Source organism: Leiobunum rupestre, chromosome 6, assembly GCF_980474605.1.
Source record: "Leiobunum rupestre chromosome 6, qqLeiRupe1.1.hap1, whole genome shotgun sequence".
Classification (NCBI taxonomy): Eukaryota; Metazoa; Arthropoda; class Arachnida; order Opiliones; family Sclerosomatidae; genus Leiobunum; species Leiobunum rupestre.
In genome coordinates, this window is record NC_143389.1 from 59,152,299 (window position 1) to 59,279,544 (window position 127,246).

At 37.0% G+C, this 127,246-nt stretch overlaps 4 protein-coding genes across 7 annotated transcripts; 2 read left to right on the forward strand and 2 right to left on the reverse strand.

Annotated features, from left to right (window-relative positions):
• The first annotated feature begins 1,667 nt into the window (after positions 1-1,667).
• Positions 1,668-28,449, forward strand: NaPi-III (Na[+]-dependent inorganic phosphate cotransporter type III). Of its 2 annotated transcripts, XM_090177387.1 has the most exons (13): positions 1,668-1,876; positions 16,248-16,364; positions 18,209-18,406; positions 18,543-18,644; positions 18,728-18,868; positions 24,530-24,712; positions 24,787-24,906; positions 25,945-25,986; positions 26,057-26,127; positions 26,476-26,563; positions 26,952-27,162; positions 27,244-27,429; positions 27,502-28,449. In XM_090177387.1, the coding sequence occupies exons 2-13, from the start codon at positions 16,331-16,333 to the stop codon at positions 27,746-27,748; spliced, it is 1,623 nt and encodes a 540-aa protein (XP_090033513.1). In that variant the 5' UTR covers positions 1,668-1,876; positions 16,248-16,330; the 3' UTR covers positions 27,749-28,449. The 2 variants fall into 2 exon arrangements, with proteins under 2 accessions (XP_090033513.1, XP_090033512.1); XM_090177386.1 differs by lacking the exon at positions 1,668-1,876 and having other exon boundaries at positions 16,042-16,364.
• A 5,227-nt stretch (positions 28,450-33,676) lies between these two features.
• Positions 33,677-35,249, forward strand: LOC149942852 (RUS family member 1). Its single transcript, XM_090178218.1, has one exon. It carries the CDS (start codon positions 33,816-33,818, stop codon positions 35,181-35,183), a length of 1,368 nt encoding a protein of 455 aa, XP_090034344.1. The 5' UTR covers positions 33,677-33,815; the 3' UTR covers positions 35,184-35,249.
• Positions 35,250-35,257: 8 nt separating this feature from the next.
• Positions 35,258-37,515, reverse strand: bys (Bystin). 2 transcript variants are annotated; one of them, XM_090178219.1, is made up of 8 exons: positions 37,252-37,515; positions 37,096-37,193; positions 36,880-36,991; positions 36,687-36,819; positions 36,300-36,622; positions 36,167-36,232; positions 35,900-36,108; positions 35,258-35,507 (listed from the first exon to the last, which is right to left on the reverse strand). In XM_090178219.1, the coding sequence occupies exons 1-8, from the start codon at positions 37,393-37,395 to the stop codon at positions 35,276-35,278; spliced, it is 1,317 nt and encodes a 438-aa protein (XP_090034345.1). In that variant the 5' UTR covers positions 37,396-37,515; the 3' UTR covers positions 35,258-35,275. The 2 variants fall into 2 exon arrangements, with proteins under 2 accessions (XP_090034345.1, XP_090034346.1); XM_090178220.1 differs by having other exon boundaries at positions 37,096-37,179; positions 37,252-37,407.
• A 1,917-nt stretch (positions 37,516-39,432) lies between these two features.
• Rab32 (RAS oncogene family member Rab32) lies at positions 39,433-81,211 on the reverse strand. 2 transcript variants are annotated; one of them, XM_090178688.1, is made up of 6 exons: positions 81,054-81,211; positions 40,865-40,993; positions 40,704-40,782; positions 40,432-40,613; positions 40,211-40,354; positions 39,433-40,130 (listed from the first exon to the last, which is right to left on the reverse strand). In XM_090178688.1, the coding sequence occupies exons 1-6, from the start codon at positions 81,201-81,203 to the stop codon at positions 40,017-40,019; spliced, it is 798 nt and encodes a 265-aa protein (XP_090034814.1). In that variant the 5' UTR covers positions 81,204-81,211; the 3' UTR covers positions 39,433-40,016. The 2 variants fall into 2 exon arrangements, with proteins under 2 accessions (XP_090034814.1, XP_090034815.1); XM_090178689.1 differs by lacking the exon at positions 81,054-81,211 and adding an exon at positions 42,059-42,428.
• Between the last annotated feature and the right edge of the window lie 46,035 nt (positions 81,212-127,246).

Genomic DNA, 127,246 nt, shown 5'->3' on the forward strand with positions numbered 1-127,246 from the left:
AAATTAGGTATCACTACACTTCTTTCGCGAATAACATTATAATTACTTCAAAATATTAAGTACGATAACAAATTGAGGTTTTCAAATCCATTAATTTATAAGCCTATTTTGCGCAGGAAGATCGCCTATTTGTTACCATGACGACGCATTCTTTTCGCGTCAAACCTCGAGCGAATGAATTTGAAATGTCATGTTACGTCTTACACTTGACGTAGTTAAGCCCCGCCTTTTTCTCGACGCGCTTTCGTATCACCGTCCCAATGGAACCTTAGACATTCCTAGTGTATACCTCTATAGTTTCCTGGTTTTACGAACTCTGTTTTTTACACGCAGTCTAGTAGGCGTAAAGAAGGCTCGTTGCAACACACCCAAAAATTCACAAAATAATTATATTCTAACGATATTTCAATGACGGGGTGGAAAAAAACAATGATAGCAAACACAGCGTTAATTGTCAAAATTGCAACAAATGGAATAACGGTTTTCGAAGTCCTTTTTCGCTGGAATCGCAGAAAAAGAGGATTATCCCCCGAATTGAGGGGGGGAAATTCAGATAAAAACTGACAAAAGTAAAGTAACTTTCCGTCCTTGGTTTATACGGTAATTTTGAATGTCATTGTTAAATTTCTTCTTGAACAGCGCATCGAAAATATTTGCCAAACAAACAATTTTAAATGAACACCAGTTACGCTAAGTCTCATAACTTTCTGAACTTCTAAAACGTCTTAAATTTAAGCTATTTTTATTTATTTATTTTGCAATTATATAATTATTACGTTTAAATACATGATAGGCACCGTGATTTTTTGTGCAATTAGCCACGAAAACTGGTGGATTTTCGTCTGATAAGCATACGATTTGGTAGTATAAAAACCCAATTATAAAGCTAATTGGAAATCGTTAGTTGGTTAAAAATTGGTCTATAAAGGATAATTACAAAAATATTAAAAAATCTTATCAAAATACAATTTTCAAAACAAACTTAGTTATTATCGACTGAAAAAATCGCGGAAAGTACGTCATCGTATTTAGATATAACTACTTAATTATATCTATCAAGAAAAATATCCGGGAAGGTCAAGCAGGCGCCAAAATATAATTTTAATCAAAATTGTAATCAACTCGTACGTCTAATAATTGATTCCGCGTAATTTTGGTAGTACTACATATCGATTGATATTCCGTAAGCGTGGCGACATTGAAGATTTCTGGTTTCCCGCGTAGACCTAGCCCTACTTAAATTTCCCAACGCTAGTTTACCCTCGAAATATACGAAACGAAACACCGATCGACGAAATAAAAAAAAACTAGGCAAACCGTCAAATTAAAAAAATTAATTAGAGTAAGCAAAATGTCATTAGAAAATATCGTTAAAAATAGCGTCGTACTGTCTGACGAGGTTTATAAATTATGGAATAAATAGAAACAAAATTGAATTAGGAATTTTGAAAATTTTCCGAAAAGAACTCGAGGGGGAGCTGCTCCGGTGGACGACGAGTCAACGCCGTGAAAGCGCTCCATCTAGGGGCGAACGACGGAGAATAAACAGAACGCTACACGTGGTAGCCTTGTGATTCCCTCCCCGGTAGAGTCGATTTTTCAGAGGAGAGACCTCTCTACTCTTCCAATCCAGCCGAAATTCATTTTCGCGCGCTTTCCTCCAAGCTCAGATGATGCCTATAAAGCTTGTTAGAATTTCGCCGTCTGTGCATTCTTCGCAGACGCGGTAATAGCGACGATTTCGCTTAACGTTGCATCTCTCGCCGTCAAAGAAAGTAGCTGATTTCTGCTCTCGATTGTTATAAAAGGTGGAGCGCTTCGTCTGAATGGCCTTTCCTCTTCGACCACTAGCTATTACGTAGCGCGTCTTCGATAGGTAAGTCTCCTCATCTATGATATTTTTTCTCCATTCTCGCTTGGAGGGCCCGTTTATGCCACATAATACTCTCGAGTGCCGCTGATTTTGCAATAAGCCTGAACGGTACCTGATACTCGTATTTAATACTAGTGTCATTCTAACCTTTAATTGTTCACGGTGCGTCGCGCTATTGGACAGCTGAAGCGAGGTTTTTCCAACGCGTTTTACTTAAATCACTCTTGCAATTTCATAGCGTTTTATTTCCGGATTTAGGTAGGCATTTAACCGAAGGTATGCTTACTGTCATGTTACGCCAGAAATTGAGAAAGGTAAATAGGTAATGACAATACGTACGCAAAACTCATAAATTACGCAATACGAATGATTTTATTAATGATATCACATTAAAAACTCAATTTTAAAATTAAGCATCTCAAAAAATTAAATTTCACAAAAAAATATTTAAATCCATAATATAAATATTTAATTTTTACTTGAAAATATATATAACATTAAACACTATATCGCTACCTTAACTTCAAAAGTACTAGTCATCTCAAATAAAATTTTACTAAAAATTATTTAAATTTCTAATATAAATATTTAAATTGTTTTTTTTTTAATAATGTACTATTTGAAAATTTAGATATTACGAGTTTTAAAATGCTCTTAAATTCCAAAACAACAATAGACAATGAATAGCGACTTAAATTATTAATGTAATTACGTGGCCAATTTGAAATTTAAATAAAAATGTACCGCGTTGACATTTATTGTACGGTAAATTTAGCGGTTTTCCTTCGATCATACCTTCTTGCTTTCCGTTTTATTCGCTCAATTTTCTTTTTTTAATACCTTGAGTTAATGGAAGCGTTTAACTAGGGTACTCCAGAATCCAGAGATTTGGCCTAATTACGCAAAATGGGTCGCTTTACTTTCTCTCTCCTCTGATAATAGTACTACTTTAATACATCTCTTGATAGAGACCCAAATGAATGAGCAAAAAACCAACACAGGTACGGAAATAAAGCCCCCCTCCCGAGATTTAGGAGAAAGATCAGAAATTCTACAAATGTTTTTTTAAGACGCGCAATCCCCGTCATCACTCTTATTTTAAGTAGCGTCAAGAATCACAAAATCCCGCGCTAAACGCTGTGAAACTTGAGAGCGTTTTCAACAATAATGGGCCGCCGAAATGCAAAGAACTTCTCATTCTAACGTGCGCTTTTCTAGGCGTTTAAAGTTTTTGAAATAACGCCTCGAACATAGAGGCTTGCGCCGCCGCTAAACGCCGCCGCCGCCGATAATTTTGAACGCGCAATCGCGCCGCCGCCGCCGATTGTTCGGAAATAGGCGCACGCCGCCGCCGAAACAAAGAACGGCGCGCCACCGTTTCTTTTTTACTTTATACACTTTTTTTTTGGTATATTAAGCTTGGTTTTCATTTACGCGAAAATAACGACATTTGAACACGACGTCGGACGTCAAATTTTGGTTTTCGGATTTCGGTCGACGCAGAGTAATAGCATTTTCACTTAGCGTCAATAGATTCCAGCATTGCTATCTTGGCTATAGAGAGAATCACTAATATAACCAAGGATTATCCACATTTTAATTCCCTTTAAATTTAAATGTTGCTTGGTTTATCGTTATGTTCCCCCACCCTCCTTTACCTTCTTCCACGGTTGACCCTAGTTTTCCGTTAGTTCCTAACTCCGCCGCCAGAGCGCACATTTAACAATCGCCCGAAGCAAATATTCGGAAACGGGGCGTCCCTGTGCGAAGTACATTAATTAGTCCATGGAAGGACTAGTACGAGTTGGTATTGCCCTTGCCCTTCTGGTCGCGTGTTTTTTAAACTGTCGCTACAAGAAATAGCTCTAAAATTTATACAAACGCCGGCGTACTCCGCCGCCGGTCATTTTGGCCACGCCAAAGACGTCGCCGCCGTAGGCCTAAACGCCGGCGTAAGCCGCCGCCGCCGGTATATTTTGGGTCAAACGCCGCCGCCGACCCATATCAAATCGGCGCTGGCCTCCACTGATCTACTCAAACAGAATTGCGTTAAGACGCGTGGCGCTTAATCCCACAACAGTAAAGAGTTTATGGACAGTGGACATTCGACACATGAGCAGTGGCGTAGCGTGGGCCATAGTCGCCCGGGGCGGAATCATAATTCCAAGGAGGATACGAAGAGAGGTGAAGTAGAAGGGATGAACGTGCCAAAATCATCCGTGTAAAAAGGGGCAATTTTGATGCCCTCCTAATGGTAGCGCCCGGGGCTGTTCGCCCCTCCGCTCTCCCCCCTCGCTACGCCACTGCCCATGAGGTTTGTTAAGCGAATGAAAGTAGTCGTCGATAATTCATTTCAATACAAGTACGAGTTGGTGACGGTGTTAACAATCTCGTTTCCTTTAGCTTGGCTTTCAGGAAGAAGTATTTTGTTTTCTTTTAGGGAGTTTTAACCCCCTGAAGTTAAGCTTTCTTCATAATAGAGGTTAAGCACCCTAAGCTATCAACACAAACGTCGAAGCTTATCTACGGTGCTTTGCCATTGATGTCGTAATATTATGACGTTCCCGTTAAAACTGCCACTGGGCTTTGCTTAACCTCTCTTATATTACGTGATGGTGAAAAAGACGAGAAGAATTTCGCTTTATAGTTTTCCCCTGAGCACACTTTCTTAATCATTCGTCATTTATTCGTAGCAGTTGTAGCCGTGGTTGCTAATAGTATAGAGTGGAATGTCTAAAATATAACTTTTAATCAATACTTTTCTTAAACCTTAAGCTGCGTTCAGACTATGTGAAAATATTACGTTTGCGTCGATCGTGTCGGTTCTTTCGATTTCTTACACCGTTCAGACTTCTCAACAGAGACTTTAAATTTTCGCGCGTGTCGTTTACATTTTTTCATTTCGTTCCGCTCAAAAAGTTCATAGCAGGCATATAGCCTTATGCTTCATCAGCGCTGACTCTAGGTAGTGGCGACCTTTAGAACCATCGAAATACTATAACCAATCAGAGGTGGATAAAAATTATTTCAATTTTTCCGCCGTTATTACCGAGCTCTGATTGGATGAACAATCACTTTTTATGTTAATCTCCGTGCAAGGTTGGTTCCTTTCTGAACAGTGAAATGAACGAACCGACGCGACCAACATAACCGAAACGACACGACCGATACTAACGTAATATTTTCACATAGTCTGAACGCTGCTTAACGTAAAGTGAGTTGTACCAGAAGAATATATAAAAAATATTATTATTATATGAACGAATTTTTTAACACAAAAGAGCAGCTTGAGCCTGTTTCGAGCCAATAACATTATCTGTATAGGTGTATAATAATATTCAGGAATCCATACCTCTACTTGGAATGCTTATCCTGCCGTACCGCGTATGGTAAGATCACTCTGACGGCTTTGGCCCCGCCTTCGAGAGAAAAAATCCCCCCTGCGCGCGCTCCCCTCTCACGTTGTTGTTTGTTAAGTGGACTTAGTGACATCAAATAAACAGTCAGCCACATCGAGACGAAAATCTGCCGCGATGAGCATTCCAAGTAGAGGTATGGATTCCTGAGGGATATTATTGACTTCAGGTGATACCAAAGGTAAGTAATGATTAAAGGCCCAAATCTCTACTCGTTCTAGTTTCTATGGTTATTAGTACAGCGAAGAATATATTTATTTATACTTAGGGATGACTATGTTTGACAATTTTTAGCGTGGCTCCCAATCTCCCTCATCAATCAAATCAGCCCGGTATCATATTCCCAATAACTGACGCCATTGAAGCACACGCCGGTGACGTCATAAGTATAAATTAATAGATTCTGGGTGCAACATTATTATGGGCGTGTCGAACTTGTTCCGCACGCCAATTCATTTGGGTCTTTTCCAAAAGTCACACAGGCGACGCGGAGGACCTTTTTGTCGCGTTTATGACTATTTTTGTTGCCCTTTTTTTCACTCAGCCAACTGCCACTTCTCTTCCCGCTTTTGTTTCCCGGCTGATGGCAGATATTTTGGGGTATTATTTTTATGCCTTGGTGGGTTAACCGAATTTAAATAGCAGAAGGCCCCTCAGACCTAACTTATCTCAGTATCTACTTTCTTAAGTTAGAACAATGAGTAAAAACAACGATATTTAAAAGTGCACAAAAGCCGGGAGTAGTGGCTCACTCCTGTAATCCCAGGCGTCCGGGAGTCAGAGTTTGTGGATGTCCGTGTGAGGACGACCACCAATCCCCTAACGGGTGGTCGGAATACTTCCGCCAAGGGTGTCCCCACCCCTGTCCCCTCGTATCCCCCCGTTGGCGTGGCCGTTACACATATCTCGCCCTGATTACTCAGATATTGTGTGTGTGCTGGTGTCTAAGGCCTGGGGTCGACACCGATGTGTGTGTATCTCCAAAAAAAAAAAGTGCACAAAAATTTGTTTATTGGAAGAATAAATTTTTGCGCACTTTTAAATATCGTTGTTTTTACTCATTGTTCTAACTTATAACTTGTGCAAGTCGCTAAATAATATTAAATATCTACTTTCTTTCATCTAATTTACATCAAATAGAGCGAATCGCATCAGTCTGTAAAGCCTTGGCGCGAATAAACAATGTATAGAAGAGGTATTGCTACTTGGCCCATTTACGAGACAAGTATTTGATTTTTCAAGAAAAAGTAGTTCGGGCCGAAAGCCGTCATATATAGAGTGTTGTCGTCTGTACGATTTTGAAAACTTGTAACGTCACAGCTGTAGTGTTAATCGTGGCCGCCATGACAGTTACCGTTTTTTATCAATAGGCAAATTACAATGGTGACGTCGCAGTGTTTCAGACGACAACACTCTATTGATTTTCTAATCATAACACTCAATCATAACTTTAGGCCCTCGTTGAGCCTCCTAATCTATATTTTCAAAAGAAGCCCCGCCTCTTTCTTTTTTTCCTTATTTAGTAACTTTTCTCGGGCCATCTACTTTGCCGGAATATTAAAAATTAACGGTAGAAATAAAATTACGCTAATTCAAGAACAAAACATGAGCTTTCCTACAGAATTAAATTCGTAATCAGTTTTAATGGCAGTAAAAGTAACAATAGTGGTAGAAGACTATAGCTCCGCCTCCTAAAAATATAGATTAGGAGTCGATCCAGTCAAATTCCCATTTCTCTGTTCTTAGTTCGTCTATGGGTTCTTGCTAATACTATTTCATTGCTAAAATAGGGTTTATACAGTGGCGTAAATACGCTAATGCAGCCAATGCGGTGCATTGGGGCCCACCCAAGGCCTAAGTCATCATGCGATTTTTTAAAGCCATTAATTCAGGTGGCCGGGTTACTTAGTCGACTCACGAAAGAACGCCGCATACATGTATATTTATATATTGGAAGCCAGTGACGTAAATAGGCCAACGCTCAAAAATTGACATTTCACGGGGGCCCATTTTCTTATCTCGCATTGGGGCCCAATTTTCCTAGCTACGCCACTGGGTTTATAAATAGGTAAATATCCCTACGCAGTTTGATTTTTACCTTTTAGTAATAGCAGAAGTAAATGAACCGAAGTCATCAGACTGCTATACTCCCCATGTTGGAGGCGTTTTCCTTATGAAGTTACATTTTGACCTCGAATTTGAAATTTTGCGCGCTCCTAGACCGAAAAAAAAAACGTTTTGGTTTTTATGAAACTATTTTTTATACCCACAATTCCCAATTGCAATTTATCGCGTCAAAAGACGGGGATGGAAATTGGCTTTTATTTGACACGATTTTCTCATCATTTTCATAAGGAAAACGCCTTCCTATTCTGAGCCGCTAATTATGTTTTTGTAAAGTGTAACAAAAGTGCTACACCCTACCACGGCCAACTTTGATCACGCTCTGTTCGTGCTATAGCGGCCAACCCATTCGTTGAAGTTTCTGTGTTAACCTACGAGCCAAAGATATATGTATGAGTTGGCCGCCCCTAGCGGAATATTTTGTTTATAATAGTTTTTTTATACAGACCCAAGGCGGGGAATTCAAACTTATTCATATTCAAATTATATTATTGTCATTTTTACGCAATTACCTCGGACAAAACTTGTAAATATTATAATTAACATGTATCATTACCTTTAATTGCAAAAGTTGCCGATATATATGTGATATTTTAAATTAAAGGTATAAGACGAGTTAATAACACCTGTTTTGCATTGAAGCCAATATTTTCCGAATTGCGGAAAATTTTCCGCAAATCGGGAAAAATAAAAAATTTAAACATAAATTACTTTTCAAGGGTTTTTAATGTTTTAAACTTTTTATCAATTTAAATTGACTAATATCAGTAAACATACTTCAAAACATTAATAGTGTTACATTTCAACCAGTTTAAACTAGTCTATAGGTTTAGTTTTACTTTTAGATTAGAAAAAATGAGGTGAAAATGCCGCTTTATTTAAATTTGCAAACAATATATTAGACAAATCATGGAATGAAAACGTTTTTAATATTTTTCGGAAAAATACGGAAAATTTTCCGGAAAAAAGGCCTCGGTAATTTTCCGGAAAATTTTCCGAGCGGGAAATTTTCCGACTTACAACACTAGTATCAATACTCTAAGACTTATCTGCTAAATATTCCAAAAAGGTAAATAAAGTGGTTACCTTTCATTTTAGGCCAATTTCCGTAAGCTTCTGTATTTCTAAAAGTAATTAGACCAAAAGAAAAATAGGCCTTGGTTCTAATTACATTAAATATTCGCTTTAGTGGCGTGTACTACGTAAGAAAAAAAGCTAGAAAATTTGGACTACACTTTCCGATACACTGAATACTCTTAGGGTAGCCAATAGTTTCCACCATGAATCCATACCTCTACTTGGAATGCTAATCGCGGCAAATTTTCGTATCGATGTTGCTGCAGGGCCGCCTTATCCATAAGGCAGACTAGGCAAAGTACCTAGGGCCTACGATTCGATATAATAGGGCCTATGAAGGTCTGAAAAGTCGGTAAATGAGAGATTTTTGCCTAAGGCCTACCCGAAAGGTTAAAACGGCCCTGTGTGGCTGACTAGGTGTTTTTTTTAGCCTGTTCTGGGTTTTTTGAGCAGGTTAAAAAGTGTAGCCATATGACGTCATTTTACTCCAATTCTGTCTTGACGAAAAAAACGAGTTGGGAGTAAGAAGGGAGTAGTTAAAGGTTATTTATTTGCCGTAGCAGCCGTAGTTCTGTTTTAAAATGGCGACCGGTGGTGCTGTCATCAAATTGTGACTCATTTTTCTCATTTATTTAATAATAATAATAATTAGCTAATCTAATACCCAAGGCACCACCTTAGGCCTAAGTCATCAAGCGACTTTTAAAGTCATTAAATAGCATTTAACAATTGAATTTTCGTTATTAAAAGCTTGCCACACGTGAAGATGTTCAAAACCCGTCATGTTTTCGTGAAACGAAATTTAAGCAGACGAATTTTCTAAATAAGCAAATGACAAAGCTGGATTACTCCCTCTACACCTCCTTTCGAGGAGAAGTAAAAAGTGTCACCTTAGAGCTCTGGAACAAGCGAACAAAATTTGGAACAGGGTAAATCTTATCCAGAGAACAAGCGAATAAAACGTTTTATGGTAAAAAGTTTACACTTTTTATCCTCGGACAGGCGAAAAAAACCACCTACTATGTTAACTTAATAAACAACAAACTCCATTTCATATTTATTGAGAGGAAGTCAAGGCTTACGGGATTTCCCGTAAAGGGTTTACTACTCTCCAATAAAAGCTTTTATTCTGATAGGAGAGTCTTTCGACGGAAACTGAAGTTTGCCAATCGTGTCGTCTACTACGGCGAAAATTGATTAAACAACCTTAATCCATCGAGATAAATAAATTGCTTTAGCTCAACTAGTAACGATTTGAGCTCCATTAGGCTATCGTTTTTTTCGGGGCTATTAGATAAATCGATGGACACAAATTAAAATAGTCCTCACCATAAATAATATAATAATACGATAATACGAGATAAGTTATCCATCTCCCTATCCTCCTATTGTTATTCAATGTTTTTATTTCAAAAGAAGTTTCGTATATGATTTAGAAATAAGTAAATTAGGGTAATCAAGATAAACAAATCTAATCAAGATAAAAAAAATCTAATCAAGATTAAAAAATTTAATCACGATTTAATCACTCTAATCAAGATTAGAAAATGTAATCACGATTTAATCGCTCTAATCACGATTTAAACGAGATTTAATTATTCTAATCGTGATCTAATCATTTTAATTAGATTTAATCATTTTAATCACAATTTAATCATTTTAATCACAATTTAATCATTTTAATCGGTCGAATCGAGATTTTATCGAGCGCGGTAAATACGAAATAATAATTCTAATAACATAAATTATTCTAATCAGCTCGTTCTAATCACGCACAATTATAATCATTCTGATTCTCGTTCTAATTTCTAATCGCGATTTATTCATACTAATTACGATTTAATCGTTTCAACCAGAATTTAATCACTGAAATCAGATTTAATCATTTAAATCCGATTTAAACACTCTAATAATTGATTAAACATGATTTAATCAACATAATCGTGATTAAATTGAATTTAATCAAAATAATCACGATTTAATCGGATTTAATCTTTCGAGGGGTGCGTCGTTAATCAAGGAAGTGACCTGCCCCTCGATCGTAATACACGCCATAAATTTTGAGCCGTGTACACATCCGCGGTTTGGCGGTAAATTGCCAAGTCGAACCTGACACCTGTAAAGGTAAAAGTTTAATTTTTGCGTCTCATATGCATACTTATTTCTTAAAATATATATTACGTACTTCTGTCCCCACGCTCTATGAACCCCTCCTAAAACCGAACAATTAGATCGATTTTAAAGATAGAATGCTCTAGAATGGGCCTTGGAACCGGCAATTTTCGATTAGAACCTTTTTAAACATTTTTGTAGGCAGCCTCTTATTGCTCCATCCACATTTTTATGACTAACACTAACCAAAGGTCAAGATCATTTTAACGCAGCTATCTGGAAATAAATCGCTCTTTGTGGAGGGGGGGGGGGAAACTCCTGGATCGCCATCTTTCGGAAACTAAAAAGTAAGATAGTTCGGAGTGGACGGCGCGGGTAGACAATTTTTTATCTCGCAGAAACTCGGCGGCCGGGTTTGGAAAAGGAATTGGAGAAATTTCAAATTGACGAGCCTAGCGCTTCGAGCCAAAGCCTATAGTTGAAAAAGAAAGCACGCCGGAAAAGTGGTGATAAATCGTCGGGCTTTTTCGAGCGTCCGTCTCGCGTCCTCGGGGGAAAAAACTTTTAAAGTTAGCGCGACCTTGATGACAATAATATCGCGTCTACCAGCGGGCCCAATCGCGCTCTAGCCTCTCCGTTTTCAGTACCATCCGTTTGAAACGTCACCTTGCGGCCTTGATGGAACGTTACGCGGCTTCGAAAGTCGGAAGGCTGCAGCTACTAGTTGGCAACTTCGCAGCTGGGATTGTATCGAGTTGAGCAGCCTTATTAGCGAGGTTCTGTCGATGTAGGCCTAGGCTTAACTCGCCACGCGGGATGACGAAGTATTGCGTGTTTCGGATCACGGATAACGGAGGAGTCGCGGTCGCTCTTGGAAGAAGCCGATCTCGTCACTTACTATTTGCTTTAATTCTTCAATTGCGTGGAAAAATATTAAGAAATTGGAGAAGTGTCTCTCCAGATCAAACTAGTCCGCGCGACTCGCGAAGTAATATTGGAAGACGGACTTTTATACTATCGCTGGGAGGGGGTTAACTGGCGCGTGGATTCTATGGAGACTTTTTAGATCAATTTTATTTACACTGCCGCAATGCGATATCTCTTCCTATCAAACGTTCAATTCGGCGCCGTCTGACCAAAATAAGAGTTTATTTTGAAAGGGCAAGTTTTTTTGACTCGAGATATTGGTCCTACGACAATGATCTCCATTCATGGTCGTGGGCCTCAACAACAGTGACGTTGTTGCTCGCGTCGATACTTTCAACCTCCATCGCGGAAGTGTTACAATAAAGCATATAGGCCTACTTTAAAAATAAATCATTCTTTACGTCTTGGGGAGTTTATACGACAATACTTCAACCTTTACATTGCGCGAGGTGGTTTCGCGAATAAAAGTATAAAGGTTTTGTTATTGCCTTCAAAAGACACCGGGCGGCTCTACTTTTGAAGTGAATGCAGCATTGTGAATTTTGTGATCAGTTCAGTTCAACTATAGTTCAATTTAAAATAACAGTTAAAATAAGAGTCAAATACAATAAAAATTGTAGTAAAATGGATTACCAAAAACAATAAAAATATAGTTTTTGTTTAGACAGAAATTTTAGGTTGTAAGTTTTAATTTTTAAACGTATTTACATAAATTGGAAGAGTTAGCTTTCCACTATAAAGACGATGAGGTTGAGTGAAAGCTACCGTAAGTGTATAATATTGTAACATAAGTGTGACACTTCCTATTCTTCACGTGCAAAAGTTTTACTGAGAGCTATTCACAAGACAGACTCCATTACGGGCTTCGTCGCCGTTTTGGGTCCGCTCGCTCTCGCGTCACACGTAGCCTTTGACAGCGCTTCGCTAGGGGGATATTTTCTTCTTGTGATGACGTCACTTCGTTACTAGCTCTCATTAAAATATTATTCAAAGTGACAAACTTATGATACAATATTATAGACTTATGAAGCTACCTATCTCTGAAATTTAGGGCCGCGAATTTCCCGCCAAACTGCCGTGTTGCGACTGAAATGAGTCTAGATGGCGCTGCGGAGCCACGCTCTTCCGAGATAGCGCCTCTAATTAGATAAACATTTATAAATCTGGACGTAGTAATTTATTTGTGCTACCGTAACCATGTAGGAAACTCAACAGTTCAAAATTATATTAAAATGCAACTATTAACATTTTATAGTTTTGATTTAATCCATGATAAGTTATGATTCATAACCTTCTAATAGGCGTAATTGCGTACCATGAAAGGTCTTAAGTTTCCTGCTCTACTAACTGACAAATGCTAATAGCCTAATACTATACGTATATAGTTTCAACGGCAAACAAGAGTGCGTAGAAATAGCTTTTAAGTCACGAATATTACGGACCATATCGATGAAAAATGTTACATTTTCACTGGCTATGGATTTCTAGTTATTTATAAGCTATTCGCGATCGAAAACTATCGCTACGCCCTCTTTGGTTCGCCATTGAAACCTAGATAGGTAGCGGCTAAAGCAGACGCTATTTTTTTTCCATATCGTTATTCGTAAATTTGACTTTGTAAATAAATGACACTTGCGTATTAATATAATTTTTGCAGCGTTTGCTTATATTTTTATGTTTATTTAAGAAAAAAAAAACTCGTTTCTATGCCTTTTTGATTTGTCTGTAGCAGATGCTATATCATAGGTGCAACCTTGTAGAAAAGCTAGCGCCGTTACGCCACTTGGACTCGTTTCGGTCGCGAATATTCAAGCATATAACATTATACCTAGTTCTTTCCTAGCTTTCTGAAACCAAATTCTACCCCCGGAAACGTACTTCTTTTCGAACACCTTTGGGACACGGATGGTGTAATCCCAGACTTTTTCCGCTAGGATTTCCAAAGAGCTCGCCGTTCTCTAAGCAGACGATGAGTTAGAGTGGAAATAAATAGTCCGTTACAGGCTGAGAAATAAGGATTTTTTTTTAAACTGGACCTGTGGCCAGTAGAGCCAAGGTAGTTCAATTAAAAAACTGGCCACTGGCCACTTACCATTTTAACCTTCAAAAATCAGGCTTTCATAATTTATTTTAAAATTATCTATTCTTGACAATAATATGCGATAGGGCATAGGCTTAGAAGTTAGTAGGTTAGTTATTATGGGTATTTCAAAATTTTGGAGTGTTAAATAAACCATTTTAGGGATTAATATAGTATTTTTTTAATGAACTAAAATCTTGAAGGGAAAAAAACTTCGAATTAATTAAGTGGTCACCAGGACTAACACCCCAAGCAATTAATTTTTAAACTGGCGATTGGCCTGTGATAGTGCCTTATTTCTCACACTGGTCCGTTAGGACAAAGAAAATATAACTACGAACCCTAGATTCGAAATCACGGCGTTTCTCGATAGCGCGTTTTCTCGTGAGGCTTTTACTGAGTTCGCGCCGGAAGTCGGAAAAATCGGGCTCCATAGCAGGGTGAGAAATAAGGAATTTCAATATAGAACCCAAGATTATATTACTCACCTTTAGTTTTCTTTCGTTTAGAAACATTTTTAGGGCTATAGGCATGATCCATTATTGTTTTAAAACAATATAACGCAAAAATATCTGACATAGCTTGAAAACCGCAAGTCAAAAACCTCCTCAAAAACCACGGTGCAATTTTCACTAAAACTTTACGTTTTTTCCGACTTCCGACGGGAACTCAATAAGAGGCTGCGTTTACATGCAAGTAGCTTGATTTCGAATCTAGGGTACGTAGTTATATTATCTTTGGTTAAGAGAACGGCTAGTTTTGGGACACTCCTAGTGAGAAAATCTGAACCTAGACATTTGTAGCCTACAAATCACCGGCTCCAATTATTAGAATATCGAATTTATCGCGAGAGTGATTATGGTTTTCGTAAATATGCCATTTATGGCGAGCTCTAATTAAATATTTCGAAATTTGCCGTTTGACGCGAAAGAGTGAAAACCTACTTCCCCTTTGACGACTGGTATAGGAGGATTTCGCGTCAATGCAGTGCTACCAGATATTAAATTATATAATCCCACTCAAAGTCCAGCTCGCTTTGTTTCCAGACGACTAAATTTTTTTCCCTAATGTAGTCAAAAAGCGGGGATTGACGTCACCAGAAAGCGTAGAAAAATAATATTAATAATTTCTGCAAAGTAGCGCGAGTAAAGATGAAAACTGCCATAATTTGGTCATGCCCCTCTTTAAGTGAACGGGGAGACGGTTTGTGCCCTAAATAAAGATTGAGCCAATTAGGCTTAAATACTGATGTCGGCATTTTCTTAATTGAGAAAGATTTCGGTATCTCCAGAAGGAAGTGTGAAAAGTTAAACAAACTTCTCCCTATCCGTAACGTATCGCCGTTGCCTTCCGCGAGGCTCTGTGTTCGTCAGCGAGCTAAGGCTTGTGGAAGTCAGGATGGAGCCGTTACGGAGAGCCACTGGTCTTCTAGCCGAAGTGAGCCTTCTACCATATAAACAAACGTCAATCTCTTTTTCATTCTTCAGCCGCTACCCAAAGTAATCTCCTCGCGTTCCCGGAAGTTATCCCGGCCCCCGGAAGTCCACAAATGTCAAGTCCGCGTAGTAATTAAATTACAGACAGACGACGTTTTTTCCTCTAAAAAATTAGGCACATTTATTTGATTGAAATAATTTTTATTTCATTGATTTTAAAAATTTATTTATTAATAGATTTATTCTGAACGTGAGTGGCTGAAAATTGCCTTCCCCCTATCTTATTTTGTGAAGATTCACTTTTCCTACGTCATAACGTCGTCTGCTCTTAAGCGTAGGAGAGCAGACGCCGGAACTATGACGTAGCGTAAGTGAGTATTCACAAGATAGAGGGAAGGGAATTTGAACCCATTGACTTTCGAAATAAAATCTGTTATGATATTTTTAACAAGCTTTTCGTCATTTCTATAAGTACTCCATATTCAAATATATCATATTTTTCAGTAAATTTATTTTTTCTAAAAATACTTTATTGCTATCAGCAAACTATGTTTGAGATTCGTCATTTTTTTAATCAACTTAACTTAATCAATAGAAAATAACCCCTTTTTTAATAAAAACGAATGCGTATGGTATGATGAACAGTAAAAACCGATTGTACACAACTTAATCGATTCACTCGTAAAAATTCACTATCAATATACGATTGCCAATACAGATAGAAGGGTACATCAACATATTTCTAAGGAACCACGGTCAAGACTAAACAAACCGAAGCAATAAAAGCGATTGAAACAAAATACCCCCAAAAATTAAGAATTTAAAAAAACGAGATTAATTGTTCGAGTCCGATTGGACTTCTAAGAATACGCACCTTCCGAATGCTATCTAACATGGCGCAGAGGGATTCGTGGTTAGATAAGGTTTGAAGTCGGGATGCGATATTAATCCCCCCGCGATTCGTTTTCGGGGGATATATAAGCCCGCGTTCCAATCACGAGCGCTAGAGATTCCACTCTCATCTATAGTTGGCTTATCGCCTTCTCTTTACTCACGAATCTCGGGACAAAATATTTTTCTGTATTGTAACTCGCGCAGTGACTAATTGCGAAATAAATCTTCCGAATAGCGAAAAAGTTTCCTTTTATTTTAAGGGCTTCTTTTAATCGCCTTTCCAAACGAACTTTCTTTCGCGGTTTCAGAATGATCTCCGTCTAGTCTTGTAACTGTCGAAACATTGAATTTTAAACGAGATCAGAAGAATCACTTGGGAAAAACAACAATCATGTCTTCCTCGTATCTTCCAGCGACGGTCGAACGTAAGTTTTATTTTTATTTTTACTATTTATTACCTTAAATTTGAAAATTATTAAAGTGGGTATTCGATATTTTAGCAAAATTAAACGTTTTGGAAAAATGTTTACCTTAAAATCACCCGTAGCTTCTGTTTTAAACCGTATGCTAGAAATGTGAAATAGGCTGATAAATATGTTCGTACTCCGTTTAAGGGAATAATTTTTACTGGTTGAGTTACGACAAAAGGGTTTAGTGGAGAAATAATATTTTGGTATTGGAACCATTTCGGCTCAGGGTCGGACAGGCCCCTAGGGTGAAGGGCGTCCTAGATTCGAGATGTTTGTTTAAAGTTCCCGGTCCACTTCGCTTTTAAGTACCCAGTTCTACTCGGGTTATAGGAACTTGCCATGTTACTAAATTTTTAAAAATATGATTATTCCACGCGAAGTCAATGTTTTTACTCGATAAGTGGAATTTCGTTTTTTAATGTAAAAACAACGTTGGTACATTGAGCCCAACTCGAGCGGTTCAAATTCTGTTTGCGTTCGCCAATCAATAAACGAGAGATGTTTTGCAAGTTTTCTTTCCGTGAAAGTGACGACACTGTAAATGCTATATGTACTAGTGATATGTACAATCGACAAGCTATAAAATATTTACAAAATTAACGCTATTTAGTGTCTTTAAAAGTCTGTAAATTTAGGAGTCGAATTTATCGGCCATTAGATAATTTCCAAAATAAAGTGGAAATCAAATCTTAGTGAAATATGAAAATATTGAGTTTCGTTTTCGTGCTTTAAAACCACCCTTTTTTGATCTTCTGAGCGGCGCTCGTGAATTCACGACTCCGGGACGAACAAGGTCTTGTAATCTTATACGTAAGAGAGTGAAATTATTGTACGGTCACGTAGCCCACTTGTTTATACATCTTACAAAATAAAAATACATGATCACTATATCCTCTATATACGGATGATATCAAATCTTATCAGTTTTTATAAGCCAGTGTATATAGACAAGAAATAACTAAACTGTAACGCGTAATAACGAGTTGTTTGTATTGGTTATCGTAACTATATTTCGCCAATTGACTCGGATAACTTGGAAAATAGTTGTGAAAAAATCACTGACCCCTTAGTTACAAACCTGCTTCTGGTTTTATTATACCCTTTTCAGACGAGACTTCCAAAAGTTGATAAAGTTAACAGGTGTCTGGCAGCTAGGAGCCACAAACGCAGCACCCCACACAAGGAGAACGCAACCCGCCAAAAGTAGTGGATTTTCTCGCGTACATTTTTCATTGGTTAGACGCTTTAGCGCCTGCTGCCTTCGGAAGGGGGAAATTCGGAAATTGTCTTTCCCCTTTTCGTAAAACTTCCAGCGTAAGGCTCATCCAATGAAATTTGTACACAACACTGCGTTAGCGTGTTTAAAGGCCGACTACATAAATCTTCGGTTTACTGTCTTTCACTGGAAGTAGGCTTACTGCAATACACATGTGCCATGCAGTCAGCTTACTTCCAGTGAAAGACAGAGTAAACCGAATATTTATGTAGTCGGCCTTTAAAGGCAAGCTGCGTTCTCCTTGTGTTTCTTGCTCCTAGCTGGCAGTAGCTTAACCAGAAATTCGTTAAGGATAGGGGATCAGTCTATGTAAAATTTACATTATTTACTAAACATCCAGTACAGTCGATGCTACGACCAGGGGGGGGGGGGGATGGCGATGTTAACTCGAAAGTCACTCTCTGTCGACGCCACGTGGTTTTGAGGGAAAATATTATTTGATAAACATCCAGATACCTAATACCCGTTACAAAAATAAGGGATTCGTTGAATCCATCGTTAATACGTTGACTATACGAAACAGATGGTATGATCCCGATGGCTCCCGAAACGCTGTGGATCGTGATTGTGGGTTTCATCGTAGCCTTCTTCCTGGCGTTCGGCGTGGGCGCCAACGACGTGGCCAACTCCTTCGGAACGTCCGTCGGATCTAAAGTCTTAACTCTCAAACAAGCCTGCATCTTGGCTACCATCTTCGAAATCCTCGGCGCCGTTCTCTTAGGTACGCGTATACGACAAAGGACACCTCTCCGTACCCCCGGAGAAAAAATTAGTTCATTTATTTTAAGCCATTATTCCTCGGCTTGTAAAAAAAAACACCGGAGGTAATAATTCCTCTTTTCCGTCTTTGTGGCCAGGTTCCAAAGTATCGGATACGGTGCGGAGAGAAATTTTCGATGTCGATCTGTTTGTAGGATCCGAGAAGGAGCTGATGATGGGCAACTTGGCCGCTCTCGGAGGTAAGAAGTCGCCATCCGCTAGTTCCCAACCTCACTAATCTCTCTCTCTCTCTGATCCTGGTTATGATTAATGTGATTTAAAGGGAGCGCAGTCTGGAACATCTTAGCAACTTTCTTCGGAATGCCCATTTCGGGAACTCACAGCATCGTGGGCGCTGTTGTGGGCTTCGCCGTCGTTGCCAGAGGCTTCGGAGGGATCAAGTGGAAATCTCTCGGCAAAATCGGTATTTGGATCTTTACTTCTTCTTCTTTAACGTTACAATAACAACCGGTATTACCGCTCGACAGTAGCTAGCTTCTTGATTAATAATGTCGGAAATTCGTTCCGCCGCTTAGTGCCGAGTATCGTAGAACAGTGTTACCAATGTTTGAAAGTTGAAATTCCCATTGCTGGGTAGTAAATTTCCCACAAATTCCCACACCCTATTTTAGCCCCGCCCCCAACGAAAACTCAACGGAAAACATGCCATCATTTTCAAAAAGTTTAAAAAATTAACTTTTTAAAATGAAATTTTATTGAAATTAAAATGTTTAAACATTTTGGTTGTTAGGCCTATGCATTGATTGATTGTAGTATTAGGAGGCACCTCCTTTGTATTATTTATAAAAACCAAGATTCTCGAATATACACTGCTCTAGATAATTTCGGGCTTTCTTTTGATAGCCAAATTAAAAAAAACATAGGATAAATACCCGCAGACATGAAAATTCCCACAAAATCAACGTTTTTGAAAAAAATTACCTTTTTCCCACAGAGCCAAAATGGACCCCAAAAATTACCACAATATGGGAAATTTCCCACGATATGGCAACACTGCGTAGAATCGCGTCATGTGGGATATGTTTGGTTACAATGTGTTCTTGGTAAAACCATGAGTATATAAGATATCTCATCGGTCTATACTGCTAACGTAATTCGCGTCTAACACTTACCTCCGCAGGCTCCCTAAACTCCTAACTGTATACTTATTTCGTTAGAGTTTATTGTGCTCTTCTGATATAACTTAATCGACGTTAGGGTCTTTTGTAAGAGCAACGAAATCAGGAATACAGTTATCAGCGCAAATACGCGGCGGTTGAAAGCTTATCAGTTCGTACGCGGTTATTTTGGAAGTAGTTTAAAACGCAACAATGCAACACTTTGATAACGAATTGAATTTGTAATCAAGGTGTTGCTATTCATAAAAATACGGGGAATTGCGGCTTGTTGACTATATCGGGGATCAATCATAAAAGAGAAAATCTAGTCTGGAAGGAGTTTTAGGAAAGTAGGCTAATGACCAACGCTTTCCTTCGACAGAGTTGGCCATTTTAGTACTTGTTATAAAAGAATTTGAAAGCCATATAAATTAATTTTTTCTCTCCATTGGGTGACAGATAATGATTTTTTTTTCGCGAAATGTCTTTTTGAACTTACTAGACTTTTGCTGGCAGACAGAAAAATACTCCCCAAAAATTATAGAAGATTGTGATTTTGTAAGTCGGAACTAGGAAATATTAATTATTATCGTTTTCGCACGAATCTCTTATTGCCCAATAATGGATGATGTAGGTAAATTAATACGTGGGTTTTGCAACTCGGCTTTGAACTCGATTTTTGCAAATGGGAACATCAACAAAACCACGTTTTCACCAGCATATATTTTGAGTATAAAGGCTGGTTTTCAATAGAGCAAAACCACGACGCAATTTTTTTATTGCGCATGGTTTCCACTATCAAGCCTTACGCTTGGTTTCCACTATCAAGCCTTAAGCCCCATTTTCATGCTCGCTGGTAGCGGGTAAAAATCGACAAAATCCGCTTCAGCTATACACTTTTTCCACTTTCCGCGTCGATCTGTTTCAGACAGATATTTTAGCTTTATTTTCACGCTTGCGAGTGGCGGAAGCGAATTTTGACGATTTTTATCCGCTACCAGCGAGCATGAAAATGGGGCTTTACGCTTGGTTTCCACTATCAAGCCTTACGCTTGGTTTCCACTATCAAGCCTTACGCTTGGTTTCCACTATCAAGCCTTACGCTTGGTTTCCACTATCAAGCCTTACGCTTGGTTTCCACTATCAAGCCTTACGCTTGGTTTCCACTATCAAGCCTTACGCTTGGTTTCCACTATCAAGCCTTACGCTTGGTTTCCACTATTAGCATTTTTCTTTACGTTTGTACGTCACAGTTAAGTGATGCGCTATTACGCGCGCTAGTGGAAACTAAGCATTAGATCTAAGTGGGATCTTTGGCGTGGTCACTCAGCGTTATGGCGTTTTTACCCCATTGAAAACCACCAGCCATAGCCCATTTTTAGAGATGCAAATATTAATGGCAAAAAAGATGTTTCGCCATGGCTTCAAAGAAGCGTGTTCGCGTGGAAATGACTTCTTCAGCGGACAAAGTGAAAAATTTTCTTAATCACCTCACGTGGTCGCGCGTTTAAACTATAGAGTGACAAATCAAATATTACGTGTGTGTTGACGCTATCTTCTCAACATCGCTGTTCTTCTGGTTCGATAACGAGGAAATTAATATTATCTGAGGGATTAATACGGAATGGCAGTTTTGAGACTATTTCCTCGTAGATTATCCGAGGCTGTAGATACCATCTCAGCCGCAAAGTGCTAAAAAGAGGCAGACTCGAAAGCTAGCTAATCAGCAGCGTTTTAAATTCGATTACGTCCAAATTAATCCCCTGACTTTAGATTGTCTTTAATCCTCGGTTAAACCCGTGACCTCAAGATTACTAAGAAGTGTGTGGGAACTTAAATTTGAATTACTTCAATATTTAAAAAATAACCGTCGCAAGAATGTCATATTGTAGAGAAAGACGCGCGGGTAGTTCAAACGCTTGGCAATAATGGAAAATTAGCCACCCGATAAACGTCAGCCAAGTAGCGTAGAAGCTAAGACGTTCCCGTTAGCAACGTGGGGCGCTTAACCTCTATTATTTATCGGGATATGATATTGCGAGTAAGTCGGCGGATATGGCTTGTAGGTTGAAGGCCGACGCAACACAGTCGCGCACGTGTTAAGGTTCAAGTGGAGCTTCATCGCTGTTATTGAGCGAAGACCACTCGAGCAGCGCGGTTGATTAGCGGGGTACACTGATAGCGAGCTCTTCGCGACGATTTGCAAGATCATTTTTAATTAAAAAACCAAATCGAGACTTCTCACTCACTACGTTGAAGGGAAGATAATCGAGCCTTCTCCAACCTCCTTTTCTCGGTCGCTGCCACTTATAACTTCTCAATTATCTCTACATCCATTCAAAAGTGATCGATCAAGTGATTTTCTTAAATGGACGCGGAATGACGGTGTCGAGTTGATTTCGCAAGAAAAAGCGTTAAAAATGATTAAGAATAGTACGAAAATTTGTTTTTAGGGTGAACTGCTTACGATAAATAAATTCTTAAAATCTTCAACAACTTTAGCTATTTTGAGAATTTATTTAAACGGGGTTATATTATAAGAATTCTGTTTTTTAATTTACGTGCACGTGGATGCTTGTGTACTTTCTTTAAAAAAATATGACAATTCGTAGAATGACCAGAATGTATTAGATATTCAATATACTGAACATTCTTGTCTTAACTGACGTGCTTTTGTAACTACACTACCACCATCTCTAGATTCATTGCTGAACTACAATTTAGCAGACGATAGTTTCTAGACTAACGAGAGCGTTGTTAATTAATAGTTTAGCAACATATCTAGGAATATCCGAGGTCAAATAGTACCTTCCAAATCGAAAAATCGCGTGCTAATACACGCGTTACAACTCTCTTTTAACGGAACTTTAGCATAAGCTTCTGTTAGTGATCGACCAAAAATATTGAATTTTATACTAATAATAATGAGCTATGCTAATACCCAAGTCATCTAGCGACTTTTAATGCCTTAAACAGGTGGCCGAGTTACAATGCGTAGGAGGGTGGTGGCAATTCCTTTATGCCACGTGAGCCAACAGCTCCCTACACTAACTATTACCGTTAACCTCCACAAGTTTTTATCGAAAGGGGAAAACGATCTCGGGTTCTGAAGTTAATTTGACGATGATAAATTCGTGTTAGGCTATTTTATAAGGCTCCATATTTTAGCATAAACTTTATTTTCACTTCTATTTACTTTTAATTTACTTTACTTTTCTGTAAATTTGCTGAAGCCATCGTTACCTGTGTAGTTCTTTCACGGCGTCTCTTGAAATTATATCTAGTAGATAAGTCAAAATGGGTAATAAACTAATCGCGGTTTATTGTCCCTTTACAAAAATCTTTCTTTGTAATTATTCTTAATACTTTCGAAGGCATAATCGTAAAATATTTAAGAGATAAACGTGATTTCTGGTTTCAAATTGTCATAAGTTATAGTACACGTATCTAACGAAATTACTTAAAATAAAACTTCTTCCAACAAAGACGTAGGATACGAAACTTGGGTTGTAAAGTGTTGAATTGGAACAAAGTCTGACTTTTCGCAAGAGCTTACCACAAACAGCCCGACAACGATACCACTAAATGAATTCGTCGTTTTAAGCAAATTTGACAACTTAAATCCAAACATTTCAAAGTAATCATTGAGTAATATCTCGGAAATGAGTCCCGCAATCTGTCTTATGGAAAGTGAATCCATTTAATCTTATTATTCCGCTTTCATAGACTACTTATTAAGACACCGTATCGGATTTACCCCCGATTAGAAACTTATTAAATACACAGATCCAAATTTGGGACATAACGGGGAGACGCGGTCATTGCCCGTCGATGTCAATGATGTTGATAATTTTCTCTGCGACACGGCGCGTTGATTTTTTTCGGCGGCGGCGCAAAGGTGTAAAAGTTTCTCCCCCCTTTTCAAAATTTGGGGTAAAAAATTATAAAATGTTTTGAAGAAAAAAAAATGAAGTTACGTAGAAAATCTCAAAAAAAAATTGGTGGCGGGATCAAAATTTATCGGCGGCGGCGGATCGGCGGCGCTAGGCTCTAGTTTAACCTACAACCAGAACTACCTAATACCAAAAGTGACATAATAACAAAAAAGTGTGTCAATGTAATCGTTTTTCAAATGAATGTTCGGAGGGGTGGAGGGAGGGAGGGTATCCATTGGGGAGGGAATGAAGTTCAAAAATAGAAATTGTGTCCCCTGGCGGGAGCTACAGACTTGTACACTGGTTATCCCACGCATTTTAACCCGGCCACCTGTCTTAAGGGATTAAAGGTTGCTAGATGACTTGGGCCTAAGGTGGTGTGTTGGGTATTGGGGGATCTTAAAATTAATTTTGCACGACGTGAAAATACGCCGCCATGTTAGGGTATTAAAGCAAGTAAATAAGCCTGCTATACCTGTCAATTTAAATGTACTGTCACACACAAAAACGTAATTTTGATTTCGGTAAATTAGCCTAGCTGATAATTATTATTATTATTATTATTATTATTATCCGTAGCTTGCTGGTTGCTATAGTAAAGCGTTTAGGTCGACCATGACATAAGGATATCAATGGTGGTCACGTGATGCTAATCGCGGAACAGGCGCTAGCATAAATTCTTCGTGTCTTGTTCAACTTGTTAAAATGTTCCACGTGCTCTTTAATATTTTAGGGAGCACGCGCCAAATCGCTCGAGCCCATTTTCGCTAAAATATCCAGACGCGCGTGGAACAAAGTTTTTGCTAGAGTCTATTGTGTGGAGTTTGGTCTCTTGATTAGTGTAATAATGTCCTTTTAAAGACAGAGGGCTTGTCTAAGACGTATGCCTACGACCGAAATGAGGAGTGATAAATCCTGGGATGCTTCCCCCTTATCCCTTAAGGGACATATTATGAGCTTCCGCTATAGCCAACTAACCCCCCAAAACCATACAGATTTCTGAAATATCTTTTACTTTCTGTATCACGATAGTTGCATCTTGGTTCGTGTCACCGGTTCTCTCCGGCATCGTGACAGTCGCTCTGTTTCTGCTCATCCAAAAGGTTGTCCTGAAAAAGGAAAAACCGTTAGAACCGGGTTTAAAATGTCTGCCATTTTTCTACGGATTCACCATACTTGTAAACATATTCTCGGTGGTGCACGAAGGACCAGAGTGTAAGTACGACCTTCGATGTGAATTTCAAGGGCAAAGTACTTTTTTAATCCTATTTATTTTCCACTATAAACAGTTCTGAAATTCAACGAAATTCCATGGTGGGGTGTACTGATTCTCTCCATGGGTTTGGGCTTCATTGTCGGTTTGGTCGTTTGGTTTATCGTTGTACCGAAACAGAGACGCCAAATTCAAGGTAAACTATTTTCCACTATTTCCGTTAAATCGTGCTAAACGCGACTCGCACCTACTCGCAGCTGCACAGGGTACAAGGTTGCGACACTACTACACATTTCGTCGCAAATTCGTCCTCTTTCAAATGAGATTAATATGATAATTATGTTCAAAAAACCACAACGGGTTTGGTTGGAGATGGGGCTTATTAAATGCGTATTTAAAATAATAGTAAATAGCTGATTTTGAATATTTTCTATTGAAAAATCATATTCTGAACTTCGTCAGCGCATGTGCAAGAATTATTATGTGTTTTGGTGGTGCTAAATTTAACAGATTGATAATGTCGGATGTCTCGCGGAATAACCTAGTAAACGCCAATTTTCAATATTTCCAGTTTGTAGTAAATTAGAGAAAAATATAACACCTACTATAAAAAATTCAGTCCACAATAAAATTCGTCGATGAGACATACTAGTAACCACTTACATTTACCACTAGAAGTTATTTATATCAAAACAAAAAAACTTATCTCAATTTGAAAAAATGGCGTTTATTAAGTTTTGCCATGGGACAGCTTATATTATTCGAATGCGTTCTTAACCCGTTACATTTTTATTGGAAGGAAAAAATTAATACATTTCGCTTGCTCTGGGATTTCGGAGTAGGGTAAGAAGAGTACACAATGACGTCATTTTACTCCGATTCAGTGGTGGAGAATAGTTCGAGTCGGGGTAAAAACGTTTTCTTGAATTGGCTGCCTGTGCCCAATTTAGTAGATAAATTCTGGATAAGCAGACGTTTTTATCAGTTTACTCTCTTCAATCCCACTTTTGAGGAAGTGTAATAATCTGACCTTGATGATTAGTTGACGGTATAGAGTAATTATCGCGAGCAGAACAACCAATAGTTTAATTTATCGTGAAAGGTGTACACCTTTTGTTCCAGAACCGAAGTATTAACAATAACATACGGGAAACCCGACACCAAAAATCGACCTCGCTGACCCCCGATTCTTGTCTCTTGACGATTAATATAAATGTGACATTTTTTTCTTCAGAATTGCTCCGAAGGGAGGGCGACAACATCACCTACTCCCCAAGTAAGTATACATTTGTGGCAAGTTTAAACGACCCCTTTTCTCGATTCTAACAACGCTTTTAATCCATTAGCCACTGAAATCACAATGCCAGAAATGGTGGCCGAAAATAAAGAAAATGGCAAAATTGGCGAAAATATCCAAGTAAGTGTTGAAATTATACAGTTTACGCCCACGCTAGACAACACGTAGGGTAAAGGTCAAGGGCGTATTAACCATTAGGCAGAGTAGACACGTGCCTAGGGCGCCATTTTTTAGGGGCGCCAAAACTCTGATGTTCAAGTGCTTGGCTTGCCCTTACTCAGCTGACCAGCCCGTTAGACAATGCCCAGGGGAGGAAAATTTTTCTGTGCCGAAAGGCGCTGAAAGGGTTAATCCGCCCCTGGTTAAGGTTAATTTAGCGTAAACAAACTGCTCACAAAAGCACGTGTTTTCTAGCGCTAATTTAGCCTTCGAATACGTCAAACTGACACTTGATTCCTTTCGATATAGAACGGAGACGCGGTTGATCACGAAAAACAACAGCCCACAGAAGAGACCAAGACGAACCAACTGAACGGCGACGTCCCAAAAGCTAACGGTAAGAAAACCAACCGTTCGATGAGTCCTGGCACAAACTATTCGCTGAATAAAATTCTCGAAACGTTCTAACGCAAACTATTTGCTCATGGGAACCAGTTCTCGGACCTTTCAGAACTGTTCAAGCAGTACCCGCTCGAGAGCAGGTACCATCAAGAATCCAAGGCTGAGCTCTCTTAAATTCGTCTGCAATAGTTTTTTAGACTAGTCAATACTTGCTTTTAAGATGGAATTTCAGACTATTGGTACAACAACTTCTGAACTGTCCGGGACGTTTTGGTGTCGTCATAGCTCAGTCCGAATCAGTTCTTTGAACGGTTCCGGACCGGCGAATAGTTTTCTCCTATTGAAAGACTCAAATTAAATCTTGTCTTCTCACAAACGCGCAGGATTCGAACCCAAGGAACCTCTAGTCAGTACTTGCACAGTCAACCAGGGAGGAGGAAACGTCACCATCGTCAAGGTGCAAAGACCGCCGACTCCCAATCCGGACGACAAGAAGGACCAGGATGACAAACCGGAAGTGGCCAAAATCTTCTCTTTCCTACAAATCCTAACGGCCATTTTTGGTTCCTTCGCGCACGGTGGCAATGACGTCAGGTACGTTACTTCTTTTGAAACGTCTTTTATTCTAAACGAACTTTTGTTTTAATAAATTGGTTCTGTTTAAATATTATATAGCAACGCTATCGGTCCTCTGATAGCTTTGTGGATGATCTTCAGCACGGGTGACGCTCTGCAACCGGGAACGACGCCCATGTACCTGCTCATCTTTGGCGGTTTGGGCATAAGCGTCGGTCTGTGGGTATGGGGACGAAAGGTCATGAGGACAATGGGTGAGGACCTGACCAAAATTACTCCATCTTCGTAAGTGTCACGCTGAAGTTTGTCCCGAGTTATTAAAATAGTTAAAATACGTCTTTTAATTTCGATTGGCAGGGGTTTTACGATAGAAGTCGGTGCCGCTTTCACAGTCTTAGTGGCATCGAAGATTGGTCTTCCGGTTAGCACGACCCACTGCAAGGTCGGTTCCATCGTCTTCGTTGGTTGGATACGTTCTAAAGCCGGCGTCGACTGGAGTCTCTTCAGGAACATCGCCATGGCTTGGGTGCTGACGCTTCCAGTGACTGGAGCCCTTTCGGCCGCCTTGATGGCTATCATGTTCGCTTGCTACTACGGAACGTAGCGACTAGTCACGCTTTTTGTAAATTTCAATTAATAATCGACCTCGCATTTCCATCAAATCGCGATTTCAAACTATACCAAGACAAAACTTAAACTATATAGGTCTATTACGATTTTCGCTACGAAATTTGGATTAATATTTCTGCCAACGAAACGCCATCAGTTTGTTTCACGAAGGTATCCACTCAACTTCAACCGCTTATTTACATTTATATCTTCATATACATTTTCGGACTTTGATATACAAATCTATCAGTAGTTAAATTGGGGGGCTCAAAATCTAAATTTAAAGTTCCCGACTTTATTATAATTTATATTTTTCGAATGCTAAGGTGCCTTTTGCCAAATGTGATGTAGAATATTAATTCGGGTCAAAAGAATTCAACAAAATGCTGAACATATTAATTATAAATATTTAGAACACTGTACATAGGTAATATAACAGAGTGCTAGAATGCGAATGTATTTACAACATTCCTTGTTGAAGAATTGTGAAACGCGGCTTTGGCCATCATGCCATGATTTGAGCGCCGTTTCATCGTCTTTTAATTAAAAAGTTGTCAATAAAACTACGCGGAAAAATGTTTAATACTCGAGATTTTTTTTGTTTAAAACGAAAATGCTTTAGACGATGGCATAATATTTTTTAGTGTAAAATTTATTGGTTCGCGTTTTTGTAAATAAATTGTATGTATATTTTTAAACCGATTTGTGAATATTATTCTTTTATATGAATATGATCGTCCCCTTTCGCGAAAGTCAGTCGGTTAAAATTTTGTACCCCACATCTCGTAAAGACCAACTTCCCCTACGTCCAAACGTCGTTTTCGCTTACACTTGATAGAGTGGGAAAGAATTAAGAGACTTTCGGAATCGACTTTACATTTCTACTACCAGGTTTAAACTAAGAGCATGAATGTATTAATTTCAACTGTGGATATCAAACTGCATTACGTAGTCTAGCCTCAGTCGCTAGGATGGGAGGGGCTTAGTTATTATGACGTCGGTCAAGCGCCGCCACTCAAAAATTCTTTTGAAGGGCAACGTTTTGAAACTCGACTAGCTTTCAGTGCTGAGGTTTGGCGCGATATTTAAAAATTTAAAAAAAACACACATGCATTTCCGATAAATTCCCTTGTGATTATCAAGTGATTTTGCAAAGTACGGGTATTTTTCCAAGAATCACGTGTTTCACCCGATTGACTCGAGTGCGATTACGTAACACGCAGAAAGGCACGGCTCATCTTAGCCCCAGTTCGATATTCAAAAATTATCATTGTGTGGTTACCATACTCAAAACTCACTCTCAAGTCCAATCCGAGGCGTTCGTCATTTCAAGGAATCATGTACAGGCCCTGATTCCCTTATTCCGAATCGCGGGAATCTTAAATTTTTCCGGAATCAAAGAATCATGGAATCTTACAGGGTATCAAATTCGAATCATTGAATCATCCCAGGAATCTGGAACCATACCAGAATCGTGGAATCACCTCGGTAATCAAACTCTAGTGATGGAATCTGATGCAGACTTATGCCTACACGCGCACCCTACATTCTGTTGGAGGCAACGGTCCGACGATTGCGAAACGCGGCTGCACTGGACTGCAGGGATGCGGAGGAGTACAAGGACGTCGGGTTGTTGGATTTGACCAAACTTGTGGTGGTTTTTAAGCGGAACTTGCTCGATGAGCGCTGCGTTTCCCCGTTTTGTAAAAAATTCGTAGCTATGTCGGGGACAAAATGCTTTCAGAGAGCTGCCCGACATGCCACGTTCTTCACCTTTGGTGTCCCTGCCACCTATAGGAGCAATAAACACAGCAACGCACACAAGGATAACGCAACCCGTCAAAAGTCTTATATTGTGTTGTGTACATTTTTCATTGGTTAGACGCTTTAGCGCCTGCTGCCGTCGGTAGGGGGAAATTCGGAGAGGTCTTCCCCCACTTAAAACGTTCTCGAGATCAATTTTGAATGCGCTTGAAGACGTGGTTCAAGGTCATGGAAATTTCCGTTGTTAAGTGACCCCCTGCACGTTCCGTGTGTCCTGAAAGTTTAAAATTCCCAGCTAAAGCACATTCGACTTATTGGCCCTGTATCGTTTTTTTAGTTGGCACCCTGTGTATATATGAAATTCCGTGGGGCTCAAACAGGTCTGTTCTTTCATTCCCTCTATACCTGGTACCCCTACTTTCCAACATGTTGATTTCCGTTAGTTACCAGTAAACCTCGTTTAGACACTCACTGCACGCCAAAACTGCACTATTTTTTACGAGTGATACCGTTGCCTAGATCAGCACTTGTAAACACTGGTAGTGATAGCTTCAAAATATGGGTAGGCTCAGTCAAGGGGCGTATGCCACGAATCCAGAATTTATTTTCGAGTGGGGATCAAACTGGGCACCATATTTTTTATCTAAAAGCCACTCACGTTTTTCAGCTCGATCCTTGAGACTTAACGAAAATGTTACGTTATGCACCCCTTGATTATTTAGGGGGTTGTTACTAGAGATCGTAAATACTAAAACCTCTGATTAAATACGCTCTTGGGTTCAGTAACCGATTGCTAAGAATAATTTTCCGATGAGCAACTCTATGCTTATTTTGTAGTATAGGCCGGTTTCTTGGCGTTGCGTCGTATGTTAGGTTGATCCCTCCTTGACGTTTGGGAACCCCACTACCAGAACCGTTAAACGAATCAACTCCATTATGGGCCTAACACAACGAAACTTCTTCTTTCACTCGCCACGCCTTAATCGTACTCTATACAATCCCCTAGTGTTTCCACATATTAACTACGCCTCTGAGATCTGGAGTCCACCTTCCCTCAGTGACCAAGCCAACCTTACGAAGGCCCACAGCCGATATACTAAAATTACCAGAAGTATTGACAACCTAACCCTTGACGACCGCAACAACCACCTCAAGCTTGACCCGTCCCTTATCCGACATGCCGTGAACGATCTTGTCCAAGTTTGGAAGATCTGGTCAGGCAAATCTGCTATCAGCCCCTCGACCCTATTTCAGTTTGACTCTCTACGCGTACCCGGGGTCATTGAGCTAAAATTACCAAACTTCGCGTCAAAACGAAACTTGGACAGTGCCACTGTATCTTTAACTGGAATTATCTCCCTAGAAAAACATTTGACTGTACTACACGCCAGACGTTTCGACAACACGCTCGGCAACATCTCCTATTTCTTAATTTGTTATTCTTATGTTTTTGCCCTCTGATGTAACATATCAATTTTCCTACATTTTTATTATCATTTTTCATCAATTTTATTATTCAATGTTTTCTTTTCGTTGTAAATAAATAAATAATTTGTCTGTACGCCACCTAGACTCGTTTCGGTCGCGAATTGAAATATTAAGCAGCACGCGCTTTAAAATATAACGCTTTTACAAGTATGTCTCTCTGTATTACTACCTCTAGGCAAATCGCTGAACAGGTTTTATTTAGGCGTCTATAATCATATGAAAATAGCAAATATCCCGCCTGATTTTCGTCTCCATTTTGCCTTTATTATTATAAATCGGTTAGTATTGTATGTCAACAACAGACTATATAGTTTGTAAACATGTTAGAATTGTAAGTATCTGCAATATTCGTTGTAAATAAGTTAGGTTACTATAATCGTACCTAAAGTTGTAAATAAGTTAGGCTACTGTACCTGGACTAAAATATGCAAATTGTAACAAAAGTTATTCATATTATATGACTTTATCTACAGCTTATTGTCAGTAGTTTTCAGTACTATTTGTAGTCATTCTCAGTATTTTGTAGTTCATGCTTGGTTTTATTATTTTTATTTGTTTTTGTACAGTATCATTTAAAATTCCCTCCTATATTTTTTCTCATCGACTGTGCTCCCATCTGGTGAGCCGCCTCGTTACAAAGAGGCTGTATTTTTTTAAAGTGGCGAAAATCAATTAATGTTAAGTTCCTACCTTTGTTTTGCCTAGTTTTTACCTCTCCGAGGGGACAAAGTCCCCTAGGAGGGGTTATACAACGACCGTGTCTGTCTGTGGGTGGGTCTGTGGGTGGGTCTGTGGGTGTGTCTGTCTGTCAGGACTGCGAACGCGGTGCAAAGTGTAATCACTGCGTACGCAGTTTCTCAAAGGGTTGGCAAAACCACCGTGTGACGGTGAGCGTTAACGGATGCATTTGCGGTTTGGTTTGGATGGTGTTTTTTCGCTCACCGTCGTGACGGTTGGTGTATTACGGTTTTTGTAATGTTTATGCGTAGATTGTGAGTGTTGAATTTGTTGTGTTTGTGTTCTGATGGATGTGCATGTTGAGTCTGTTGTGTTTATATGGGCGTTTTCTCTCCAACGTCTTCTTAATGACTTTGGGACGGACCGAGTGCTGAGTGTAATGCTACCTCTCAACGTCCAATGGCAGGGTTTCCACCAGTTGTACACGGTATTCGTCTTAGTATCAATTTGCGATCGCATCGGGCGGGATTTGAACCCGAGACCTCCTGATTGACAGGCGGACGTTCTACCACAGAACCACCGACACTTGTTACGCCTTATTGAAAATTAGACCTTCAGCTTTATCGGAAGCGTATTTAATAGAGTACGAAATTTTGGTTTAATTGAAATAGAATTGAAATTGAAATTATTGCATCGAAGAAATTCTAATTTAGCGTTTCTCTATTGATTAAAAACAAATGCGCCATCCAGGTTTCGAACCCAGACCATTCGGCTTGGCAGTCGAGCGCTCTACCACAGAACCACCGATAGCTGCTTAGATTCACTGAAATTAAGACAGGCATCGTAAGCATAATAGGTAATAAAGTCTTTTTTTATTAATGAATTTATGAAGGCCTAATCTGGTATTTTTTAAAGGTTAAATCTTGTTTTAGCGCAGTCAGCCGAGATTAGAGGGTTAAAGGGTAGACCCTGTGGGTGGTCCACTTTCTTAACGACCTATATATAGTTCTGTTAATTCAAAGGAGATAATTTAACGTTAATTGCTTTAAAAGCTGGCGGTTAGTCAAGTGGCTCTCTGTGCTTTGTTGATGGTAAGGTTTTTGCTTCTTGTAAATACATTTGGTGTGGATATTTGGATATCTACGATTTCTAACGCAGTCAATGATTTCTTGGGTGTGCGAGTCATTATATGATATTGGAAATTGGACGGCATTGGTCTTTTTCATGTGGTATGCGTCACAACGTCAACCGGAAGTGAACGAGTCGTCCACTACCAGATATCTACGGTATCTTCATCAAGGGCGAGTGTTGAAATAAAATGAGCGTTAAAGATGCGGCAAGTATTTCGTAAGCGAGTAATTCCAAAAAGCCTCTGTAGATATTTCATTAAAATTTGCTTCGTATTATATTTAACTGATAAACTTGTTCTGTAAAAGGGTTTAATTCAATTGTGCATTGTTATAGTACGTCTAACTTACTGTTGTAACTACTTAACTTATGATATTCTGAATAAATTAAAATTGGTCGTTTCGTCTCAATTATTTTAATTATAATAAAAATTTTATACCGGGCGGGATAGAAATGGGTTAATATTTTTAACAAATAACTCTAAATTGCGGAGATATATCTTTAAGGGTTATCTCGAGAAATTAATACCACTAGGGACAATTCTTCCGAGGAGAGGTATATTTTGGCTTGCCAACTTGTTTAATTGGCTGTCATTAGATTTCGTCTGTTGTCAGTTTTTTCTATTTTCGTTTGTTATTTTGTAGCTGGTACTTTTTTTTTGGTTTTTTAATTTTCCTCTTCTTTGTTCTGGTGCTAAGACCTTTTATGTAATTTTGGAGTGTGTGGTGCGAAGACCCCGCTGTCATAGGCACCAAATAAATATATTTCTTATTTTGAAAAAAGGCTGTATTTTTATATACAAGTTTTCAATAAAATCTTGAATATCGCCATCTATGGTTAAAAAATACTCTCGAAACCAAATTGAAGCTTGAAAGAACCGTGAATTTTAGTAAAAGTCAATATTGTTAGAATCTAGGATTAGTATACATTGCTTTCAAATTTAAAGGTATTTTAAAAACGATATATATTCTATATTAGGTAATATCCTTAAAATCACGAAAAATATGGAAACTACAGAAGTTCTAGCTGAGGAAAGATACGGGTCTACTAACTTTTGTATTCAAAAGTACACGTCAAATAATTTTGGAGATATAAAAATTACGCGTATAAATAAGAATTACCGTTTCGTATCTGTATGGGCATTTCTACGAGACGTTTTCCTACCTGATGGTTATCCAGACAGCGTCAGTGATGATTACATGGAGTACCAAATATGGGATAGTTTGCAAGCATTTTGCAGCAGTATAACTGGTGGTCTTTCAATGAGGGCAATCCTAAAAGGTGTAGGAGTGGGAAATGAAGCTGCTACTGTTACCTCCGCTACCATTACTTGGTTGCTAAAGGATGGCTCAGGGATGATTGGCCGTATTGTCTTTGCGTGGAAAAGGGGAACTCAATTAGATTCTGAATGCAAAAAGTGGCGACTGTTTGCTGATATTTTAAATGACTGGGCTTTATTCCTCGATTTATCATCACCATTCTTCCCCCAATACTTTACATTCATAGTTTGTGTGTCGGGAGTCATGAAATCTATAGTAGGAGTCGCTGGCGGCGCAACTAGGGCTGCTCTAACTCAACATCAAGCCAAAGCAAATAACATGGCCAATGTTTCTGCAAAAGATGGTAGTCAAGAAACTATGGTGAATTTAATCGCTTTAATGTGCAGTTTAATTATCATACCAGCAGTAGAGGAAGATTTAACATTAACTTGGATAATATTTGCTACTTTCACAATTTTGCATTTATTCTGCAACTATAAAGCTGTCAAAAGTATTTGTATGAATAGCTTCAATCAAGAACGCTATGAATTGGCTGTCTCTAGTTATATATTAGACGGATTAGTACCTTACGTAGATTGGGTAAATCGTAAGGAAAATGTTTGGGTCTCTGTCCTACCGCCAAAGTTTAAAACTGAACTAGGAACCTCATTGATCAAGGTAATAAGATCCAAATTGGATTTCACAGAGCTAATGAAAACATTTGCAAATAAGCAATATTTGCTAAATATAACTGTAGCTGGCCAAACAATAAATCTCAATGTAGTTTTACACAGAGAGAGTGATATTAGAACCCAATTAGAAGCTTTGTTTCAAGCGTCACTCATTAAATTCATAAACCAGAGAACGGAAAGCTCTAATTTGAAAGGACGAGACAAAATACAGTCCATGCTTAATGATCTACACTCATTATGCAAGAATATCGCTAATAATCGTCAGGAAATTATAAATTTGACAAAAAAATTGACTGATTTACTTTTCAATAACTTTTTGGAAAATGCCAAAAGTTGCGGTTGGAGTACTGAACGTGTATTATTCGGTGTTAGTGAATGGCGGGCTACTTGGGATTGGCCAAAATTGTACCATAAGGAATAATTTGCCTTATTTATATTTTAACTTGGTACCAGGGTTTTTACACTTTGCACAAATAAAAGAAAAAAAAACCACACTAAAGTCTTTACCTTAGTTTATTTCATTTCATTATCTAATATACTACTAGACTCCATTTCCATGTCTCGACACTTTGATTGTTGTAATTCCCGACGAACTTCAGCAGTGATTTGATGATGAACGTGTATCCTTAACAACTCCAATAACGCTTCTTTCTGCTCACTCGATAAATCCTCTTTGTAACGTTGGACAAATGTCAGCAAGGCTTGGTGCCACAATACAGGCAATTCTCTTTTATCTGTGCGGAAACTGCAAAGGGAAAATAAACCAAAGGTGCATTAGAAATATCAGCCAAGAAATTTAGGATTTAATTTGTTACGATAAATAAAATAATATAAAAAGTTTAATTAGCAAAGATACCAAAATACGAAACAGTAACACGAAATGACATGTGTTAACATCCAAGAAAAGGTTTAGCTATACTTCACAATAGTGATTTTGGGAAATAAAAGCAAACCATTTCACTTTCTAACAAGCATATATAATTCCGGAATAATTTAAATTTGGCATATTTTGAAACTGACCACAAAGAGGTACCACTGCAATAAAAGTTAATCTCCCCACACTGGACTAACAAAACTGCAATAATTTAGTCTATGGTATGGAAAACCATTTCCCCAAAAATAACAAAAATAAAATACCTCAAGAAATGATACACTACAGCATCAATGACACGGTAAGGCAACGCATATTTCTTGTCCAAGAGAATTCGTAAGAAAATACTATTTGCTCCTGAATATTCCATTTCTGCAATTTTTAGAATTGCAGCGCTTGAATGTAAAACTGGAATTGAATTGCTGGCAATTACACTTCCAATAATAACAGCTTCCCTCAATGAGCAAGAACGTGACTGTTAATTTAATTAAAATTAATACTATTAAACAATTTTGATTGCTTAAAAAACTCACATCGCAAAGCGGTAAAATTATTCCCTTAAAAAAGGCTCCAGGTTTAAATAAAGCTTTCTTTAGTGCCTATAAGAATATTTCTAAAAAGTAAATATTAACCAATTTTTTTAACAGTTAAGGTAAATATAATTACTTGATATAAGTGAAAGTTTAATTTTTTGAATTCCGCAATATCATCTCTAATACGTGGCAACAAAACCAAGTTAAAGAATCTTTGCGCCATTTTCTCTTTCAGGTTGGAAGCGAATATTCTGGTCGCTTGATAGACAGCAGCCGCGGACCAACAATCTGGTTCCGTTAAATACAACACTTGTTCCCAGTTGGCCAATGATGGTATCACTTTGAAGGCTTTGGGTAGTTTACCACTTCGATAATGTGACAAAACCTTTCTTACTCCTTTGTACATTTCAACAATTCTGGGATCTAAATCGATCATGTTTATGCAACTAGCTCCGTCTAAAATAGACAATCAAATTTAATAGATAAAAATCTTTCCGAGAAAATGTAAGATAGACATTACCAGAAAGCTGAGTGTTTATTTCTGTCTTCTTTTCTGTTAGTTTTTCCATAATAATATCAGCCAAGGTTCTTCGAACTTGAGGTTCATCAACCATAAACATTTGTAAGGCTTTTTCATCTTCTTCATTAATTTCCTATATTAGGAGTTATTTTATTATTTATTAATTTTTTTAATTATTTCTTTCTGTAATTACAATATTTTCGTAATAAGAATTATCCTCTTCGTCAAACCCAGAGCAATCAGATTGATCATCACTATCTTCTAGTTTACTCTTTTCATTGAAAGAAGTGAATCGAACATCAGATCTACCAATTAAAATCATTACTATTATATTTCTTCTAAAATGATTTTTTTAGTACCCTTGTGTAAATTGCTTACAAGGATACTTAATAATTTTTGTGTTAAATACTTTTGTTGTTTGCTTGAAGTTCCAAACTCTTCTTCTAATTCTTCCTGCTGCTTCCGTGCTTGATTGAGAATTTTTTGAGAAAGCCTTCCATCAACAAACTTAAATTAATAAAAATGTAAGACAACTGATTCTGTAACAATTGATTAGACATTTTACTTTATCATCAACTTCATCTTTCTTTTTGCTATGCCTTGGTTGGCGATCAGGAGTTACGAACGAATCCGAATAAACTTGCTCGTCGAAACTCGTTAATCTTTTATTTTTAATAATTTCAGATTGACCCTTCTTAACTTTTCCCATTTTGATAAAATTTTGTCATTAACTTAATAAAAATTTTGCAAAATTACTAGAAACCCGCAGTCAAATAACGCGTGGCAACCTATCATATCCACATGGCGATAATTTTCTAGTTTTCTACGAAAGACCAAAGATAATAAAGAACACCGTAGTGACCGTACCCCAAATTCGAAATCAGAGAGCTTGCCGATTGATACTTAAGTAACGAAGCGATTACACACTTCCGGCACTTGACCTCCGAAAACTCGGTTTTCATTGGTTGGGCTATCGTTAGTAAATGTTGATTACCATGGTAACTATGGAGCTGAATAATGATTTCTGAGTTTCGGCAGGAAGTGGGTAAGCGCTATTCACTAGCGAAAGGGAGTGATTTCGAATCTAGGATGCGATATCTATATAGGGCTGGACAAAATCTATACATGTCGCCTAAAACCAAAAACCACATTATTTATTGGCGGGCAATTTGAGAAAATTAATATTGATTTATTTACGTAAGGATAAATAAACTAAAAACCAAAAAGTTTTATTAAAAACTAGACGACTAGTTTCGCATACCATTCGGGAGCTTCGTCAGGTCTGATGATTTATTTAATCGGTTATTCAAAATCTCTGAATAGCTTTGGAACCTTGAAAGAGGTTCCAAGCTACGGGTATAGAAGGTGAAATCTATTCACCAGTCCAGAACCGTTCGGACTGTCCCGACGCAGACTATTCGCCGGATATAGAATTCTTGGACAGTTCGGGCGCAGACTATTCGGTCTCGAGAACCAGTTTTCGGATCGTTCGGGACCATAGAAATCTCATAGGTAACTAGAATGCTGCCGTGTAACTGGCAAATGGGCCAAACGCCGTGGCAAACGATAGCCAGATCTCAGCCAATCAGAGCTCAAAGAGTGGTTCTGCCAAGAATTTAATGTCACCAGAGAGAATGACGTCACCTATCTCCCGCTATAGTAGCGGATCCAAGGAAGATTATTATCCTCCTTGGCGGAACCACTCTACGGCCTCTCATTGGCTGAAGGTTCAAGGCGAACTGGCGTCAAGCTCAGCCGTATGCGGCAGCATTCTAGTTACCTATGAGATTTCTATGTTCGGGACTGTCCGAGCAGTACTTACTCAAAAGCTGAAAACTATTCGTGAGTTCTGAACCGTTCAACCAGTCCCCATGCGCACTATTCGGCAAAAAAAATTCTAGAACTACCCAAATGCAAACTATTCGCAGACAAGAACCTCTTGTTGAACCGTCCGGAACCGTTTTAATGGTACCTGCTCAAGAGCAAGTACTGGCCGGAACCGTCGGAGCGGCCCTGGGAGCGGCCGGAACTCAAGGTTGAAATCTCTAAAATTCGTCTGCACATCGGGCTGCGTACGTCAAATCGTACGATCTTAATTTGAATCACAACTATTCGTACAAAAGTTCTGAACTATCCAGAACTTTTGCGTGACGTCACAGCTCAGTCCTAGGCCGTTCTCTTAACGGTTCAGAACTCACGAATAGTTTTCAGCTAATTTTTCGTTGATTTTCTTACCTACGATTTGTACAACCTTAAGTACCTTCTAGAGGGGTGAGAAAGAGAAAATCTGACATAAATCCATTACTGGTATACAGCTGTAATCTAACCACCAAAAAATTCAATAACCATGGCTAAGCTACTAACTAAATAAACTACTCCAATGAAATTAACTATAGTTATTCTATTAAGTGAAAGTTTTTCAACGTTAAAGGAACTTTATGGACTATAATTAATAAAATTTATAATCTATTATGTATTATCTTAAATAAACCTAATTAACTATTATATTTTTCTCTTTAATAAGTTTAATAAACTGTTTTCCTCTCTAATAAGCTCAATAAACTATTATTTTTCTCTAAATAAAATTAGTTTAGTTGGAGATCTTCAGTCAAAAGATTGAAGATAATGGTTTATTTATTTAGAATCAATCTTTCTTTATAAGTCTAAACTTTGGTCATTATACTAATTTCTTGGACCACACAATTAAGATATGCTTAAAATCATAATTAAATTAAATACCACAATATATTTATAAAACTACTCATTTAATGTTTTTTTATACCAAGGAAATACTGTACATAAAATTCATTTTTTTCCATTACATCAATGTACAAGAACTTTTAAGAACATAAATTTCGCGATAATAAAAAAGCAATTTTAGGCACTTGAAAATGGTGGGGTTTATATTAGTCGATGTAGACACAATCAGCTTTCCTCAATCGCACAAATTTAACATTTACACTGGCATAAGTCTCATTGGGATGATGAGAGTACGCATATTTCAAATAAGGGCACAGAGCATCATTTTTTTTTAATAGGAATGGTTTTAAAAGTAAACCACTTAGTTTTATCTTCTCATCATTAGAGAGCAATCTCTTGATTGTAGGCTGTATTGGAAATATATATAAGACCCGACTTTCAGGGCAAGATGGACTAGTTCAGTCTCAGTCTCACTGAATCTGTGACCTACGGCAATATTTTTCTTGAATGGGAAACAGCCCAAACCGTTCAGTGACAATGTTTCGGAGTAATAAAAATAGTCGATTTTTCTTCATTAAAATCAGAGCAAGGCCTGGAAATTTACAGTTTCATCTTTGATAAACTGACCGACTAGCAGCAGTTTTTACGAGGAAGAGCCAAGCTTTCATTGTGACCCCTGTGATCTAAATAGAGGGCATCCGCCATCACATCGTCATCTGTTAATGTTTTCTGATGTGTAAGAATCTAAAAAATATACATTCAATTTAAATAAAATAATTTTTAACCATAAGAGAGGGACTAAATTTAATGAAATTTATATCTACTTTTGCTACTAGGAATCTAGCTGCTTCTTCAATGTTAATGTTTTCCTTAGCGGATGTTAGGAACCAGCCTAAAAATCCGTTTTCTTGACAAAATTGATCCATAGCAGCGGGAGTATTAACTGGACCTTCTTTAGACATGTCACACTAATAAATTTAGAAAATTTTATTTAATAAACGCACTTTCAAACTCTTCCCAAAAAACTAAAAATTCAAAAACTAACTTTATTTGCTAATAATATGCAAGGAACTCCGGAGCCATCTGGCATATGAACTTTGTTATCCAGATCATTCTTCCATTTCATGACTGCTTCGAAAGTAGCCGTCCTTGTCACGTCAAACACTATTATTGCTCCAACTGCTTCTTTGTAGTAGACACGAGTCATGTTTCCAAAACGCTCTTGACCTAATTAAAATCGAAATATTATAGAGAATTAATTGATGCAATTACCTCCAGTTTATTTTAAATTAGGTGGAAATATTAAGAAAGACTAACCAGCAATATCCCAAAGTTGTAACCGCACTAACGTATTTGGATCCCAGTTTATAACCTTCAACGCAAAATCAACACCAATCTAAAGATATTATAGTTAAGAAAAACAATACATTTTATCTCGTAGTTTCTAACAATCTTTTGATTATATAACAAAAGGATACAGTTGCTCGGTAGTTCTGCGAAAAGTACTGGTGAACATATCGTTTGATGATACTTGTTTTTCCTGTACCAAGTTCTCCAATAACCAAGATCTTATACAAATGTTCTCTTCTGTCAGGCCCGTTAATAGGCTAGGTGGAAATAAAGAAATATTATATAAATACAATGGAACTAACGAAATAAGATAACGTTTTATCATTATCTCTGCTAAGAACACATTAGATTAAAAACTACATAAAGGATGACTTCTCAGATTCGTACATTAAATTAAAAAGTTAAGCCTTGCATACCATTTTCAAATCGATGATTAGTTCTAAACACAAGTTATTAAGCAACGAAAATTATAAACTAAATAAAATATTTTTATTTAATTTAGCGACATTAAACGAAACTAAATTGCGATAAGAATGTGCTACGAGCAACGCCGTTGACATTCACGTGACAAGTCATGGTTCTCAAATTTCGGCAACCGTAACAGGCGATCAACTCATCACTACTTTATAAATCCGCGAAATTGAATTTTTTTTTAAATAAACGCAAAATGAGCTAAAATAAAATAACAAAATGAATTACTATCTAAAGCGTTTTATCTAACACTTAAAATCAATATTCAAAGAGGGAACGTATATAACACCGATATTCATTAAAATGTTCGTTAAAGTAGTTCCAGGTTTTTGAGTGCAAAGCACCAAAAATCATGTGATTTTAAAATTATATAAAAAAGGTCTCGGGACTATCTTATGTAATAAACCGGAGAATTTAAACGGCTTATTTTTTTATGAAAATTGGCACACAACCAACACACGTGACTATTAACGCAAAATGAAAGAGTTCAATGATTATTAAAAGATACTAAAATCTTCCAAATGGTAAAAACGTATCTCACACAATTTTTTGAAGAACAAATTGAAAATAGTGTAGTAACATATACCAAAGCAACATAAAATAATACGTGCATAATTTAAAATATAGAGATTTAAGGTTTTCCGCCAAACTTTATTAAGAATAATAATAGTTTTATTCATAAGGTAAAGAAAGCTATAAACTTAAGAAAAAAAAATTATGAAAAGACTGACTTCAAAAATAATTCACAAATACAACCAAAGATAACCCGACAAAGATTTTTAATCATTTTTTGTTAAATCATACCTCACAAATAAAACAATTTACGAACCACTTTAAAAAACGAAACTTACCGGTTCATGGGTACCAGATGAAGTTCCCCTGTTTGGTGGCATCTTTGTATGTGTGTTTTTAAGTAAATTATAAGGTGAAGTTCGTATATTTCACCCAAAAATAACCACTACCAGTCCGAGGTATTATTTTTGAAATATCTCGTAAAACAAACGACAAAAAAAAAATCCAACGCGAAAATTTAAAAAACCAAAACGCGCGGAAATTAGTAGTCCAGTTTCAATTCGTAATTTTACATATAAAAAAGTTCAGTTCCTTCGTGAAAGAGACGCGTTTGAGCTTTGAGGATGGAAGCCGCGGCCAGTGATTTTTCGAGAAGGGTTCTATTCGTTCGCCCACGGAAAGGGAAATGATATTTTAGTCAGCCAGTCACGGGGATAAGGCCGGAATTGTGACCCAAAGCCGCCGCAAAACCGGCTCCAATCAAATTACTTCTAGCCATACCACGTGACTATCGAGTACTACTTTTGTAGGGGGAGGCGTCGTATCCGCCCCCGTCACGAAAAGAGAAAAAAGCACGTACAGTTTTGCCGTTGCACTTTAACTATCGAAAAATTGGAAATTATCAATTTCGCTGATAGCAGGGCCAAAAAACCAATGAAGGAACACGCAATTTCAAAATGAAAATTGCAATAATCAAAGCGATTGAAGATTTTTGTGTCAAAAATGGAGTTATTTTTAGTTGATCAATAACAATTGTTCGGTTTACTACTTTATCAGTTTACATACGTCAATTGATTGACGCAAAAGCGCACCTGATTCGCGAGCTTCCATCAATATTAGCGATAAATTAGGAATTATATTTGTTTCCCAATAACATCTTTTGAGATTAGTTTTTTTTTAAAAGAACACAGAATATATAGTAACGTTTTTGTTTATCTGACGCACTTTCGAATAAACGATATTGTGCACTCGACAAACTTGAACTGTGAGAGCAATAGAGAAGTACCACACTATGTTATCTTCACATACACTCGATTACAGTCAAAGGCAGGGAGCCACTATTACTCTAGTCTTGGACTTTATATTATTTTTAAAATTTATCTGTTAATATTCTAAAAATAGACGTTCCGATTTCATTGGTACGTGTACGAACCTTGAAAGTGTTGCCAAGTTTGGAAGCGTAATTTCCGTATAGTTGGTATAACTATAAGTCTATAATATTTTTCCATACGTTTGTCGCTTTGGGGAATATTTTACTGAGAGCTAACTAGTAACAGAGTGACGTCACCACAAGAAGAAAATCTCCCCCTAGCGAGGCGCTGTCAAAGGCTACGTGTGACGCGTTAGCAAGCGGACGCAAAATGCGACGAAGCCCGTAATGCAGTCTGTCTTGTGAATAGCTCTCAATAAAAATTTTGCTTGCGAAGAATAGGAAGTGTCACATTTATGTAACAATATTATACACTTATGGTATAATATCCTAGACCTTTCGTAGCATTTTCCATAAAAGCTTAACACACAAACCTAAAAGTTTTCATACATTTTGAAGCACAAACTTTCGAGAGTCAGAAAAATCGTGCTAGATTTGCAAATTCCCTGGATTTGCTGATTTTTTTAAAAAAATCGCACTTAATTTATTTTTTAAATTCACATATTTTTTTAGGGGAACTGTGGATTTTTCTCTTTTATTTTATAGAATTATGCATTTTTACCCGGATTTGTGGATTATTCAAAACTTAACTGCATATATTTATTGGTGGAATTGCGGATTTTGGGGTTTATGGATTTCATACTTGTATTTTGTAGATTTGTGAATTTTTCTCTTGTATTTGGTAGATTTGTGGATTTTTCTCTTGTATTTGGTAGATTTGTGGATTTTTCGATTGTATTTGTAAATTTGTCGATTTTTCGATTGTATTTTGTAAATTTGTCGATTTTTCGATTTTATTTTGTAAATTTGTCGATTTTTCCATTGTATTTTGTAGATTTGTGGATTTTTAAACAATTCAATAAAAATAGTGGATTTCTGGATTTTGTGGTCCACGATTTTGAAAAATACAATACAATTTCTGGGTTTTTTTTTTATTTGGCATTTCCCCCTCTCCCGAGTATTTTGGTTATATGAGGGTTTATTTCGAGGAATTTGTAAAATTGTCAAAAAATTTAGAATTTTAAAAACAAAATACAAAATTAGTGCAACTCAAGGTCGCGTGGAAAAAATTATAAAATCGGAAGTTACTTTTGATAAAAGATTCAAAATAAAAAAATAATTTCGAAAATATAGAGAAAATGGCGAGTTTTGTCAAATTAGAGAAGAAAGTTAAATTGTTCCCGATCTTATTTAATTCTCCAAATCCCGATGTCAATGGCACATTTCAGCTCGCGTATGACACGCCTTGCTTTCAAAATACGCGGAAAAACAGAAAAAGACATTTCCTTAACAGTATATAACGGATTAAAATATTTAGAAAAAAAGTGGTCGTCTGTACCCCTCAAAATAAAACGAGGCAGAACACAAGGCTTTTAAAACCTTAGTCTGGGGATTAAATTTCAAGATGCAAAATAAGGGAAGGATTTTAAATACGCTATAAAACCGGAAAAAAAAATGATCAGGGATTTTAATATGAAAGAAAAAATAATCTACGTCTATATTCTTTTATTAAAAATTGCTGAACACTTTCGTAAATCATATATTCTAGCAGCAGGATCCCGGATCGTATCGGCGAATTAAGGACCTTGAGAAGGTCTTTCTCTCGGTTACGGCACTCGGCGAAGTTATCCGTCTTCCCTGTAGTCGAGCGTACTACTTGCCGGGCAAGGACGCCATTCCAACAAGTACTTCTCGTTAAGCCTAACTACAAATTGCCCAAAGCTAGCGAATAATAATTGATGGAAAATAGCAAAAATAATCCGTACGAACGTAAAAAAATCTTCGAAAACATACGCTAATATTCTTAAAATATAAAGGCGCCAATGTTTAATTAATATTCTAGGCCTAAGATCTGAAAAATGAGTTTAATTTTTTTTCCAAGCCATCAAACTAGAATATAGCGACTCTGAGATATCTGACAGATAATTTTGGCATTGTTACATTTATCAGAGTTGAATTGCGTAGCAGGGAAATACTAAATTATGGGAGTAAAACTATCGTTTTTAATTAACGTTTTTGATTAATTTTAATCCATAATTTATTATAGTATTTTCCACTTCTCATTTTGCGCGTTAGATGTATCGCGTAAATTGTGCCGTCTGATAGCACGACGGTTTCCTTAAACAATACAAAATTGGTTCCCTGGTATCTACAATAAGCAAAACCAATTCTGTCACTTGGTAACACTGCATTTTCGATAAAAACTCTAGCTATTCGTTCACCGTGCTGCCAACATAGTTTGACCGAATTTCGTAACGACTGTAATAATCATTAAAATATATCGTAATTATGTTAATATCGGTCCCGATTGAAACATCAAAAAATGATAAAGTAAAAAAAAACTTTAAGTTAATTAGTAAAAATTTATGGGTTCGTGTTTCTATCTGAGCGTCTACGGGATAAGAATATGATATACGGAAAACGATTCGCCCCTACCACGCGTACCTCCACGTAAGGCTTCGGTGCCTAACGGCTGAAACCCTGTTCCGGGGGTTATTATTGACGCAGTCTTAATTTTTAAGAGGAGGAAAACGGGTGACCAAAATTTAACGGGTTCAAACTGGATAGCTCCACCAGCATTTTCGCGGAGCCGGCCCAACTGAATGATTGGTTGAAATTTTAGAGTGGGGCCTGCTCGGGGAAAGACTTTAATCAAGTAATAATCCTATATTATTCGTTTAAAAAACATATAGGTACTTCGGACATTTTTTAAGAATCATGGCGCCGACTGTGAAAAATTAGAAATTAAACATAACGCATTTCGAGAAAAACAATACGGGAATTTATATAAATAACAGTTTCTTAATCGAATACCAGGAAATCGCTACCGTACAAAAATAAAATTTAATTGAAAGGATAAATGAATATATTTGTTTGTTTAGATTTAAGATATATTTCGAATTACGGTAGCTAATTTTGTTTGCATTTTATCCAACGAGAAACCTTTGTACATGACACACGATTAATATTTCATTGAAATTCCCCGAAGCTAAAAATTACGAAGGTTATTTAGATTTAAGTAAATTCGATCGCATTCACGTTGGTTACCAAGGTAACGGATCAATTATATTTTTACGTATACCTATGACAACCACGAAATTTTCGGCCAAATATATTTTGGTTTCGTCGTCAAAGAACCACCTTCAGTTGTAGCGCTCGAGGTAATAGATGATTATTTAAATCATTTAATTTCCAATCTAATCAAACGACGTACTTGGAGGTCTAATCGCCTGAATTCCTATAGCCCGTAGTATATATCTAGTAGTATTCACCTCGGCGAGCTCAGTCAGTATCATATATCTCGAACTATTGCAATCATATTTCATACGGATGACTATAGGTTATTCCACTTTTTACAGTACTTATTCTTAACTTGTGGTCGAAGATTATTCAGGTATTCTTCAGATTCATCCATTATAAATGACTAGAGTCATGTTTAGATGCAATTATCAGACAGTCATATAAATATTTACGTGGAGACTGGTTTCCCTGAAAACTGCAGACTCTAGAAACGACGAAGACTGGAGACCAAATCCCCAAGCAGAAACTGGAGACCGGGACACAAATGAAAACCGGAAACTTTTAAAACAGATCTGTCAGTGAAAACTGGAGACTTCGTAACCAAATTTTCCGGTGGAAAGTGGAGACTTGGTAACCAAATTTTCCGGTGGAAAGTGGAGACTTGAAAACCAATTTTCCGGTGGAAAGTGGAGACTTGAAAACCAATTTTGCGGTGGCAACTGGAGACTTGAAAACCAAATTTTCCGGTGGCAACTGGAGACTTGAAAACACAATTTTCCGGTGGCAACTGGAGACTTGAAAACACAATTTTCCGGTGGCAACTGGAGACTTGGAAACTAGATTCCCTAGTGGAAACTGGAGACAGGGGACCAGATCTTCCAGCGGAGACTAGAGGCCGGAGACAGGGGACCAGATCTTCCAGCGGAGACTAGAGGCCGGAGACAAGAGACCGTATCCCAAAAGGTTTGCCGACCTACGTTATCCACTCTTGAAGTCAAGAAAATGTCGGAAAAAACGATTTTTCTTTACCGCCGTTATAGTGGAGAAAAACGGAGATTGCTATCCTAGTCTATAGATAAGAAACAATATGGCTAGAGGATAAAAGACTTCACAGCGTTTTATAAAATTCGCACTATAGTCAACCAAAGTTCTATAACTATAAGCGCGTAATATCTTGACTCAAAATAAACCGATAAATCGGTTCATTTAATGATCGTCTAAAGAGGGTATCAAATTGATTTAAATTGTTGAATTTATATAATCCGTGTTCTTCATAAGCCTTGGTCATCGCTGCTTTTTCGGAATAGAATTTTGCAATTGTCAAACCCCTTATTAATGAAGTTATTAATTAATTTCATCCCACCTACTGACATAACCGCTCAAATCCCAAACTTTCTGAAGCAGTTGACGTTAAAAAGAGACCCGATACTAACAAGGAGACATCCCGAAGTGTAACCCACCGATTTTGCTCAAACTCGGGGGATTGGTAGACCTTCATGTAACTTGAAAAATCCTAAAGGGAATTTATTCAATGGGCAACCGTTTTGTCATGGCAACGAAAAATGTTTTTGACAACAACAAATGGAAATTTTCCTATTGAAAATAACATGGGATTCTGACCGATTCCTAGGACTCCCCCTGTGAAAAAGTTTAACAAATTTCAAAATTTTGAAAATGCCAAAAAAAGAAAAAATAGATAAAAATTGACAAAAAACCCCCATCAAAATTGATCAACTTTTGATCAATTTGAGGTCAAAATCCCATGTTATTTGCAATGGAAATATTTAATATTTTGTGTTGTCAAAAACATTTTTCGTTGCCATGGCAAAACGGTTGCCCATTGAATAAATTCCCTTTAGGATTTTTCATGATACACGAAGGTCTACCAATCCCCCGAGTTTGAACGAAATCGGTGGGTTACACTTCGGGATGTCTCCTTGTAAGATGACATTTCGATTTTCCAACAACAAAGGATTACGACGCCAACAACGGCGATCCAAATTGCGCGACTCGTCTCTTAGTCCACTAGCCAATAAAAGCGAGTATGAAATTTATACACTGTACAGAAAATGTCGGGTGCACCGACGAAGCCGCTGCTTTATCCCTAATAGGGAATCAAGGGGACCGTCCGAGGTAAATACATTTCATTAAAACGATTACAGGGCTGCCTCACATTGGAGAGTGGGCGCCACATTCTGATCTTGACCCGGGCTGACCCCCGAGCAACCTTATTATTATTACCGCCGATACCTCCCCCTCCCTCCCTCCTTAGCTTTCTCTCGGAACTGGTGCAGCGCGACTATTATGGGGGCCCGCTTTCAAGAATTCCTACTAGAGGACGCGGACAAGCTACAGTCACCCTACAGGCGACGGAAGATACTTCATCGCGTATAAAAATTAGGACCGCCACCAGGCAGACGAAGCTGGATTAGGTAACGTCGTGAAGTCGCTGGTTACGGCTAACGCACCTAGACGACACGGTACGCGTTTTAGGCCTATCGACGTTGTAAAAAAGAAACTTAAAAGTTTGGGTGCATCTCCACCCAATTACATCGATAAAGTGCATCGATAAACTAAAAGCCAGTTCAATAAAATAGCGCGTGTCAAAATACTTGTTTAAATTTATTCTTAAATTAATAGTACGCTGGTGTGGTTTTCAAGATCTCTTAATACGAATTTTATATCACAATAATTGTATTTCTACAACAGCCACGTTTTTCAAGATTTCCTAAAACTTTAATTTATTTTATTGATTATTTTTATCCATAATATTTAGCATTTTTATAAACTCGTTCATATTTCTTAAAACCATATGTGGATTTTCTAGATTTGGTCCTGGTATTGAAAATTGTAGGTGCAATAAAATATAATTTAATTTTAGCGGTACACGATGCTAAGTTGGGTAGAACTGGCTTTTGAAACATGAACTAACTGATTCTGTAAATTTCAAAGTTTCTTTTTAAGGTTCGAATAGCCCCGACGTTTAGGTATAGAGAATGTTAGTTTTCGACGCGGATTATAAATATCAATTTAAAGAAGATCAACGTAAAACGAGTTATTCGGATTTGGCATTTATAGATATCGAATTATCCGCAATTTAATTTGGTACGATTGAGAAAATTGTGGGGAAACGTTTTCCGCGTCGCTTTAAGGGGCAACACGATTAATTTAAGCCTTGGCGGGCCTACTTTAGAATTTTAAAAGTTCAGCCTTCGCGACTTCGAGGCGGCGGTGGTGGTTTAAAACCCGAGAGAAATTATATTTTTCTCTTCTCCATAACCGGAGCGAACCAGAATAAATCCAGCTTTCAGGACCTCTCCTTTTCTCTCTCTCTCCAACACGGTGTCCGCTCTGAGGGAGTTTCGGCTGTGGTACTCCCTTGAGAAAAACCGAAAAATTATCCGTCAGACAACCTTATCTCGATACCAAACATATTCTCGCTTCGATACCATTCGTAGTTTAAGTACGACGAATAAAAATATATTAAAAAAAAGATGGACGTTTCATTTTCTCTTCGGGCGATTTACGAAAATACGCAATTATTCATTTGGTGTATTAATTGGTAGAAGGGGGGGGGGGGTTGTTGTAAAAAGTGGGGCTTTGGCATAATTATAATAAGCGTATAAAATATATTGTTTAATAATTTAGGAGTGAATGCTTCGGTAATGGGAAAGGAATGTAATCTTCCGATGAAGGACTAGGTTGGAAAAGTGATGATTTAAAGAGGGTGATTGTCACGACAGTTTGTAGATAACATCAACTAAATAGTGAATAATAAGACAACACTGGGTCAGAATGTATTTACCGGTGCACCTGGGTAATCAATCATCCTATAACAGCGGTAGCCTCATCGTAATGCCCACCGATAGCGCCCACAGGAGCACTAGCACTCAATTATCTACCCCGGAAGCAAATTTATAAACTTTATTAGATTTCGAAAATACCCTAACACTATCTCAACTTCGTGTCAATCTGAAGTCATTGGACAATCAATTGCAAATTCAATGGCGGATCGAAATATATATGGTTTTTAACTATAATACAGCATGATTTCTGAGGTTGACTAGTATCTGGAAAGATTCCGCTGCCATTGCTAGCAGGGTTTCAACTTTGCTATAAACCTTTTCACCAGGACACCCGGAATTAAAAAAATTAGGCTTAAGAGTTTCAAAAGAGCGCAATTTAACTCTCTGCCCGTAAATGTAACTCTCAGCCGGCGAATGTAACTCTCAGCCTGCGAATTTAACTCTCAGCCCGCGAATTTAACTCTCAGCCCGCGAATTTAACTCTCAGCCCGCGAATTTAACTCTCAGCCCGCGAATTTAACTCTCAGCCCGCGAATTTAACTCTCAGCCCGCGAATTTAACTCTCAGCCCGCGAATTTAACTCTCAGCCCGCGAATTTAACTCTCAGCCCGCGAATTTAACTCTCAGCCCGCGAATTTAACTCTCAGCCCGCGAATTTAACTCTCAGCCCGCGAATTTAACTCTCAGCCCGAGAATTTAACTCTCAGCCCGCGAATTTAACTCTCAGCCCGCGAATTTAACTCTCAGCCCGCGAATTTAACTCTCAGCCCGCGAATTTAACTCTCAGTCTGCGAATTTAACTCTTAGTCTGCGAATTTAACTCTCAGTCTGCGAATTTACAGAAATATTTTAAGTGAGTCAAGGAATATTGAAAACATAAAAAATGAAAGGTTCAAACACGGCGAATCCAACTACTAACAAGAACCTTATCCAACGGAACGTCAAAAATTCACGTCTAAGCGAAACTGACAATGGAGAAGGATTTTTGTGAGAAAAATGAAAAGCGGGTGCAATATCACGATTTTCGTGTTCAACTTCACCTAGAAAGTAACCGAGGAGGGGGGGGGGGCGTACTGCCGGGTGATATTGAACTTGTTTGATATTCTGCAACTACAGCGATAGCATACATCAAATGGGGAAGGTGGGCCAATTAAAGGGACGGAGAAGCACCCGCCACATACTCGCGAGGTTATTCATTGCTAGAGAATACGTCTAAGAGAGCGGGCTGTTTAGATACATTTCTTAAGCCTAGTACGTGTAGAACTAGAAGTGGTTAGGCTTAGATAATGCCTTTGAAAAGCCCGCAATACTAGGCGTGTTCGATTTAATGTACGTAAGCTCGCACTCGCTTAATATTTCGTAGATACGCGTTCGAGTGTTAATCAATTCTAACTGCCTCTATCGAGTGTATCCCTGTAAAAACCCCTAATTAACGCCCAGAAAAAAATCAAGATAAATCGCCGAATATCATTTATAATTGTCGAGACGAATAGTAAAAAAAAGCAGAAGCCAATACCGGTATATCGAGCTACAGCGATTACCGCCGCGGCCGAAATTACACTTAATTGGGGTGCAACTAGAAAATTATCGTTGTTTATGCCGCAGCAATATACGCTCAGAAAGCTTAAGTTTCCAAAAATTCATTTTAAAATCCACTAATACACTCGTTTTACTCGTACGCGAGTCTCAGAGATCTATATAATGAACACTCGCATTTTACAATAGGAATATCAACTCGATGATCCGTGAATTATTATGAGGGGGGAGTGATATTGGGTGGAGTTAAAAGAATTAATAATAATAATAATAATAATAATTATAATAATAATCAGCTAGGCTAATACACAAGCACCACCTTAGGCCCAAGTCATCTAGCGACTCTTAATGCCTTAAACAGGTGGCGGCCGGGTTACAACGCGTAGGAGGGTGGCGGCAAGCCCTTCATGCCAAAAATTATTAAATAATCTTAATATATGCAATAAAGATTTCTTTCGATTACCAATAATTTTGTGATTTCTTAAATAATCTTAATATATGCATTAAAGATTTCCCGATTTTGATGTATTTTTTTCTTAGTATTTTTGATTTATTATGATTTATAAATCTTTTTAGAAATTTTATTGATTTTCAATTTTAAGAAAACGAGACATGAGATTTCTTGAGTGGCTAGTCCATCCTTGTGTTTTTATTAACTCGATGTTTTGGCTATAAAGCCATTATTGGCATCATAAGTAACATAAGTATTACAAAATGATTACGGAGTTATTGGGCAATCAAGTTTTAGTTCATAACGACTAAAATATGCATTGACGATAATATACCGCTAACTTAGGTGTCAGTGTCGAAAATAGTATACATTGTTCATAAAATTAGCATTTAACCAATAGGAAGTGGCATACTTAGAGTTATTACGTAACTTCCGGTGCTATATAAGAAAATTCAATTTTAATCAATAAATTTGCGCAAAAGCTAAAAAAATCCTAATTGTTTTCACATATTTTATTTCAAATATTACGATTCGAAATTGCTATTTAAAATATTACGATTCAAAATTGCTATTTAAAATATTACGATTCAAAATTGCTATTTCAAATATTACGATTCAAAATTGCTATTTCAAATATTACGATTCAAAATTGCTATTTCAAATATTACGATTCAAAATTGCTATTTAAAATATTTCGATTCAAAATTGCTATTTCAAATATTACGATTCAAAATTGCTATTTCAAATATTACGATTCAAAATTTCTATTTCAAATATTACGATTCAAAATTGCTATTTCAAATATTACGATTCAAAATTGCTATTTCAAATATTACGATTCAAAATTGCTATTTCAAATATTACGATTCAAAATTGCTATTTCAAATATTACGATTCAAAATTGCTATTTCAAATATTACGATTCAAAATTTCTATTTAAAATATTTCGATTCAAAATTGCTATTTCAAATATTACGATTCAAAATTTCTATTTCAAATATTACGATTCAAAATTTCTATTTCAAATATCTTAATTAAATCTATAAATTAAATTTCCCCCGTTGTCCGCTTGTTAAGTGGCATCATTAGTCGATGCGAATCCGTTAAAAAGTAGGCTACGTTTTTGTTACAATGAACTCAATCGAAATTTGGAAAAAATAAATGTTGCGATATTTTTGTCGGTTACAAAAAATCGAAGCTAGCGAGGCATTTTCACGGTTACATTTTTAATAAAGACGGAAACGTATTTTAAAAAATAGCCAAAGAAGAAGTGGGAAAGATTGAGCCGCTATTTTAAGCCGTCGAAAACACACAAGCAGACAGAGAATGAAGTTGTTTAGAGGAGAGATTTACGCTAAAAGTGGCCAACACCCATGAAAAACACCAATGTCCGCGTGAACGTGAGCGTAAGTCAAAGCCTATATAGAAGCCACTATTTTTGTATTCCCAAATAGATGGACGGCTTCTCAACTTCGCCAACTAGCTGGGATATAGAAAACCGATAATATATGATGCCTGTTACGTGGCCCTGTCTCGAAACACCTATTATCGGAGGCCTAACTAGCCCGGGCTCTCATTTATTTTACTTGTAAAGAACCCGCGCCAATGTCTTTGGAACCAATACTCAGTAAGTTCGCGGGTTGGAATTTCTCACGAAACCCAACCCAGGGTTGCCGCAGTTTTTTAGATTCAAATTCCCTGACTCTTGCAGGTTTCCCCCCTTGCCATTTATAGAATTTTTCACTGACTTTTTTTAAGTCAAAATTTGAAAAAATTAAAATTTTAAATTTTAAAAAAATTTAATTCGCAACCAAAATTTTTGAAATTTTAAATTAAAAAAAAATTAAAAAGTAATAACCATGGTAAAAAAATTTAACCTTTATGATTAAAAAAAATTAATTTGCAACCAAAATTTTTGAATTTTCAATTTTAAAATTTTTTTATTTGCAACCAAAATTTTGAAATTTTTGATTTAAAACCAATTTAATTTGCAACTAAAATTTTGAAATTTTTAATTTAAAACCAATTTAATTTGCAACTAAAATTTTGAAATTTTTAATTTAAAACAAATTTAATTTGCAACTAAAATTTTGAAATTTATAATTTAAAAAAATTAATTAACAAACTAAAATTAAATTCCTGACTTTTTACTAGTTCTTAAAATTTCCTGACTTTTACAAGTACTGAGGTAACCCTGCCAATTATATAATTATTGTCATCTGTCGATGATAACCACATTCATTTTTTAATTTAAATAACTTATGACTCGCTGTGTATTTAATATTTTACAGAGTTATAGATTTTAGTCCATAAAGCAATGTAAAGCCTAGTTATTTAATTTATTAATCATAAATAAAATAAACTATTGGTTTAACACGGTCCTTAAGTTTAAGCGAACTTTACAACACTTATTTCAAAATATGTATATGAGATGATCAAATAGACTCGAAGAAAACGGATAAAGGAAAAGAAATTTCGTATCGAGAGATGTTGGGTTACTCACTTCCGGCAATGTTACGATGAAAACTTTGCGTATTGTAATATTATTAATAAGAGGTGCATCGTGACCAAATCTATAGTTTTCAAACGTGCAAATACTTTTAACGCCTGTTGAAAACTATCGTTTCTATTTATTTTCTTTGATAAGATGCAAAAAGATACAATGTTTTCCCTCTAAATCGCGTTGGAGTAGCGAGATCCGTTTGCCCTCCGCGAGAACGTCGGCGCCTGTGAAGACGAAATATTATTTTTATTTTTTCTTAATACGAAGAAAGTAGCGCTAAACGGACCAACAAAAGATATACAGCGTGCTTAAATAAGGAAACGTGAATTTTATCACGTAGTCGTTCGTAGTTCAGTCTGAGCTACTATTTCTTGCAAACGAAACCATACGCCACGAGAAATATGTGTGGTATTGAATTTCAGATTATGGGCTTATAGTTGTTGTTAACTTGTTGAACTTGATATTTTGTCAATCGAAACTTTTTTTAATAAAAAATGGTTCTGAGACTTTATCCTGTCACCAGGTGTCGCTTAATATATCGCGATGCTCGTCTATAAATTAATTAAAACCAATAATCGGTTTGATGGTCACTGTGGTAATGACACGGATCTAGATGAGTTTCAGCCAGTACTTTGTTGTGAGGATATTGTTCATACTGCCCAATTTTTCGATTTAGTTCATACTGCCCAATTTTTCGATTAAGTTTATGCTGCCCAATTTTTCGATTTAGTTTAAGCTGCCCAATTTTTCGATTTAGTTTATGCTGCCCAATTTTTCGATTTAGTTCATACTACCCAATTTTTCGATTTAGTTTATGCTGCCCAATTTTTCGATTAAGTTTATGCTGCCCAATTTTTCGATTTAGTTCATACTGCACAATTTTTCGATTTAGTTTATGCTGCCCAATTTTTCGATTTAGTTCATACTGCACAATTTTTCGATTTAGTTTATGCTGCCCAATTTTTCGATTTAGTTCATACTACCCAATTTTTCGATTTAGTTCATACTGCACAATTTTTCGATTTAGTTCATACTGCACAATTTTTCGATTTAGTTCATACTGCACAATTTTTCGATTAAGTACATACTGCTCAATTTATCGATTTAGTTCATACAGCCTTTAACGAAATAGCCAACGCTCAAAACAGTGATGCACCCATAGTTTAATGAACTGGAACGCAAAGGCATATGGATGGCCGGCTTAAAAAATAAGTGAAAATAATTTGATGCGTTATGGAGGGGGTAAGGAGTTCCCGCTCCCCCGTCGGGTGCGCCACTTGTCCAAAAGCAACTAGAATTTCCTTTTTTGGTGGAGTGTCGCTGTCTACAAGCGCCATAAAAGCGAATATATCCGGATGGCTCTGATTAGTGTTTTCAAGAATTTGAGCTAGTAATCGAACATCGGGCCAAGAATGCTCTCAAATTTATCAGTCACGCATAAACATTCCGAAAACTACTTCAGAAATTGCGAGAAATTTATCAGAAATCTATTTCCATAAGTCGTATTCCTATCTAGAGCCTAGCGCCGCCGATCCAACGCCGCCGCCGCCGCCTATATTTTATCTGACGACGAACCGCCACCGAGTCATTTACTTTTCGGTGCGCCGCCGATAAATTTTGTTCCCGCCGCCGAAACTTTTTGAATTTTCCTACGTAACTTTTTTTTATTTAAAAAACATTATGGATTTTTTTTTAAATTTTCAAAAGTGGTGTGAGACATTTTTTCCCCTTCTCGCCGCCGAGGATTTTGGAAAAGTCGGCGGGCCCTTCGCCGCTGACTTCATATCAGTAAAATTAGCTAAAAGTGAAATATCGCGCTATTACGTGGAATTGGGTTTAAAACGCGCTCGATGTACGAGGAACTAAGAGGCGAATTTAAATGTGGGCTAATGTAACGCGCTCCCGTTAGAAACGTAATATAGTCAAAATATGGAGAGATAATGGGACGCTGATACGGCGGGGACCCGAAAATTGCCCAAAGAGAGACAATGAACTTGTACGGCTTTTGTTCTCGGTCAAAAGAGCTTATCTCCGCAGATATTCCATCCCGATTTCGCGAAGGCCAAGGCGAGCGCCTACGCGGAGGGTTTGCGCGTGACGTCATTAACCGAGACTGACTGATTCGTAATGAAATATATTCCGTCTGGTAACGACGTACCCGCTTAAGAGAAGGACTATAAAAATGGATAGCCCGGTAGCCCGGTATTCTCGAGCGAGCCAGCTATCGCTCGAACGCGTTCTTTTATCGTGAACAATCAATCGACCAAGAAGACCATCAAGAACGTGAATTTCTGGCTATTTGAACGTCGAAAATCGACAGTCGCTCGTCGATCGGAATCGGCCATTTTCTTTCGGCCGAAGAGAGTTCTAAATTTAGCCCCGGTCTGTTTCTGGCATGGCTGCACCAGGATATCCGATAAGAATCGGTCGAAGATGAAAGAGAAGGCGACCGGGTTCCCGATAAGTCCACACACACCCATCCCCGCGCCGCACTCCCATTTCGAACAGATATGTTTTTCTCTCGTCGGATTAGCTACTAGCTACAGCCTCGAGACAGGGAAGCGACTGGAAAATAAATAGCGCGCTCGTACAAGCTCAAAATAATACGAACAAGCTCGTCGAGCAGCTAATACGACGTTCACCTCGCGTCAAAAAGGCAGTTGTACCGGGTTATTTGTCTAACGTTCAATGTAGGATCCGACATCAGTACAAATCCCGTTGGTGAGAAAAATGATTTTAAAAATTTTAAAATCAACTTTAAAATAAGGAAATATCGTTGAAAATCAGTTCCAAAATCTCGAAATCCGCCTAAGAAACAAGAAATCAACACGACCGAAATCTAAATTAATTTCTGAAATCAATTTGAGATTCATAATGTCGAACCCCTCGATGTTAACACAAATATTCAACTACATTTCTATGTTGTAACTTGCTTCATGGTCCTTACTAACTGTGGAGTACCCCGAAGTGTTTATTGCCGATTTTGTTCAAAGTCGGGCGTAATGTGAGATATGAAATTTCCCAAAAGGAGACGTTACACTACCCATTCGATTTGCCATGGCAACCGAAAATGTTTTTAATCACTTAAAACAAAAAAATCTCGATTTAATAAAGTATGGGATTTTCTCGGTTACACAGGGTCCTAGGAAGCTACGAAAATTTAAAAAAATTTGGAAAATAACGAAATGGGTAATTTGGAGCACATTTAGGTAAATTTCATCAAGTTTGGGTAAATTGGAACATTTTTTTGTTTTAAGTTGTCAAAAACATTTTCGGTTGCCATGGCAAATCGAATGGGTAGTGCAACATCTCCTTTGGGAAATTTCATATCTCATATAGTTCTACATTACTCCCGACTTTGAACAACATCGGCCATAAACACCTCGGCTACTCTCCTGTAAGTTAACGTTTTAAACAAATCAAAAGTTAAAGTTACTGTATTCTGTAATTTTCCGTGTTAGTCTCTAGACTTTGATTGCTCGGATCCGCTATCACTATAAGGGTTCCATTGACCAACATTATTTTAAGTTTGTGAGTACACTCTACAAAATTTTCATTGTTGGTTTTCGTCTACCACCTAGCGGTAAAAATTATTTTTCCCAAAACCTTGAAAAATTCTACGATTTTTTTGAAATTTAAAAATGACAAAGTTTAGATATAGATTTTGAGAAAAATTCCTGGGGCAATCAAATCAAAACACCCTGTATCGGTGCCGTAATTAGGAGTTTAGGACTAGGCCTACTAGGCACTGGAATATGCCCCCCCCCCCCCCCCCAACAGAAGGCCCCCACCACTGATGAAATCAATGGATTTTTCTTCAGGACACGCGACTTCTGCGTTTTTATGCTTTCCTTACACAACGCCCCCACCAAAATCTGCCTACGGCCCCACCTTCAATAAATCCTAAGGCCCTGATTATAAAGGTAGTTTTCCTTACAGTTATTTTAGAATATTTTGTCTAGGGCCCAGAAAACTGCTAACACGGCTCTGCCAGTAGGATAATCAATTCTTTTGACTTCATAATGACCCTTTAATATGGCGCTAAAAAAGACCCGTTGTTCTAGCCGTTTTTGTTAGCCCCTATTCTCCCACTGGTATCACGATGTCGTGTTCAAATTGTTTAGAGGAAGACACCGTGCTGATTCGAAGAACATTCTCCCAATTATAAACGAAACGCGCAAGTAAAAAAACGCGTCACTTGGCGGAGTGATATTGGTTCCGGCATTTCGCATTTTTTTACGCGCGTCCCTTAATTCGCGGATAAGCGGAGGGAGGCAGACAGAGTTTTATTTACTGTTTAGAACAACTAGAGAAGAAAAACGCAATTCACGGCCAATTATAAATAGTCGTATATCAGTCAACGACAGTGGCTGGCCGTGATTGTCTGCCTCTCGACGGTAGATTTAGAAGCGATGTTTGACCTCTCCGTTTGGGTCGACCGGCGAACTTTTCCAAACGCACCATCGCGGAAGGAAATAAACCCGCGCTTATTTCGAGACACCTCGACGTGTGGTCGAGGTCGACATTGCTTTATTCTTGGCCACATTTAGCCACGGTATTAATTTATCGCGTTCTATCCGAAGTTTAAAAAAGTATTTAAAAATCCCAAATTCCAGATATACGTGGCAGGTAGGAGTAACAAACACAAGGAGAACGCAGTTAGCCTTTAAACACGCTAACGCAGTGTTGTGTACAAATGTCATTGGGCGAGCCTTTACGCTGCGTGTTTTACGGAAAGGGGGAAGATAATTTCCGAATTTTTCCCTTCCGACGGCAGCAGGCGCTAAAGCGTCTAACCAAGGAGAATAGGAAGGGACGCGAAGTAGGAGGGATGAACGCGCCAGCATCCTTGTAAGAAGTTTAGCGGGAAAATTTCGGAAAAATGGCGGCAAGATTGCGGCCGCTACGCTACGTGTTGCCGCCATTTTTCCGAAATTTTCCCGCCGAGCGCGCGCTAAACTTCTTACAAGGATGCTGGCGCATTCATCCCTCCTACTTCACCTCCCTTCCTATCCTCCTTGGTCTAACCAATGAAAAATGTACGCGAGAGAATCCATGACTTTTGACAGGTTGCGTTCTCCTTTTGTGGGGTGCTGTGTTTGTTGCTCCTAGGTGGCAGGACCATAGATATATGAAATAGTATATATCCACAATAGTTGATTTTATAAAATAAAAAGTGGTCTTGCCCAACTTGTTAAAATGTTGCTCTTACGTCACAAGACCCAGCTTTATTAGTGTATTCCTCGCACGAGCGATTTGCACGCGCTCTAGAAAAAGCTATATTCCTCGCGACTGTAGCGCGCGCTCGTAGGCTTGTCAAAGTAAGAGACTGTGACGTAAGAGCAACATTTCAACAAGAAGGCCACGTTACTTTATAAAAAGAACTATTCTACGAGGGACAGATAGCAGACAACGCGTATCTTCTGGATGCGATGTTATGGCCATGGACTAATTAATTAGTCCATGTTATAGCGCCATCTTTCCACCAAAAGCAAAAAAAAGACACGTGACTTCAACTCCACGTTACTCTAGGGCTATTAACATTATTAGTCCTAATCTACCGCGTTATTTTTTCCAAATAGATAGATAGATGGTACTATTACGTAGCGCATCCAGAAAATATGAGTCTTCTGCTAGCTGTCTCTTCCGTATTCTTCCCACACGGGCCCGTATGCAGCATAAGGTATCTATGCTATTTCATATATCTATGAGTCTGACGGAGTAAAAGTGCATTGTTGTTGGCAGCGCCACAGGTGGACTTCGTTTGAACTAGATCTTGCCAAAGTTTTCCCCTTTCCACAATGATACCAGATCGAGGAAATTTCTCTCATCTAAGAAAATTTAAACCACAAAGAAAGGGAAATTTAATCAAAAATTCGGGGAATCTAGAGAAATTCTAAGTGTGAATTTTAAAGCTATTAAAAATTCAATAAACAGGACTAAATAATTTTAATAAAATTAGAAACTGATGGTAAGTTTTTTGTCGAATTTGATTTAATTGACACCCCTGCAATTTTGCTTTCGTATTTTCTGCCTTCCTTAAACAACTAAACTGAAAAATAAAACAATATTAGAGATTAGTTATGGAGATATTTTTATATTTTCTATACTATACTACGGCAACGGGAATAAATATTTTCGAAACAATGAAAATCCCTTTCCCCAGGGTTACTTATGTAATGTTTTACGTGAATACGAATATTTCTTAGTTTTTGGAAAACAAGGGAATGTTCGGGCAGAAAAGGGAAATTTCAATGCCCTGAAAGGAAAATTTCTAGGGCTGTGCGAGTAGTGGTTTCAGGCAATCGAGTCGGGTATCGAGTACCAAATTCTTTTTCATCGAGTATTCGAGTCGAGTAATATTGAAGTCGAGTCGAGTAATCGAGTACTTGATTAAGGGGAAAATTTCCCTTATTCGAGTCGAGTAATTAAAAAAAAACATCGAGTAATATTTTTAACGAGTCGGGTTATCGAGTACTTAATTAGGAGCTGCTTTTATTTAAGTAATTATGAAATTAGATTTAAAAGGAGTATAAAGTAACTTTCAATGCTGAAAAATATTCTTTTAATTTAAATGAACCGCAGTTTCCACAACTTTTTAGGTACCGTTTATTGCCCCCAAAAAGTTGTAAAAACCCCTCTTTGAACTTTGAAGCAACGAGGATAGAAAAAACTAATACTCGACGAGTTTAGAGAGCAGCTTATTCGAGTAATCGGGTACCCGAATATGCAATTTTTTTGGTACTCGGTAATCGACGAGTATTCTCCAATTACTTATTCTGCCACGTAGTTTTCCCCGCACTACTTTGTAGCCTTTTAACATATACCGGAAATTACTTTGCCTAACGATATAAAATGTACGTAGGGATATTAGCTTCTATAAAAACGAAACAGAATTTAATGTATTTCGCCCCGCGCAATTTTTTCTTAAGAGACGTATTTTGAAGAAAAGGAAGATCAATATTTCCCCTATAAGAAATATAATATAGATTTCCGGTTCTATTTATATAACATTTTATTTAATGTAAGAGATGTAGTTAGCCAATTAAATTGTATTATTAGTCACATTAAAAATAATATTTTATAATATCATAAACAAATTTTAGTACATTCAAAAACCTAACTTTAAAAGCGTAAAATTTTGCTGATATTTGACTAAATATTATAATAAAATTTAGAATAGGAGTTATATAAATAGGAAAAAAGTCATCGACATTTAATAATACAATTATGAAGGTAGCGGACCCCCCCCCTAAAAACGGAGATCTGGGTCAGGTATGTGTCTCATTTGACGGATTTTGCCACCCCCGAAAACAAACCGTAAAAAAACCATATTAAGAATATTCAAGACTTTCCTGATAAATAATAATCATTTAAATTAATGATCTCCATTTTGAGACACATGTTCGCAGAAAACCAACACTGGAGAGAAAAAATCTGCAGCGCGTAATATTCTGCCATAAATAGAATTCCTTCATTTTCGTTCTCAAATCATCGCAGACGGATAAAAGAGACTACTTTTGGAGGCAACTTTTAAATTGATGTTTTCTATCAAGGAGGAGGGGGTCCGTATCACCGATCAATTTTAATAATTACCTTCAATACACATCGTCAAATTGTCGTTTGGGGGCTGCTTTATGTCGACCGCGAATCTCGGAAAAATGTTTTATATTAAGATTTACTTACGGACTTTTGTTTAGTGAACTTATGGTAATAGTTAGAGCCCAAAATAAGCAATTTTAATTTCAATCAGCTGGTTTAAACTTAACTTTTTTTGGAATAATTAATCGCAACTTTGCTTGTAGTGGATGTAACAAAAAATAATTTTAATTAAATTTAAGTATACTTTCAATTTGACACGCAACAGAAGTGTTTTTAGACGTTTTCATTGTACTACTTTATTTTACTGCTGATTGGTACTTTGCTTTATGATCAAAAATAACTAAATTAAATTCATCTGAATTTAAATACTACTTTCAATTCGTTTTATGTACAATTAATAAGTCGATAGAAGTGTATTACATCCTTTAAATAAAATTCTAATTTGATTTAAATAACGATTTAAATAATAGTTGAAAGAGATACGAACCACTTTTACACAATAAAAAGGTTTTTATTTATTTATTAAAAAATAACTTTTTTTTTAATTATAAAAAAACATTTTTTTTTAATTATAAAAACCTGTTTATTGTGTAAAAGTGGTTCGTATCTCTTTCAACTATGTATTATGCACAAGTTTTAGCCAGAAAGTGTTCACAATCGATTTAAATATTTTTTTTTAATAATCAGCTGGGCTAATACCCAAGGTACCACCTTGGGCCCAAGTCGTTTAGCGACTTTTAATGGCTTTAAACAGGTGGTGATTATTATAAAAAAAATTATGATTACAATACGAATAGCTTCCGCCAATACTAACTTACATTGTTATTTGTTAGTATTGACGGAAGCTTCGGTTATAGTCCCTTTAATGGTTTACGGTTTGACGTGAATAATTATTGTAATATTGATCTCCTTTTGACAAATACTGCCAATTACTCAGCGGGTCTAATTAAGATTTAGCATCGAGGGGAGGAGCGTTGAAATATGTCACAAAAATATGACAAATTAAATATAAATATATATATATACATCGTATAATTACCGGTAGTACGATATGTACTACAAGATAGATTTTATTTTCGTATTTATGACGAGCATTATCGCGGCAGAGACATGAAGGAAACGGAAAAATGAATCAATAAACGCGTTTTGTATTTCCCATTCCGATTTATCTTTTATTCCCCGGCGAAGAAAAAAAACAACCGCTATACATTATTAATTTTACGTATTTGGGGAACAAATTACGGTGATATTTTATAATGATAATAATAAGACTATAAAGAAAAAGAGCTCTAATACGTAACAATTTGAGCCCCTTGGACAAGTTGGACGTTAAAAATAATACGTATTATACCTTATATTGACTTAAAAATAAAACGCGCAGAAGTAATCGGGGAAAAGTTATAATAATACACGAAAAGATCATCAAAACAAGCTGGGCGTGGGTGCCATAATAGCGCTTCCCAGCGGGATACCGTTTCATAGCGTACACAACGCTAATGCTGGCTATCTATGGGTCTTATAGGAAGTTTTCAGGTAACGTCGTCAACTCTAAAGTGAGGGAATAGTATCGTCTAAAGTTTCCTCATTGCGCTATGGCAGCCATGTGGACCTCCATATGTTTGGAGACTAGAGTTGTAATAACACTCCGTAGCTTTGGTCATGTCCTTCATTTTGGCTTGAGGTTAATGGTAATAATTAGTGTATGGTGCTTTTGCCCCGCGTGGCATAAAGGATTTTCCCCCTCCCTCCTACGCGTTGTAACCAGGAATGAACTTGAAATAAATCCTGGTCGTCGAGACAGCCAATGGAATAAATCCTGGTCGCCGAGACTACTAATGGAATAAATCCTGGTCGTCGAGACTACTAATGGAATAAATCCTGGTAGTCGAGACTACGAATGGAATAAATACTTGCCATCAAGATAAGCAATGGAATAAATCCTTGTCGTCAATTGAATAAATCACGCACTAGCAGCGAAAGATTATTCTCAGATCCTCATTAAACTCCAATTTGGTTTTACGTAAACTGAATTTGTCTGGTGCCTGTTGAGATTTACGTAGTAAATTAATATAGTCGTGTTTACTTGAAAATTATTTTGTAATTTTTTTCCGTGATTCATTATTTGTAACTGATTCGTGTGCCTAGGTGAAATTAGTAGAGAGCCTCGCCAACCAATACCAGCGCGTAAATATCCGGATTCAAACATCATTACGAGGGCGTCGGAAAAGATCGCCGCAAAAAGTTCAATGAAAGAAAAGAGAGTTCAGAAATCCGCGGCTTACAACGAGATATAACTATAATAATAGTCAAAGTCACACGCGGAGGCACGTCGCCAGCGGACACGCGAGATGGGGGAGGAAGAAGCCGAAATGAAACGAGAAGAGGCAGATTATTGCGGTGAGCGAACAGACACAAAATCCACCTCGCCCGAATAATAATAAAGAATCAAAACGGCGTACTGCGAGGCCACTAGAACGGAAGACACCTTGATCGAAAAAGGGACGGGCCAGATATTACTCCGAAGCGGGACGCGCCACAAACAAGATCGGCAAGATCAAAATAGAGGGTCCACCTTTGCCGCAGGACGCCAAAGTTAGGGGTGTTCTCTTCAAAGTTCGGGCAACATGCTCGCTGTGTTGGTAAAACACCAGGCTGTGCAAAAGGGGCCTAATCTCTGGGGCCCAACGGAAAAAGTGCCCGCAAGCATGCTTTTTTACGGGCCCAGCCGGTACGATAGAGGCCCCTCACCTTTACCTTTACCAGCAACCCCCCCTCTCTCATCGCTTTTAGCGTCGCCTCTACTTTACTCTCCACTTCTGTTGTTACAGATACCTTAACCCCCACTTCCGTAGAGCGTGGCCTCTACCTTTTCCCCGCTACTTGTGTAGCCTCCACCTTCCCCTTCCGTAGAGCGTGGCCTCTACCTTTTCCCCGCTATTAGTGTAGCCTCCACCTTCCCCTTCCGTAGAGCGTGGCCTCTACCTTTTCCCCGCTATTAGTGTAGCCTCCACCTTCCCCTTCCGTAGAGCGTGGCCTCTACCTTTTCCCCGCTACTTGTGTAGCCTCCACCTTCCCCTTCCGTAGAGTGTGGCCTCTACCTTTTCCCCGCTAATTGTGTAGCCTCCACCTTCCCCTTCCGTAGAGCGTGGCCTCTACCTTTTCCCCGCTACTTGTGTAGCCTCCACCTTCCCCTTCCGTAGAGCGTGGCCTCTACCTTTTCCCCGCTATTAGTGTAGCCTCCACCTTCCCCTTCCGTAGAGCGTGGCCTCTACCTTTTCCCCGCTACTTGTGTAGCCTCCACCTTCCCCTTCCGTAGAGCGTGGCCTCTACCTTTTCCCCGCTACTTGTGTAGCCTCCACCTTCCGTTCCGTAGAGCGTGGCCTCTACCTTTTCCCCGCTACTTGTGTAGCCTCCACCTTCCCCTTCCGTAGAGCGTGGCCTCTACCTTTTCCCCGCTACTTGTGTAGCCTCCACCTTCCCCTTCCGTAGAGCGTGGCCTCTACCTTTTCCCCGCTACTTGTGTAGCCTCCACCTTCCCCTTCCGTAGAGCGTGGCCTCTACCTTTTCCCCGCTACTTGTGTAGCCTCCATCTTCCCCTTCCGTAGAGCGTGGCCTCTACCTTTTCCCCGCTACTTGTGTAGCCTCCACCTTCCCCTTCCGTAGAGCGTGGCCTCTACCTTTTCCCTGCTATTAGTGTAGCCTCCACCTTCCCCTTCCGTAGAGCGTGGCCTCTACCTTTTCCCCGCTACTTGTGTAGCCTCCACCTTCCCCTTCCGTAGAGCGTGGCCTCTACCTTTTCCCCGCTATTAATGTAGCCTCCACCTTCCCCTTCCGTAGAGCGTCGCCTCTCCTTTTTACCCGCTACTAGTGTAGCCTCCACATTAAACTCTCACTTCTCGTCCGTAGAGGGTCAAATATACCCTTTACCCCTCTACTATCGTCGCCTCTAGTTTCACAAGTTGCCAGAACAATTGTGCCCTAATGTAAAATGGGACATTCTACATCGACGCTACTAAAGCTTCCCCAGTCGCGGCGACATGGCGAGCTTATGGGCCCGAATGCAACCTTTGTATGCATTGGCTTACTAAACGCCAATGACACCCACCCTCTACACCGACGAACATCAACGACCACGGAAAAGGTAATAGCATAGGCTCGGAGAAAATCCAATGATTTTATGCCGACTAAAAAGGAAGGGGGGTATTTCTATCGCGGCTTTCGGGGGAACATCCGACATTGGACAGAAGTAGGAAAAAAAAAACATTGTAGGCCAAAATTGCTAGCCGCGCGCTGACTTCTCTTTAGTCTTTAATAACATCTTACCGAAAAAAATATATACATTTTCTATCCTCCCCCGTTTAAAGAAAACGCTTTTCAGGTAAGGAGGTCGATTTTTCGACATCGCCGGCCCGGAATCAAATGCTCCATTATACGCAATATAGAAAAATATTGAAAAATTCGCGGAGGAGTCCGCTTTAGAATGAACATCTCAAGGACTTTAAAATCTCTACAAGATAACGGATTTGAGACAGACTGAATTTATTTCTAAGAGGTTTACAATAAAGAGATTTCAACCAAAAGATAAAACGTGTCGGAAGAATTCGTATATTTTATTACGAATTTGGAATTTATTTCCAATAATCTTAATGCACCTAGGCTCATTACAGTGGCATCGAATGGGTAAAATTCGGAGAGTTATAACTTTAACGCGAGTATCTCGGCATAGGGTTCGAGAAGGCGGTGAAAATTTATCAGCTACTAAAAGTTTAAATTGAAAGCCCAATTCAAATTCGAATATTTTCGCGTTTGTTTCGTTTGATTAGTAGGCTTACTATTTCTACGGAAGTAGGAAAAAGGATAATCATAATAAAATCATTGGCGAAAAGTCGGAACCAATCCTCCCGCGTTGAGTTTGCAAGTTGTCTCCCCATTGGTTAAAGTAGTTTTCCACATAGTTTTTCGGTTTTCCCTTTCCATAAGAACTTGTTGAAGTTAACGGTAATAGTAAGTGTAGGGAGCTGTTGGCTCGCGTGGCACGAAGGGCTTGCCACCACCCTCCAACGCACTGTAACCCGGCCACCTGTTTAAAGGCATTAAAAGTCGCGTGATGACTTGGGCCTAAGATAGTGCCTTAGGTATTAGCCTAGCTGATTATTATTATAATTATTATAATTATTATTATAATTATTATAATTATTATAATTATTATTATTATTATTATTATTATTATTATTATTATTATTATTATTATTATTATTATTATTATTATTATTATTATTATTATTATTATTATTATTATTATTATTATTATTATTATTAATTCTTTTAACTCCACCCAATATCACTCCCCCCTTATTATTATTAACGGATCATCGAGGGTAAATGCGAATGTTTTGGGTATTAGCCTAGCTGATTATTATTCTTTATTATTATTATATTTTATTTTTTAATTAAATTATAAACATAGCGAGTAAGTTAATTAAAATAGTTAAGTTCCAAAGTAGCCCATGAGAAATATGGAAATAAAATTTTGAAATTGAATTATATTTAGCACATTGTAGGTTTTAACAATGCGAAATGTCGTCATCGAGTTAGCGCATTTTAGCATTGAGGACGCGAATTAAGACACGAGAAACCTTGAAAATTAAGACAAAAAAGCGCCCCCTACACGGATCATCGAGGGTAAACGCGAGTGTTTTGGGTATTAGCATAGCTGATTATTATTATTATAATTATTATTATTTAATTAATTAATATGTTTTATCGTATTGTTTTAATACGAACGTGTAAAGTAGGAAAGTAAATTAAAATAGTTAAATAATATTGGATTAAATTGCTGAGGACAGATGAGAACAGAACTGGGCCATAAATTATATCAAACAAATTGGGGATTTTATATTTCCTGGACATTACTCTTCTTTTCCTATTTTCACGAAAAATCGAACGGTACAATCAAATTTCAAGAGGGAACCGCGAGAACAATAAATATCAAACTGAACGAAACCAGAACAGTGCGGTTTTCGACGTAAAATATCACGCGAAAGATTCGCAACTATAGATTAAAAAATAAAAATTATCCAACAAACAATAAAAAAATAAATTCGACTGTAAAGAACCCCTATACGATTTTTCTGGTCAAAATTGTAAGCAAAAAACTTGCCAGTGTCTTTTAAGAAATTTTTATAACTACCCAAAATTAACCAAAATTAGTTTTGTCAATCTTTAGTTGTCAAAATCCATTTTACCACTACACAAAATACGGCAGAACGGCCCACTAGAATAAGAGAAATCGCTGGCAACGAAAGGAAACTCATCAGGAGGAAGATATGACAATTTTCAGCGGGAGAGGGCTCTGGCGTCAATTAAAAGCGTGTATTAAAACTATTAAGAAGAGCTCGTCTATAGTACGTAAGAACGAGTACGTAAATAGAGGTTTTCATCTTTTCCCAGACTGGAAAACATCGGAGACCAACGACCTAATTGTATACGCCATTAGAAACAGAACGCCAAAATTCCGCTTTCCGAGATAGAATGTTAATAATGGTGCGTTTCATTCAACATTTTTCGCGTTTCGCGCGCCATGGAGATCTTCAATCAAATTCCAGAAGCCCCAGCGAGAACCAGATGGGGGGTGGGTTCTGTTGGATGGTTGTACGGGGGCTAGTCGATATCCTTATTTAGAAAAGAGGGTACATACTCTCAACCTACTGTCCTCTTCTTAAACGTTCCCGGCTCTTCGAAGCTACCATTCAACTTCTAATTACTTTGATCCGGCGCTCAGGGGCCAACCGAGAGATATATAATCCTCGTACCAACCCCCTCTCTTTCCCCTTATTTGCCTAACGTTAGTTATACAAACACTTTTGAGAAACACGCAGCCGGGAGTTCGAGACTCCCAAATACCTTTCTGGTCAAGTGTCATCACAACCTATTCCGTCGGGTTCTATTGACAGTAGGCCTAAAGGCTTGCTTCATCTTAGACGCTACTTCCAGATAAAATTTTTACTGATAAACGTGTTCCCAGAAAATCCATCAAGATATTGAAAAATTCTATGACCATTTTTATTGCTCAATTTCGCGTTCCGATGTGCAATAACAAACAGACGTTTTTGCTAATTAAGTTATCTGGAAAAACAAAAACAAGCAATCATGATAGTAACATTGTTGCATAATCGAATTATATATTTAGAATTTTATTTACGAACAACGCAAAGTGTTTGAAATTGAAAATGTTGACGATTTTGCTAATTGGAAAACCAAAATAAGCAATCATGATAGTAAATTTGTTGCATAATCGAATTATATATTTTGAATTTTATTTACGAACAACACAAAGTGTTTGATATTGAAAATGTTGACGTTTTTGCTAATTGGAAAAACAAAAATAAGCAATCATGATAGTAAATTTGTTGCAAAATCGAATTATATATTTTGAATTTTATTTACGAACAACACAAAGTGTTTGATATTGAAAATGTTGACGTTTTTGCTAATTGGAAAAACAAAAATAAGCAATCATGATAGTAAATTTGTTGCATAATCGAATTATATATTTTGAATTTTATTTACGAACAACACAAAGTGTTTGAAATTGAAAATGTTGACGATTTTGCTAATTGGAAAACAAAAATAAGTATTCATGATAGTAACTTTGTTGCATAATCGAATTATATATTTTGAATTTTATTTACGAACAACGCAAAGTGTTTGAAATTGAAAATGTTACGAAGGGTAGTTCACTTTGTTACCGAGTGTCCTAATAATCAATATTAAACATTTAACCACGATTTAATAATTTTTTATCTTAATACAACTAAAGTTAATTAAACAGATTTAATCATAATGGAGGTCCTAATAATCGAGGGAGTGATCTGCCCCTTGATTTTCTTTAAAATAAGTCACCGTAGTTCAGTCAAAATAGGAATTATTTTCTACCTTTAATTGTAATTTTATGTGAAAATAAATCCTGATAAAGTTTCCTTTGGACTGAGAGTAGCTAACAAGTAGAGGCAGCCTCGTAGCCCCGCTGTCAATACAGCGTGACATAATGGATAATCATGCCTATTCGAGCGTGTATATTATATCCAGGGAATCTAAATGGACTGTATCTGTCGGCATCCCCTGGCGTCTTGATGAAAACAATCGGCTCTTTTAATGTCGGGACGGAATGTAGTTAAGCCGATATTAATTATCTTTCGCTCTCGAAGATGGGAGGCGGCGAACGCTACGGTTTCGGAGAAATTCTCCGAGTTATTTGACTACTCGTATACGAGCATTGCGCCCAGGGCTCGTCCCTTCGCGAAGAAAACTGGTCTACTTTTATTTATTCCGCCGAGATGCTTTTTTAACAGCGGTTTCAGGGGGTCACCGACAGAGGGGGTTTTCAGAGGAATTTACGATTTGAGAACCGCGAACAGACGCCACTCCAGACGGATTTTTTTTATTCAGCTTTTTCGTAAACCGACTTTGTTGTACTCTATATAGCACGTACTCTATATAGCACGTCAAAAATTTACCGGAAATTATTATTATTTTTTGTATTTAGAGACTTTTGCAACATCTTGAGTTACAAAGCCGTTTTAAAATTTAGAAAATATTGTAGTTTTAAGTTCAAACGTTAAATAGGGGGTTTTAAGCCAATCAAAGCTAGTTATTTTTGGGGGAATCTGGTTTTTGAAATTTCTAGATATTTTAAGTTTTTGGAACGATTCTTTTGCTGTCAAACTATTTCGAATGATTGAGATGGTCACTTCTGGTCAATCTGTTTCGGGGTCTGAGATGGTCACTTCTGGTCAAACTATTTCGGGGTCTGAGATGGTCACTTCTGGTCAATCTGTTTCGGGGTCTGAGATGGTCACTTCTGGTCAAACTATTTCGGGGTCTGAGATGGTCACTTCTGGTCAATATGTTTCGGGGTCTGAGATGGTCACTTCTGGTCAAACTATTTCGGGGTCTGAGATGGTCACTTCTGGTCAATCTGTTTCGGGGTCTGAGATGGTCACTTATGGTCAAACTGTTCAGAGGTCTGAGATGGTCACTTATGGTCAAACTATTTCGGGGTCAGAGATGGTCACTTATGGTCAAACTGTTCAGAGGTCTGAGATGGTCACTTATGGTCAAACTATTCGGATTCAAACCTCTACTCTAAGCTAGTGTAAAAAATAAACTTCAACGAAATATAAAATTAATTAACATTAAAGGGAATAAAACCTCTAGTATTTCTGTTCAAAGAATACAAATTTTGTCCTAAGATTTTAGACATTTTCGGAATTGCTTAGTGGTAATCCCTAATATTATCCCTTTAAGAGAAAATGGACTTAAGAATAGCAGTATCAATTTTTATTGATATAAAAATACCGAAAAAAGAGATAGGAGCGGAATCGTCGAGATATGTGAAAGAGTAAACACATATTTGAGGAAAGGGTATCTTCCGAGTATTCTCAGTCAGTATTCATTGAACGTAACGAAACGGGAAGGTCGAATCTTACGAAATATGGGAGCAATCGACTCGCCTTCTTGGCTCAACATTTTCGAGACGTCGATTTCGATGAGAGAGCGCGATTCGGGATCAAAATGGGAAGATAAAAAAGTTCGCTGTTCTCGGGAAAGTTGAAAGACGATAAACCCGTCCGCGTATGCCGACATTGACTGTCAAATTAATTAAATATCACGACGATAGAGAAAAACAGGGTGGAAAGGAGATTGAGACTCATTAATTAAATATTAAAAGAGAGGGAAACGATCTTGACCCAGTAAAAAAACTACCATAATTATCGCGCCAGTATAAGGTAGTCGTGGCGTTACCCCAAAAACATTGGATCGTGGTTTATACCGGAATGGGCGGAATCACGTAAGCGAAAGGCTTCGACTTTTGAATCAGGCGTGATAGAATTAGCACTTTTTCGTACGCCTACCGACCCTGGATCGCGAGTGAGTGTTGTATCCTTCGTCGGTGTAGACCTAAATATTATATTCCAAACAGTTGGTTTAGAGTCCTTACTCGCCAACTTGACGAAAACAGGAATTGTCAACGAATTGCCTGTTTGTTCTACCAAATTTTGTACGAATGATTTCGTGGGAGCTTACGCACGTGTTTATTCGACAAAATATTGAGATGGCCGCTCACAATATATAAATAATATAATAATATAAAATAACATAATAACATAATATAATAATATGAAATAACATAATATAATAATATGAAATAACATAATATAATAATATGAAATAACATAATATAATAATATGAAATAACATAATATAATAATATGAAATAACATAATATAATAATATGAAATAACATAATATAATAATATGAAATAACATAATATAATAATATGAAATAACATAATATAATAATATGAAATAACATAATATAATAATATGAAATAACATAATATAATAATATGAAATAACATAATATAATAATATGAAATAACATAATATAATAATATGAAATAACATAATATAATAATATGAAATAACATAATATAATAATATGAAATAACATAATATAATAATATGAAATAACATAATATAATAATATGAAATAACATAATATAATAATATGAAATAACATAATATAATAATATGAAATAACATAATATAATAATATGAAATAACATATAATATGAAATAACATAATATAATAATATGAAATAACATATAATATGAAATAACATAATATAATAATATGAAATAACATAATATAATAATATGAAATAACATAATATAATAATATGAAATAACATAATATAATAATATGAAATAACATAATATAATAATATGAAATAACATAATATAATAATATGAAATAACATAATATAATAATATGAAATAACATAATATAATAATATGAAATAACATAATATAATAATATGAAATAACATAATATAATATGAAATAACATAATATAATAATATGAAATAACATAATATAATAATATGAAATAACATAATATAATAATATGAAATAACATAATATAATAATATGAAATAACATAAAATAACATAACATATAATAATATGAAATAACATAAAATAACAAAACATATAATAATATGAAATAACATGAAATAACATAACATAATATAATAATATAAAATAACATAATAACATAATAACATAATATAATAATATAATATAACATAAGTCTATGATATTGTTCCATAAGTTTGTCACTTTGGGGAATATTTTACTGAGAGCTAGTAACGGAGTGACGTCATCACAAGAAGAAAATATCCCCCTAGCGAGGAGCTGTCAAAGGCTACGTGTGACGAGTTAGTAAGCGGACGCAAAACGGCGACGAAGCCCGTAATGCAGTCTGTCTTGCGAATAGCTCTCAGTAAAATGTGAAGAATAGGAAGTGTCACACTTATGTAACAATATTATACACTTATGGTTATATTTTTCAACTCGAAATTACAATGAAGTATTCCACCTGTAAGATTTCTTTTAAATCAAAAGATTTTCTAGTCAAATTTAGCCACCCCTGACATCTACTTGGAAAAAGACGTCCAACACTAAATGAAAAAAGTAACTTCGACCAATTTTCCGTTCAAATTAATTTCCATACAAATTACTCTGTTGGGGTGCAATACGGCGAAAATACGGATAACGTTATTTCTACTCAACGTTAAAAAGTAAAGATCGGCGTTAGTGTCAAGGTTAACCATCCAAAAACAAAATCGGATAAAAAAAAATGGCAAGAGAAAAAAATCAGGAAGGAAAAATTATTTTAATGGATTCTCCAAGTTCCAACAAATCGACTTTTGGCACGCCAATTCTAGCAAAAAATCTTTTCGAAATAAAAAAATAAATATATATAAACATTGGCGAATAAAATGGTCACGCCAACAGATACGCTTAATTACGGCATAATAGCCATATCCGAGGCTTTTAGTTCCAAGAAGAACCAACCCTAAAAGTAGCCAAGAGAAAACCGTGGACGAATGACGAGAATATCACGCGAAGAGGGCAATGGGCCTTCGCCAAAGATCACGGCTTTTCGGCCCCTAGTTTTCCCATTTTCTTATCTTATTCAAATTCACGTTCGGAAAGAGAAAGAAAAATTTTCTTTTAAATAAAAGCTCGACTTTGCAATTGCCGAATTTTCCCCCCCGAATGTCAAGATAAGGAGAGACTTTGATGGGCTTCGTACTTTCACACCGATAATTGTAGGCGGAAATTACGCGTCCCTCTGGTGACAGTAGAAATATGGGACATCCTTTTATCTAAATAGACATATTTGTTGTTAAATTTAAGTGTTGGATAGTTTACGCGAGCGCATTTAGCGCGTATCGCCAATTAAAGATTGAAATGCAACTTCCGTATATCTCGTTTTTGTACAACTTTTCATCGACCTCCTCAATTTGCCTTTATCAGTTTACATAAGCCCAAAGCGGGAAACTTATAAATTATTGGATTTTCATCTGCTAAGCAATCAATTTATTGTGTTTTATAAATAAACAAATTGTCAGCTTAGCGGACCAAAATCCAACGGTTTACGACACTATATAAACTGAAAAGGCTAATTGCGAATGATTTCGGGCTAGCATATTACTGTAGATATTTAAAAATAACGCTTTAAATTATACTAGTTCTTAAAGACCAAATTTTCTATAAAAGATTTTTCGCTGTTGCGTATCCAGATAGAATCTTTAAGGGTAACTTTGTAATTTTGGGCTTACAGTCATAGCAAGGCATGCTGGTAAGTGTTTCGAAAACAGCCAGCATTGAGTATCAACGTTTTCTATTCGTATTTTTGATTTAGCTATAATAGGACACGACCTTTTAAATCAACATAACTTCACTGACACTTTTCGCGAGTATACATTTGGAAAACCTTGGAATTATAACGGGTTAAAATAAATGACCAAATGTGAAATTTAATTGAAATATTCATATAAATGCACTTTAATATTTCGTTTAAAGCATTATAGCCTACTTATTTGTAACCTTCGAAACGACAGTTTCGCAATAGCGGAGTGATACGCTTTAATTCCGAATGAATCTGGGAATTTACGTTGTCAAGAAAGTCTCGAAAGAATGGAGAGATTATTCAAAATAGGTGGGGTACCAAAAGTAAAACGCTGAAGATTTCATCTTTTAGTTTGATTTTAAAATTTTATTGATTTTCGTGAAAATAGAGTATGAGTATCTTTTTCATTAGCTATAACCTAATTTATATAATTATATATTATTACGCTATATCTAATTATATATGATATAATTATTATTGCTGGTGGTTTTCGTATTTCCTTATTCACCCAATTTTTTTCTATATTTCTAATGTATTTCGGAAATTATAGACTTATATGTGATTTATGAAATTTTTGGGGGTGAAATTTTAGGGAGTACAAATACGTACATTGTTCCGTCCGACCGAAATCTGGGAGAGTACAAAGTAAGGTACCCGACGGGTCGGACATTCACCAAAAATGTGTACGGGATTTCACACTAGATTTCTTGTTGGATCTCAAGATTACGTATTTCGAGATTTCGCGTCGGATTTCTGGATTTCTTGCCGGATTTCGAGATTTCGTGTCGGATTTCTGGATTTCGCGTTGGATTTCGAGATTTCGTGTCGGATTTCTGGATTTCTTGTCGGATTTCGAGATTTCGCGTCGGATTTCTGTATTTCTTGCCGGATTTCGAGATTTCGCGTCGGATTTCTGGATTTCTTTCCGGATTTCGAGATTTCGTGTCGGATTTCTGGATTTCGCGTCGGATTTCGAGATTTCGTGTCGGATTTCTGGATTTCTTGTCGGATTTCGAGATTTCGCGTCGGATTTCTGGATTTCTTGCCGGATTTCGAGATTTCGTGTCGGATTTCTGGATTTCGCGTCGGATTTCGAGATTTCGTGTCGGATTTCTGGATTTCTTGTCGGATTTCGAGATTTCACGTCGGATTTCGAGATTTCGCGTCGGATTTCTGGATTTCTTTCCGGATTTCGAGATTTCGTGTCGGATTTCTGGATTTCGCGTCGGATTTCGAGATTTCGTGTCGGATTTCTGGATTTCTTGTCGGATTTCGAGATTTCGCGTCGGATTTCTGGATTTCTGGCCGGATTTCGAGATTTCGCGTCGGATTTCTGGATTTCTTTCCGGATTTCGAGATTTCGCGTCGGATTTCTGTTTTTTTTTTCCGGATTTCGAGATTTCGTGTCGGATTTCTGGATTTCGCGTCGGATTTCTGTATTCCTTGCCGGATTTCGAGATTTCGCGTCGGATTTCTGGATTTCTTGCCGGATTTCGAGATTTCGTGTCGGATTTCTGGATTTCTTGCCGGATTTCGAGATTTCGTGTCGGATTTCTGGATTTCGCGTCGGATTTCTATATTTCTTGCCGGATTTCGAGATTTTGTGTCGGATTTCGAGATTTCGTGTTGGATTTCTGGATTTCTTGCCGAATTTAGAGATTTAATGTCGGATTTCTGGATTTCTTGCCGGATTTAGAGATTTGGCGAGTATTTCGGGAGTGCTTGCCGGATTTCGAGATTTTGAAAAAATCTCGGGATTTCTTGGAAAATGAACGGAATTTCTTTAAATATCCGACCCCTCGAGGGTACCCCCGGGAGGGTACAATGTAGGGTACAATTAGGTGTACAATTGAACAATTATGGTACCCCTATGCCGCCACTACCGCAAAATAGTGTCCAACTTTGAAATATAACATACATGATATTTTTCAAACTAATTGTTTTGATAAATGCAAAGATATTTTGAGTATTTGTTATATTAACGTGAAAGTTTTAATAAAATGGTCATCTTCAATTCTTGTTTTTAAGTATTAACGCAAATCTTTCTATAACCGGAAGTTGCTAACCCGAGCCATACCAGCCTCTGAGAAAGATACAGTTTTCCTTATTTATGTGGTTCTTTCGAGCGCGCGCCATTTCTTTAGAATCGGTTCTCCAAAAACATCAAGTAGATCGGGCCATACCAAAAAAGAATGCGTCCTGGAAAACATTGTAAAAGCGTTTTTCCGGGTAAGTGGCCGGAGTACAAATGGCGGAATCAACTGGATATTTATCTGGTGATTAAAAAGACGCGTGTTTAGATTTAAATAGGTTCATTTAGACACCTTAGTTCGGTGGCTGGCCATAACGCAAACACAAGCGGATTTACGAGAGAAGCGGGCGAGCGGCTGGAAGGGCCAGTCTCAGCACTCCCAAAATAGCACGCCGCCCGTCCCGTTCCAAATATTAATCACGCAAACACTGGACCCGCTTTTTTGGCGTGTTCCTTTCTTTCTTTTCGAGCCAGGCCTACGGTGTCTTAAGACGTCGGCTCCCCACCGAAAAATCGTTAAATCCAATTCTCAAACAAACAGTTTTGTTTGGTGGTTAGGATAAAAAATGTTGAAAATCTTTTCGAAGTTCTGCTATGTCTACGCGAACTGAATATAAAGTAGCGTATTATTTACACGATGAGAATACGTCAGAAATATTATAAAAACGATTTTTATTTTCTTCAAATAATACGAATATGTAAAAATAGCGTGTATAATAAATTTCACGGATTTCGCCCCCTTTTCGGTTAGTGGCGGAGCCTAATCACGAGTAAATAAACAGAAGTGGGTATGTATCTAGTGCTGTAAGCGCGTTGTTCGTCTTACGAGGAGACTACCCGAGGTGATAATCACCGATTTTGTTGAAAATAGGTGGGTATGTAGACCTTATGGTTAATTCCACCAAGGGAAAAATTTCAATGGGCATTAGTTTTGCCATGGCAACCGAAAATATTTTTGACAACACAGTATGTATATTTTCTCATTGAAAATAACATGGGAATCTGAGCACTTCTGTGAAAAATTTTAAAAAAATTTCAAATTTCAAAACCAAAAAAAAATAGATCAAAATTGACAAATGAAATGAATTTTATGATATTTTGATGAATTTTGGTCAATTTGATCAAAATATGTAAAATTTTATCAATTGTTATTTTCAATGGGACTATATACAGACTGTGTTGTCAAAAACATTTTCGGTTGCCATGGCAAAACTAATGCCCATTGCAACTTTTCCCTTGGTGAAATTTCATGTTACCATAAGGTGTACATACTCACCTAGTTTCAACAAAATCGGTGATTATCACCTCGGGTAGTCTCCTCGTTAGTAAGGATTTGAACTCGTGTTGCCAATGTTTGAAAGTTGAAATTGCCATTGCTGGATAGTAAATTTCCCACGAATTCCCACACCCTATTTAAAAATTGGAAAATTTACTTTTTAAAATTAAATTTTATTGAACAATTTGGTTGTTAGGCCTATACATTGTTTGATTGAAGTATTAGGAAAACCCTTAGATTCACGAAAATACACAGCGCTAGATAATTTTGAGCTTTCTATTGATAGTAAAATTTAAAAAACCTAGGAAAAATACCCGCAGACATGAAAATTCCCACAAAATCAAAGTTTTTGAAAAAAATTACCTTTTCCCCAAAATGGATCCCAAAAATTCCCACAATATGGGAAATTTCCCATAATCTGGCAACACCGATTTTTAGATGAACCGATAGATGGCAGGGATAGATGATAGGTAGATTCCCAAATTAGGTGGTTGAAAATTCCCTTCCCCCTATCACGCGAAGACTCTTTTCATCTCCCCCACTAAGGCAAGGCTACTCTCCGAAAAAGTGTAGTTATCTCGTATAGTAACGGCTCATCTCTTGGGGGCCCACAGTTCTTATTTTACTTAATTGGCCCGAGTGAGGGGCTGATCACTATCCGTAGTCGGTGTACAAGCCTGTAGCTTTGACTGTACTCAAGTAATTACGTAATTGATTACAGACTTAGCACAACTAAATTCGTTGTAATCGGTGTACAGAATTGGAGTAAGTAGCTACCCCTTTGGGGGGTCACGAGCCCACTCTCGATGGCCCTAGATTCGCCCCCTCCAATCGCAATGGCTATATTTGAAGCAAATTTCTGTTTTATTGGCGATCCAACAAATTTAATTCAACACGCCCATCTTTCCATCATTTACTTCCGATGTCACTTCTTAAGAAAGGGTTAAGGGTAACGTGGGCGTTTTTCGAAGCCCCTTGAATGGGATGAGTTGCGAATACATGTCATATTAAACTAATTTCAATTAATTTTATCACATGTAACATAATCACTCATAAGTATGCCATAAAATCATTTTCGTTAATGAAACCTTGTTCACGGGATATGACGTAAATTACGTCACTTACAACTCCGTGACCAAATTCGCGTCATCAACTTTTCTGATGGGAAATGGAAGTTAGTGAAAATTCCTCGCGCGTTTCTGGCTTTGCCCATGTCAAGTTTAGTTCGTGCCTCGCGATCACATGATTTCATTTCCATGGTAACCTTTTCAATAGCGCAAGGATTTTAAGCATTTTTGCATTTTGGGTCCGCTTAATCAAAGAATATAGACCCCAGGAATCGAAAGAAAAACCGTTAATGTCTCACCTCTCAAGTTGACGGGAGAGCTTCCGGCTAGGCGAATCAATAGAACCGGAAATAAGCCCGTCAACCTAGGTTTGCCTTTGGAGGCTAGGGACAAGTAAATTATACTAGATAGAGCTGCAGTTTCCATTCCTGGGGTCTAAATTCTTTGGCTTAATGTATGTTCCGCGTGAAACAAGGTCTCATTGAATTTTTTTCAATGGAAATGTTATACAGAGGCATACTTATGAGTAATTATGTTACATATGATTTTATGTATGGAAAATGCCCCCTATAACGCGCTCGGCAATATTTCGGAAAATTACCGGAAAAACCGAGAAAATATGATATGATTAAAAAAAGTCTGGCAAACCAGAATGAAGATTCTATTTGTATATTTGCCTTCCAATTTGTAATTTAACAATTTAAATACCGCAGAAACAATAACTTTGGAGCACAAATAAAGAAAAATGAAGGTCATTTGAGAAAAACTGGGCTAAACAAACAGGCTAACATTTTTGGGCGTGCGATTTCGACATGTTTTTCAATAAACCATTCGAACAAAATGTTGAGATTACCCAATGTTTTCAATAAACGTTCTAACAAATTATTAATATTACCCAATTTTTTCAATAAACCGTTTGAATAAAATATTGAGATTACACAGTTTTTTCAATAAATCGTACGAACAAAGAATATTAAGCCCCAGGAATGGAAGGATTGATATTATTGGCCGCGTGTTTTGGCCGAACTAGAAACTTCCGGCAAAGCAAATCAGAGTAACCGGAAACGGTTAACGCAACCCGGTCTCTCTTTAAAAACGAGAGGCGAAAAAGTTCCACTAGACGAAGCTACACCTTCCATTCCTGGGGCTTTATATTCTTTGGTACGAACGGGATATTGAAATTCCCCAAATTTAAAAAAAAAGCATTCTAACAGGATATTGAGGTTTTCCAATTTTATTCAATAAATCTTTCCAACAGAATATTAAGATTCCAAGATTTTTCTATAAATCGTTCTAACAGGATATTGCTATTACCAGATTTTTCACTAAATTATTTTAATAAAATATTGGGTTTCCTAGATTTTTTCAATAAACCGTTCTAACAAAATATTAATTACGTGATTTTTAAACAAAATATTAATTATGTCCCAAAAATTGGTAATTAACTAACAGTCGCCGTTCTGTCAGCCAACATACAGAAGAAGCTCGTTTCAAAACGGGCTTGCAACATAATCGGTCTCGAATCAACGAAAAATGATCGCTTATTTTGGAGGCCACTCGGCCCCTCCCCCCTTTGACGCCAATGATCCGCCAATTATCTCCGCCATTTCGGAAATTTATCGCGCGTAAAAAGAGGGAGTATTTTAAAAATATGGTTTCGGTATTTCTCGACGTTGAAGATAGAGTCTGAATAAAGCAAGCGATAAATGATCAATACCGAGATTAGCGTCAACATTTTTTGCCTGACTACACGACGGAGACTAACTGGCGGTCATTGTTTTGGGAACCGCTACACTCTGGCTACGATAGAGGACAACCTCGTCAGCAATTTCTACGTCATTCACTCACGTCATTCGGCGCCTGTCTCCTCCCATTGGTCCGTCCTCTAGACGCCTCGGCGACATTGCGCAGGCGCCTCGCTTCTCCACGACGACGCAAAATGGCGGACGATTCGTCGCCACTCGCGTGGAATTCCAAGAATACCATATTATTGTTCATTAAGATTGCTAATTAAGATTGTTAATTGAGATTGTTAATTGATGTGTTTAGTAGTAACGCGTTTTAATTTAAAATACGCGATTTTAAAGTAGGGACTTCATTTTTAAGAAGAAAATAATTTGCGGTTATTTTTGGCGTCAAGCTGGGATTAATTAGATTAAGATTTGCCTACTATTCTCAATTATCAAATTAGGACTGTTTTTTTGGAATTTTTTTAATGGCATCTACCTAATCTAGTGACGTCACTGGTGTTATCGAGCCGCGAAATTACACTTTGTGGGGTTTATATTTTCTCGATTTAATTGTCTTTTTTAAATGAGGGAAAGTTAATTAAGCGTCATAGAAAATAAGTTATTAAAATCCTTAAAGTTTTTTAAAAAGCTTATTATTTAAAATTGTCTGGTACTATTTCTGTAATATTTTTTACAAGAACACTGAATGTACAGACGCTTAAGCCTTGGGATATCTTCGACCAGAGTATATGTAGAATGTGTGACGAGACACCCCACTGGCGGATATCGCATATGCGTAACTTTTAAGGGGAGTTCAGACTACGCAACATTTAAAGGCCAATTATTTTGGCCACCAAACTTGTCAACTAATTGGAAGGGAATCAAGTAGTAAAATTTAGTACACTTTCTTGTAAAAAAACACAAAACATTTTTGGGTAGGTGATTGATTTTTTGGCGTACAATTATAAATTCAACCAATGAAATTAGTTTATGTCATAAACATTATTTATGAATTAATTTTATGTCATAAACATTATTTCTGAATTAATTTTATGTCATAAATATAATTTCTGAATTAATTTTATGTCATAAATATAATTTATAAATTAATGTATGTCATAAACATTATTTCTAAATTAATGTATGTCATAAATATTATTTCTAAATTAATTTATGTCATAAATATTATTTATAAATTAATTTATGTCATAAACATTATTTCTGAATTAATGTGTCATAAATATTATTTCTAAATTAATTTATGTCATAAACATTATTTCTAAATTAATGTATGTCATAAATATTATTTCTAAATTAATTTATGTGATAAACATTATTTTTTAATTAATTTTTGTCATAAATATTATTTCTAATTTAATTTTTGTCATAAACATTATTTCTAAATTAATTTATGTCATAAATATAATTTCTAAATTAATTTTATGTCATAAATATAATTTCTAAATTAATTTATGTCATTAACATTATTTCTAAATTAATGTATGTCATAAACATTATTTCTAAATTAATTTATGTCATAAACATTATTTCTAAATTAATTTATGTGATAAACATTATTTATAAATTAATTTATGTCATAAATATTATTTCTAAATTATTTTATGTCATAAATATTATTTCTAAATTAATTTATGTCATAAACATTATTTCTGAATTAATTTTATGTGATAAAAATAATTTCTAAATTAATTTATGTCATAAACATTATTTCTTAATTAATTTATGTCATAAACATTATTTATAAATTAATTTATGTCATAAACATTATTTCTAAATTAATTTTTGTCATAAACATTATTTCTAAATTAATTTATGTGATAAACATTATTTCTAAATTAATTTATGTCATAAATATTATTTATAAATTATTTTATGTCATAAATATTATTTCTAAATTAATTTATGTCATAAACATTATTTCTAAATTAATTTATGTCATAAACATTATTTCTAAATTAATTTATGTCATAAACATTATTTCTTAATTAATTTATGTCATAAACATTATTTATAAATTAATTTATGTCATAAACATTATTTCTAAATTAATTTATGTCATAAATATTATTTCTAAATTATTTTATGTCATAAATATAATTTCTAAATTAATTTTATGTCATAAATATAATTTCTAAATTAATTTATGTCATAAACATTATTTCTAAATTAATTTATGTCATAAACATTATTTCTAAATTAATTTATGTCATAAACATTATTTCTAAATTAATTTGTCATAAACATTATTTCTAAAGTAATTTATGTCATAAACATTATTTCTAAATTATTTTATGTCATAAATATTATTTCTGAATTTCAATCAGGAAATTGAATAGCAGTCTTCGGGATAAAGTTGGGTAATAAACTGTTCACCCCGCTCCAAATCCAACCCCTTCGATACGCCCCTGAGTGGAAGTTGACCAATTAATTGGTAGTTTGGTACAATAGGTATGAACAATTAATGTTGACGCCATTCTCGTTAAACTTGTAGTTGATGATTTTCGTTAACTTTTCACCAGTGGCGTCGCTAGGGTGTTTTAGGCGGCGCTTGAGCCACCTGTAAAATTTCTGAAGCGCCACCTAAAATTCTTAATTTTTACAATTTACTTGGCGAAATGTTTCTTCGAACTTAAAAATGGGCATCAAAAATTCCATTTTTCCTAGCCGGTTTCAATGTTTAAACTTTACAAACCTTTTTGTGAGCCCCCCCTCCTCCCCCATATCACTCAATGGGATGGCCCTGACTAGTGCTTACGGCTTAAGCGCCACCAGTTTGGGAATCCTGGTGACCCCACTGCTTTTCACTATTTCTACAGTCATCATACAGGCTTCTGATCGACTACTGATAGTTTTTGTACTTTTTGCTTATGAATGGGCTAAGATTTGGCGATATTTTAAATATATTTAAACGTTGCTCTGTTAATATTCCATTTATAATATTGATTTATTTTTAAAAATACTCTTATTTTACTCTAGGTATTTAGCAAATACTAAATGAAATGAAACTTTTCTTGCTGTAACATAATAGTCTTGGTTTGTAACCAGTGGCTAAATATTTTATAAAATCTGTACGCGGATTACACAAAGATTAAATTGATTACAGCTTTTGTTAATACGAAATGCGTAATCAATTACGAAATCATTTAAATACAATCAGAGCTGCATGTTTAACTACGAAACATGCTTTATGAATTTAGCTACGCAAAAATGTATTACGATAATAAAGAAATTAAGCGTATATCTAACATAATTTATTTAATTAAATATACACAAATTAAATCAGCGACGAGTTGGGAAAATACTAAACCTAAACGATTAGAATTATCATGTAGTGAAAAATATGCAAATTATTAAATGAATAATTTTCACCGTTCGGGGTCACTAATCAAATCAATCATAAAAAATATCCGAACATGACAACGTGAAACGGCCATACATATGTATAAAGGCAGATAAATCACTGTCACGACCTTTACCAAAAGACGGCCCTGAATTTGGGTTTTTAATCCAGCCGTATATTTAATAACAAGGGGACCGAAACCCACAAATTTCTTCCGATAGAAATGGCGCGTTCGAAAATCCCATTATTAGGTCAATGCTCGTAATGCGTGTGATTTTGCACACAATCGCGAACGAATACCAGAAAAAAGATGAAGTTAAAACCATCGATAAACTGATACTATGGACGTAACGTAAAACCAATGAGGAAAAATCGCCGAAGTCAGCTATATTTAAACCTATCGCGTTCCGGATGAACCCGGGAAAGGGATTTTCGCTCGTTTAATGGCAAAATGCGCTATCTCGAATTTATGAATATTGTCTCTTAGATACGATAAATACAGACTTTTTTTTTAGAATTTATCTAAATTAATGATGAAGTTGCGGATATTAAGTACGAACTTGAAGAAACTAGAATCGAAAATTACCTTATAAATTAAGTTTCAGTAGAAGATTTTAAATTTTAAAATTACCGCGTATTTTGTTTGGTGAAGTTAGTACGTTTTCGCATCGAAATATGACGAGGGAAAGGTAACAGAGTACTCGGAACCTTCAGCCTACTAGAAACAAAACCGAAAGAATTTTCCGATAAAGGGTAGTTTCATAGTTCAACGTGTAAAAATATTTGCCATGTTCGGATACAATTTGTAACCAAAGGAGAGAGTCTAGACGCTGAGACGCCTCCGAAGCGGATGACCTTCGATTTGACCCTTTACAGCCAAATACTCTATCTCGGCGAAGACTCGAATGTTGTATAGAAGGGGCTCCGGAATCTAGTGGGATGGGCTCAAAGTGTAACATTCATTCCACCCTTTCTGTCGCCGCAGTTGGTTTTGCTCTTGGAGGCGTTCTAGCTGTCAAATTTCTCACTTTTTTTACCGATTGGGTTTATTAATATTAAAGTGATTAAGATTGGATAAGGGGGGGGGGGGCATAGAAGGCTTGATCACACTGTCAACGCGGAGTTAACAATGATATTCGATATTTTAGGATTCGCAATCGATTCCCGTTTGGAGGCGGTGCTCTCAATTGAAAAGGATTATTCTTCAAATAAGTACCGATTCAAATTTGAAATACAACAATTAATTTTTTAACATAATTCCATAAGAAACCACAGGTTGGTCAAGTTAATAATAATTCTTGCAATAATAACAATATTGTATTCGTTCTGTCCAACTGAAAGCCTTCTCACACTTAGAAATAATTAGGCTAAGCCATCCCTCGAAAACGCGAAAGCGAGAACTTGTAGCTAAGTGTAGATGGTACAGAATCCCCCAAGACTTACGTTTTCTAGCTTTGGTTTAACCTGACTAAAGCCCAGTTCACACTATACAATTATTTGAGCCACATAATTGTATCCAACTAATTGTAAGCAAGAAAATTGCATAGTGTGAACAGGAAAATTGTAACAATTGTTTCCACTTTTTCTGTTTACGTTATATAGTTTTCTTGCCTACAATTAGTTGGATACAATTAAGTAGCCCAATTAATAGTATAGTTTGAACTGAGCTTAGTAAGAAATAATCTTATTTATGTTGCACGATTTAATTGAATACTTTCTAGGTATATTACAACTAAAATTAAAAACTCACACATAATAATAATCAGCTAGGCTAATACCCAAGACACCACCTTAGGCCTAATTAGTCATCAAGCGACTTTTAAAGCCATTAATTCAGGTGGCCGGGTTACAATGCCTAGGAGGGTGGTAGCAAGCCCTGCATGCCACGCGAGCCAACAGCCCACTACACTAACTATTACCGTTAACCTCGACAAGTTTATATGGAAGGAAACCGAAGAGCTCGGGGGAAAACCCCTTAAACCAGTGGGGGAGAGAACTAGCAAACTCAACGCGGAAGAAGTGGTTCCGAGTTTTTCACCCAGTGCCCCAAGCTGGGATTGAACCCGGCTCCTCTTGCTGCGAGGCGAAAGTGCTAACTACTCCGCCACCCCACTTTAATTAATATTACGATTTAAAAGCTATACAAATTGCGTTAACATTAGCTATTAAATTGCGTTAAAATTAGCTATTAAATTGCGTTAAAATTAGCTATTAAATTGCGTTAAAATTTGCTATTGAATTGCGTTAAAATTAGCTATTAAATCGTGTCAAAATTAGCTATTAAATTGCGTTAAAATTAGCTATTAAATTGTGTAAAAATTAGCCATTAAATTGTGTCAAAATTAATTATTAAATTGCGTTAAAATTAGCTATTAAATTGCGTTAAAATTAGTTATTAAATTGCGCTTAAAATTAACTTAAAAATCGTGTTAAAATTAGCTATTAAATTGTTACATAAGTTCTGAAAACATCACGTGGAAGTTGAAAACCACAAAAAAGTTATATCCCGCGAAATTTGCATAAATCAAGTAGATTATATAAACCTGGTAAAATATTTTGGAAGTAAAAGAAGTCACGCGCATTAGTCACTCGTCATGGGATCGCCAAAATGGAACCGAAATAAAAAAAAACTTGGCGTAAAATCGGATTGGAAGGGCGCTGAGTTCAAGCGATAAATCGATTAGAAATGTCGATGCTACCAAAAAACTGAAACCACGAAATCCAACGCCTCGTCGTATCAACCACGAGCGTCTCGTCAGTCGTGACACCTACCCGATAGAGAGTAATTGATGACTCCAAATTACCACGACAATGTCCCACGCACCGTTTGATCCGGGCTGCCAAAAGTCCTTCCATATCTCGGGGAAGGGTAATTTCATTCTTTTATCTCGGCCCCCAGAAGACAAAACAGAACTTATGACGCGGCCCCTATTTAAAGGGTTCTATCTCGAGCGCGCTAAGCCTAGGTCTCGCGGCCCCGGGCGAAATACATGGCGAAACTGAGTGTAGCGGCCCTCCGGTATATACATCCCTATGGTAAAATTTTAGCGGCCCTGGGCGACCGCCTGGCTCGCCCCCCCCCCCCCCAAGCACGACCCTGATGTTGTTAGTGGATAAATTTAGTATTTAAAATCAACGAATAATATTATAAAAATTGAAATTCCAAAGTATGACACTTGCTATTTTTCTAATGCTAATTTCCTTACCGAACCTTTTTTTAACACTGACACTCTCGTCCACTTGAACTGAATATCATGTTATCGCCCTTTGAACATATTTAAACACTATTGGGCTCTGTGCTAAGAATTAAACCTTTATTGCTCAACAGTTCTGCTAATTGTCATCCTTATTGTTATTATGTTACTTAATAAATAACTAAATGCTCAGTTTCCAAAGTCACCTGAATACCTAAAATCTGAAGCTCACATTTTTTTCATTTTATAACATGCTTTAAATCTACCTGATCTATTCTAAAATATATTCTAAATCGAGCTTTGTAAAAAAACGTAATTATTAAAGGTTTATCGATACAGCGATAAAAGCGAGTTTTATAGTCAAAACACATTTGATTCCCACGACTTCGGTCAAACTTCGCAACTGGCCTTCTTAAATAATCGCTTTTAAGGAACACGTGGCGCCCTCTACGTTTCTTTAAATACAACTATATAAATTAGAGCCAAATAATCCCAAAATAGAATTAATTCGGCGATTCTGAGTGGAAAATTTCTCCCTAGCGTCGTATCAACTCTAATATCGGTCAATCACGTTCCAAACAAATGCTTTTAAAGCGGCGGATATTTCTTAGCGAGACTGCGGGTGACGCGGGAGACGCGATTGTCGATAGGAAGAAAGGCTGCGCAGACGAAACTATTAAAGGGTTATCGGCCATTCGAAACGTAAACAGAAATTTGTAAAATAATTTATAGCTTTTTTGCACCCATTGCGCGGAGTACGAGGCAACGCTCCAAAATGGTTGGATTTTCGCGATCCGAGAAATTATCTCCCTTTTAGACAAACCATTGAAATGATAATTTTGCTCCTTCATTCGTACTATTATCAAGAATTAAAATAGAGGGCTATCTTCGCCAACCCCTTTTCGCTTACTATCTCCAGATGAACTCCATATCGGATACACGTCGACGGAATAGAAATAATAAACATAATTAATAAGCCCATATAACGTTATCTTGCATCGGGGAGTTTCCTCCAATCCTCCTTGGAAGATATTTCGATCACAATTTGACCTAAAATTAACATGTAGGAAGATGGTTTTACATAACTCAAGTTACTCAACTTCAACAATGAAAATAATGAAATGAAAAACCTGATAACGCTATCTTATATATAGTTTTTTTGTATTTTGATTATGTTAGTGTTGTCTATAGTTTTATTCCGCTCTTCGTGGGCTCTGTAGTACTGAAATTTGTGTTAAACCACTAAATTTCGAATTGATAGGAAAGAGGAACGTTCTTCATTGTTAGTATAGTCTAAAATTTTTCATTGTTAGTGTAGTCTAACATTTTATTCCGCTCTTCGTGGGCTCTGTAGTACCGATATTTTTGTTAAACAACTAAATTACGAAATGATAGTAAAGAGGAACCTTCTTCATTGTTAGTGTAGTCTAAAATTTTTCATTGTTAATGTAGTCTAAAATATTTCATTGTTAGTGTAGTCTCAAATTTATCATTGTTAGTGTAGTCTAAAATTATTCATCGTTAGTGTAGTCTAAAATTATTCATCGATAGTTTAATCTAAAATTTATCATTGTTAGTGTAATCTAAAATTATTCATCGTTAGTGTAGTCTATCATTTTATTCCATTCCTCGCGTGTCCTATAATATCGATATTTTGATTAAACAAATAAATAGCGAATTAGTGGAGAAAGAGGAACCTTCTTCATTGTTAGTGTTGCCTAAATTGTTATTCCGTTCTTCGCGAGCCCTTTAGGACCGATATTTTGATTAAACAAATAAATACCGAATTAGGGGGAAAGAGGAACTTTCTTCATTGTTAGTGCAGTCTACATTTTTATTCCGTTCATCGCGGGCCCTTTGGTACCAGTATTTTCATTTAACAAATAAATGACAAATTTTAAGAGAACCACATTACATTTATGTTAACAATTTTATAATTAATACAATCGAAACTGGCGTAATTGCGGTATGACGAATTAAAATACACGTTCAAATAAGTATGTAAATATGGCATCGTTAAAAGTCGGCAAAATCACAAAGACCACGAAATGTATCAAATGCTAATGAAGGACTAACATCTCTCACCCATAAAGATAAGCCATTATCGGGGTCACTTACGTAATTTATCAAATTTTAACGACTTTTAATAATGAAAAGTAGGTTTGAATTTGACGGACAACCGCTAAAACTTGGCGAGAGTGGTTGTTGTTGTTCAACCAAACCCTCCATTCGTAACTTCGTCATAAATTCGCGCCTATCGAAGAAATTCCTGGCACAGCCCGAGTTTGTTTACGATCTGATATTTATTTTTATTTTTTATCCTTTTGAAAATTTCAATATTATATCACTTGCCAGAGAAACCGTCTTTAATGGGTTTGTAGATCGGCTTCTTAATTGGATTGGCCTTCCTCGTCGCTGATTGTCGCTGGAGCGAATCTTTTCACTCTTTTTTTTGAGCGAGGGTTTTTCTCGGGAGGGGTTTGAATTCTAAAATCGCTACTATTAGGAAGAAAAATCTTAATCTACGACCGATAATTTCGTCAAAGATTTTTCGGAAGTCGCCACGAGGTTTTTCGTAATGTGACAAGGCGATTTGGCGTCGACGTTCTAATCTGGTCCACGCTCAACGCCACGCGATCCCATTCTATCGCGACTTTGATCTGACCAAGTCGAAATGTGACTTCGAATTCACGTAGTTAAATCGCATTTTTTTTCCGGAGTGTAATTCGATATATTTTGGGTCCAAATTTAAACTAACTTCCAAAAAATTGTCATCCGGAAATTTAAAAAATTAAAAATAGCCACTACTTCTATTAATTTCTACTAACAAATTTCTGTTAAATGTAAGATTTGATAATTTTACACTCGGTCAATCTAAGTATGGCATAGTGTTAAATTTATTCAAACAAAAAATATTGTTATAATCTTTATTATTTAAATAGTTAATTCTTGCTAAAAAAATATAATCAGCTAGGATAATACCCAAGGCACCGCCTTAGGCCCACGTGATCTAGCGATTTTGAATGCCTTAAACAGGTAGCCGGGTTACAATACGTAGGAGGGTGGTGGAAAATCCTTCATACCATGTGAGCCAACAGCTGCCTATTATTTAACAATGAATCGGTAGGATAGCCTAGGGTCCCGAGTACCTACCAAATTATAGAACAACAGGCTAAATTATAGAACAACAGGCTACATAATTCATAAACACTAAACAGGGAATTATTTAACAACGTATCCGTAGGATAGCCTGGGGTCCCAAGTACCTACCAAATTGTAGAACAACAGACTAAATTGTAGAACAACAGACTAAATTGTAGAACAACAGGCTAAATTATAGAACAAAAAGCTAAATTATAGAACAACAGGTTACATAATCCCTATACACTAAACAGGGAATTATTTAACAACGTATCCGTAGGATAGCCTGGGGTCCCAAGTGCCTACCAAATTATATAACAACAGGCTACATAATTCATGAACACTAAACAGGGAACTATTTAACAATGTATCCGTAGGATAGCCTGGGGTGCCAAGTACCTACCAAATTATAGAACAACAGGCTACATAATTCATGAACACTAAACATGGAACTATTTAACAATGTATCCGTAGGATAGCCTGGGGTCCTAGGTATCCACCAAATTATAGAACAACAGACTAAATTGTAGAACAACAGGCTAAATTATAGAACAACAGACTACATAATCCATAAACACTAAACAGGGAATTATTTAACAACGTATCCGTGGGATAGCCTGGGGTCCCAAGTACCTACCAAATTATAGAACAACAGGCTACATAATTCATGAACACTAAACAGGGAACTATTTAACAATGTATCCGTAGGATAGCCTGGGGTCCCAAGTACCTACCAAATTATAGAACAACAGGCTACATAATTCATGAACACTAAACAGGGAACTATTTAACAATGTATCCGTAGGATAGCCTGGGGTCCCAAGTACCTACCAAATTATAGAACAACAGGCTAAATTATAGAACAGCAGGCTACATAATTCATAAACACTAAACAGGGAATTATTTAACAACGTATCCGTAGGATAGCCTGGGGCCCAAGTACCTACCAAATTGTAGAACAACAGACTAAATTGTAGAACAACAGACTAAATTGTAGAACAACAGGCTAAATTATAGAACAAAAAGCTAAATTATAGAACAACAGGTTACATAATCCCTATACACTAAACAGGGAATTATTTAACAACGTATCCGTGGGATAGCCTAGGGTCCCGAGTACCAACCAAATTATAGAACAACAGGCTAAATTATAGAACAACAGGCTACATAATTCATAAACACTAAACAGGGAATTATTTAACAACGTATCCGTAGGATAGCCTGGGGTCCCAAGTACCTACCAAATTGTAGAACAACAGACTAAATTGTAGAACAACAGGCTAAATTATAGAACAACAGACTAAATTGTAGAACAACAGGCTAAATTATAGAACAACAGACTAAATTGTAGAACAACAGGCTAAATTATAGAACAAAAAGCTAAATTATAGAACAACAGGTTACATAATCCCTATACACTAAACAGGGAATTATTTAACAACGTATCCGTAGGATAGCCTGGGGTCCCAAGTGCCTACCAAATTATAGAACTACAGGCTACATCATTCATGAACACTAAACAGGGAACTATTGAACAATGTATCCGTAGGATAGCCTGGGGTGCCAAGTACCTACCAAATTATAGAACAACAGGCTACATAATTCATGAACACTAAACAGGGAACTATTTAACAATGTATCCGTAGGATAGCCTGGGGTCCCAAGTACCTACCAAATTATAGAACAACAGGCTACATAATTCATGAACACTAAACAGGGAACTATTAAACAATGTAACCGTAGGATACCCTGGGGTGCCAAGTACCTACCAAATTATAGTACAACCGGCTACATAAAGCGAGCTGGTTTAGGATTTATATCCAAGAAATCTCAACCCAAAATTCTAGGAAATAAAAAGGAAATATTTGTTTTATCATTGAACCGAGATTATGTAAAAAAGAGATTGAAGAAACTTTGATCAGAGGGAGGCAGAGAGACTATGTTGGAGTAGTCCCAATGCGAATATAGTGGTCACAGAAGCGCCAAGAACCTCCATTCGGGTCAACGAGCCACTGCCACGTTTCGTACCCTTTTCCTAATTACGCAAGCACCCTCGCTCTCCCATTTCAAACCGGAGGTTAGCTTACTTGGACAAGTTGTAGTTGCATCACTGATAAATCTCCAACGAGGCCCAGATTCGAGTTGCCAACTGATTGCGTATATTATTGTTAGAAAGGGCAACTTCTGTTTTGATGGCGTTTAATTTCGACGCCTAAGCCCCCCCCCCCCCCCCGTTTCTTTATCGAGGCGCGAAATCTACACCCGTGAGTTGGCAATTAATGGAACTTTTATAATGTTCTTTTTTTATTACATAGTCCTCATTGTACATTGAAATGTGGCAATTTGTAAGGGTAGGGTTAAATATTTATGGGTTAACATTTTTAATTCTTATCACACACTTTCGGTACATCATTATATCCTTAATTATTTTGGGATTGCTTCAGTCTTTTAATTAGTTAGTGAAACTAATATAATTTTCGAGATTGAAGTAGAAACCGATAAATGTTGAAGTACAATAGTACATTATAAAGATAGGATTTAGTTAAATAATTTAAATGAAATTATGAGGTTGGCTTGGGATTTTTGTAAATAATGTCTGATGAATTTATAAGTTTGGTTCAACTGGTTTTGATTCAAAAACTCATAATTTCTACATTAAATATTGTACTGTTTTACACCCAAATGTAATCATACTTGATCTAAGTACAACTTGGATTAAACACCCTAAGGTTTGTTTTTAAGTCGTTTAATGTGATAAATGAAACATCGGTATCATATTTGTATATAGTTAATAATTAAATATAATTAATAAAATCTTGTAATTTAAACAAATAATGTTCAAAGCATCACGAGTCAATTAAGTTAATTAATTTTCTATTAATAATACGCATTATCGTGTAGCCTCTTATTCTTAATAATTAAAATAACGTTTATTAAGAGGGCTGGGTTCACCGCAAAAGTCACCCCTACTACATAGGAGACAAAACTATTTCTTCAACTAGAAAGTACCTAAAAGAAGCAATTTTCCACGAAATTTTCAAATCTCTTTGATATAACAACAATACTACGTGATTTTACAGAACAAATTATTGCAAATAAACTTGGAATTTCAAAATAAAGGTAATTAATACGTTTAAAAAAAAGGAATCGTGAGTGAAATCGAGATGTGAAACTTGGTCGAGTGGCACCGGCCTTCTTATTTAACGAGACTAACAGCGAGGCATCCGAATTTTGGCCTAACAGGCGCCGTTATTAACAACCGTTCATTTCCAAAGAAGCGATTAACTTTTTTTTCGTTAATCTCATTTTTTTATTTCAATATCCCTTTAACGAGAAAGGTGAACATTTTTCCAAACCAAGTAGACACCGAATATATTAAAAAGCTCTTTTTTGTCAGTAAACATTTTACAGACGCCATTTCAAGGTTAGGCATTCTCTTTCAGTTGCAACAACGGTTTTATAAATGACGTTCTTTAATCGTGGAATTCGAGAGGGAATGTAATAAATCATTTACTGACGCGAAAGACAAACGGTAAACATGATATTCCCCGCTTTACTAGTTCATTCTCAACTCTAATTACCTCGTAATTTTCGTTACCCTTCGTGGCTTAGGGAGCAGTTCTATCGAAGGCGGGGGAGCGGTACGGTCTGCTTTCGCTTACCGGGATAATCTTCGAAAAGGGGTGGAGTTGCGAATTTATAATTGGAGGAAAAAATCTTGAAGACGGATCTTGGAAGTAAACTTTTCCCATTCAAAGAATGGATAACAAGGATTATGCAAATTTTCGCGCGCGGCTTAAGGGGACAAAAAATCAAAATTTTTCATTCGTCTTTTATACATAACTCTATTTTTTATTAATGGATGAATGGGAGACAATTTCTCGGTGAATATAGCGCGCGCGCGCGTAAGTTGATTTATGAGGGACACATTTTTAGCATGAAATGTTATGGAAAGTTGTGCAAATTTATTATTTGCAAGGTTTTCAACTTGCGCGAAAAAAATAACTAAAACCGCTTCGCTCCGGACTCGACGCCAAGCTGCCAGTTCCATTATTTTCCCGCCCAATTGGGCTATTTTAAAAATAACTTTTGGTTTAGATTTTAAAATGGTGAATCGGTTAAAGATACACGTTTTTGGCTCATTGTTATACTTAATTTCCCTATTGGTTGATTTAATTACTTTTACACAACTATGAATTATTATAATAAATAATTTGGTGGTTACGTTGGAGAGATGGCGCTGGCAAAGTTAGGAGATTTCAGACGCCATTACATTAAGGGGATTATTTTAGAATTGTTTACAACCACCGTACCACAACTAGAAAGCTTAGACAATTATCTTTTTAAGCTGCTGGATTTTCATCTGCTTAGTTAGCAGACGAAAATCCAGCGGCTTAAGAGCTTCTCGCGTTGGCCGCTAAGTGGCTCTTTGTAAACTAGTAGAATTAAACTTCATCATGCTTTGTTGTCACTTTCAAGTTATCTTGTATTTATATTTTTTCGATGGTGCTATGTAGACCAATTACTGGGAAGGTTACAGATGAGTTCAGAAAGTATTAATGGTTAAATACCATAAGCTCGAAATAATTTGAAATTTCCTTGTTTGAAGACTAAACGACTAACATTTTTACTTTGACTATGCTGTAGATGGCGTTCCACACCACTAGGGAAATTTCCCGCTTCTATTGAATAAAGCGCTTGACGCGTACTCGGTGGGAACGTTCCAAATAAAACGTCACAACAAGCGCTTGTTTATGAAATAAAAGCGGGAAAGCCCCCTAGCGTTGCTTAGCTCCATCTTCAGCGTAGTCGGAGAACCTCTTCCTTTCTTCCTTATTGCGGAGTTTTTTCACCAAATTTTCGGGGTATAATGTCTAAAACTAACTGGCAGCATTGCTTCCAAGTCAAGGACACGGGCTATCTTTCCCCCGCTTCTAAATGTACGCTTGTGGTAAAAAAAAAGAGAAAATGGGGCCTTTTGTAAGACATTAAATACTTTTGGCAAATCCGTTCTTACACAGTGGAGACCAGTTAGAGATGAGAAATTCCTAACGAGCCAAGGTGGCTTCGTTCTGCAGCGCCTCTTAAACGTGAAGAGGCAGACTTCAGGCTGAGATTGAGAGGCTCGCGAATGTTAACATTGGTGGAAAGAATGCCTATCCAACAATGCTCACGTTCGCACCGTTTCGTAATCAGAGTCGCTAAATCCTCTCCAATGTCAAACGCCAGGGCCCGTAATCACTCGAAACTTCAAGATGTAAAAATAAAGGAATAAAAAGAAGTTGAACTGGAATATTGGAATTTCTCGACCATCAAGGCCACAAACAATGAAAACAATCATTAAATACCACTCCCTCCTTCGCATTTCAAATTTAAATATACAAATTCGATACATTAAGAGATTATATATTAATGGTCTAACTTGCCTAAGAAACAGGGTTTTGTGGTACAGACAATTTCCAATATACTGGAATTGTGGGAACAATGCAATTATAAATTTTACCAATTTAACAACCAAAACGCCCAATTTCTGAAAGGGTAATTTATTGAAACAAGATACAGAAAATATAACAATTTTCAGAGTGGCTTATTTCTAGGTGTAAAATAGGACTTTTTCAACGTAGCAAATTATTTTTAACAAATTACAAACTGACCATTTTGTTTATAGAACCTAGCGATTAAAACAATTTTTTTCAAAACTCGGGTACGTTTGTAAATTAAATCACGATATTAATTATTATTGCACTCCCGAAAATTCTAAGTACCACTTTATCCTGTTTCAGAAATTTGTTGGACCCCTGTACTCTGATTTTCCTGTAAGATTCATATACCATTGGTTTGGATTTAGATTACTTCAAATCTTCAAATTGCAGTGTGAGAGCAAATTAGGAGTGAATTTCATTTTCATTTTATGTTTACATAACTAACCATTGAAATTTGTTTATTTAGTATTATAAAACGGACCAGTTTTTCAGTAGTGATTAAGGATCAATTATTGTAAATCACATATACTTAAATTAATATTATTTTATAGACTACCCCGTTAAATATTTCTTGTATCACATACTACATTTCATTCGAAGAGACTATAAATCAAATTAAACCACTTAAATACACAAATATTATTAAAAAAAAATCAAAATCGAGTCACGTTCAATCAATTTGAAACGGAAATTAAAATAAATTTATTTGACCTTTTCTTTTTAAACCGACGACAAATTCCATCATTTAGGGTAAATCACAAAACAGGGGTAGAAAACAAGTTTGATGGGGAAAATAAAACAGCGCTTAAAATATTAACGAGATGAAATGCGAACGAAGCCAGGCTGGAATAAATATACGAAATGAGCGGTGATAATCAATTTGGGGGCCGCCCGAATTAAAAGGAAAAAAGAAATGGAACCGATTTGGCCCACAGGGCGGCGACACCCGCGTCCGCATTAGCTATTCCCGAGCCATCCTTTCCAAAACCCCTCCGCCCATTTTATCCTTTACTTTTTACCCTTTAGGCGGTTATGGCGCCTTACTAAGTTACTATGACTACAACAGATTAAGCTATACGTTCAAACGCGTACGCGTATACTTTCCGTCATGAAATATATCATTTAAGAAGAAAATGAAAACCTAGTGTAAAATAATAAATATACGTATAATCATAAGTAACTTAATAACAATGAGTATGACACTTCCTATTGCTTTAATGCAAATTTTCTAACCGAACCTTTTTTCGGCACTGATACTCTCTTCAACTGTGACTTGGACTCACGACTTACCGTTTTGGATGACTACTTTTTGATAAAAATTTAAGCCTAATATCGGAGAGCACGTTGTGGAGTCGCGAGGTGCTTTGGCTTTGTTTCGAAGCCCGCGCGCGAATCACGCGTGATAAAAAACATGAGCTTATGGCGCCGATAAAAACTTTTTTTAATTTTTATCATTTTAGCCTAATATTCCGCCTATTTATCGGAAATCAGATATTTCGGCTTAGCGGAAGTCTCGCATATTTTAGTCACTAGAGGGCTCTGTGCTGAGAAAACATCTTGATTACGCAATAACTATGAAAATCTGTTTGGTTGTAAATCTCGTTAATTGTCATAGTTATTGTTATATAACTAACATAAGTATATCTCTGGGAAATATTTGACTGAGAGCGATTCACGAAGTGACGTCATCGCGGGAAGAAAATCTGTCTCTGTCGAGGCGCTGTCAAAGGCTACAAGAGACGCGAGAGTGAGAGGACAAGAAACCACTACGAAGGCCACTATAGAGTCTGTGCAGCAACAAACACAAGCCGAACGCAGTTAGCCTTTAAACACGCTAACACGGTGTTGTGTACAAATTTCATTGGACGAACCTTTACGCTGAGCGTTTTACGGAAAGGGGGAAGACAATTTCCGAATTTTCCTCTTCCGACGGCAGCAGGCGCTAAAGCGTCTAACCAATGAAAACTGTACACAATAAAATGCACGACTTTTGACGGGTTGCGTTCTCCTTGTGTGGGGTGCTGTGTTTGTGATAATAATTTTCATACTTATTTAATAATATTATAGACTTATGGTATAATATAACTCGTAATTTTAAGAAATAAATGTAGTAGTACGCGTTTGAAGGATAACGCTTAATTTCACTGATACAAGGTAATAAAAAAATGAATTTGTAAATCCTCTAGTCGCGCGACTGAGAAAGCGAGATATCGGTGGATTAATGGAGTCGCGATGATAATCGGACAGACTACGATGACATTAAGCGAAAGGCGTGAAAGCATTAGCAGCTTTGCCGCCGATTTCCAACCAGAGAAGTACTTATTTTATCGTTTTCCTGACGCGCCGCCTTTGGATGCAATTACGGAAATAACTAGCTGCTTATTTTGTCGTATGTAATTATTAAAGCGAGACTCTTAAATGGACGCGTTAAGGGTACTTAGGGGCCGAGACAGAGTTACACAGATTTATTTGTCACTCGAGTTATTTCAACCTGTAGAAACCGAATTGCAGACTCCATCCACTCATTTATAAGATGCGGTATTTTGGCCGGGACCCTATACTTTGACCTCTTGTTTATCTCTCAAATGACTTATTGAAGATAAAGAGGATAAGAAAATCGGTTTATTGTTTAGCAATATCATCACATCAGATTTATTGTAATTTTTTAAACGTTTGACCTTTGACCTCGTGAAAACTACATTTTATACTGATTCCCGGTCTGGGTCCACTACGACCTACGAAAATCAATTAAAAGCTCAAAGTATTATTTTTCGTTGTTAAGAAATTATTTTTGTTAAAACCCCAATAGACGCTTCAATAAAACATCTTCAAGGAAATTGCCAAGAAATAATATTTCCGAGAGCCAGGACCTGCAAGCAGTGGCGTAGCTGGGGGGGGGGGGGGGGCGTTTTGGGCGTGACACCCCACACCCCACCGTGAAAAAAATAAAAACTAGAGAAATTCTAAAACACTTTTTTACACGTATTGACTAGTAAGTAGCCCACCATGATCTCCATGCTAGCGTGGAGCAACAAACACAGCACCTCACACATGGAGAACGCCACCCGTCAAAATTCGTACATTTTCTTGTGTACATTTTTCATTGGCCGGACGATTTAGCGCCTGATGCCGTCGGAAGGGGAAAATTCGGAAATGGTCTTCCCCCCTCCCGTAAAACGCTCAGCGTAAACGCTAGTCCAATGAAATTCGTACACATCACTGCATTAGCGTGTTTAAAGCTAGCTGAGTTCTCCTTGTGTTTGTTGCTCCTAGACGCTAGCTACGCCACGGCCTGCAAGTTACTGTTTATATAGTGCTTGTTGGAATAATGGAAACTTTTCACCTGTACGGTATGCAACAAACGTGTGTTTAATTTTAACCAGGTAGCTTTTTTTTACATATTAAGGCTTAGCAAAAACACGACGTTCAATTTAAAGGTGAAACGTTTCCACTATTTTAACAAGCACTATATAAACAGCGACTCGGAGGTCCTGGCTCTCGGAAATATTACTTCTTGGCATTTTCTTTGAAGAATTTTGTTGAAGTGCCTATTTGGTTAAAACCCTTATAATTGATATAATTCAGTGTTTGTCCGGCTGGAAGAAATTAATTATCCCAAATTCCTCGAAAAGTTAGATTATAGTTAATTATTTAAAGGTATTTAATTATTTAAATTATACAAAGGAGTATGATCTTTCATGTTTTAGGTTGATTTCATATTCCTTTAAAGTCCAATCCCCCCTCAATACAAAAGAAACAACTCAACACTTTCGTGAACCTTTTTATCGCGTTAAATTCCACGAGGAATTTTATTATCTTGGAAACAAGGTAATTTAAAACCTAGTTTCGGGAGAGGGGTGGGATTAAAGCGGATTTTAAACATGATGGAGCCTTGTTTATCCGGCAGATTAAAGAGACGAAGAGCTCGTGACTGACCCTACTTATTATTCAAAACCTCACAACGCGAGGGGGACGCAAAAACCGGCAGAAGGATGAAATTTCAACGTGAGATTATCCCTTCTCCCGCCACCCGTAAAGACTTCTCGTTTCCAACCATTGTTGAAAACGTTGAAAAAATAAAACTTTATCGCCATCTGTATTTAAATATCGTTAAACGTGACATTACATGAATTTTAATCAGGCTTATTTTTTTTTAAATGAAAAATATTTGTGGCTCAAATAAACCCTGACCTACTGCTACAGGCGCTGGGGAGGAGATACATTTCGGTTCGAGTATGGCGACGCTATCGCCATCTGCGTACTACTACGGGTACTATAATTTGATTTTATTATAATTATTTTTAAAATTGAGAAAAATTAATTAAATAAAATTATTACATTTACGTTTGATTTGATAATGATAAGGATAGCATAAATTAAGTAATTTTATTTAAGTTCTTTGGTGACAAATCAAAACGGGCAAAAATCGTATTAAAATCAAATAAAACCCACCCTTTACACCCAGAAACAGTTAATGAATACACGTCCACAGAAGTACCAAGCGAGCGGCACACCTGCCCAGGGCGCAAATTTAGGAAAAAGGGGAGAAAACCTACAGCAGCGAGGGCAAAGGCCATTACCACGGTTTGGTGAAAGTTAAATCTAAGAAAAAGAATGGATTGAGCCCGGCAGTCATTCCCGAAATCGGCTGAATGGAGGCACATTTAAAAAGAACGAAGGAGTGGAGCTAAATCGAGTAAAATGGCCATTCATTATCCGAATCTACTTTTAGAATACGTAATAAAAGAACGCAAACAAAGAACCTTCAGTAATGGAGGGAAAGATGGACCCCGACACGTAATCCCCCCCTTTAACGTTCTCTTTTCCTCTACACCGAGGAGTTCAACGCGAACGTTTCTTGCGCCTCCCAGCGGACATTTTTCGAGACTATTTTGGCGGGAAAGTTAAGCAGCCGAATTTTTTTTAAATAAAACGGGAAATTATCCGAACTAAGGCCTAACTGACTGAAAAAACGCGTCTTGGTTACAAAAGGCATTATTTTTCAGCCCTATAACCGCCTAGAAAACGCGGCGAACTTCAGTAAAAAAAAAGGGGGGTTAAGAGTAGGGAGTAAAATGATGCCGCAAAATGAGAGTGTTTTAAAGATGGCCAGTTTTTCTTCTTTCATTGGCAATTCCCAGTTATGGCGGCCGGAGACGTCTCCCGAAGGATTTGGATGAGCGCTGAGATGAGAAGAGATATACGCGTGGATGGGGATAGTGAGAGGAGAGCGATGATGACGGTAAAAAGAAAAGGTGTTTTAGAGGAATGACGGAGGAAATTGTCAATTTTGTTAAATTGGTAGCCGTTACTTTTCCTCTCTTAAAAAGTAAAAATTTTCAACTCAAAAATGGAGGACATTATCGACGAAAATTTACTTTAAAAAAGTCGAAAGAACGGAGTTCTCTAGATTGGTTGTTTGACCTTAGTTATAGTATCGACAAACTACTTCAGGACTAATATTACTATACTAACAAGGAGAGTACCCGAGGTGTTTATGGCCGATTTTGTTCAAAGTCGGGCATAATGTAGACCTATATGAGATATGAAATTTCCTAAAAGGAGACGTTGCACTACCCATGCGATTTGCCATGGCAAACGAAATTTCTTTTTACCACTTAAAACAAAAAATCTCAATTTAAAAAAGCATGGGATTTTCTCGGTTTCACAGGGTACTTACCTACGATTTTTTTTTAATTTGAAAATCACGAAATAGGTAATTTGGACCACATTTAGGTAATTGTTTTAGGTAAAATTGTAACAATGTATGGGTAAAATAAGGAATAAATCTTATTTTTGTTTTAAGTGGTCAAAATAATTTTCGGTTGCCATGGCAAATCGAATGGGTAGTGCAACATCTTCTTTTGGGAAATTTCATATCTATTTATGTCTACATTACGCCCGACTTTGAACAAAATCGGCAATAAACACCTCGGGTATTCTCCTTGTAAGCCCCCCCCCCCTAGAGGATTTACCTTTTAACAGTCGCGCTATTCGACTGGAAAAGATAAAAAAATATTTAGTATTAGTTAAACAATGGTTTAAAGTTATGTATTAAGTAAATTGTCTTAGTCAATAGCTACGCCGCAAAATTTTCGTTTTGAAAACGAAATCATTTGAGAGAGTTGGCCGACGATTACGCTGCCGAAAATATTTTACTAAACTGATCGGCGGCGTTTTTGACCGTTATTTTGAATTATCGATAGGGCTGTGCGAGTAGACCTCGAATAAGCAATTGTAGAATACTCGTCGATTACCGAGTACCAAAAAATTGCATATTCGGGTACCCGATTACTCGAATAAGCTGCTCTCTAAACTCGTCGAGTAGTTTATTCTATCCTCGTTGCTTCAAAGTTCAAAGAGGGGTTTTTACAACTTTTTGGGGGCAATAAACGGTACCTAAAAAGTTGTGGAAACTGTGGTTCATTTAAATTAAAAGAATATTTTTCAGCATTGAAAGTTACTTTATACTCCTTTTAAATCTAATTTCATAATTACTTAAATAAAAGCAGCTCCTAATTAAGTACTCGATAACCCGACTCGTTAAAAATATTACTCGATGTTTTTTTTAATTACTCGACTCGAATAAGGGAAATTTTCCCCTTAATCAAGTACTCGATTACTCGACTCGACTTCAATATTACTCGACTCGAATACTCGATGAAAAAGAATTTGGTACTCGATATCCGACTCGATTGCCTGAAACCACTACTCGCACAGCCCTAATTATCGACTAAGACTATTGTAATTTTTTCTGGGCTATTTTCCCATTTAAAAAATTCAAGCTCCGTTTCCATGGAGGCTGCCATCTTTTACCGAATTTTTAAATTCCAAAATCTACCCTGGGTGGCGCTGTGAGTTGTCATAAATATTTGCCCTGACAGCTAGGAAGATGAAAACTACGTACCCTGGAATAGAAAAGTGTATTATCTCTATACAGGTCCCCGTTTTACCTACGGATATGGTCTGACAACACTGCGCGACACAATACCTTCGACCATAGATATAAGAAATGTATATAAAGGTCTAGATAAATTTCGGGGCGTCTAAGCCTAACATAAAATACGGAATTGACACCTAGCAGACACCGAGGAAGGCACGTGACCAAGAGCGCGAGCTCTCTTAGCATTTTAGTACTAAGTGCTTGACCTTTCCGCAGGCGGAAGTCTTTAGACACCATCTGTTGGTGACTTTTTTTATAATTTCTAAGCAGGAGACAATCACTGAGACAATGGCTCTCGTGACGATAGCACGAGCTTTCTTACCGATAGATAGCGCGTTATAAGGATAGCCTGCAGAAATTACGCGTTTCTGCTAGCTGTCACCTCCGTATTCACTCCCTTTGAAATATTTTATCTAGACCTTTATATACGTTTCCTATATCTATGACCTTCGACATAACATCGTGGCGCCATCATATCAAGCGAATGAACTACATTTTTGTTTAATTTTGTCTGCTAGATAAGACGAAATAGACTCAACGGTCCTATGTCACGGTTTATATATTTACACAGGTTAGGCTACTTCGGCGCAGATATGGACGCTTATGAGCTACTCCCGCGTTTAAAGAATTTTAAAAATTATACTTCGCGCCTACAGCGCCGGCTTGTGTAAAGTTTCTGAACTATAATCAACTATTGCTAAAATAATATTTATATTTAAAAATAGAGCGCCACCTATATTTTAAATTTAAATGTATCGTAGATAATTAATAAATTTGAAAATACATATTATCAAATTATAAATACGGTAGCTCATTAGTGTATTTATAATTAAAATTTATAAAAATTTAATTTTAAAATTAAAAATAAATTAATTTATATACATTACAGGGCGTACCAGTAGCATAGTAGAAAACTGGGTTGATTATCAGAAGGCTCAAAACGCTAGCACGTATGAAGGTACAAGTAGTCTAACCTGTGTAAATATCTAGGAGCAACAAACACAACACCCCACACAAGGAGAACGCAACCCGTCAAAAGTCGTGGATTTTCTTGCGTACATTTTTCATTGGTTAGACGCTTTAGCACCTGCTGACGTCGGAAGGGGAAAATTCGGAAATTGTCTTCCCTCCCGCCCGTAAAACGTTCAGCGTAAAGGCTCGTGACGCTCGTCCAATGAAATTCACACACAACCTTTCGTTAGCGTGTTTAAAGGCTAGCTGCGTTCTCCTTGTGTTTGTTGCTCCTAGGTAAATATATATAAACCATGCCTATGTTGTTTGCTATTCTCACGCCCCCTGTGCTGAAGAATAATAACAAGTAAAACCCCCGAAGCTGTAGAATTGTATATTTCTATTGAAATGATAGGGGTGTGGAAATAACAACTATGGAATAAGTATTTGAAACCTACCACTACAAATTGGCATTTTCAACATTCTAGCAAATTTTAAACTGAGAAATTATATTTCTATATGATAGTATGAGCATTCACGTAACATAATTAAATAATATTTGTCTGTATGGGGTGCTTTAATCTATGTTATAATACATTATTACTTTGCCCTTGATTTGAATATAGCCGTTTGGAATTAAGAGATATTTTGAAAAGTATACTTTGTTCTGATTGGTTGGACGTGAAAATAGCCTGATGACTATATTCACGCCCCCCGTGAGAATAGCCATTATTTTGCTATTTCCACGGGGGGGGGGGGGCGCGAGAATAGCCATTTTGCTATTTCTACGTGGTAGCGTGAGAATAGCCATTTTGCTATTTCCACGGTGGTTGTGAGAATAGCCATTTTGCTATTTCCACGGGGGTTGTGAGAATAGCCATATTGCTATTTCCACGGGGGACGGAGAATAGCCATTTTGCTATTTCCACCGGGGGGCCTGAGAATAGCTATTTTGTATTTTATTATATGACTGAAATTACAATTTCAAATGAATTTCTTCAAAACGATTTTCAACTAAAAAAATATCAAATCAAGTAATCGAAATTATTTAAGAATATACGATTCAAGATCCCATAAGCACAACAGCTGAAGAACAATAATAAGGAAAACCCCCGAAGAGGTAGAATTGTACAAGAATGTATTTATTTATATTTAGGAAGAATGATCATGTTGCGACAATCGCCGGGCACGTTGAACGCCTTTCCCCCGTCTCGCGCGGGGGGAAAGACAAAACGTCACCGGCGTTTGATTTCCATCGCGTTAGGTGACGCAAATTTTAAGCAGCCAATGAAATACCGGGACTATTCGTTTTATTTTAAGTGGAGGAGCGTACTGGGGGGACCAACGGGTGGATTGAGAGAAAGGCTAAAAACCGTCTCGACATAGACATTCTCCCTAGGTATAAATAAATACATTCTTGATTGTATATTTCTATTGAAATGATTAGGGTGTGAAAATAACAACTATGGAATATGCATTTGAAACCTACGACTACAGATTGGAATTATCTTTTTCAACATTCTAGCAAATTTGAAACTGATAAATTATATTTCTATATGATAGTATGATTAAGTAATTTCTATTACTTGATTTGATATTATTTTAGTTGATAATCGTTTTGAATAAATTCATTTGAAATTGTAATTTCAGACATATAACAAAATACAAAATGGCTATTCTCACGCCCCCGTGGAAATAGCAATATGGCTATTCTCACGGCCCCCCGTGGAAATAGCAATATGGCTATTCACACGCCCCCCCCCCGTGGAAATAGAAAAATGGCTATTCTCACGCCCCCGTAGAAATTGCAAAATGGCTATTCTCACGCCCCCGTAGAAATTGCAAAATGGCTATTCTCACGCCCTCCGTGGAAATTGCAAAATGGCTATTCTCACGCCCTCCGTGGAAATTGCAAAATCGCTATACTCACGCCCTCCGTGGAAATAGCAATATGACTATTCACACGCCCCCCCCCCCCGTGGAAATTGCAAAATGGCTATTCTCACGCCCCCCGTAGAAATTTCAAAATGGCTATTCTCACGCCCTCCGTGGAAATTGCAAAATGGCTATTCTCACGCCCTCCGTGGAAATTGCAAAATGGCTATTCTCACGCCCTCCGTGGAAATAGCAATATGACTATTCACACGCCCCCCGTGGAAATTGCAAAATGGCTATTCTCACGCCCCCCGTAGAAATTGCAAAATGGCTATTCTCACGCCCTCCGTGGAAATTGCAAAATGGCTATTCTCCCGCCCTCCGTGGAAATTGCAAAATGGCTATACTCACGCCCTCCGTGGAAATAGCAATATGAATATTCACACGCCCCCCCCCCGTGGAAATTGCAAAATGGCTATTCTCACGCCCTCCGTGGAAATTGCAAAATGGCTATTCTCACGCCCTCCGTGGAAATTGCAAAATGGCTATTCTCACGCCCTCCGTGGAAATTGCAAAATGGCTATTCTCACGCCCTCCGTGGAAATTGCAAAATGGCTATTCTCACGCCCTCCGTGGAAATAGCAATATGACTATTCACACGCCCCCCGTGGAAATTGCAAAATGGCTATTCTCACGCCCCCCGTAGAAATTGCAAAATGGCTATTCTCACGCCCTCCGTGGAAATTGCAAAATGGCTATTCTCCCGCCCTCCGTGGAAATTGCAAAATGGCTATTCTCACGCCCTTCGTGGAAATTGCAAAATGGCTACTCTCACGCCCTCCGTGGAAATTGCAAAATGGCTATTCTCACGCCCTCCGTGGAAATTGTAAAATGGCTATACTCACGCCCTCCGTGGAAATAGCAATATGACTATTCACACGGGGGGCGCGAAAATAGTCATCAAGCTATTTTCACGTCCCCACGAGACAAGCAGAGCCAACCAATCAGAATACACTTTTCTATTACAGGGTACGTAGTTTTCATCTTCCTAGGTACAGACAACCAACTACTCGACCAACTAGCACGCTCTCTACTGCCGAAATTCCATCCCCCTAAAACCGTTTTTTTCATCATTCTCCCCGTAAACTGTAAGGACCAAAATTTATAGGCGTACATTACTAAAACTGTAGATGTTTGTCGATGGTTATAGTTCCAATTAGTATTGATAGAAGTCTACCAAAAAATCCTTAGGAAATACAGCGCCATCTTCCTTAATACCAGCCAACTAAATGAGTGAGGAAACAGTAAATCACGTTTGGATTAAAAAAAATCTGACACATGCGCAGTTAGACGAAAAAACAGACCAGGATGGTACTTTGATATCATTTCTCAGCGTGACCTCAGTGACCTATGACGTCAGCTCAGGCTTCCCTTTGTCGTGACAAGTACCATTCTAATAGTTATTTTTGAAACCGATAGATGGAAATCTGGGTTTTAAAACTGGCTTGTTGTTTCTTGACTGAAATTTTCCGCTGTTGTAAATGTACAGAGATAATTTTGAATGAGCAGGAAGTTTTCCCACACATTTAATTTAAAACTCGGTCGCTAGGCGGCGATACTTGTAACCAAATTTTAAACTACGCCCGATTCCCGAAGCCTATACTCGACATGTTAAAAATTGTGAACCGAATTTCACCATAAATTCTAAAATTTATGGCTCTAAAGATAAGATTATCAACAAATAAAGTCGTTATAAAAGCAGTACCTTTCTTTCGGAACAGTGGTGACATCTCCCGATGCGAATTTCTGTCGTAAGCACTAGTCTAGCGGAACATTTCAACAATTTTATGGAGATCGGGTCGAATATCAAATATTTATTTTCTATCCACGTCAAATACTAACACACCGATTTCGTTCAAACTCGAGGGATTGGTAGACCTTCATGTAACTTGAAAAATCCTAAAGGGAATTTATTCAATGGGCAACGGTTTTGCCATGGCAACGAAAAATGTTTTTGACAACATAAAATGGAAATTTTTCCTACTTAAGCCATATCGGTTCCTTTTCACCTATTTGGTTCAAATTGATCAAAATGTGATAAATTTTTAACAAATTTTTTATAATTTTGGTACTTTAATTTTTTTTAAATTTTTTTAAATGTTTTAAATGATTTGTATACCCCCGTACCGTTAAATAAAACATATCACAGGGGGGACCTTTGGAATCGGTCCAAATCCCATGTTATTTTCAATGGGAAAATTTCCATTTTATGTTGTCAAAAACATTTTTCGTTGCCAAAGAGGAAATATTTTGCATTAATTTGAAATGCGGCCCATACGATTGCATAGCCGGTGGGGCCAACTACTAGCCAGTCCAGCCCTGGGCGACCATAAATAGTCTTTTATGTAGTCGATCTCGAGTCGAGCATTCATTATACCTTTAGCATACGAAAGTACAGGGATTGTCACACTTTTGGTAATTATGTTAATTTTGGTTTGTTCCTAACAATGTCTATTCAAATTTACGAAGTTTTAAGGATAAATTTCCTCCTTTCTCGGAGAGAGGAAAGGTTATTATTTATCCGTCAACCGCGTCTAATCAAAGAAAAGAGGAGCTCCGTGTCTGGTTTTCGGAGGGGATCTTCCCCCAAAAATCGGATTATACACTTGGTAGACGCGGGTTTTCCTAAAAATTGGGGAGTATTGCAGGTACCCCGCGAACCCCGGGCTTTTTCAGGCAGCAACACCCACGTCATCTAACTCCTGTTAAATTGCTTTTTTTATCGGACTTAACTCCCACCTCCCTCGAAACGCGATGGCGGGAGAAAAACATCCCTTTCGCTTAAAGGAAGGCGAGATACGCATCGGTCGACACTGTCATCTCACAGCCGCATCTTCATCCCAGGATCCCCCCCCCCCTCCCATCTTCATCCCTGGATCACCCCCCCCCCCCGACTAAAAAACAAGACGAACTAGACGTATCACGAATGTTTCTACGGTCTGAGTTCAATATGTATTTAAATTTACTTAACATTCATTGATTGTTTTGTTTGTTTACACTGTCTAAAACCGAATACTATTGAATGTTAAAGATAAATTTAAATATTTATTTCACATTCATTGATTGTTTTGTTTGTTTACACTGTCTAAAACCGAATACTACTGACTTGTGAGTGTTAAAGATAGATTTAAATATTTATTTAACATTCATTTATGGTTTTGTTTGTTTACACTGTCTAAAACCGAATACTACTGACTTGTGAGTGTTAAAGATAGATTTAAATATTTATTTAACATTCATTTATGGTTTTGTTTGTTTACACTGTCTAAAACCGAATACTACTGAATGTTAAAGATAAATTTAAATATTTATTTCGCATTCATTGATTGTTTTGTTTATTTACACTGTCTAAAACCGAATACTACTGACTTGTGAGTGTTAAAGATATATTTAAATATTTATTTAACATTCATTTATGGTTTTGTTTGTTTACACTGTCTAAAACCGAATACTACTGACTTGTGAGTGTTAAAGAAAAATTTAAATATTTATTTAACATTAATTTATGGTTTTGACTGTTTACACTGTCTAAAACCGAATACTACTGAGTGTTAAAATTTAAATATTTATTTAACATTCATTTATGGTTTTGTATGTTTACACCGAGGGGTTGGTCACTCCGCGAACCCGGTGTACACAGTCGTACCTCTGACTGTGCTAATAAGAGTTCGTGAACTCTTTAAAATCCGTACCTTTAACAGTACTAAGTACGCGAACTCCGTGTACAGGTCATCCGAGAGTGACTTACTCCTCGCTTTACACTGTCTAAAACCGAATACTACTGAGTGTTAAAGAAAAATTTCCATATTTATTTAATAACACTTATTGATTTTACAAAAATTACCAAATATTTGATCAAAAGTATATAATATTGTTCTTAAGACAGAAGTATCCATTTAGATTCAGGCCAGAAAAATAGAACACGTACCTTCAAAAGACCGTTTAATATTGAAAATGTAAAACTTAGGCTGCGTAAGGATATTTACTCCACGTGATAGTTTAAGTAAATCACGGTATGATGTATTTCGCCTCGCACTATTTTTTACTTCCGAAACGTGTTTTAAAGTTAGCGGAAGGTAATAATAATAATTTTACTTCTTGTGGCACAGCTCCTTCCGCGTTAAGTTTGAAAGTTTTCTCCCCGCTGATCAAAGGCGTTTTCCCACGATTTCTTCGGTTTCCCCTTTCCATAAAAACTGATGGAGGTTAATGGTAGTTGTGAGTGTATGGAGATGATGTTGGCTAGCCACCATCCTCATACGCATTTTTACCCGACCACCTGAGTAATAAATGGCTTTAAAAGCCGCTGGATGACATGGGCCTAGGCTGGTGCATTGGGTATTGACCCAGCTGATTGTTTGATAACACTGGTTGTCTGCTTTCATATGAAATACAACATTAAACCTAATTATTGTAAATTGGTTTAAAGGCTTAATTTATATTTCTCAATTACCAAAATGAATCAATTTAAACGCCGTAGACAGTACAGTGTCGAATTTAATAGCGCTTTTTGAAATAAATTTTTGAAGCGCAGGTTGAAAAAAAAAAGGCTCCCAACCCGGTACCGTCGCCATGGCAACGGGAGCGAAATTCGCCTCCAATCTGGGAGATTCTAAATACCCCGCCATCGAAGATCCGCCGAGTTACCGGGGGAATACAGCGTAAGAAAACTACTCGTCTTAATATCTAAGATACGCGGGGGGCTGTCGATTGATACCTTTCCTGATGGGAATACACCGTGGGGGGGTTTTCCAACTATATATATATATATATATATTTCTTAGCCGCTTTCACTCGGAAGGGAAACCAAATTGGTTTATTGAGCTTTGAAATCAGCGGGGAGAGCGAACGGAGAAACTAGAAAGGATATACCTTTCCTCTCCTGCACTTTATACTTTATCTTTAAAAAAATCTCTACTTCCGTTTGTATCGGCTGCGAGAATTCAATATTAACTGTGCCAATGTCCTCTAGAATTAGCTATATAGGTATTTTGCAATAGACCATTCTATAAAATACTCTATATGTGGTTATTTACTTTTGTATATAGAGAGGCAGACGGTTTTGCCCTATTTTTCATTAACCAGGGAAGCTCAAAAATGGATTATCTGGCAAACCTGCCAATCTAGTTGTCTGGATAAATAGTGGAATTTTGGTCAAAATCCAACTCATTTAACGGCTACAGTTTTATACAAACCATTATAAATAGTTGATTATCTATATCGCATTGATTTTGTAAATAGCTCAGTTATGGAATTACTATATTTTAAAATATACTATCTTCACGTAGGCTACCTTAGCTCTATTGTTGAATATTTTAAAATTTATTAAAATGAATTTAAAAAATTAAAAAATTAAACGGCACTTGTACATTTAAATAACGAGGTAATAAGATTTAAACCACTTAGTGTACAATAAAAGTTTTTCTAATAAAAACTTTTGTTGTACACTAAGTGGTTTAAATCTCATTTCCTCATTACCTTAGCTCTATTTTGAAAATCGACTTTAGGGGTGACGCTTCAGAAAATACCAATCAAATAGGAATGAGCATAAGCAAAATTTTTAAAACCAAAGAATGAATAAGTTTGCAAGTCCTACTGAAGTAGCGCTATGTTGTCTATGTGAAAGTGTTTGGCCTGTTTAGCTTGGAATTTGTAGAAAGGTCTATTGGACCAATATCAATATTTTTAAAACGCAAACGTACAAGCTTAAGTCGCCGTTTGTAATCTCTCTGTACGGCCACCAAACGTCGAAACGAGACCCAATTTTCAGCAATTGCTAATTAAAATCGCTACCAGCTATTGATAAATTAAGTATAATTTTTCTTCATTGAACGATATTTTCCACCAGTTTTAGTAGTTCTAAAAAGTGCTCGTAGGTAGCGCTACGGGGCGCGAAACTTAACGGAATGTTTGCCTGGAGGTTGGGATAAATTCATAGGGAAATTTAATACTATACAATTTTCGACGGACAAATTCTATTCCTAACAAATTGCGTAGTGTGAAAAAATCAAAGTACCAAGTTCGGAGCTTCTAGGCTTTCATTTTCTCATCCACGTTCTGGTATTTATAATTAGGGCAATTGGTGAGGCGAAGGTGTAGCCTTCTCAACACCGTCAGCCGCCCAATAATTAAGGGTCTTCCCTTTCGAACCGCCTGGGGACCATTTTCCGAAACATTTCGCGAACTTTGAGAGACTGGAAAATTTCCTTTTTTTTGCACCGAGTTTGAAACTGATGTGGTTCTTTTACTGACCAAAGTAGCGCTAATCTCAATCCCTAGTTACATTTACAGGGTGGTGGTGGCCGTGGTGGTAACACGCCGAAGAAACGAGTGAAGGCGGGTGTTCAACGTGGCCGTGGGGCGGCCGCCCAGCCTGGCCCCCTCGTTGTCATTCGCGGATAGCTCTCTTCGCCACTTTGCCTTTCGGGCACTCGCGATCAGCTGTCGCTAAGGTTAAGCGCTTCTTCGCTACTGATATTGGAGGAGTTCTGAAGAATGGAGGAATCGATGAAACTGCTTGCAGTTGAGGAGTCGCGCTGAACCGCTTTTAAGCACCAAACGTGTAGGCTTTTCCACGCATTTGGTTCCACGCCGATTGAAGTCTGGTTCTCGTTCAGACAAATTCGAACAGCGATTTTTTTTATAAATCCAAATTTGAAGCCCATAAACACGTTGAAAAGATGCTAAAAATTTTGAGTTATTTTGTTTTAAAACTTACAAAAGTAGCTATTTCAATTATATTTCAAGAAATTTTGGCACTTATACATATAGTAATGAAAATAAAATACTCCATTGTGTATAATAAAAAGTAGTTTTATTTTAATTTGTCTTTAAAAATAAAACTACTTTTTATTATACACAGTGGACTATTTTATTTTCATTATTTCATTTGAAGTCTAGGAATTAAAAATTGTGTTTTGAATATAAGATAAAATTAGCAATATTTATTTGATGGTTTTCTTTGCGTGGCTGCTCAAATTTGATTATTGTCAGGGGAATATTATAACTTATTCACTTATAACTATACCTTTATTTCTAAGTTTAGTCCAAATGGACACGGAAATATTGCCCTTAAAATTGGAAAATCGCTCTCGCGTGAATGCTGACATCACACGCAAGCTTTACTTGATCCGAGTGGGAATTGACAGCAGTTTTGGAGCTGCCAAAGAAAAACGCCATTAGATATTGTCGAAGATAAACCACGAAGATAGTTTTTTAACACAGCGGGAAAGAAAAAGCACGGAGAGGTGTTTTATAATTTAATCTCTCCGCTATATTTTTATATTTGTTTTTTATGTTTATTCCGCTGGGGTTTTACTATAAATACCTTTTAAGCTGGTTTCACACTCGACGGAAAATATGCCGGAAAGACGATAATAAACGCCGAGCTGAAAATTGATTCCCATTCGATATACCGCTAACGTTCAACTTTACGCTGCTAATTTTCCGTCGAGTGTGAAAGCAGCTTAACACTGCTTATCAGCGTGTCACATATTAATCGTTTACCAATCATGCTCTCGCGGAATTTTTCAGGATCGTAGCGTCAGTTAATTATGAGAGCACAAGGGTTAAAATAAAACTACTTTATTTATATTTAAAAGCTTAGTCAATTGAATCAACGTATCTCGAACTGATCAGACACGCAACTACTAGTTTCTAGATTATTTTTTTTTTTAGATACACAAACATCAGTGTCGACCAGAGGCCTTAGACACCAGCACACACACAATAACTGATTAATTAGGGTGAGATATGTGTAACCGCCACGCCAACGGGGGTGGGGACAGGGGTGGGACACCCGTGGCGGAAGTATCCCGACCACCCGTTGGGGGATTGGTAGTCGTCCTCACACGGCCTTCCACAAACTCTGCCTCCCGGACGCCTGGGATTACAGGAGTGAGCCACTACTCCCGGCTTCTAGATTTTCTTTAACAAGGTAAACTTCAGTCACAGCAGGGCAAGGTCTACCAAAAAATAATATTTACCAAAATATTAGACCTAAGTTCTCAAAATTTCAAAAAAATTTTATCATTATTCTTTTTACATTAATCGAACGAAAAGTTGCGACACATGTAATTAGCTCTTGTTATTTTAATAAATTAAACTAGTTTATCATTTTACAAAGTTCTTGTTGATTTCTGAGAAGTGGTGCTATGAAACTTCAACAGGTTATCGGCCCCGCACGCTTCCACCGCGCCACGCTACTATCCCTGATGATCAACTGAACTCAAGTCTGTGGTATCCTGGTTTCCTGTCTTCATCGTATCCTGTTTCACAGCATTCTAAGTCCTACGTTATGTCATTTAGAAACTATCAAGTCTGGAGAATTAGTGAAGCTGGAAAATACAAGTCTGTACTATTGTATGTACACCGTAATTAATTCACGGATAAAACTGGAACCGTTTCTTACAATAGCGTTTTCCCATTAATTAATAACTCTTAATGAAATACCTCGTAAAGAACGGAATACAAAAACTAAATAAAATGACACCACCACACGAAACCGAAAAATCTCTTCTTCGACGAAAGACAAAACTCCAAAGTACTTCAAAGGACAACTTCGTAAAAACCGGAAAGAGGGTGAAGTACGCGCAGACGTCGACGGAACAAAAACTCAGGTAAGGGCGTCTCAATAAGAATAGGTAGACCTGGAGGAAAAGCGGAAAAAGAGCCCGAAAATGTCACGATTATCGGAAAAACGGTTAGAGAGAGAAAAGTATAGGATGGAAATTCGGAGACACAGTCTGGCTTTTTTTCGTCTCGACATGAGATTATCGAGGGAAAGCAGATTGAGGTAATAGACGCGCGAAACAAAAAGTAGAAAGGGGAACTCTTATAGATCAGTCGGGTATAAGCGAGTTTCGCGTGACGTCACTATATCTACGGTGGAAGGCTAGCTGCGCCACCTCTCTTTCTGACCACGTAACGCTTTTGAGCCATGGCCGCCATCACGAAGCAAAGTTCCCGGAAGCTTCTTATAGATGGCAGATAGCTCGTTCCGCTGGCCCTTCCTTCATTTCCTCAAACGGAAAGATAGTTAGTATAAGACCACTTCATCACCGGGCTGTGATCGCACTGAGGGGAAATATTATCGACCAATTGGCCAATCAAGTACAAAGCGGGAAAACCCATTGTAGTTAGCGACAATGGATGACATTTATAGGGCCTCAAGATCGTTCTAAAAGTTTGGTTTAATGTTCCATTTTATGTCATTAATTAATTTCAGCTCTAATGTGAGACGCGTGAAGAGTATACTTATATTCTACAAAAAAATTTTAACTCGAATTTGGCTAATATCGACAATTTTCAAAGAATTAATAAGCTCTAAAAATGATTTGTCTCGAATTTTAATAAGATCGACAATTTCTACAGAATTATTAAGCTCTAAAATGATTTGTCTTGAATCTTAATAAGATCGAGTTAAGAATCATTAAGCTCTAAAAATGATTTGTCTCGAATTTTAATAAGATCGACAATTGCTAAAGAATTATTAAGCTCTAAAAATGATTTGTCTCGAATCTTAATAAGATCGACGATTTCTAAATAATTATTAAGCTCTAAAAATGATTTGTCTCGAATCTGAATAAGATCGACGATTTCTACAGAATTATTAAGCTCTAAAAATGATTTGTCTCGAATCTGAATAAGATCGACGATTTCTACAGAATTATTAAGGTCTAAAAATGATTTGTCTCGAATCTTAATAAGATCGATAATTTCTAAAAAGTCATTAAGGTCTAAAAATGATTTGTCTCGAATCTTAATAAGATCGAGTTAAGAATCATTAATCTCTAAAAATGATTTGTCTGGAATATTAATAAGATCGATAATTTCTTAAGAATAATTAAGCTCTAAAAATTATTTGCCAAAGACTTTAAAGGATATTCAGTTTAGATACAAGTCCATTATAATCATTAGCAGCGCCAGCAATAGGCCGGGGTAGGCCTGGGCCTACTTGAAATTTTGGTAGGGGCCTCCAAAAGTCGTCTTAAGGGGCCTCCAAAATTTTATATATGGGCCTCCAAATTATTTAATATAAAAAAATTCTGTAATTTGTTTGCGAAATAATTTATTTATTTATTAATTTTATAATATACAGTACTTTCAGTTCGTAGCTTTGGCTATGGCCGTCATTTGGGGGGGGGGGGGGGGGGCTCCATAATATTGGTGGGGCCTCCAAATGGTTGGCCTACCTCCACAAAAATCCTGGCGCCGCTACTTATTATAGTGCCAAAGACCTCAGAGGAAATTCAGTTTAGATGCAAGTCCATTATAATGCCAAAGACCTTAAAGGAAATTTAGTCTAGTCCATTATAATGCCAAAGTCTTTTATTTTCGATCTTAGTAAATTGTTGTAAAAATTGATTTATTTTGATGATTATATTAATTATAATGATGATGATTATATTAATTATAATGATGATGATTATATTAATTATAATGATGATGATTATATTAATTATAATGATGATGATGATTATATTAATTATAATGATGATGATGATTATATTAATTATAACGATGATGATTATATGAATTATAATGATGATGATTATATTAATTATAATGATGAGGATTATATTAATTATAATGATGAGGATTATATTAATTATAATGATGAGGATTATATTAATTATAATGAGGAGGATTATATTAATTATAATGATGAGGATTATATTAATTATAATGATGAGGATTATATTAATTATAATGATGAGGATTATATTAATTATAATGATGAGGATTATATTAATTATAATGATGAGGATTATATTAATTATAATGATGAGGATTATATTAATTATAATGATGAGGATTATATTAATTATGATGATGATGAAATGAAAAATGACCCCTAAATCTTTAGTGCTACTTTTTCGAGCGATTTCATCATTATTAATTTTATAATTATACCGAATTACATTGGTTTTTCTCGAAAATGAAACGACTACAGATTTTTCGGGATTAATTGGTAAATTATTTTGCTTACACCAGGAATTAATAATATTTAAGTCACTTTGCAGAGAGTCACAGTCACCTACATCCTTTATATCTCGACAAACTTTATTATCATCAGCAAACTGATAAAGTTCCGAATGATTTAAACTAAATTGAAGGTCATAGATGTACATATTGAATAGTAGCGGGCCCAGCGAAGACCCCTTCGGGACTCCGCAAGTGACCGGATATGTTACTTCAGTGACGACTCCATTACATTTGATGACGTTTTTGCGGTGGCTCAAATAGTCACGAACCCATTCTAACAAATTTCCACGAAGACCATAGCTGTCGAGCTTTTTTAGAAGGTAGTGATGTGACACCCTGTCAAAGGCTTTGGCTAAATCTAAAAATATTACATCAACCTGATGCCTATTTTCAATATTTGGTGTTAAGAAAGGTGACATGGTTGGTTTCTACACTCTTTCCTTTAGTAAAACCGTGTTGACATGGGTTTGGAAAGGCGCTGAACCAACCAGATAATTTGGCGTGCATAATACTATCAAAAATTTTAGCAAAAACACATAACAAAGAAATAGGCCGATAATTTTTGGCGTCACCAGCGAAACCGCTTTTGAAAATTGGACTAACAATCACCGATTTCCATAAAGTGGGAAACTTTTTACTACGAATGGACAGATTAAAAATATGACCAAGAAGAGGCGCAAAAATATCGCCGCAGCCCTTCGCTACAAATGGAGGAATGTTATCAACTCCAGTAGAAAATGTAAGTTTAAGTTTAATAATAGCAGCTTTAATGTCAAGATCAGTGATTGCGATAGTGTTAAATGTACGTGAGAAAAATGTAGAAGTACTGTAGTCCAAAGGTTGGTCTGGACTGACGGTATCAACAGCTATATTAGAAAAATTATCCAGGAAGATATCAGCTAAATCCTTTGGAGTGGTGACGAAATTTCCCTCTTGTTTTAAACTAATATCCATTGGTTTACTCTTAATTTTACAATTTACGTATTTCCAAAACATTTTAGGATGTTTTAGTGCCATATCACATAAATTCTTATTCATATCGCATTTGTCTCTTTTAATTAAAATTTTGGAGTAAGTTCGTAGATCGCTATAATGCGCGTATTCTAAAGGATTACCTGTCCTCTTAATTTTTTTGTGATAGTATGTTTTACGTTTTAATAAAGCAATTAATTCCTGTCGATACCAATCTGGATAATTTTTGGACCTCTTGTATACTTTTTTGGGAATAAATAAGTTCATGGCCGATTCAATTTTACAACTAAGTTCATTTACACTTAAATCAACACCTGACTGATTGTAGAAGTTGGACCAATCAGAGTCACGTAGAAAAGTGTACAAATTACGATAATCACCTTTTGAAAAATTAAAATTTTTAGTGCTAGGTGGAGTAATTTTTTCTAATAGCGTAGAATAATTTAATAAAAAAGGGGGATGACAAACATCAACTGAAACAAAGGGGTCAGATAAAGAGCTAATCTTAGCGGAATTAATATTTGTAATACACAGATCTAAAGTGTTTCCATAACGGTTTACCATGGTATTAATTTGTTGAAGATTACTGGCGTAACATAGATCGAAAATAAAATTAGCTTTTTTCTTAGTATAAAATGAACAGCGAGAAGTATCGTGTGAACTTTAGGTAGATTGAAATCGCCCAAAATTATTATTTCATCCTGTAAATTCGGTGCGTGTTTTTGAAAATGGTTGTTAAATTCTTCAAATAGTTTTATATTACATCCTGGTGAAAAGTAGACGTTGCCAAGTATTAGTGATGTTACTGCGTTAATTTTTATTTCCAAAAATATGCATTCCGGTATGATTTCTAAATCAGCGCGTCGAATGACCGTGAACGAATTTTTAATAGCGATTAAAACTCCTCCTCCTTTGATATCCGATGCTTAGTTGTCTAGTCTTCGTTAGTATCCAGAGGTTTGAAGTCAAATGTTTGGTCATCGTAGAGCTTACCTCGAAATTCCACTAATGATGATGATTATATTAATTATAATGATGATGATTATATTAATTATAATGATGATGATTATATTAATTGTAATGATGATGATTATATTAATTATAATGATGATGATTATATTAATTATAATGATGATGATTATATTAATTATAATGATGATTATATTATATATAATGATGATTATATTAATTATAATGATGATGATTATATTAATTATAATGATGATGATTATATTAATTATAATGATGATTATATTAATTATAATGATGATGATTATATTAATTATAATGATTATAATTATATGAATTATAATGAAGATTATTATTTTTCAGTGTCGATGTATTACCAAATATTAATATTAAATAGTTTTCGAGCTTAGTAAATTGGTTAGCAAAATTCGAAATTATTCTGGTTGGAAAATATTACATTACGAAATCATTCAAATGGCCCAAAATTTAAACGATAGTGAGTCCACTTAGTAGCCTAAAAATAGGTAATCAGTGTTAACAAAATATCATATTACAAACCATTTATTTATTTACAGTAATATTTATTGAAAATTCCCATCCATTTTTATTATCCGCCTGGTGGTGCCCTTGTCCCTGAACTTCGGCGCGCTGCGGTTGGAACACTTCTACAGGCGTTAGTAGATGAAAAATAGACCAGATTTCCAAAGGAACCATTATTTCATCTAACTTGCCTTACGAATAAATGAAGGAGGTCAGGGATATAATCCTCCGTCGTAGAAAAGTAAGATAGAGCGACGATCTAATTTAAAACAGACACTTGAAATGTAGGGGTTAAAATAAAGAGGATTAAAACGCGACAGAAAAAAATACGAAATTTTTTATCTTTCTCATTCAGCGGAGAGCGGGCCAAAGTAAAAGAGTAGGATGCGCGTGGATGTAGTGGGATATTTCGGACTTCACCCCGGGGCCCACTAAGAGCCCCCCCCCCAAAAAAAACATTAATCAGAAGAAGGCCAAAAAAAGAATTAGAATAAGAGGTATTAAGCGAGATGACAAAAAAGGCGGAAGATTTCCATTGCAATTTAATTTCGCCGAGAAAGAATGTCGGAGAATGGAGAAAGAGCGATATTTGGAGGCAAAAAAATATTTTCGGGGCCGGCGAACAAAGAAAGGTCGACTGCGCTTAAAAGGAACTGCATTAAGAGAAGGGTCTCGTATAAATGGAGGCCGGAATGCGATACGGTTCATGAAGCGCGAGTGCCCCCCTTACACAAGCCTCTCCTCCCCCCGCCCACCCTGGAAAGAATGAACAATAAAGGATACTGATACGTATACATTTACACGGTGACATCTTTAGCTTTTAAACGGAATTCTAAACTGGGGTATTCGTTAAGAAGACAAAAGTGGAATTCGATTCTTAAATTGGAGTATTCTAAGTACTGCGAGTTTGTTTTCTTAGTATAAAAGATCCAGCGAGCTCATGAATACTTGAACTTTAGCTTTCGTCAAGCTAATTGGCTGCGCTTTCAATTAGTTCCAAAGTTCTCTCGAAGACGTTTACGCGGTTTTACTCCCGAATCAAGGGTATTGCTTAACCTCGCTCTTAAAAGATGAGAAACATTTTCAACCCAACCTGCAGAATGCGAATTGAAAGACAACATTTTCCCGGCGATTTTGAAGGCACAAAATAGGTTGAGTTTTGGTGAACAGGCGAAGGAAATTACTTGTAATTCTTAAAATAATACCTCTCTTACTACAAAATATGTAAGTTTATATTAAAAAAGGTATTTATTAGTAATATTATCCTTTAGTTTTACGTAATCAAAAGAATGCGTACAAAAATTATTACGAGCTAAAAAACCAGTAATTCTTCAAAACTAGTTCGATCAAAGCGTTTGGAAATATGTATCTCCGTTCGCACTAAGCAACTCAGTTTGCGACCGTGTTGGTCAACAATGTTTTTCCAAAATGTTGGCTAATGTGAATAAGCCTAAAAGGGGTTTAACACGAAAAGCAATTTTAGCTTTTTCGTGGTACCTTGATTACCTAAGAATACCTATACGGTGAAACCATAAGTCTATAATATTGTTCCATAAGTTGGTCACTTTGGGGAATATTTTACTGAGAGCTAGAAACGGAGTGACGTCATCACAAGAACAAAATATACCCATAGTGAGGCCGTAATGCAGTCTGTCTTGTGAATAAGTTTCAGTATAACTTTTGAGTGTGAAGATTTGGAAGTGTCACACTTATGTAAAAATATTATACACTTATGGTGAAACCTTTCAAGCCAAAAGGATCGAGTAGAGTACCATTTAAAAATGGGCAACATAAGTCAATGTGAGCGAGAGAAACACGAAATATACATTAACAGTTAAAACTTTATCCGTTTTCCGGCGAACCTTTCTGCCATTTCCGACGTCTTAAAATGACAACACTCCACCGCCTTAATCATATATTTAACTAGAAAGCTAAAAGCAGGATGATTCTGACAATGACGTATGCGAAATGACGCGCGCCTCCGCTCCGTTCCCATCACCGTAGTTAGTAAAGCTAAAGGCGGTAGTGAAACCCACTTTCTCGCGGCAGTCGCCTTTGTCTTTACTAGTTCCCGGCACGGGAATGGAGTCCGTGGCACTGGTATCCCTTTTATCTTCGCGCCATTTGTTGAAAATCGTCCATAACAAACTCTTATAAGCGCCGTCCTCGAGATATACGCGTAAGGCGCCCTCTGCCGTTACATTTATTCCGTCCGTTCCGCTCGGGGGCCTTCGCTCAGGGGTAGGGGGAAGGGTCCCCGGGGGCCGTAAAAGGGTCCCGAAAACGGCTTTTAATTAATGGCGATACGAGCGGAGATAATTTGAATTGCTAATTACGCAGCGCCCCCTCGCGGAGGGCGCCACCAACTCGCCTTCCTTAATTGCGATTTCAGAAACATTCGCGAGTCGGCCTCCCCGGGCCCGCTTAAAAGTGGCAATAGGCCAATAATGTAAACAACGAGCTTTAAAAGGTTACAACCCGCTGCTTCTATAAAGAGGACGAAAATGACCAGAAATTGCCAAGATTCGCAGTTTAAGAAGAGAGACGTTCAGCTCGAAACTCTTTTCATGACGAATTATAACGACATTAGGGCTTATACGCAAATTACAACACGAGCTGGAGGTCGTATGACATTGTATACATTTCGAAGTTCATTTGAACACTCGATCCTCTTAGAGGCTTACCACTTAGAAGGCGAGTACCGGAAGTGTTTATTATACCGATTTTGTTCAAAGTCGGGCGTAATGTAGTCCTGTATGAGATATGAAATCTCCCAAAAGGAGACGTTGCGCTACTCATTCGATTTGCCATGGCAACCGAAAATGTTTTTGACCACTTAAAACAAAAAAATCTCCATTTAAACAAGCATGGGAATTTCTCGGTTTCAAATACGAAATATTTTTTTAAAATTGAAAATCACTAAATGGGTAATTGGGACCACATTTGGGTAAATTTCATCAAGTTTCAATAAATTGGAACATTTTTGGGGTCAAATTGTAACAATTTTTGGGTAAAATAAGGAAAAAACCTTATTTTTGTTTTAAGTGGTCAAAAACAGAGGCTTAAATATCTCAAAGTGGCTATGTTTTTGGGGATATAACTATATTGTTTACACCTAACTGACAAGGAGAGTACCCGAGGTGTGTATTGCCGATTTTGTTCAAAGTCGGGCGTAATGTAAACCTATATGAGATATGAAATTTCCCAAAAGGAGACGTTGCATTACCCATTCGATTTGCCATGGCAACCGAAAATGTTTTTGGCCACTTAAAACAAAAAAATGTCCATTTAAAAAAGCATGGGATTTTCTAGGTTACGAAAAGTTTTTATAAATTTGAAAAACACGAAATGGGTAATTTGGAGCACATTTAGGTAAATTTAATCAAGTTTGGGTAAATTGGAACACTTTTTGGGTAAAATAAGGAAAAAATCTTATTTTCTTTTAAGTGGTCAAAACATTTTCGGTTTCCATTGCAAATCGAATGGGTAGTGCAACGTCTCCTTTTGGGAAATTTCATATCTCAAATAGGTCTAAGGTCTACATTACGCTCGACTTTGAACCAAATCGGCAATAAACATCTCGGGTACTCTCCTTGTTAGTTTTGGAACTTAATAAGCGAGTTTCGTTAACCGCACCGCCATCTATCGGCTTTAAAATATCTATTAGGATGACACTTGCAGTGGCGTAGCTGATGGTCCGCAGGGCCAGCGGTGCGGGGGGGGGGGCCTCGAGCTTCGGAGGGGGGCCCCGCTAGTCATAAAAAAAATTAAAAAGGGGGGCCTCATAGAGATTTTTGCGGGGGGGGGGGCTCTGAGTTCTCAGCTACGCCACTGGACACTTGTCACAACAAAGGGAAGCGTAAACTGACGTCAGAGGTTGCCGTGGAACTGCGCGTGTGTCAGATATTATTGAAACATAGCCGCCTAGATAGTACAAATCCTGTGCATACTCCGTATTTCCCCCCAAAACTGGCACTTTAAGGACGCCAAGAGTCACTGCTTGAGGGTGTATAATGGACTATAAGTGATTACGTATAGCCATAGATAAAATAACTTCGTATATAGATAGGAAACTTCAATGGGGCAAACTGACTCTCACGAGATTGCCCTGGCATCTAGTGACTGCGCCAGTTGGCTGTGTTCTCAAGAGCGTAGAACGTATTGAGAAATTTAAGGTCGGAGTTTTGTGAATAAACGTATTTTGCAAGGTAAATGTCTTCAAATATACAAGAAATAGCGTTTAAAACAAACTTGAAATCATTACTGAATGCTATTTCTTTAGTGCTATTTTTTTAAATTTGCTCTCAGTTCAAGAAAAAGTACTTTTAATACATATAGCTCGCTTAAGCCTTTGCAATTGGGATTGCGTTACACCAAGGTTCTAGTACGGACTTCGTGTAGTGCGAACTTGACCAAATAATATTATTCGGGTGCCGCCACCAGATGTCGGCCACAATTCTGGCGTCACTTCTACAACATGAAGTTTCCTATCTATATGCGAAGTTATTTTATCTACGCGTATAGCCATGCGCAGATGATCGTCGCGGTAGACTCGGAAGCTGTTGAACTGTTGCCCGCGCGGGATGGAGGTGCTAAGCTAAATATTTAAACAGGTAAGAATTGGTGGATCTTAAAATTCATTTTGCGCGTGAAAATACGTCGCCATGTTGGGGTATAAAAGCAGGTAAATATGCCTGCTATACATCACAATGTAAAGGTACTGTCACGCGCAAAAACGAAATTTTGAAATCGGTCAATTGTTTTGAAATAAATAACGTGGTTTTCTGCGTCCATTCATCGAGAAATAACCGGCTCAGAAGGAGTTGTAAGGCAAGCGTACAAATGTTGGCCCGTTTTCGTCTAGCTAATCAAACAGCGTGCCATCTAGCGCGCTTCTCTGGAGTTGTAAATTCACCACTTAAATATGGCCGCGTCCAAAAGAGTAAGCGAGGTTTCATTGATAAATGGTAAATACATTTAAATAATTTTTCAGCTAGAACTATTATAAAACAATGTTAGCATACATACTTATTTATTAAGTAAGATGGTTAAAAATTAAATGTAACCTCATTGATAAGTTTTTAAAGTTTAAGTTAAATAAATAGTTTTTAACTTTTAAGCCTTTGGTGAAGTTATTTATAATTTGCAGATATTTTTTAACCCCAATTTCAAAGAATAATTATTAAATCTATTGAGAAGATAACTAACATTTCAAGCAAACCTTCAGATACTAAAACATACGAAGTTATAAGTTTACAAACATCTGCAGTATTTTTTGGCTGAATATAGTCATGTCAAATTAACCCGACGTCGGTTGGCAGCCATATTGTCCTAAATTTTCATTTCCGCTAAATATCGGAAGGTAGCGCTACGTTAGTTGCGCGTGACAGTTCTAGTGGAAAATCTCTAGACGGACTTTTGCTTGCCTTACTAGTCCTTCTGGGCGTTATTTGCCCTTTTCCATTTAAGTACTATCTAGGCGGCTATGGTTGAAACTCGTTTATTTCGGTGATGTTTGACGAAGGTGCGAGCATTGGCATCGCCATCTAACGGCTTTGAAATGAACTAAATTAGTCAGCGGTGGTGCGCACGCCTCGTACTTAGCCTATTGGATGCAGCCTACTCCTAACTTTCAAGGCGACCCCAAAAAGGAGTATTTTCTGTTATTTCAATATTTTTATGATTTAAAAAAATACTAAAAAATCTTTAAATATTTCCAAATATTTTGTTAAAATAAACAATTTCTGGTTACTTCGTTTATATGTCCAAAAAATCATTTAAAAATTAACCCCTAATTTCCTGTAGCTCTTCCGATTCCGTACTTCGTGATAGCAAATACGCTAAACCATAAGTGTATAATATAGTTACATAAGTGTGACACTTCATATTCTTTACACGCAAAAGTTTTACTGAGAGCTATTCACAGGACAGACAGCATTACGGGCTTCGTCTCCTTTTTGCGTACGCTTGCTAATGCGTCACACGGAGCTTTTGTCAGTGCCTCGCTAGGGGGAGATTTTCTTCATGATGACGTCACACCGTTTCTAGCTCTCAGTACAATATTCCCCAAACTGACAAACTTATGGAACAATATAGACTTCTAGTTAAACGTAATTGCACTTGTCACAGTCCCTGTTAGTGAAAAATCTGATAATCCTCAAAATTTCCATGTGCCTATTTATTGTCTGTAGTGGAAAAAACATAAACTGTATTAAATTTAAAATCCTTCAACATCCCCATTTGGGCCCCTATAATCGTAGAACCTCGGTGCATCTCTCTATTTGCCCATACGCAAAGAAGACCCAGGTTTCAAAACAACTGTGGTACTGATAGATAAACTGCTTAATTGATCGCCTAAGCTTCTGACATTTTTTTCAGATTCCCAAATTTTTCCAATAGCCAAGGCCTTACAGGAAAGCGCGGACGATTTCAGGCGTACGGATTGGCAGTGGCCGCCTATCATTTATATCCGGACAATACGAGTATACGAGAGTGTAATCTATTCAGGAGAGCGACTCAACGACACTTTATTATCGCTCAGTGACCTCGACATTCTCTGGAACTTTTTATAAGCGCGCGCAGAGAGATCCGCCCGAAATCGATCGAAGGCCGAATTTGGGGGCTTCGCGTGACCCCTTCTCGGAGGTCGCGGGGACCCGGTGCGATAACGAGTCGCCGAAGACTCTCACTCGCCGAACACGTACCTACGCCAACGGTCCCTGAAAACTCAACAAGCCTATTTGCATAATCATAAAGAGTATAATTTGATTATTCTAGTGTAACGGATACGTGAATTGACTAAACGACTTTTCGTGTCAATTATTCACTGGCACGTCACGATGACCGAGTCTCAAACGCTGACAAAATTCACAAGTTTCGGTCTGAAAATCGTTAATTAAGTGCCCGTTTAAGAACGTAAGCGAGGAAAACGTTTATTCAAATTCTAACGCTTAGAATCCCAAAGTTAAGACTGTATCAGATGCCAGTCATATCTGTGGAATGGGCCCCAAAGTTCGTGTAAGTTTTCGTGACTGACTGTCATCTGTTAGATACTTTTGCAAATGGCGATCTCGAAAATATACTAAAATCTCATAATAAAAAATAGCTACTATAAACAATGAGATTTCGACCTTAAAAATGTTTGTCTACGAAATAAACTAAAATCTTATAATAAAAAATAACTACTTTAAACTTCGACCTTGAAAACGGTGACATAGACCCAAGGGGAGCGCATTCGCGTTTTTGCCCGGCGTTCCTTTTGAGAAAACTCGCTAGCTCTCTTTCTACCGCGCGAGTGAAGTAGCTGGTTGACTGTTTTCCCGTAGCCACGGAGAGTAGGGTGTCTTATAAGTACCGTGTAGTTTGTCTATCATGGGTAAAAAAAATCTTTGCAAAAATGTGGTGAAATAGGCGCTTAAATAAATCATCAGCCAAGGAAATCGCCAAGAAGTAATATTTCCGAGAGCCAGGACTCGAAATGTATTGTTTATATAGTGCTTGTGGAAATAATGGAAACTTTTCACCTGTAAACGGAACTTTGTGTTTTTGCCTGGCCTTAATATGTCAAAAACGCTACCTGGTAAAAAAGGGAACGTTTGTTGCTGCCGTAAAGGTGGAAAATTTTCATTATTTTAACAAGCATTATATAAACAGTTACTTTCAGGTCCTGGCTCTCGGAAATATTACTTCTTGGCGATTTCCTTGGAGGGTGATTTATTGAAGCGTCTATTGCATAATCTTGGGATAATGTGAAAGAATATAAATACGTTGGAATTATTTTTGGGATTTTCAATTATTGTGGTCGGAAGCGAAAACGACCGCACGTATTTATTTTCT

What these genes read in the sequence shown, in the direction of transcription:
- NaPi-III (XM_090177387.1), top strand. Translation starts at nt 16,331, where the DNA reads ATGTCTTCCTCGTATCTTCCAGCGACGGTCGAAC. An exon ending in CCTCGGCGCCGTTCTCTTAG is followed by an intron (nt 18,407 to 18,542) that starts GTACGCGTATAC and finishes CTTTGTGGCCAG; the next exon opens with GTTCCAAAGTATCGGATACG. An exon ending in CAACATCACCTACTCCCCAA is followed by an intron (nt 25,987 to 26,056) that starts GTAAGTATACAT and finishes TTAATCCATTAG; the next exon opens with CCACTGAAATCACAATGCCA.
- LOC149942852 (XM_090178218.1), top strand. Translation starts at nt 33,816, where the DNA reads ATGGAAACTACAGAAGTTCTAGCTGAGGAAAGATACGGGTCTACTAAC.
- bys (XM_090178219.1), bottom strand. Translation starts at nt 37,395, where the DNA reads ATGGGAAAAGTTAAGAAGGGTCAATCTGAAATTATTAAAAATAAAAGA. An exon ending in AAGATGAAGTTGATGATAAA is followed by an intron (nt 37,194 to 37,251) that starts GTAAAATGTCTA and finishes TATTAATTTAAG; the next exon opens with TTTGTTGATGGAAGGCTTTC. An exon ending in AATAAACACTCAGCTTTCTG is followed by an intron (nt 36,623 to 36,686) that starts GTAATGTCTATC and finishes TGTCTATTTTAG; the next exon opens with ACGGAGCTAGTTGCATAAAC.
- Rab32 (XM_090178688.1), bottom strand. Translation starts at nt 81,203, where the DNA reads ATGAACAATAATATGGTATTCTTGGAATTCCACGCGAGTGGCGACGAA. An exon ending in CGCAGAACTACCGAGCAACT is followed by an intron (nt 40,783 to 40,864) that starts GTATCCTTTTGT and finishes TAATATCTTTAG; the next exon opens with ATTGGTGTTGATTTTGCGTT. An exon ending in GCATATTATTAGCAAATAAA is followed by an intron (nt 40,355 to 40,431) that starts GTTAGTTTTTGA and finishes TAAATTTATTAG; the next exon opens with TGTGACATGTCTAAAGAAGG.